At 39.4% G+C, this 144,179-nt stretch overlaps 1 protein-coding gene and 1 long non-coding RNA gene across 4 annotated transcripts; one reads left to right on the forward strand and one right to left on the reverse strand.

The window, feature by feature from the left end:
* The first annotated feature begins 3,157 nt into the window (after positions 1-3,157).
* Positions 3,158-4,931, forward strand: LOC131257458 (uncharacterized). Its single transcript, XR_009177419.1, has 2 exons — positions 3,158-3,473; positions 4,666-4,931. It is a non-coding gene; the product is annotated as an uncharacterized LOC131257458 (long non-coding RNA).
* A 16,535-nt stretch (positions 4,932-21,466) lies between these two features.
* LOC131258366 (uncharacterized) lies at positions 21,467-117,580 on the reverse strand. Of its 3 annotated transcripts, none has more exons than XM_058259638.1 (16): positions 117,236-117,576; positions 111,450-111,517; positions 106,552-106,710; positions 106,305-106,472; positions 99,012-99,162; positions 81,890-81,969; positions 70,489-70,761; positions 70,264-70,407; positions 52,344-52,478; positions 52,111-52,209; positions 51,717-51,773; positions 51,296-51,500; positions 22,794-22,912; positions 22,321-22,389; positions 22,116-22,214; positions 21,467-22,030 (listed from the first exon to the last, which is right to left on the reverse strand). In XM_058259638.1, exons 1-16 carry the CDS (start codon positions 117,348-117,350, stop codon positions 21,791-21,793), a joined length of 2,181 nt encoding a protein of 726 aa, XP_058115621.1. In that variant the 5' UTR covers positions 117,351-117,576; the 3' UTR covers positions 21,467-21,790. The 3 variants fall into 3 exon arrangements, with proteins under 3 accessions (XP_058115621.1, XP_058115624.1, XP_058115623.1); XM_058259641.1 differs by lacking the exon at positions 117,236-117,576 and adding an exon at positions 116,640-116,792; XM_058259640.1 differs by lacking the exon at positions 22,321-22,389 and having other exon boundaries at positions 117,236-117,580.
* Between the last annotated feature and the right edge of the window lie 26,599 nt (positions 117,581-144,179).

Below are 144,179 nucleotides of genomic sequence, written 5' to 3' on the forward strand. Positions count from 1 at the left end.
AATCCCCACGTCTGGAGACCCGCTACACTCGACCCAACTTCATGCTGACTCGACTCGGTACCTGTGACCGAGTCGGACTTAGTCTGGATAAGTCCAGGCTAAACCCGGACTCAAATCTGGTCAGGTATGCTGGACTTGGTACTGAGTTGGGTCGAGTTTGGGTTAGGTCTATGTCAAAACCGAGTCGAGTCGGGTTTGCCCTGCAGCCCTAACTTGGTCCGATTCAACTCGTTGCCCTGTTCTTCATGGTCTATGTATCAGGGAAAGTTTTTGTTTTTAATCCTCACATTTGGATATTTTTGAAATTTCATCCTTCAATTTCAGTGTTCTCTATTAAGCCTATGCCTGTTCATTCCTTCAAGCCTGATCCTGCCCCTATAAGCGTATGCTCGTGACGCTTAACGACTGAGTTCGATTTCCTCCCCGTGGATTTTCCGACGCACGTGGTTGGCGGGCGATTGCTTGCATCTATAGGGAATGGTCTCACCTTAAAGGGGTAGGGACACCATGTCTTTCAAAATAATAATAATAATAATAAAAAATTCCCAAAATCCGTCATGAGTTTGGGTGAATGGCTTTGGTCTTGGGTTTGCTCCCCACAGACACGAGTTCGTTTCCCCTTTCCATGGGTTACCGGTCACGAGTTCGAGAGAACGACTTTGGTCGTGCGTTTGCTCCCCACAGACACGAGTTCGGGAGAATGGCTTTGGTCGTGGGTTTGCTCGCCACAGACACGAGTTCGATTCCCTTTCCCGTGGATTACCCATCATGAGTTTGGGCGAATGACTTTGGTCGTGGGTTTGCTCCCCACGGACAGGAGTTTGATTCCCCTCCCTGTGGATTACTCGATGCACGTGGTGTAATAGGGGAAGTTTTTTATTTTTTATTTTATTTATTTATTTTAAAATTTTAATCCTCACATCTGGAGACTCTTGAAACCCTCAATTTTGCGTTCACTATTTAGCCTATGCCCATCCATTCCTTTCAAGCTTCATCCCAACCTTATAGGGGTAAGCTAGTGATGCGTAACGACTGAATGAGAGTTTCATTTGTTGATGAATAACGGATTGACTCCATTGTGGGCATTGCTTTGTTTGTCTCTCCTTTCCTTTTAGTGAGTTCCGTTACATGCTTGCAGTAATAGGGGGACATCATATCTGCTGAAAAACGGAGCCCCAATCTAGTAAGGCGCACTATAGCGCACTCCGGGCGGCCCTGGCTTTTAGCTCTCTTGATTAGGTCGTTGTATTTTGCAGTGGCGACTCCCGAAGCATGGGAGCTACTTCTAGACCAACATAATTACATAAACGGCATGGCGTTTCCAGTCAAAGCCTTCGGCCCGAACTTCAATATATAGATCTATTTTTTCTTCAAAGTGGATCTATTAGGGGCCAGGCTAGCCCAAACCCCCGAAGGGGCTTATCATTGGGTGTTGGTTGACCGACTCTGATTGCCTATAAGTTGTTTGTTCGACCAAAAAGTCCATCTGCATCCCCTATTCGAAGTAGAAATCCTGCCTTGCTGCCTCTTATCACTTTACTCCTTCCCCGTGATCATTTTCAGGTAAGGTCCCATGAATGTGCACATGACTTACTTTTTATTGGACTAACTTCAATAGGCAAAATCTCACACCACTTTACACAAGGGTTCATTAGTCGTGGAATCAAAGTAATAACCGTCGATCTTTAATTAGGATCAAGACAAATAAGAACAGTCAGACTCTTACCCGAAGATGAAGTTAGGCTTGGATTAGGAAGTCACTCATAACAAAATCTTTTTTTAGCTGAAAATACTGGGGCATCATTTAAAATAGACAAATTTTATGCATTATCTTCAAAAGGATTCTGCGCCAGAATCAAACACTAGGAAAATTTTAATGATTAAGAAATAAATTGATAAGAAGAATACCAAAAGGACGATCTATGCTAAAATAAAATCAATACATCAAAGCCTTTGATCCTTATATTCCAATCTATACTTTCTATTGTCAAAGTGGCTAGGGGGGAAAATTTAGAAGTCGAGTAAGAGGATTGTGGTATCTATCAATAGTGGATTAAATGTTAAACTCTAGAATTCTATGAGTAAATTTAGATCAAATTAGTTAAAACCTTGCTAGTATCAAAGTCCTCATATGGGTAGACGATATTACCTTGTATAAAAATTGCTTACTCCAAGTTTGGTTCCCCTCCTTGTGGATTACCCGTCATGAGTTTGGGAGTACGGCTTTGGTTGTGGGTTTCCTTCCCTAAAACACGAGTTCGGTGATTATGTGCTTTCGCAGGGAATAGTCTCGCCTTAAAGGAGCGGGGACACCATGTCGTTATAAAACAAAAGAAAATTTCAAATTTACAAGTGTGGTGTTTATCATTGTTGCTATAACAAATTTAGAACGGGAAGAAAGAGTACAAAAAAAGAGGAAAAGAAAAGACTTAAAAGAGCTTAGAAAATGAAGAGAGCGAGAAGTTTTTAGATGTTGAAACTTTACATAGAGCTTAACTTTGAAGGGAGCTTAGAAAAATATTACTTTTGAAACTAAGGAATCCAATGGTTTGTTGGTTATTTCACATCATAATGATGTCTTCTTTTTTTTTTTTTGTTTTTTGCCAATTAACTTGAAGGATGTCTAGTTCTAATAGTAAGGGTGCAATGCAGAGTTTTTCTTGAAAGAATGTTGATATTTATGGCATGTTAGATCTCTTTTAGTGGGTGATCTACTTTCAGTTTTTACAGTATTAATTGGCTTAAATGTAATTGTAGGGGGATTAGAAGGATTGATGTGCCATATCAAGAATCTGCTTTTTTAATATGTTCCTTTTCCAGTGAGTTTGATTCTTGGTGCAGTACTAAGAGATAGTCCAATGCAGAATTTTTCTTGAAAGAATGTTGATATTTATGGCATGTTAGATCTCTTTTAGTGGGTGATCTACTTTCAGTTTTTACAGTATTAATTGGCTTAAATGTAATTGTAGGGGGATTAGAAGGATTGATGTGCCATATCAAGAATCTATTTACTATTTTTAGGAAGAATGATAGGACACTGCTCATTAGTGAACATACATTGTGGAGGGGCAGGATTCCCTACATGTGGGGCCATGGTTTGTTAATCCAATCTGTTTATCTGATAAGCCCCATAGCTGATGGGGGTGTGCTATCCTAACCTTTGATCAATGGACCACAAAGAGTTATCCATCATTTATTTGGCATGGATGATTGAGTGCAAATTTGTTCTTAGTTTTAAAGCCTTTCTTTCTCATCTTGAATTTAAAGTTTTTATATACCTCATTGTCCTCGTATGGATGTACTCTTCATAATTGTTTCTCTCTTTATTTGTTCATATATCAAATATATTCTTCCCTGCAGTCCCGATTTCTGCCATATACCCCGTAGTGGTTAACATGGAGAAAGCACATTTACTACGTGCTCAACAAGAAATTCCAATATCGGAATATGGGGCAAGTGTTATAATTTCACTGGTTGGTTTTCTGAACTGCTGGTTCCAATATCGGAATATCAGTTTAATTCACAATATTGTTTCAGGCATCAGAAAAATCAGCACAAGCCTATAAATGGGCTGAACCCCAATTGGAAACAGTTAACAGATTTGCTATTTCTTTCTTTTATTAAATATGCTCGTATTATGGTTGTAGTATAGATGTTTTTTACTTTATGAAGAAATTCAGTGCTGTAGGATTAGTTTGAAAAGCTTTCAGCAGGGTCCTAGAATTTGTTGTTGTGATTCTCAACTACCAATATTTTAACAATCTCAACAGATGAGTTAACTGCTACAGATTTGCTATTTCTTTCTTTTATTAAATATGCTCGTATTATGGTTGTAGTATAGATGTTTTTTACTTTATGAAGAAATTCAGTGCTGTAGGATTAGTTTGAAAAGCTTTCAGCAGGGTCCTAGAATTTGTTGTTGTGATTCTCAACTACCAATATTTTAACAATCTCAACAGATGCTGTACCCGTGAAGTTTATATGCTCTGTCGAAAATTGGTTCAATAGTTGATTCAAACTAGTTTTAATTGTCGTAGTGCCTTCAGCATGAAAGTTGAGACTGCCACCGAAACAGAATTACAATTACGAATATTTGATATGGTTGGGCCATTCCAAGCAATTCAAATCGTTCATTTATGGTTGGGCATTTGATTGGGCCAATTGTAAGTGATCGGAACCCTTTATATCATTGTGGCATTGTTTGTGATCTAAACCCTTCATCTGATTGAGGCCATTTTAATGATCTGAACCAATATATGTTGAGGCTTGTGTTCACCAATCAATTCCGTTGATTATTACTAGCCCTCATTGGATGTGGTAAGGACAAAAATTGTTAGTGAAGCAATCATGACATATAATATTTCGATCTTTTATAGTTAAGTGTGGAGCGTGGTTACTTTTCTTGACTAATTGTTCATTTGGCTAGCCTATATTCAATGATCCAAATTGTTAATAAACCCTACCCGGTTGATCCAAACCCTTCATATGATTTGCTGGTTTCCGGTGATGCAGACCTTTGACATGCTTGGGCCATTTCAATTGATTTGAACTGTTAATATGATTGGGCTTATATGATTGGGGTTGCTTTTGGTGACCCAACTCTTTGTATGATTGGGGTTGCTTTTGGTGACCCAACTCTTCATTCATTCCATGTTTGCTTGAAAGATGTGGGACTACTTTCTCAATGCTCTCCATACAAGATTAGGCAAAGCTGAATTCTGTTGTGGACCTTCTGTGGTCATGGCATTCAGAACGGGTGGGAAAAGTGGGGAAAGCTTTGTGGAGATTGCTTTCATATAGGAGATGTTTTCAGAATAGGATGTGGTCATTAGGGAAATTAAATGTATTTTTTTGAGTTGGGCTTCTTATGTAAAGCCAGTTAATCCCGCTAATCTCTCATATGTTTTTCAATTGTATAGGTGGGTTGTTTTCTTTTGTTTATTTTGTGGGCTTTTAATGAAGCTCTCTCAAAAAGAGAGAAAATAAAAAAAGGCAATTTGAAATGAGCCATAACTAAATTCTATTGTTGGTTTTAAGCTTTAATTAGACAAAAAATACAAAATGAAAAACAAGTTGGAAGGACATAAAAAAGAAAAAAATGTAAAAAAGTAAAAAAGTATGAAGAATCTAAACTAAAGATGCAAGGGCATATTTGTAATATTTGTTCCAATCCATGCCCTAATCTCCCTCGTATCTCTGCTCCAACATGATCCCCCCCCCACTATATTAAAATAGCAGAAGGAATCTCAGATTAATATAAAAACTGATTTTTCTCTTGAATAGATTTTCAGAAACCTGTGATTTCTTTTTAGAGCTGCTACACATCTTCGATCGGTATAGGAATCGATTTGGGAAATGTTAGAGTCGACATCTCTCTAGTTTGAAGGAGGAGGAGAAAATTGTGCGATATTCAACATCTCATAATCTTATATGGGTATAAGCTTTTTAGAAACAATTGCATGTGATTTTGCATCCTATTGCTTGTGATTGCTACCATTGCCTCAAATGGGACATGTTATGGAACATTTGACTTGTTGTGCATGTTGAATAAAGAAATCCAAATTTTTATGATAATTGAATTAACTAAGCACCAAAAGCTGGAAAATAGTATCATTCTCAGTGCTCTTTTTGTATCATGTTCAGACCTAGACACCAAGTGGATGGATGGGTTTCGCTCAAATTGTGGAGCCAATAATGATTCAAAGTTCTTCTAAATGAGGCCATTTTATTTATTCGTTCCCATTTTTCTCACTCTGTTTTTTCCCTTCCCCTCACCTTGCTTAGTACAACCTTATTGTTTTGGACTGTGAATGGGATTGGCTTGGGCCTAGCAAATGCAAAAAAAAATTCTATTAGACCTGGTTCAAACCCATCCTGAGGCCTGGCACGTTGACACCTTCCTCATCCTGAGAAAAGAGAGAGAGAATTCATTAACTTCCCATATTAGAACTTGATGGATGAGAGAGAGGGATGGTAGAGATTGTGTATGAGAGTCGGATTTAAAGCATGCAAAATTGTCATTTGCACTTTCCTCCAAAGGGCAAAGTTATTTTTTTCTTCTATGTTTTATATTTTGTGTGTTGATGGAACTTTTCACCAACTTCATACAACAGTTTTCTCCTGAGTTGGAGCAGGTGGAAGATGGTGGATATTGGCAACAGGAAAGCCCTCCTAATAACTAATATAAGGATGAGTTGGTATGTTTCTTTCATGATAAGTGTCATCTTTGACAATTTGATTATGCTATTGATTTGATGATGTCTTTACCTAGTGTAGGAAAATATCTAGATTCACGGGTTTTCAGTATGTTTACTATGATTTCTTGAACTCGTAGCATTAAGTGGTGCTTGTATCATTACTAGTGTAAAGATGTGTGGCTTATTCACTGTTTTGGTCTTGATAGCGTATCTTATATTTTTGTTCTCGGAATGTGTTACAGATGAATGAGGATGTTTGTTTATCTCCCTCTGGCACATATCTTTGATCGGGTGATTGAGGAGCTGTTTATTTGTCATGGTGCCTTGATAGGATTTTGGCGTGGGGTGAATTATTTTGTCAATTGGATATCCTTTTACCAAATAAGAGTCTAATTGAATTTATATTTTCCTTTAAGCATGTGTCAAGAGAAGTGAATTCCTTGGCCATCTTAGCGAAGCATTCATCAGGTTTGCTTTTTATTGGGATCCATATCCATTGCCTAAATGGATATTTTTTATACATATCGTTTTTCAATAAATTGATTGGTTGTAACCGAAAAATAAATAAAACTATATTTTTCATGTTCAGGAAGTAAAATTATTGACTAAGTACATTGGAGAGCTAAAACCAACTATTGTTTGATGAGCCTAATGCCAACCTTTGTTACAATGAGTTTGGACCTGCTTTATAGTTTCCTTCTATAATTGTTTATGTTGTTTGTTATTTTTGTTGGGTTGCAAGGTTATTTCAGAAAATTATTACAAATCCACACTGTATTTTGATGATAGCTTTGTTGTGTATGCAGACTAAAGAAGAAAAAACATCACAACAAAAGCGTAATTTTGAGAAGCAACTCTTGGGGGTTGAACATTTATGGTCACAGGTACAAATGATTCATTGTGTGCACTGACTGTATCTACCCTCATGTAATGAAGGCAGATGCTATTTGGAGACTCCCATCTATGAGATTCCTTTCTTGCAATCTTCCTACTCATCCTTAGGACTATCAACATGCTGGGCTTGGGGTTGGCTACAACTTGAATTTTGAACTGTTTGGTCCAAGCCTGACGGGCTGGACCTATTCAAAATTTTGATATCGCGTGGCCCAAGCCCAGTCTATTGACAACACTACTCTTCCTAGTGAGATCTTGATCACTCCCGACTTTCTTTTGTTGAGATCTTGCACATGATTTTGGCACTCTCTAATCACTTGATTGCTTGTAAGATTAGGGCATGGAAAAGAGGTAAATGATCAATTGACTTCTTATTTTTGTATGAAAAATTGAGGAATTATAGAATCATCGGGCGATGATATATGTACCATATGCTTTGAGCCTTGAGTTTATAAAAATGTAGTGCATGGATCGGTTATCGAGATGGTTCATCTAATGGGTCCCACCATGGATGAGGAATCCCCTCAAAACACCCTCTGATGAGAATATTCTTCACCCTTGATTAGTGTCTAGAAAATACATTGTTTGTGGTGATCTGCATTCAACAAAAAATGCCAAAGATTGGATGAGTACAATCTCCCAATCAAGTTGATGCTTTGGGAATCTCATATACACATTGGGCCCCTTTTGATGAATGTTTTGGGTTAGTGATCAGTGGGCTCCCCTTGCACAAACTATAAGCTAAGGATATGGTGTAAGTCCTAAAGATGCTGCATTGATTATGCATGATTCTCTTTATCCTAAAACACATTTCTCACCTAAAACACGTCACGCAAGATACAGTTTTTTTTTTTTTTTTTTAAAATGTATCAAGATTCCTTGTGTGAGGCCATGATTTGGGGCACCCCGAAAGCCTCCCATATTGGAATATTTGTAACTGTTCAATTGTTGGTCCATTTTTCATTGAATGTGGACCTTTCTTGTAGCTTTTCATTATACAATTTCTAGGCCATTGATTGTCTTCCAAATGGAGAGATCCTGGTTCTTTGGATCGTGGGTCACTAAAAATAGCAATGTGAATTGCAATGACCCATAATCCAGTTTGCTCACTCTATCTGGAATTCATGGTGGGGTTCATCAGATTGATGGTCTAGATCATCAAAACATGGGCTCCATGTGTACGCATGAGAAAATTGCACTTGTTGAGAGCTGGAGCCCTATAATTGCCCAAGAAGTTTCATGCAAAGTTACCAAATTATATTCTTGGTTTTGCGTGCTTAACTCTCTCTCGTTCTTTCTTTTTTTCTTTTCCAGCTACTCTACCAAAGTACATGAAGACAACGGGATATGAAATAATTAACGAAGGTGAGGAAAACATTTTACTTTTGAACTTTGCCTGCTATTTGTTCTGCTTACAAGAATTGTACCTTGCATTAGGCAATGAATAGGCCAAATTAGCTTGTGGGCTTTGGCTCCTGACCTGAATGGGTTTGGCTTGTGTCTAATATAGACCCATTGACAAGCCTAGCTCTGATTTGAAATGGGTTGGCCTTAGACCTAGGTCAGGCTGGCTTCCAGGTTAACTGACCCAACCTACTTTTGAGGTAGGTTCAGGCCAAACTAATTGGGTAGTGGTTCGTGTTCAAGCTGGGCTTGGGTTGAACCCTTCCTACCCATAGGTTTTTAATGGGTTGAGCCAAATGACCCGACTTGACTCTACCCAAAACCCAAAATAAAATAACCAAGAAAAGTATGGACTCTACTTGATTTCTTGGGTCCAATTTATTGAACTTGAGCTCCTTGAAATTGTGTTGGGTTCATCAGGTACCCATTGACATCCCCGACCTTAATGCAGCCCGTGTGATAAATGGGTCAGATTTAGATGGAGGGCCAATGTTGACCCATTAAATTAGTGAGTTGGTTGCTTTTTATTTTGACCTGACCTAAATTGGCCCTGAATTTTAATGGGTCAAGTTTAGGTCCAAAACTCCAAGTGGATTATTTAATTTCGACCTGACCTAAATTGGCCCTGAATTTTAATGGGTCAGGTCTAAATTCAAAACTCTGTGGATTCTTACATGAGTCGGGTCTAGATACAAGGTGCCCCTAGACCTGACCCGATCGATCCCATTTGCAATCTTACCCATCGGGCTTTTGGGTCTAGCTGCTATGGGTCGAGGGTAGGCTTAAAATTCAAGCCTCATTTTCAAATAGGAGCTGGTTTGGACCATTTACAATGGATTATAAGCCCAGCCCAGTCGATTAGAGTTTGGAAGGGCTAGCGGTGGGCCCCCACCATGTGGCGTTAAAAAATCCACTCTGACCACTAGGTCAATGACGGAAATTTAGCATAGGGCTCGTTAGTCAGGCAGATTCTTGATTCAAGTGTGCTATACAAAAGGAAACAGTGGGAGGGGGATGACCACCATTGAAATTATATAGGGTCCACCATGATGTTTATGTGAAATCCACTCCAACCAGTATCTACATTGTGAAAATTCATATATGGGAACCAAAGTTTATTTATGCCCATAACTTATTCTTGTGGGCCACATAGAGTGAAACAGTTTGGATGGTGGGTCCCTCACTGTTTCTGCTAATGTGTGTCCCAATCATGCACGATATGGCTGAAGCAGATTTCACGTACATATTACGGTGGGGCCCACCGCCAGCCCTTCTTGGTTCTCCCGGCCCATCTGTTGCTGACCAGCAGAGCATGCTGATTGGTGCTGGAAGTGCAATGTGGGCCCCACCATGATGCATGTGTTTTATCAATGACGTCCATCCATTTTTTCATATAATTTTAGTGCATAAGCCTTAACATGAGAAAGATCCAATCCTCAGGTGGACCACACCACCGGAAACAGTGTTGATTGAACTACCACCATTTAAATTTTCATGGAAGCCATAAAAAGTTTTCTATCAAGCTGATAATTTGTATTTCCCTTTTAATCCAGGTTTTGTATGACATCATATGGCCAATAAACATTACAGTAGACCCTAGGAAGTGTTTAACGGCAGGCATTCAATCACCAACTGTTTTCCTGTGGTGTGGTCCACCTGAGATTTGGATCTTCCCCTCTTTTTTTGGGCTAATGGCGTAAATGAGATGGAAAAATGGATGGACAGCATGAATGAAACAGATACATCATTGTGGGGCCACGAGCACCAACTAGCAAGGTCCCTGCTTGCGGGTTGGCCCACGTTGATGAAATATATGAAATCCACTCCGAACATAAGGTGAGTGATGTGGTGTCTGATGGTTGGAGTGGATTTCATATAATCATGGCGGTGGGCCCTCTGAAAATCAAGGATGGATTTGTCTCCCAACTGCTCCTTTGGTGTGGCCCACTTAAATCACACGCAGCATGATTTTTATATTTTTTTTGCCCATAGCCTAATGTGGGATTACACTCTCCCAACTATTTCTTTGGTGTGGCCCACTCAAATCATAGGCAGCATGATTTCTTTTTTTTTTTTTTGGCCTGAGGCCTAATGTTGGATTACACATCTAATCCCCATAAAAATTCAAGGGTGATGTGTACCACTCCGAACATTAGATGTGTAATCGCACATTAGGACCAGGGCCAAACAATTAGGCTAACCTCTAATTCAAGTGGGCCACACTAAAGAAAATGATCAGTTTGGTCCTACCATGTAAATGCCCAAACCAAAAGATCAGCAGTTTGGTCCACCAGGTAGGCCCAAGCATTTGAATTGATGAGTAGACCAACCTTAGTTTTTGGAATGGGTACGAGGGACCACCTGATCGATGGCTTTAAAATCTTGTACCCCTTTTACATGTTGGAACATGACCTTATTATTTTTTGGAATGGGTATTATGAGGGACCACCTGATCAATGGCTGAAATCTTGCACACATTTTCCAGGTTGGAACATGTGGTGGTGTGTCGATGGATGGATAATTGTCTAATAAAAATTATCCATAAAGTCTTAACCAATTAAAATCTTGGAGGGAACTATTACATTATTTCAAAAAATTCAAAAACCATATGCAGTGGGTTGACATGGCTATGTGAGCCACATCAATCTCTCTCAAGAGATGTCTAACAAGACCTGCTTATCTTTGGTAATTTGATTTAAACTTGTAGATTTTTTATTCATGTTATTGGATTGAATACTCCTGTGTCTTCCATACTAACTTTTATGATTTCTAAATAAGATGGGCCAAAACAAATAAAACTGGGTCCAGCGCCTAAGAATGATAGAGAGCCCAACACTCTGCTCACATCTGGAGTGTTCATTAGGCGTTCGATGGCCGTTAGAAAAGGATGGTCGTGTAGAAATTTTGGGGGCAAACTTTGAATTTGAATGTGGACCACTGGCTATTGTTGACTGGCTGTGTTTTTTTTATCCGCACCGTTCATCCAGTTTTACAGATCATTTTAGTTAACAAGCTTAAAAAGAAGGCAAATTGAAGGTTCAAGTGGACCACACCACAGGAAGCAATGGTGACAATGTGGTGCGACTGCCGATTGTTATGTTTATTTTCCATCCAACCTGTTCATAAAGTCACATAGAGATGGATGAAGGGAAAACATAAATATGCCTCCTTTTGGGTTCATTCCCTAAAATGATCTGTAAAAATGAATGAACATTGTAGATAAAAACACGTACATTATGGTAGCCCCCACACAACCCCTACCAAGACTGGCCCGTCTCTAGTTAGTCCTAGAGGTAGTACCCAATCCACATTCATCATCCATGTAAGCATAATATGAGTGAAATGCCCCAGCAGACCAATCATTGTGGTGATCTGAGCCCCATCAAAGATTGGCATGCCCCAAAAACATTTTTTTTTTTAGGTAACACTACCAGTAATTAAACCTGAATTACCAACACAATACAGTCTCTTCAATGGTGGAGCAGAAGACACCATGGCTCCCAGATGTAGTGACCTGGTGTGCAATGACAAACTTCCAATGGGCTTTTAGAGCAAGTGGTTTGATATAGCATCAGAGTGGAATGTCAAAAAAATTGGGTAAACATTCGACAACCCAAGTTCATCCAAATTCCAATCTGAAGTCAACCCAAATTCAAACCACACTAAAAGCTAAACTGAACCCAATACAACCTAATAAAACTCAGGTTGGGTCAAATCGAGTTTAGGTTGAAAACCGTCTCAGTTCTAAATTATCGACGGTTTTGAACCGTCGCATGATCCGTCGTATTTTCTTACATTATGGAAGATTGTTTGAAACTGTAGTTAAAAAACGACTGTTATGGACCGTCTTGATTTTAGACGGTGACTATTGAAAAAAACTGATGATCTCAAAACTCAGTTGCTCTCGGGAACATCTTGAAACTCCATTTCGGACCTGGACCGCGCGTCGAAAGTCCGATTACCGCGAAACTATATGGTTACTTCCGCCGAAAACTCGATAAATGTAATAAGCTCCCATTGAGAGGGCGTTTAATTATTTCCTGAATTCTTTTACTCTGATGAAATAATCAATATAGTCAATTTTATTCTTGTGAATGTTACCTTTATGAATGTATCTGGATGTGATCTAAATAAAAAATAATAATAATAAGGTGTGATTTTTAAAGCATCTGATTTATACATTATTAACACCTAGTTTTTTCAGGCATGAGTATAAACTCTAGCTGTGAAAATTTGAGATGTTACACTAGCTGTCCTTGGAAAGGGGCTCGAGGCAACCATACACCATGTGTCCTGTAGGGGGAGTGCTAGCGTGTGACGCTACGACTTCGCATGCTCGGGCACTAATGGGGCACCATCTGTAGACCAGTAACCTCGCGAGACCTTCCATACACTTCTACTTAAAACAACAGCATGTTCCCTGCGGACCAGATCGACGAGTTTTGATCGTTACCTTACTTTTGTAGCGCAATACCCTACCCTAGCGACCGCGCAAGCGTTACAATTCCAACGCTGCGCGTCACGCCCCATTTTGACCCTTAGATTAGAAGTTACAATTTTAACACAATTTGAGGTGGGCAGCGTAATGCACGCGGGCCCCACTTGCACAAATCTCCATGTTATCAAATCAATCAATCCATTAATCAAGCCATCCATCACTTATGTCACTCTCTCCCCATTAGTCAAACAAGCTCATGCCTTTCTTGTGCAACTCATACCCTTACCTATGCTAGTCATCATTCTTTTCTTCTTTTTCTTTCTATTTTACCCCTCCACCTTCCCTTTATTCCCTCCCTATCATAAAATCTCTACCACAAAAACTCCCTAACTCCCTCTCATTTTTACCATTTCCTAGCAAGAATAAAGAGGGATTAAGAGAGAGAAAAATATTAGAGAGATTAGAGAGAGATTAAGAGAGAAAGATAGAAAAGAAAGAAAGAGTAGAGAAATATTAAGAGAAAAGATAGTGTTTAGGAGAGATTAAAAAGAGAGCTTGAGAGACGGTTATGAGGGATCAAGAGAGTAAGTGAAAGACAAAAGTGGGATTAAAGAAGATTATGGGTGAAGAGGATCTTAGTGGGCCATCCGATCACTGATCCGAGATAATTTAACCGTTCATCCTTCTAAGTGAGTACATGGGAGGGTCAAAACCCTCCCCTTCTTTGTGATTTCTCTATTTTGGTGGGCCCATAAAGGTGGGACCCACCTTGATCACGTATTGAGTATGTAGTGGACCCCATAGTGGCGGGGGGCCACCCCGATGGCCGGATCTATTTTCCTTCCTTTCCATTTCTTTTCTCATTCTCATGGTGTTGTGGGACCCACAAGTGGGCCATGCTATTGGAGAGCATGTCCCCCACGCTGTCATAGCATGGACCACCTTGTGTGGCCCTTGTTGAGTCATTTCATCAAACACTTGGTGAGCAACATTAATATCAAAATAACCGAGTCATCGAACTATTTCGATTCGAGTGCGATTCGAGTTGAGGTTCGATTTGAGTCGATTCGATCTCGGCCAAGCTCGAACTCGGGTCGAAATTTTTTAAAGCTACAAAAATTAGCTCGACTTGGCTCGAACTCAGTTTCGAACCGAGTCGAATCGAGCTTTTTCAAGTCAAGTCGAGTGAGTTAACCGAGCTAACTCGATTTGTGTACAGCTATACCTTTACCTCACCCATGGAATATCGAGCACGTAAAGATCTACTACCCCTAAGGACTCAAGAAGTCTGACCAGCAATAGATCGACCAACCGATTAACTCGACTACGGGCGACCTCCCTTCTCAAAGGGAAAAATGGGGCTTCGATAATTGCTTTTGTTTATCTACTTTGTGGATTCTACAATAAAAGGAACTTCCCCAAGTTATGGGAAGAGAATTTCTTTTAAATATTTCTACTTAAACTACTCGAGCGACTATGAGAACTTCCTTTAATACAAGGGAAGAAAGTCCTTTTACCAATTGCTCGATCCACTACTAAGTGGTCGACTTATTGAATCTACCCTATGTATTCTATAAGAAAAGAACTTCCCCGGGTTAGGGGAAGAGAATTTCTTTTAAATTTTTTACTGTCCAAGACAAATAATCGACCACAATGACTTCCCTTAATTCGAAGGAAGAAAGTCTTTAACGCTTGACTTACTACTACGTCTGTCGTTTGATAGTCGACCTATTAATACTACCATGCACAATTTACCACTACACGGTTATTTACATTGCTCGCTTTACTTATTCTACTTCGTCTGATCTATTATAACTAGGGAATATTACAACACAACAATCATGGCCAAAAAAGTTTTCATTAATGGAGAAATTTGTTACAAGAGCAAAAATTTAAAATATCTACAAGTATTGGGGGGTGGCGAGGCTTAATTCGCCTGAGGGGGAGGTTGCTTGGCTTTGACAGCAACAGGGGCCGAATCTTCAGAGGCTTCCTCACCAAACCATCAAGGTCAAGCTCAGGGTACCTTCCTCTGACATCCTCGAGGCAATGTTCATAGCCGAGGTTACAATATACCTCCCCCTCCTCGGCCCGCTCCTTCGAAGCCTTATACTCCTCCACCGTTGCCACTCAAACTGATGAGAGAGAGGCCTCAACATTAGCTAGCTTGGCCTCAACCTCCACCAATTTGATCGCCATCTCGGCCAGCTTGGCCTCCAACCTTCTGGACTTGGTTTCCACCTCGGTCCACTCCCATTCAAATTGAGAGAGGCACGAACTTAGCCCCTCCGTCGTAGCCCACAAAGAAGCTTACTTTCGTTAAGCTTCTTCCAACTGGATCTTTAGAGCAGCCTGCTCCACCTAGATGTTTGTAAAGCCCATTGAAGGGTCTCGACCTCAGTAACCCTGGCCTGGAGCTCCGCCTCCGCCTTCTCACGCGCCTCTCCCACTCATCGGAATGTCGATGGGTGGCCAAAAGGGCAGGGACGGCCTGAAAGAAACCGAGAACAAAGGTTCAAAGAACCAAAAGAAAGAAAATAATGCATTGAAAAGAGAAGGCGTACCTTGTAGAAGGTGGCCGCTAGGTCACCCAACAATGTCATCGGACAGACATCTATTAGGGCAACTATGTCCTCCTCTAGAATATGTCGAGCCATCCACAGGGCAAGAAGATCCATATGGTAGCTCAAGGGTAGGGGCCAACCTACCGGCCTCGGAAGCGTGATGCCCCGAAGCATCGTCGCCCTCAACCCGAACTTGGGCAGCAGGGGGCTCCTCAACAGGAGGAACCTCCTCCTGAGTTGGAGAAGGCTCCAGATCGACGACCTCTAAAGTCGTCGGTTGAGGACGTATCTTAGAAGGAGGGGCTTCCCTAGCCCCCTCACTTGTAGTAGCGGAGGGTGGCAGCTCAGCCATAAGCCCTTCAGCAACGAGCTCCTACTCATCCTCCACGGCAACAGAGGTTCCTGCGCAGGAGGGATGAAGGCCCTCCTCTTGACCATCTTCGTCTTCTGGGCTATCTCGGCCTCAGTAGGAAGGCAGACACTCTTTGCAGGACGGGGAAGATCAACCATTTTTGTGCAACAAAGTACTCCTGTCAGACGTTAAAAAAAAAAAAATGGAATCTGAGCACAGGAACGAGAAAGAAATTCTACTACCAACTACTTGCCTCTCATCTCGACCAGGGATATGCCGAACTGAAATAGGGATTGGGGAGTGATCAGCCTCTTCCAATTCCTCTCGACGACGCCTCGCAGCTTTGCGCGATTAACCTGTCAAAGCTGAAGATCAGAGAGGAGAGGCTGTGATCGAGGAAGAGCTGTAAAGAACATGATTGGTCAGTAAACAAAATTACAAGACAACTAAAGGAAAAAATGACAAGTATGTAGCTCGACTATTTCCGACCTGGAAGGGCAAATTTGGTGGGGGCCCGAGTACACAGCCTAGGTACATCATCCGTTAGGGCTTCCCACTCTCCGAACACCCAAAACCACTTATCCTTCTAGTTCTTATTGGAGGATGAGTTGTTAGTAATGAGGGCCTGGCCCTTGTTCACCCATGCACAAAAGTAATACCAACCCTAGTGGTTAGGGCTGGACTTCGCTCTGTACAGATATAAGAACTCATCGGAGGACAACTCGGTATGTCCAAGCTGGTGCCATAGAATATACGTCCCGAACAGGGCCCTCTAGGCATTCGGGATGATTTGGCATGGGGCCAACCTCAGGCAGTAGGTAACCTCCTGTGCAATGGAATGCACAAAAAGTCGGAGGCCGCACTGGAGAGCGACTAGATATACAGCCCCCTCACCAGTTCAGGGATGGCCGTGAAATTCACCAATCTCAGGAGCTTGGAGTACCACTGATTCTGGGATATGGTACTCTGCCCTAATCCAAGTTAGGTTAGCGCTCCAAAACCGTGACCTGAAAGGGTCGACATCCAAGGGCCGTTCCGCAGCAGGCTGAGCTGCCACCCTTTCAACTAGGGCAAACTCCGCAACGTCCTCCCGACCTAATGGCACTGGAAATAGTGGCTCAGAAGGGGCACCCAACCAGGACTCCTCACTCTTCGGCTTAGAAAGCCTATCAGAAATGTCCAACATTTTGGTAGAAGAGGAGAAAGAATACAAAAAAGGGAAGAGTTACCAGAGTAAGGCAAGAAAGAGAAAAAGAAGAGCATCAAAGGAAAGATTTTCGACTTACCAAAAATCGCCTAGTCCAACAGTCTGGAAGAGTAGCAGGAGCAGATGAAGCAAACCAAAGCAGTTTTTGGGCTACCTTGCCCCTTTTATAAGCTCCTCAATTGTAGGCATTTAATGCCGTAGCCTGAAAAGACGTTTCAGCACACGCTCCTGTCCACGTGGCCACCACGGGTTCGCTAGCCTACCTGGTTGCTGAGGAAGAACCGCATGTCTTCACCCTATACACCGAAAGCTAAACAACGTCGTATCGAGCACGCCCCCTCATACCACATGTTGCGATCATTGAAGGATCCGGTTCAATTCTCATACTCGCCTCCTCGAATTCCATGCTTGTTGCCTTTCCCCCTTTTTGCTATAATAACAAGAGTTCTCAATCTGCCGACCACATGCGCATGAGGTCCTACACGTCAGTCCATATCAACTTACTTCCCGAGCTCCCAAAGAGCCCTCAGAAGTATGGGGGCTACTGTTAAAGGGGAAAATAGACTAACCAAGTGGACTGAAATGAGAGAGAACACAAGGAATAAGTAAAGGAGGTCAGATAAGAGCTCGGCCCGACAACTAAGCATGACCTCCACGATTAGCTCGAGCATAAACCACAAGGGTTGGGTTTGACTCTGGTCAACATCTTGCTATTACGACCAACGAACGATTGTAAGTATCGACCCGACTTGCCTCGGCAGTTCGGCTCAGTCTATAGGACCTCAGCCAATCCGATCTGGAGGTTAGCCTCGGCCATCTACTGCGATATCCTTGGAAGTTGACCATTGGGAGATCTCCTTTTAATATAGGGAGGATCAATCTTCAAGATCTTTGCCGAGAATCGAGTTGAGGACAACGCCTTGGGTTCCGGGGACGATCTATGATACGCGATTGAATGGCGGATTCATTGTCATGTACGTAATTAGCACTAAATGACTATAAATAAGAGTCTGATCTACGGTGAAAGGTACATGCACAAAAACCCTAAACCTACTAGACCCAGAGTGCCTAATCTAACTTTGGCATTGGAGGATCCCCTATGGGTCCCCTTGTCATTCGGTTCTACAGGTACACAATGGTCTAGAAGGGACGACCAAAAAATAGCATCAACAAAGATATACCCACATAGATTATGACATTAATACCACATCTGGGGGTGTACATCGAGTCGAACCGAGTCTAGCTGGCCTCAACTCAACTCAGCTTGAACAGTGGCTGACCTCAGCTCGAACTCGGCTCGGCTCGATCCTCGAGCCTGACTAGCCAACTTGGCTCAGTTCAGTCAGTAGCTCGGGCCAGCTCGGGCCAAGTTCGAGCTAAGATTGAGCCAAGTTCACCATTGAGGCATTTCCACAAACACCTGAACTGCAACTTCAAAATCCCACTGTTTTACAAACAGGGGCAATGATTCTATAGGTATTTTCTCAAACACCTTCTAAGTAACATAAAAACCAAAACAAAAAACAAAAAGGAAAAAGGTATTTGTTTCATGTACATACCTTCCTTGCCACCAGCCAAACCTTCCTTGCCACCTTACCACCAACCAAACCTTCCTTGCCACCAGCCAAACCTTCCTTGCCACCGGCCACATTTCGTTGAGGCATTTTATCAAGCAGTTGGTGAGCAACATCAATGGCAAAGTAACCGAATCACCAAACTAGTTTGATTCGAGCTGGGTTCGATCCGAGTCGAGTCGAGCTGGGGCCTACTCGAACTCGGCTCGAACTCATTTTTGAGCTCAAAAAATCAGCTCGACTCGACTCAAACTCAGCTTTGAAATGAGTCAAATCGAGCTTTTTCAAGTCGAGTCGAGCGAGCTAACCGAGCTAGCTCGGTTCGTGTACACCCCTAACCACATCCACATAAGTGCCATGGTGATCATCATGATCTACAGACAAGATAATCAATTGAGGGATTATTATCACTTTAGCTTTTCAAGGCACACAACATTAGCAGTAGGCACCAACTTATTGTTGAACCTAATGGCAAAGACTTTCCATCCCAACTTATCATTGGTTTCCTTACACAGGATGGCCGGTTAACATTTCACAGATCTCCCAATCTTACTACTATGGTTATGGAATTTAGGATACTAAGATCCATAAAGCACAACTCTCTTTATAAATAGCCATTGGGTCTAAACTCATATTCCTCTTGTACAACAGGAGGAAAGCCTCCCTTTAACCAAAAAATCTTAAACTGTTTGAGTTTCCCACTTATTTAATTAAATCATCCAATGCAGTCATCTATGTATGCGACCATGATCATCAATCATTACTGGCTTTTTAGGCACACTATTAACATTAGGCTGAGGTTAGGTCTTGAGTTGGGTTGACCCAACTAGATATCGGGTTTGGCTTGAGTTGACCAACAACCTGACCTGCCCAAGTAGGAACCCCACTGAGAATCACTTCTTAAGGTCCCACAAGCATATCTCTATTGATGGAGAGCCTCAAATCATCAGGCCCAAGGGGGCCAATTGGACACTTTATTTCGTCAGGAAAGGTCCATTCAAAAAGTTTAATTTGATAGGGAGGTAGCATAGTGGGATTCAGGTCCACCATCATACAGATGGTAACACATGCTATCAATCCAGGCCGTCCACATTCTTAATCCTATCTTCAAATATTGCACTAGGAAAACAATGGTCTACAAATTATCAAACATTGTGTTAGAAATCAAGCCCGTTCCATCATTTCACTCTCTTGAGAACCATATAACACCCGAGCATGATCTTCAAACATTATGTTAGAAATCAAGAGGAAAAAAAATAGGACATAGCTGAAGGTTTTCTTCTTTGTACTTTTTTTTTTTTTTTTTTTAATGCAAGTAGCTGACAATGACAATACCCTCGGCTATCCGGATGCAGATTGTGCATAGAGATATTCGTGTGCCCCCGGTTGTCCCAAGCTGTGTGGCCCACAGAGATGCCCGTGACAAATCCAGTCCATCAGTTTTTCAAAAACACAGTAGGACAGAATCGAAAAATCAGGCAGATCCAAAACTCAAACGGGCCATACCAAACGAAACAGCGGATATTGAACCCCAATGGAAATTGTGGGGGACACGGGACACGAGTTACGTATCAGGATGATATTTGTGCCTACAGTTTATCTGAGTGGTAATAACCCTATGAACGATGTGGATGGCATATAAACATCATGGTCAGACCTATCCGTTCGTCAGTCTCATTTACACACCTCAGTTTCAGATCTGCCTATTTTTAGATTCCTATCCTATTGTGTTCTCGCAAAACTAATGAACGGAGCAGATTTGTCACGGCATCTCAGTGGGCCCCACACGGCTTCCGACAACAGGGGGCATAGGCAATCCGCATCATGTTTATCCAAGCTGAACAGCAACAAGAACGAATTACAATCTACAAATGGATGAATGAAAAAATAGACAGATAAAGGAAAAATCTGGGCAGTCCAAATTCATCAGAAAAGATTATACACTATTAATTCAAGGGTGCGTTTGGTTCTATCCAATGGCAGCAGCAGGATGGTTTTTCTGCCCACATCATTTGTGAAACAGATGTAGTTGAGAAATTCTGGCCAAGCTAAAAGTGGGTAAAAGGTTGACACTTGCATACGGTGGTCGGCAGGAAGTATGAGGATCTGCACCACGGCGACATCTGACCAAATGTCGATTTATCAGACATCCCAATACCGTCATATATCATGCAATCTATTGAATTTTCAAGTAAAACCACCCACCCAATTGGGACTGAAATATCAAATACAAATCGAGACCAAAAAACTGTACGGCAGAGATTAACCCAACCCTAGTATCTATCTTGATACTAGCCAAACATGCCTTAATTTCCCATTACCAGTGGTGCATATGAATGTGAGTATAACAAATAAAGCCAGTCCGGATTGGGGGCTGATCCGGATCAGAGACTAGTTGAAAAAGTAATTACAAAACATTAAAAAAAAAAAAAAAAAAAAAACAGGATGAGTGCTTCCACGCACCATTACAATTTACAGCCCTAACAACCTGTGCTCCTCTCCCCTCCGGTTGCTCCACTCCCTTGCACACGTTGCTAAATCGGGGTGCCCCCGACATTGACAATTTGGTAAGGAAAAAAGAAAATTGAAAGAAAGAGAAATAAAGGGGGGAGAGTTACCTACAATGCCATTTACCTACCATACAATCGGGCATATGATGCATCCCTCCAATGACATGCAAGGATCCTCTTATTATGTAACAGATAAGAACTCCATCAATCCCAGAAAATCAAATGCCAAAAGTCCTCGGTAGTTTTAACCGTAAGTATTAATGATTATCCAAAATTCGAGCTCTGAACTCAAACAGAAGAACCCTAAATGATCCAAGAAATCCATATAAAAAACAATTCAGAACATTTTAATCTAATCCAAAATACATACACCATCCGTAACTATTTTGCAAAGATGAAACATCTTGCAGCAAAGAAATCAACAATACCGTACTATAACATTAAGCCAGGGCAGCCATTTGCCAGATGCCATGACAACGATGCTGTTTCGTCCATCTAAGCTCAACTAACTTTCATTACAAAAATGGAACATATATAAATATTAAAAAAAAAAAAAAAAAAGAAGGATTAAGAACATGCAGCTGGCGTAGCTCAATGCCTCAGAGGCCCGTTTATGAAGGATTCAAAATTGGTAGGCCAAGGGAAAAAAATCATGTTCTTTTAACAACGGCGACGGCAAAGCATGGGTGGTGACTGAACTCAAACGATACCTTAAGGGATGGGTCGTGGGCCCCAGCTTGGTGAATGACATTTAGGGCTATCCGATTGTGCTCGGCAACCTGCTCTATCTGTCGAAGCTCTGCCAACCTCTCTGGGTCGCTGGAAAAACTACTCCTTAGGTCCTTTGAAATTCTTTGGGCATCTCCAAAATAATTGTACTTAATTACAGTCTGGAAGAAGAAGACGTGAGCTGTCAGATTTCCCAGTCTACTGACAAGTATGAATTATAATGGCATCAAAGGTTACAATACTCACGGTGATATTGGCGCGGAATGTCGATTCTTTAAACAATACGTATGAAATGTGGTCCGGAATGTGAGCTTTTTGTAAAAGCTCAAAATGCTGGATGAACCTCTGGAAAGACAATATGATATTGAATGTGAGAGAACTTGGAATACAACGTAGGCCTAGAGCAAAACCTTCAAAAGATGCATAATATAACAGAACAACGGTGGCACACCTCCTGCTCGGTATTGAAAATGCTTGGCCTTTGAAAGATCTTATGTTCATTGTTAAGAGCTGCAAGCATCTACAATAAGAGTTGTGTTAAACAGGTTAGCTACGTCCACAAGCATGTAGATTCCAGCCCCTCTGTGCAGCACTGCACACGAACACTGAAGAAGTATTCGAGATCCAAGCCATTCATCAGGTAGGTCCCCTGGGGTATGTGCCCTTGCCCATAATTCAGGTTGGTCATGAGGTTGACAGTGTATGAAACAAATGGACAGCCATTTGTTTCATTCGCAGGCTCACCTATTGGCAAGTGCAGATGTGCACTCGCAAGACAGCAATGCACATGTGGAGGCATGTGGAGAGGTTAGATCAGTACCGGCATGTAAGAGGTTGGATCTACACATGAAATTATAAAATCTCTATGGAAAGTAGTAAATAGGGCTACTAATAAATATTAAGATGGGAAACAGGTGAATGTACCATTGCAAGCCCTTCAGAGAGGAAAACGTAGCACCGAAGTAACAAGATTGAAGGTGAGATGTGCACTTCCCTTGTTGCATCCTTCGGAAGCTCCTTCTTCTTCCTCCCTTTTCTTTTGGCTGACCAATTAAAGATATTAATTTCTTCATTTGTGAAAGACCATAAAGCAAAAATTCATTGATCCTACCAAGTGAACTAGCATTTCTGATCATATGTGTGATTGTCTTCCTTTGACACTTATTCAGCTCTTTATGCAGAATGTCCTGATCTACCCACTCCAGGGAAGTGTGACCCATTGATAGGTGATCCTGACTGTTCATCTGATTAGCCTCACTGTGGATGGGAGATCCCAGAAAATATTCCAGGTTGGATGTTGCTACCTATATAATCTTTGGCCCTTTTCTTTTTCAGAAATGCTTGCTACATTTTTTTTTCTCTTAACTGTCTATTTAGAGCAACTAATCAAGGGATTAGGAAGTTACAATCTAGATTACTTTTGGGGCATCTCACATCTGTGGTTGATCCCAGAAGATCAACGATCTAGATCACCAAGCCATGGGCCCTACTTCTACAGAATGTGGGTGCATATGGATGCTGTTCATGCCTTGATGCGTCAGGACCCCATAATTACTCATTAAAGTATCACCAGTATTTGGAATCAAGCTTGCATAGACTTTGCTCAAGTTATTGAGTATGCTTTTTTCTCGAGAGGGGCTCACGGTTTGCTCATTCAATTTATGAATACCACCAACTCTTCAGAGGAAGGCCAGTCCCAAATTGCTTAGAGAAGGGCTAAGATGACAAGGACGAGGAAATCATCAGTCTGCTATACACGCCCATTAGCTAAAATGGAAATTTCTAATCAGCCTTACACATTTTTTGTAGCACTTCTACAAAACCAATAAAATTTCCTGAAAATGCCACCAGATAATGGTAATGTCACAGTTGTTCTTTATCCCCCGAGGGTTCTAAATATTGACATCTGTGCTTGCCCAAAAACCTGTTACAAATTAATGTGTATTCACACTACTGGTAAAAATTGAGTAAAAAAATCTGTAAAAATATCAGATAAATTAGAAAATAGAAAATGTCTATTTCAATATCTCTCTATGTTTGCCCTGTTCCACATTATGGTACGGTTGTCGTCTCCACATCCATGTTCCACTTTAGTTTTAGAGCTTCAAGGAACTTAGTAGATTGTCAATCAGTTAAAAACATGAATTATCTATAATAGTTTGTGCAAATAAATTATATTGTGAAACCAACAACACAAGCATGACCTTTCATGTGGGTGGGTACTTCTAATAAGTAGTTTTCCTTGAAACTGCCCCTCCCCAAAAGTAGACAGGGGTCGGTACTAGTTGGGACTATAGCATATGAATGATGTCAATGTGAGGTTTCGCCGTGGTCAGTTCCAATAGGCCGGGTAAACAAGGAAGATTGGTCGTCAAACTCAATTTTTTGGGAGGAAGACTACATTAGGCCCAAGGCCCAAAACTCAGGCTTGTCCGTGATTCAGGTGGGCCTTACCAAGGAAAACAGTTGGGAGAGTAGCACCCACCCTTGATTTTTACAGGGCCGACTGTGATGTGTATGTGAAATCCACTCCGACCATCAGATGTGTCAGCCCATGTTAGGACCTGGAACCAAAAATCAGGCTGCTTCATGATTCAGGTGGGCCACACAAAGGGAAACAGTTGGGAGAGGGACACACACCCTTCACTTTTTACAGGGCCCATCCTGATGTGTATGTGAAATCACCTCCAGCCATCAAGTGCATTGTCACACAATGCTGTGGGCCCGAAAATCAGGTTGGTCTGTAATTCAGGTGGGCCGCACCAAGGGAAACAGTTTGGAGGGTTGGCATTCCCCTGTACGCTGTATCAACTCATGTGGCCCACCTGAATCATGGACCAGTCTGATTTTTTGGCCTAGTAACTAACATGAACTGATGCATCTGTTGGTCGGAGTGGATTTTACATAAACATCACGGTGGGGCCCAACCGAGCGCACACCAACTTTGCTCACACGAAACTGCTGTCTCTGTTTGTCCGTTTCTCCTAAAAATTCAATCTTTCACTGTTGATTCTCAAGGCATTTATACTACTCTTGATAATCAGGAAATAATCTTCAAATTTACTGAGAGACCAAAATTTGGAAAAAAATAAAAAATAAAATCGATGAATTAAACAATCAGAATTCTCATAATGAAAGTTATATAAAAGATTTAAAAGAAGAAATCAACCTGTTTAAGAATAACAACTCATATTTCTCAAGAAGGGTTCAAAAGAAGTCCGGAAGATGAACATTGTGGACTTGAAAGCTCTTTGAATCTGGGGAGAATCATTTTACAGTTGTGACATGAGGCGACAATTCTCAATTATCATACTTCTTTTTTGCAGATGATGGAGAATCTCCTACCTTTAACTGTAGCTGGAGCACATGCATCCTGGATGATGGTGGATTCGATCAAGGCTTCAACTAAGGTGGCACTTTCATGTCACAACTGTAAAAAATATCTCAACAGATTCAAGGAGCTTTCAAGTCCACAAAGCTTATCTTTCAAACTCAAAACTTCTTTCAAGCTTAAAACTTCTTTCAAGCCCGATTTCTTCCATATATAAATAATGCTACCTCCCCACTGTAGGAGCAGGCTTGAAGCAATAGTTCTGGTCTTAGTATTTTGTTCTCCCTGGTTGTACTGGTTGTGCATCCTCAATTTGCCATTGACAAGATAAATTCCCTTCATCCCATGTTATTGGTTTTGGAATTATAACATTATTTTTGAAATTTGTAGAAAGTAATGTTGTTACTCCTTTCTCCTGCTTGTTAGATGAGCTGGTAGAGACTGTAGTGTACATGAGTGATCCAGGGTTCAATCTTTGGTAGTGTTACCTTTCAACAACAACAACCAAAAATAATAATAATAATAATATTAATATTAATATTAATAAAATTGCTGTTACTCCTCTTATTTCTTTTGAGTAAGCGATGTCAAGGACAATCAAGTTCATAACTTTATAGTACAGGTGATATGCTACAGCAATATTTTCAGTTTTAGCCTTTAGGTTTCATCTTAAAACCTTTTTATCTCTTAACTCATCAGGAAACTTTTCAGCAAACTGAATAACTCTATTTATGAGGTAATGGTTTTGTTTTAATTTTAAATCAAAGAAATTGAATTTCTGTTGGAAATAATTTTAACTTTCTTTGAGAAAGTACTACATTTTTTATGACAATTATCTTGAATATATTTATGTGTTTACAACATTCATCTATATTTTTTGCAAACATTAAAATCTCATCTATATAAACAATAGAGAAGGTCTTATATGGAGTGCAAACGTCATTCGTTTTGAAATTCAAAGGGAGCATTTTTTTAAACCAAAAGGCATTGCATTCCATTCATAATGTCCAAAAGGAAATGTGAAAGCTCTCTTGTATCGACCCCTTTTAGAGTTTTGGATTTGCCAAAATCCAGATTTTAGATCAAACTTAGCTCCAATTCTCTTATAGCACCATAAGTTATGGTGTCTCTATGATGGGGACATCACATCACGCACACCTTTACGCACATATAAGAGGAGGCAGGTCCTAGTCTCTCTATGGCTAGGTGAGTACCCATGTTGAAGACCCCACATAGCATGTATGAGCATCTGGAAGACCCCACCCCACACCGGGGAGATGCACGTGGGTTGCTAGAGGGAGATAATTAGACCGTTAGATTGGATGGACGCGACGATTGGACCATCGGATCACGTGGTGCACATGATCAGACCATTGATCGTGAGCCATCTTCATCAAAGGACATTATTTTATTTTATGTTATTTAGTGGTTTAGATGTTTAGTTTCCGATTCCAAAGTGGGAACAAAATAGAATTGGGAGGGCGTTTTTGTAATTTGTAGCCCAAATAAGCTATAAAGCTTGGACGGCCCACCCTTATTCGGTATGATTTGAGGAAAAAATAAATTGAGTTTTCTCTCCTCTTTGCTTGTGTGCTTAGAGATCTTCAAGCAATGAAGCATTCTCTTGGTGTGATTCCAAGGGTTTAGTATTTGGTATGAATCCAAGCTCTCTCTCTCTCTCTCTCTCTCTCTCTCTCTCTCTACAAGGTATCTCTCTCTAACCCTACTCTTTACATCTTCTTCTTAATGCAGGACCAATGCATGAACCAAATATCATGTGAGATCAAGTAGCAAAATTAAGGTAATTAACAAAAAACATAAACCTTGCCATTATCATCACAAATACCATGAAAACCAAAAGAATATCATGCAAAATCCTAGCCTAGGTTACCAAACATCGCCATACAAGATCATTAAATAAAGGAAACTAGGATCTAATGGACGTATGGACATCCAATTAGCATAGAGAAAGCCTATCTCAAAGTAGAAAACCTAATACATCCCAGGGTGAAATTAGGGTTTTAGGAAATTGGGGAAATCTAGGAATTGGGTTTTATGGGATCAAATTGGGTGAATGGATTAAAGGGTTTATAGGTTAGGATGTGGGAATTAGGGTTTTGGGTAAAAGGGGTTTAAAGATTTTGAGTGAATTGAAGAATGTGAAAAGTTAGGGTTTGATAATTTGGGAAAGTAAGAAAGTTAGGGATTTCTAGGTTTAGGGTTTAAATTGTTGATGGATAGGGAAAGTTAGGTTTAGGAGAAGATGAAGATTTGGGAGGGGAGAATCGAAGAACTTTGAAGAAAATACCTTGATGGAGACTAAAGGGATGAAGAAGTGGGGATAGATGGAGACCTCGCACATCCGCTGATGAAGATTAGCCTCACACCAATATTCCTTTCAAATCACATGGAAGTATCTTCAAATCTCATGAAGATGGAAGAAGAAGAAAATGAGCAAAAGCTCCTTTGTTTTTTTTTTTTTTTTTTTTTCCACAAATCCAATGAGGGAGAGAGTCACACACCCATTCTCTTTTTATAGCTCCAAGAAGTTTACCTAATTACAATAATCACCATCTTGTGAATTTTAACGAAAATAGTCATAGTGTAAATAAAATCAACTAAAAACACTCACAATGACATCCAAACATAATATAAGCAAAACTAAATCTTATAAGATGATAAAGTCTAAGAAAAACTAGTGTGGACGATCCACGATCAATGGCTCCATTGTCACGTCCCTCCAATCCAACGGTCTGGATCCCTTCATAAAGCAGCCCATGCGCATCTTCCCAGTGTGGGGTCTTTCAGATGCTCGCACATGCACATGTGGTCTTCAATATGATCATGGGTACTCGCCTAACCAGAGGGAAATTAGTGTGGCCCGCCTCTTCTGATACGTACGCAAATGTGTACATGCAGTGTCCTCATCATCTCCTCCTCGGCTGAGAAGAAGAGTTCGCCTCTGGCGGACTAAAACTCATGTAGTGCTCCAAAATGTTTGGATCTAAATGATGTAACTCGTCCTATGTAATCCATATATTGTCTGAAATCAGCCTATTCTTCCACTTGACAAAGAATTTCTAAAATTCCCCATGTTGAGTGGAAACTGCTTGTGCATTCAATATGTCTTCAATTTGTTCGCTTCGAGCAGGTAAGGAGGATAAAGGTGGTAAAGGCTAGGATGATTGGTCAGGTAGGGGCCATGGATTTGGGACTAGGTCATGGTCTATGGAAGGGTCTGTGAATAGATCAAAAGGCGAAGTAGCAGAACCCTTATCTTGTACTAGATCTTCTACATCAAAAGTAGAGCTAATTCCCATGGTAGGTGGAATGTCTAATACATACGCGTTAGGACCCAGTTTCTGTAGTATTTTGTATGGTCCTGCGCTACGTGCTTGTAACTTTTTAACGGCCCCGTGTGGGAACCGTTTAGGCCTCATACGAACGATGACACAATCTCCTACTTGGAATTTATGAAACCTGCGGTGAGAATCAGCAAACACTTTATATTTTTCATTACTTATGTTAATTCGCTTCCTGATCTCACTATGCAATTCATGCATGTGACGTGCAAACTCATGTGCTGACTCAGATGGCCTATCGGACACAGACATAGGTATGAGATCTACAGGTTTCCTAGGTTTATAGCCATGCACAAGTTCGAATGGACTCATGCCTATGGACCCATTGATGGAACTATTATATGCTTAACTCAGCTATCGGCAAAACGGTATCCCAAGTTCGGACGTGATCACCCACAAGGCATCTAAGCATATTTCCAGGACTCCTATTGACAACCTCAGTCTGACCATTTGTTTGAGGGTGATAGGTAGATGAAAATTAAAGCCTTGTCCCCATCATGTGCCATAATGTCTTCCAAAAATAGCTCATAAAGCGTACATCGCGATTAGACACTATGGTCTTAAGTAGAACATGTAAACGCACTACCTCCCTAAAGAAAAGCTTGGCCACATTGGAGGCATCTGACCTTTTTTAGCACGTAATGAAATGGTCCATTTTGGAAAAACGGTCCACAACCACAAAATACGGAATCATGTTTCTTGATAGTTTTCGGTAAACCCAACACGAAATCCATACTTATGCCCTGCCATAGTGCATGGGGTACTGGCAAAGGCGTGTATTTTACTTCCTCTGCTTCGCCAGTTGACAACTCCTACACTGCCCAACAATCTTAGCTACATCTCGCTTAAGACTTGGCCAATAAAATCTATCCTTCACAAGGGCAATGGTCTTGTCCCTCCCCAAATGACCGGCTACCCCTCCTGCATGAAGTTCCCAAATTAAAAAATCATGGAGGGAGATACGGGGAACGCAGAATATGTTACATTTAAATAGGAACTCATCGAAGATGACAAACCCGTGATTGTTGGTTGACTGACCGTCTTGTAGTGACGCATACAACTCGCCAAAAGTCTGGGCATGTAGGATACTCTTCTCTCAGTCAATCAAACCCGGTCATTTCCTTTCTCATACTTTGGACTAGCGCCACACGACGACTAAGGGCATCAACAAGTTTGTTCTCAACCCCAACTTTATGTTTCAGGACGAAAGAATATTCTTGAAGAAATTGGACCCATTTGGGCCTTGTGGTCAGAGAATAAGACAAATTCTTACGATAACAAGTAATGTCGCCAATGGTGCAAGGATTGGATAACCGCATAAAACTCTTTGTCATAGGAGGAATACCGTTGCTTTGCCTCATTCAACTTCTCACTAAAGTAAGCAATGGGGTGCCCTTCCTGACTAAGCACTCCACCTGTACCTAGTGTTTTAAATATCGACGATATTGGCTGATATATCTCACGATATATCTTGTATCCCACTTGTGCGATACGAAATGCACAGGTAGTGCCGATACATCCCATCTATTCAACCTAGTGAGCATTTCGAATTTCGATCCATTTTTTATGTTGGAAATCATGTTAAATCAATGTCAGACAGTTACAAATCTATGATTCTTCATGTTTTTCCATAAAAAATCATAGATTTGGAGCTTCGATTTCAAGATTTGGCAGAGATAGGGCAAGTTGCCAAAAATTGAGAAAAATTAAAATTTCTCAATTTCTTGCAAATCAGTTGCAATCTTTGTATCCAAACACAAAATCAAACATGTATATAACCTAATTTAGTGATTCTTCTTTTGCTTTTGAATGTATTGCTTGTGTTTCCATACATGTCTTCTTATTTTTATAAATGCATGTATTAGGACCCATACAAAGGAAACCCCCATCATGTGCACATTTTTTTTTATAATGTTTTGATTTCTAAGTGTGTATTGATGTCTTTTTCAACAATCCTTTTAAGTTTCCATGAAAAATTCGGCTAATTTCCCAATGTTCCCTTGTTTCCCAACAACGACGATACATTACGCGATACAACCGATATATCCCATGCGATAATGGATATGTATCCATATCCCAAGGGTGCGATACATTACGCGATAACGATATTTAAAACATTGCCTATACCTACCCCAGATGCATCACACGCAACCTCAAAGACTTTAGAAAAGTCTAGAAGGCGCATGATGGGGGCTTCGCTCATCTTGCCCTTAATCTCTTTAAATGCTTTAGAGGCAACTTTAGTCTATACAAACTCCCCTTTCTTGATGCAATCCATGATGGGAGCCATGATGGAGCTAAATCCTTTGACAAACCGCCTATAAAAAGTTGTTAAGCCATGAAAGCTTTGCACCTCGAGAATATTGCGTGGTTCAAGCCATTCAACTATGGCCCATACTTTCTCGAGATCCACTCTCATGCCCTCGGATGATACGATGAACCCTAAGAAGATAACGCTTTTTGGCATAAATGTGCATTTCTTAGGGCTTGCGTACAGCTTTTCAGTTCTGAGGACCATGCAAACTTGCCTCAGATGGTGGAGATGTTGTTCCTTTGATGTGCTATAGACAAGAATGTCATCAAAATACACCACAAGGAACTTACCCATAAAGGGTCTCAACACGTAGGTCATCACTCTCATAAATGTGCTCAGGGTGTTATTCAAGCCAAAAGGCATGACTAACCACTCGTATAGCCCATCCTTCGTCTTGAAGGTTGTCTTCCACTCATCTCTTGGGCGTATAGGTATTTGGTGATACCTGCTCTTGAGGTCAATCTTCAAAAAGACTATGGCACCCGCCATCATGTCTAACATATCATCAGGACGTGGTATGGGAAACCGGTACTTGACCGTGATTTTGTTGATGGCTCGACTGTCCACACACATACACCACGTGCCATCTTTCTTGGGCGTGAGAAGCACCGGCACGGCACACAGGCTCAAACTCTCTTGCGGAAACCCTTTCTGAGGAGCTCATCTACTCACCTCTTCAACTCTCCATGCTCCATAGGGTTCATTCGATAATGAAGACTGTTTGGTAAAGTCGACCTAGGGACAAGATCAATGGCATGTTGGATGTCCCTCATGGGTGGAAGCTCATCTGGTAAGTCCTTTGGAAATACATCGTGAAACTAATCCATAATCGACTTCGCCTCAGGGGGTCCCTCTACACTAACCTCGGGTGTAACTTCTCTCACTGCTAAGGCGCACACCATCGAATCCACCGTAGTCTCTCTCAAACTCCTTGCCATTGATAACATGGAGAGACTTAGGTTGGGATTTCCTCGTATCCCTTGAGTTACCCGACTTCCCCTCAGTTTTCTTCTCCACATTGCTTTTTGGTGGGAGAGGAACTAGATATATCTTTTTGCCTTGATGCATGAATGAACATACATTTGAGCGGCCATATATAGTCAAATCGTGGTCAAATAGCCAAGGCCATCCCAAAATGATGTGTCCAACATCCATAAGTAAGATGTCACGCCACAACGATTCTGAATAGGATCCAAAATTAACGGGCACGAGACACCGCTAGGTAACAAGCATAGACGACACATCCACCCATGACACTCTATAGAGCTGAGGGTGCGGTTTAGGCTTCAAACCTAAACAGGACAAAGTGCTAGTACCACATTGGTACAACTACCACTATCGACGATCACCTTGCAATTCTTCTATCCACATTTTGCATAGGTGTAAAATATCGTAGTCCGACGCCAATCATCATTCTCCTTAGCATTGGTCAAAGTGCACCTGACTACTACAAGTGGTGTGGTCTCTTCTTCTTCTACTTCCTCATCACTAGTATCATTGATGTTGGGCGAATAAACTTCTTCTTCAAAATCGCCATGTTCATCTCCTTCTTCCTCACTGTCGTCAACCACCAGGGCTTTGTTCCTATCTTTCGAGGGACATTGATGTACAAAGTGACCAACTCCATAGCAATTGAAGCATCGCGTTTGCTCACCTCCACTAGAGCTAGCACTTGTTATCATTTTTCCTTTGACATCTCTAGAGTTGGACTGGGACCCAATTTGGGGTCTAAACAGACTCCCCATGTTAGGCTTAGCCCCTTGAGAGTAAGTCTTGACACTTGGATCCCAAGAGTCGTAACTCTTACCAACCGGTGCCTTGAGGTAGTATTCAATATCTTGCACCACTTGGTACATGTGCTCTAGTGTGTCAACATCACGAGAATAAAATTCTCGTTGGATCTCAAATCGGAGGCCCATCCTGAATCTGGACAATGTAATCATCGGGTCATCAATGTCACATCGCATCATGTACTCCTCGAACTTAGCGATGTAATCTAGCACAACCATGGATCCTTGGCGCAAAGCTTGCCACTGGTCTAGGAGCCTCTGGTGATGATAAAGAGGGAGATACTTTTCTTTAAGGACCTCTTTCATCTCGGCTCAATGCGCAACTGGGGGTTCTCCTTTCCTTTTAATTTTACACTCCATGTTGATCCAAAAAAGTTTGGCCTGGCCCACCAACTTCATCTTTGCAAATCTCACTCGACGGGCACCAGACATATCATACCACTCAAAATAGTGATCCATGTCTGCCAACCAATCAAGGAATGCTTTGGGGTCCAAGTGACCATCAAAACTAGGGGCCTCAATTTTCACACTTTTCATAACTTGTGCATCTAGATCATGATGGTCATAACGTTCCTCACGTAGTGGTGGCACATGTGCTCAACCACGACCAACACCTTGGCCACAACCACACTCTCGCCAATCAACTTGATCTCCAGCCTGAGATTGAACGTATTCCCTAGTGCCGGGGTTTGCCTGTAAAGAGGCCTCAAGTTGATTGATGCGCACAATGGTCGCGGTTAGTTGAGTGGCGGTGGTTCTATTGTGCACTTCGATGGTCGTCAGGCGGTTAATGATAACATTAAGGGTCTCGCCAATCTGCTCTAGATTCATTATGGGTTGTAGGCCTAAACCACATCCCGAACAAGTAGACACACAAGGAAACTCTAAAAGGAAACCCTCAGTCCTAAGAGAATGTTATGACAATGATAAAACTAACCTAGAGATCAAGCTGGACACACTAACTAGAAAATTCAGCAAGCCGCTATTCTCAAATATTATGTTGAAAATTCAGTAAGGTGGTAATCCAAGGGTGTAAAAGATACGAGCATGCAATGCACATGAGACAACAAAAAGAAATAGGAAGTGATGGGAAGATAATACCTGAAGAAGGCGAATTAAAGCTTTTCCAAAGTTCTTAACATGTAAATGGGTTAGCATGAGGACTAAACAAACTGAAATCAAACTATCATAATCCTAAATTCTATGAAAGCAATAAACCTAACTACACCTCCATCAGACTAGGTGGTCAATCCTGGTGCACAGGTTCAGTCAGAGGCATGGACATGTCTTCTGAATCAAACTTCTCAACAAATGGCTTGAGACGATGTCCATTCACTTTGAAAACATTGCCATTTGTCAGATTCTTTATCTCGATGGCCCCATGAGGATAGGCATTAGTAACAATGAAAGGGTCGGTCCAACGAGATTGAAGTTTTCCTCGAAAAAGATGTAACCAAGAATTGTATAGGAATTTTTGACCGTTTATGAATGATTTCCAAAGGATGTTCCTATTATGGAACACCTTCATCCTGTCCTTGTAAATTCTCGAGTTCTCATAAGCGTCGTTCCGGATTTCCTCAAGTTCATTTAGTTGGAGCTTGCGCAGCGAGCCAACATTGTCCAAGTTAAAGTTTAGATTTTTGATAGCCTAGTAGGCTCTATGCTCTAGCTCCACAGGCAAGTGGCAAGCTTTCCCATAAACGAGTCTAAAGGGAGACATTCTAATGGGGGTCTTAAAAATTGTACGGTAAGCCCATAAGGCATTAGTAAAGTGAATTGACCAATCCTTTCAGTCAGGGTTAACCATTTTTTCCAGAATTTGTTTAATTTCCCTGTTGGAAATCTCGGCTTGCCCGCTTGTCTGCAGGTGGTATGGAGTAGGGCTGAAAGTTGGGCGGGTTCAACCCGGCCGACCAGTGACCGACCTGACATTGGATTGGGCTCGGGCAGGATGTATCGAGTCCGATCTTAGGCTTGGGCTATACAAACACCAACCCGATAAAACTTGGGTCGGGCTCGGATTAAGGTCTTGGGTTGCCCAACCCAACCCGAACTCGATCAATATATAAGTTACTAATAAATTATAATTGAGTATGGATTGTTTGTGTTGAAGAAGGCATAGGAAATTCCAGTGTTGTTGGGTCTCATTGGTCCACATCATTTCCGATGACTTAAGCTAATAACATATGCTGGATTTTTCTTTCCCAAATAGATTACATGCCACACGGCATGACTTTTAAAGAAATAGTTGTCTTATATTTTAGATTGTTTATTTAGAAAAAAAATATGAAGTCATGTACTATAAATAACTACATATATAAGTAATAAAACTATAGATACAAAAAATAAGACGTGTATTGAAATATAATAGACTAATGTAATAATGAAAATATTATCATGTATCCACCCGACTAACCTGACCAAGCCCGCTTGGGTTGGGCTTGGGTTGAGAATTCCCAGCCCGAGGTTGGGTTGGGTTGGGTTAGGGTTGAGGTACAAGAACCTTGGGTTGGGCTAGGGTTGAGCACCAACCCGCCCGACTTTCAACCCCAGTATGGAGTGCTCACTTTATAAGAGATGCCATATTTCTTCATTAAGTTCTCAAATGGCCTATTACAAAAGTTTGATCCTCCATCACTAATGATGGCCTGAGGCGTTCTAAACCAGAAAAGGATATTTTCTTTTAAGAATCGAATGACCGTTTTATGATAATTGTTCCGACACGAGATCGCTTCAACCCATTTAGTGACAGTCTACTACTAACAAAATGTAAATATTCCCAAAGGATTGGGGAAATGGTCCCATGAAATCGATGCTCCAACAATCAAATGCTTCAATGATAAAAATGGGGTTCAGATGCATCATATTTCGACGGGACAACCCTCCCAATTTCTGACAACGCTCACAAGCTTTGCAAAACTCATGAGTATCTCTAAACATAGTAGGCCAATAAAAGCCACACTGCAGAATTTTGGCCGATGCTTGAACCAAATATCATGTGAAATCAAGTAGCGAAATTAAGGTAATTAACAAAAAACATAAACCTTGCCATTATTATCACAAATACCACGAAAACCAAAAGAATATCATGCATAATCCTAGCCTAGGTAACCAAACATCGCCACACAAGATCATTAAATAAAGGAAACTAGGATCTAATGGATGTATAGACATCCAATTATCATAGGGAAACCTGTCTCAAAGTAGAAAACCTAATACATCCAAGGGTAAAATTAGGGTTTTAGGAAATTGGGGAAATCTAGGAATTAGGGTTTATGGGATCAAATTTGGGTGAAGGGATTAAAGGGTTTATAGGTTAGGATGTGGGAATTAGGGTTTTGGGTAGAAGGGGTTTAAGGATTTTTGGTGAATTGAAGAATGTTAAAAGTTAGGGTTTGGTAATTTGGGAAAGTAGGAAAGTTAGGGATTTCTAGGTTTAGGGTTTAGATTGATGATGGATAGGGAAAGTTAGGTTTAGGAGAAGATGAAGATTTGGGATGGGAGAATCGAAGAACTTCAAAGAAAATACCTTGATGGAGAGTAAAGGGATGAAGATGTGGGGATAGATGGAGACCTCATACCTCCGTTGATGAAGATTAGCCTCACACTAATCTCCCTTCCAAATCACATGGAAGTATCTTCAAATCTCATGAAGATAGAAGAAGAAAATGAGCAAAAGCTTGTTTGTTTTTTTTCATAAATCCAATGAGGGAGAGAATCACACGCCCACACTCTTTTAATAGTTCCAAAAAGTTTCACTAATTACAAAAATCACCGTCTTGTGAATTTTAACGAAAATAGTCCTAGTCTAAATAAAAGCAAATAGAAACACTCACAATGACGTCCAAACATAAGATAAATAAAACTAAATCATATAAGCTGATAAAGTCTAAGAAAAACTAGTGTGGACGATCCACGATCAATGGTCCGATCATGTGAGGCAACAACCCGATCGTCACGTCCCTCCAATCCAACGGTCTGGATCCCTCCATAAAGTAGCCCATGTGCATCTTCCCAGTGTAGGGTCTTCCAGATGCTCAAACATGCACATGGGGTCTTCAGTATGATCACGGGTACTCGTCTAACATAAGGAAATCAGTGCGGCCCGCCTCCTCTGATATGTACACAAAGGTGTACGTGCAGTGATATCCCCATCATCTCTCCACGGCTGAGAAGAGTTCGCCTCTGACGGACTAAAACTCCTGTAGTGCTAAAAATGTCTAGATCTAAATGCGATAGCTCGTCCTCTGTAATCCATATACTGTCTGAAATCGGCCTGCGCTTCCACTTGACAAGGAATTTCTGAAATCCCCCATGTCGAAGGGGTGTGTACAAAGCCATTCGAGGCAACCTTTGAAGTCTATATTAGGGACTTCTCTGGTTCTGAATTTTAATTAATTTCAATCTTTCGACTCTCTCTCTCACTTCAAATTTTTGCAACAATTTCATTTGGTTCAGTCTTCGAGTTAGACATACAATGACGGTTCGAGTCTTTGTACATCGAGTGCGCCAGTGTGACGAGACAACATTCGAGGGTATCCTGAAGATTGATTGTCCAGTATTCCTGTAGCACTACGAACATTGTCCAGAGGACAAATCAATTTCAAGCCGTGTGACTTTTGTCACGCCTCGAATCAAATATTTTTTTTCTAAATTCCTCCTTATTCAAATTTCTAACTTTCTTTTAATTTCTTTTTGTAATTAATTTTAATTCCAAATTTCCATAATTACAGATTTACAGATGCAAAACAAATTCCTACAATCTTGAAATTGATTTACTGATCTGTACATCTATAACAATGGAAAACATAACAATAAACCCGACCACCTAATTATCTAAAATCGAACCATTTTCTGAGAACCATTTTAAAAGGTGAAAACAAAAACTCACCTTTGCTTTAGATACATTAAAAGTATCGTATGTGCTATCTGATACTTTCCAATATGAAGCCGATAAAGAAACTACTGTAAGGGACGACTACAATTGCAAAAATTATATTCTGAATTCCCTTTCTAATGAATTGTATGAAGTATACGCTACATATGAAAGAGCCAAGAAAATCTGCTTGGCGTTGGTTAAGAAATATGTATTAGAAGAACTGGTGCCAAAAAGCATGTTGTTTCCTCATTTTTAAACTTTTCTATATTAGATAATAAACCCGTATCTAATCAGATACTTCACTATCAAAGTTTAGTGCACAGGCTTATATCTGAAGGGTTAAAAATTGATGATGTTTTCCTTGGAGATGCTTTAATTGAAAAACTCCATCCATCCTGGAAAGAATACAAAAATAAGATGAAACACAAGCAAAATGGAATGTCCATGGGAAACATCATCGTACATATCCGAATAGAGGAAACCAATCGTATAAGAGATTAAAAGGAAAATGCTAATAACCCTACTTCAAATGCTAACCTGATTTAAACAAATCGGGAGAATAAAAGGATCGAAGGATCCTATTCTCACTGTGGAAAGGCAAGTCACCTTATTGATCAATGTCGATACTCAAAAAGAACATGTTTCCACTGTGGAAATCCATGCCATCATGTTGAACAATGTAGGCTCAATAATAAGAAAGGGAAATCGATAAAAAAGAAAGGAAAATGTTTTCATTGTGGCAAACCCAGGCAGCATATTGGAGAGTGCAGGCACAAAAAAAAAAAAAAGGCTTCTCAAGCTCAGGCCAATCTAACTGAACAAGATGGACAAGATGAAATGTTGCAATGGTGTCTGAAGTAAACCTTGTCAACACAATGCATCGTGTACTAGGCATTGGGGCTACGCGTCACATCTGTAAGGATCGAAGCATGTTTGCCTCCTACCAAGTTGTAGGGGATGAATAAGCACTCATGGGAAATGCTCGAACCTCCTCAGTAGTCGGAAAAGGAAAAGCGATCTTAAGGCTCACATCTGGAAAGACCCTTGCACTACATAATGTTCCACATGTGCCTAACATTAGAAAAAATTTAGTTTCTAGCTCCCTCCTTAATAAAGTTGGTGTCAAATTGGTTTTTGATTCAGAGAAGGTTGTACTGTTGTGAATGGGACATTTGTTGGGAATGGTTACTGTTGTGATGGACTATTAGTACTAAATGTATCCTCTATTGATATTAATAACATGAATTTCAGTTCTATTTACTTGGTTGAGTCACTTGATTTATGGCACAATAAATTAGGACATGTAAATATAGATGTTTTGAAAAGAATGAAGGAACTAGGTCTTATACCTGATTTTTCAAATCAAGAACCAAATAAATGTGAAGTGTGTGTAGAATCTAAGTTCCATAAGAAACCATTCAAATCACTTTTTAGAGAATTTGAGATTCTAAAACTGATTCATTGTGACTTGGGTGATTTTAAGAATCACATATCTAGAAATGAAAAGGGAAACTACATAACCTTCATAGATGATTTCTCGAGGTACACTAGGGTATACTTACTAAGAAGTAAACATGAAGCCTTGGAGTTCTTAATCAAGTGTAAGACAGAAGTTGAAAGCCAGTTAAATAAGAAAATCAAGATAATTAGAACAGATAGACGAGGTGAATATGAATCATTACATTTTAAGGAATTCTGTGAAGAGAATGACATTATACATGAAACCACTACCCCTTATACACTTGAACAAAATGGTATAGCAAAACGGAAAAATAGAACTTTGAAAGAAATGATGAATGCAATATTGAACAGTTCTAGTTCACCCTCAAACATGTGGGGAGAAGCCATTCTTTCTATTTGTCATATCCTAAATAGAATACCTTATAAAGTTACAAGTAAGACACCCTCCGAACTATGGAAGAAACATCCTCATGCGGGACAGATCCATGAACTAAGTAACATGTGAGATCAAATAGCCGAATTAAATATTTAACAAAAAAACACAAACATCGCTATAATCATCACAAATATCATGAAAATCAAAAGAAAACCATGCATAATCCTAGCCTAAGCTACCGACATCATAACTCAAGATCATTAAATAAAAAGAAACTAGGATCTAATGGACGTAGGGACATCCAATTAGCATAGGATATAGTCTATTTCAAAATAGGAAACTTAATACAACCTAGGGTGAAAATTAGGGTTCGGGTAATTTGGGAAGTAGGAAAATTGGGAATTTTAGGTTTAGGGTTAGGGTTTCGATTGTGGATGGGTATGGGAAAATTGGGATTGGGAGAAGACGAAGATTAGGGATCAGAGAACTAAGAATCTGAAGAAAATACCTGGATGGGGAAGAAAAGAGAAGACGTTGTGGGGATAGATGGAGACCTCGCACCTCTGTTGATGAAAATTAGCCTCGCATCGATCTTCCTTCCAAATCACATGGAAGTATTTTCAAATCGCATGAAGATGGGAGAAGAAAGCAAGAGCTTTTCTCTTTTTTTAATCACCAAATTCAATGAGGGAGAGGTCACACGCCGTCCTGTTTTTATAGATTCAAGAAGTTTCAAAAATTACAAAAATTCCCGTCTTGTGAACTTTAACGAAAATAGCCCTGGTCTAAATAAAATCAACTAAAACACTCATAATGTGTCCAAATATAAAATAATCAAAAACTAAATTCTAAAATATGATGAAGTCTAAAACTGATGTGGACGATCAACGATCAATGGCCCGATCATGTGATCCATGCGATCCAATAGCCCGATCATCGCGTCCCTCCGATCAGACGGTTTGGACCACTCCATAAAGCATCCCACGTGCAACTTCCCAGTGTGGGGTCTTCCAGATGCTCGCACATGCACATGGGGTCTTCAGCACGATCACGGGTACTCGCCTAGGCACAGGGAAATCGACGCGGCCAACTTCCTCCTCTGATACGTACGTAAGGGTGTACGTGACGTGATGTCCTCATCATATCCTACTAGCTATAAATATCTTAAAGTGTGGGGGTGCTTAGCAAAAGTAGGGTTACCGGAAATTAGGCCCGAAAACAACAGACTGTTTTTATAGGATACGCAGAAAATAGCGCAGCCTACAGATTTTTAGTTTTGAAATCTAAGGATAACATCCTAAACCCTAACACTATCATTGAGCTAAGAGATGCAGAATTCTTTGAAATTTTTTTCCAATGAAAGCTGCATCTAAAGAAATTGAAAATAATGATGCTTCAAGTATTGCCTCAAGTAGTAAGGATGTAGAAAGAGAAAACGTAAAAGAAATAGAACAAAGGAGGAGCGTAAGGGTTAGGAAAGAAACTAACCTAGGAGATTGATTTTATACTTTTCTTCTTGAGGATGATCCTTTAACCTATATAGAAGCTATATTTTTTTCCAATGAAAGCTGCATCAAAAGAAATTGACATTCGCCTGATGCATCCTTCTAGAAAGAAGCTACAAATGATGAATTAAAATCTACTCTGTTTAATAAAACCTGAGAATTAGTAGTCTTGCCACCTGGAATAAGACAAATAGGATGTAAATGGATTTTTGGGAAAAAGTTAAAACTTGATGGTATCATTGACAAGTTTAAAGCTAGATTAGTGGCCAAGGGCTTCGGACAAATGGAATGAATAGACTACTTTAATACATATTCTCTTATAGCTAGGATCTCTTCTATTAGGGTCCTTGAGCCTCAGTATCTATAAACAAACTTCTTGTACATCAAATGGATGTCAAGACAGCTTTTTCGAACGGGAATTTAGAAGGAGAAATATACATGGATCAACCTGAGGGTTATAAAATTGAAGGTCAAGAAAACAAAGTGTGTAAATTAATCAAATCCTTATATGAAAGATCTAGGCAAGGTTAATGTAATTGTTGGAATAAAAATAATCAGAAAATATGATAGTTTTATTCTCTCTCGGTCTCATTACATTGAGAAAGTGTTAAAAGGTTTTAATCACTTTGATAGCATACCTGTTAGCACTCCTTATGATTATTCCATACATCTAAAGAAAAACACAAGTGAAAGTGTATCACAACTTGAATATTCCAGAATCATTGGTAGCCTAATGTACCTAATGAATTGCACAACGCCTGATATAGCTTATGCAGTAAATAGATTGAGCAGATACACTCATAATCCTAATCATGATCATTGGAATGCTTTATCTAGAATACTAAGGTATCTAAAAGGTACAATTACATATAGTATACATTACATTGGCTTTCCCTCTATATTGGAAGGATATAGCAATGCTAACTGGATTACAGATTCAGATGAATCAAAATCCACAAGTGAATATGTTTTCGTTTTGGGTGGAGGAGTTGTCTCTTGGAAATCCACAAAACAGATTGTATTACTCAATCTACTATGGAATTCAAATTCATTGCTTTGGAAAAGGCTGGAACATAAGCAAAATGGATTAGAAATCTATTGGCCGATATAGCTTTGTAGTCAAAACCTATTTCGGCTATATCTCTACATTATGATAGTCAAGCTATTATAACAAGTGCAAATAATAAGATCTATAATGGCAAAAGTAGGCCTATTCGACTCCGGCATAATATAGTAAGACATTAACTACATGGAGTAATAGCCAATGATTTTGTGAGATCAAAGAAGAACTTGGCATATCTAAAGGACTTAGTAAATAACTAGTCCTAGATACATCAAAGGGAATGCGGCTGAGTCCAATATCATGAGCTACCGATGTTGGTAACCCAACCTATACAAATGAAGATCCCATGAGATAGATTTCAAATGGGTAAACAACAAAACATTAGGAAACGTATAGCACTGCGATAAGAAAGCTCCTTCTATGGTGTAGATAGTGCAAGCAACAATTAGTAAGGTTGAGTCTCGAACTCTTAATGAATCCATATGTCATATACTTATTGGTGGTGTATTCAGTTGTTGCATACACTTGATGGAATTCACCTATACTAGTGTGGAGGTGAGGCCGCTTCCTAAAAGAATTTGGACGAATTTTCTAAAATACTAGTGAAATCTAGTTAAAGATAATGGCCAAAAAGGACCGATACGGGCGTAACGGGCCGTTACGGGCCCGTAATGGGCCCGAAACGGTAACTTTTTTTTTTTAGCTCTGTTTTTGCTGTTTTTTTGAAACCTCTTGCTTCCAAACTGTTTCGAACTCCTTCTACTACTAATTTCGACCAATCTTAGCTAAATATTTGATAGAAAAACACATTATATTATAGATTTTTTTGAATCAAAGCTCGGTGGGCCATTTTTCAAAAATTCGTCAAAAATAGGTATTTATACTTTTTTTAATATATTTTGTTGTTTTAATCATGTCATATGATGTGTTAATCATAGTAGAACATGTTAATGTGCATTTTACAGATTTGGGGTGCCATTTAATAATTTTTTAATATTTTTTTCTATTTACGCATGAATTTTGGCCCCTTTTTTTAAAATTCGAAAAATCAGTTTTTAATGGTTGTTTTGCTGTTTTAATCATGCCATTTGATGTATTAATCATAGTAGAACATGTTAATGTGCATTTTACAGATTTGGGGTGCCATTTTATATTTTTTTAATATTTTTTTCTATTTACGCATTCATTTTGGCCCTTTTTTTGAAAATTCGAAAAACCATTTTTAAATTATTCTTTTGCTGTTTTAATGATGTCATATGATGTGTTAATCATAGTAGAACATGTTAATGTGCATTTTACAGATTTGGGGTTCCATTTTATATATTTTTTATATTTTTTTCTATTTACGCATTTATTTTGGCCCTTTTTTGAAAATTTCGAAAAATCATTTTTAATGTTTCTTTTGCTGTTTTAATGATGTCATATGATGTGTTAATCATAGTAGAACATGTTAATGTGCATTTTACATATTTGGGGTGCCATTTTATATTTTTTTTATATTTTTTCTATTTACGCATTTATTTCGGCCCTTTTTTTGAAAATTCGAAACATCATTTTTTTAATGATTCTTTTGCTGTTTTAATGATGCCATATGATGTGTTAATCATAGTAGAACATGTTAATGTGCATTTTACATATTTGGGGTGCCATTTTATATTTTTTTTATATTTTTTTCTATTTACGCATTTATTTCGGCCCTTTTTTTGAAAATTCGAAAAATCATTTTTTAATGATTCTTTTGCTGTTTTAATGATGCAATATGATGTGTTAATCATAGTAGAACATGTTAATGTGCATTTTACATATTTGGGGTGCCATTTTATATTTTTTTCTATTTACGCATGAATTTTGGCCCTCAAAAATAATTGCAAACACCTAAATGTAAGATATTTTCATATTACATTCATTCTAATATATCTATCATTGATAGTAGATAGTTAGAAAATTAAATATATGAATTTTGTAGTCAAATTCAGGTTGTCTGGTTCATAAATTCATCAGACAGTCCGATACAACTTCTTACCGAAGTGTGGACCGTTACACCACCATAAATATGTTCTAATTTATAAATGAATGCATATTTGGAATGCTTAGAGTATTCGGGATTTAATCCATATCTTTTCATATTTTTTGCCAAAAAAATTGTTGGAATAAAAATAATCAGAAAATATGATAGTTTTATTCTCTCTCGGTCTCATTACATTGAGAAAGTGTTAAAAGGTTTTAATCACTTTGATAGCATACCTGTTAGCACTCCTTATGATTATTCCATACATCTAAAGAAAAACACAAGTGAAAGTGTATCACAACTTGAATATTCCAGAATCATTGGTAGCCTAATGTACCTAATGAATTGCACAACGCCTGATATAGCTTATGCAGTAAATAGATTGAGCAGATACACTCATAATCCTAATCATGATCATTGGAATGCTTTATCTAGAATACTAAGGTATCTAAAAGGTACAATTACATATAGTATACATTACATTGGCTTTCCCTCTATATTGGAAGGATATAGCAATGCTAACTGGATTACAGATTCAGATGAATCAAAATCCACAAGTGAATATGTTTTCGTTTTGGGTGGAGGAGTTGTCTCTTGGAAATCCACAAAACAGATTGTATTACTCAATCTACTATGGAATTCAAATTCATTGCTTTGGAAAAGGCTGGAACATAAGCAAAATGGATTAGAAATCTATTGGCCGATATAGCTTTGTAGTCAAAACCTATTTCGGCTATATCTCTACATTATGATAGTCAAGCTATTATAACAAGTGCAAATAATAAGATCTATAATGGCAAAAGTAGGCCTATTCGACTCCGGCATAATATAGTAAGACATTAACTACATGGAGTAATAGCCAATGATTTTGTGAGATCAAAGAAGAACTTGGCATATCTAAAGGACTTAGTAAATAACTAGTCCTAGATACATCAAAGGGAATGCGGCTGAGTCCAATATCATGAGCTACCGATGTTGGTAACCCAACCTATACAAATGAAGATCCCATGAGATAGATTTCAAATGGGTAAACAACAAAACATTAGGAAACGTATAGCACTGCGATAAGAAAGCTCCTTCTATGGTGTAGATAGTGCAAGCAACAATTAGTAAGGTTGAGTCTCGAACTCTTAATGAATCCATATGTCATATACTTATTGGTGGTGTATTCAGTTGTTGCATACACTTGATGGAATTCACCTATACTAGTGTGGAGGTGAGGCCGCTTCCTAAAAGAATTTGGACGAATTTTCTAAAATACTAGTGAAATCTAGTTAAAGATAATGGCCAAAAATCATCAAACCACAGAATCATCTGTATCGGAACAATTGTGTGAGTGACATGTGTAACCATTTTACATTAATAGGAATTTGGTTCGAGACTATTTGTCACCTGACTCCTATGAACCTACTTTGTATGTTCTAAGTATCGATTCAAGTCTACTAGACATCGATATAATGCACAGTTATTTCTATCTAACCCAAAAGTCGTTATTTTGAAATATGTGAGGGATTGTTGTATTTTTTGTTGTTTCAAAATAAATAAACAAATAATTTAAAACGATTTGAAAAATTGACTCCAAATTTTCAAAAAGCAACAAAGGAATTTTGTCTTGTAGTGGTGTGGGTTTAGTCCTACATCGAATAGGCAAGAAGAAAATTTTGGGTTTATAAGAAGAATTTGCATAGGGATTAAGCCCTTTCAGGAGGCATGTGAATTTGGTTGTTTGGGGAGCTATGCCATCAGCCCCAATATATGCCATGGACCACATACGCGCCTGCGTGCCGGGCCGAGCTATGGCCGTGGACGTGGCGTGGCACGGTGAGGTGTGGTGCACGCACGTTGCTGAATAGACTTGCAAGCCTAAAAGTTTTTTGTTGCCTTTTGAAATTTCATCTTGCAATGGTTGAACAGAATGGTTATTTGTTTTGTATTACCGAACAGAGCCGGAAAACGAAAAGTTTTCTTCTTCAAAAAACCCAACGACCATGACTGTTGGCATGGGTGCGTACACACCCATTCGAGGCAACCTTCGAAGTCTATATAAGGGACTTCACTTCTCTGGTTCCGAATTTTAATTAATTTCAATCTTTCAACTCCCTCTCTCACTTCAAATCTCTGCAACAAATTCATTTGGTTTAGTCTTCGGGTTAGACAAACAGTGACGGTTCGAGTCTTCATACATCGATTGCGCCGGTGTGACGAGACAACATTCGAGGGTATCCTGGAGATTGATTGTCCAGTATTCCTATAGCACTACGGACATCGTCCAAAGGAGGACAAATCAATTTCAAGCCGAGTGACTTTCGTCGCGCCTCGAATCAAATAAGTTTTCTAAATTCCTCCATATTCAAATTTCTAACTTTGTTTTAATTTCTTTTTACAATTAATTTTAATTCCGAATTTCCATAATTACAGATTTACAGATCTAAAAAAAAATTCCTACACCTAACCCTAATTTTCAGGTTTTCCCCTTTTCTCTCAAAAGCCCAACCCTAAATCATCTTAAACCCTAATTTTTGTTAATCCCTTTTAGATTCAAATTATTCCTTTTTATTGTTAGACTAACCCTATATTAATTGTGGAATTCCTTAATTCCATTGGGACCTATGGTGATAGTATTTTAATAGTTCCTATTTCAAACATATGGTAGCCTAGGGCTTTACATATAGTTATTTGATTATTGCTTGAATTGATATGAGGTTGCTGAATTTTACGTTTATTGCTCACAAAATCAGAAATTTGAATTTGTTATCATTTTAAGTTAGAAAACCTCATCCTACATCACTCTAGTTGCATTAGGGCACTTAGACAATCCAATTGATTGATCCAGACCATCCATTAAGTCTAACAAAGATTTAATGTGCTTCCATGCACACATTACACCAATATGAAATTTCTGCCCCTATTATCATCAGCCTTTAATATGGACAATCAAGATCATTTACACAAAAATAGGTCGAACCTATGATTTGGTCAATATATTTGGTTGAGCCCACCATAGATCCCTCCCCCCTCCAGCTCTAATCAAGGAAGAATTCCCTCCCTCCAACCAGTAAAGGAAAAATCAAGTATAAGTATAGATTGGATCATCCGATGAGTGTGCTTTTTACGTAGTAGCCCACAGAATGTCCAATAAGGAAAAATCAGGGATGGATTGGATCATCCAATCAGTGCATTTTTTGCATAGTAGCCTGTAGAATGTGTTCTGTACTTAATATTGTCTCTCCTTCTCTCCCTCCCTCCCATGCATGCACGCCTCAAGCACACACACAAGCACATGCGCACACGTGTAATTTGGCAAATCACGATAAGCCAGAGAATTCGGGGAGTATTAGTGTTCGAAGTATCGGTATTGCTACAAGTTTTGTTGGCTGGGGATATGGAAACAATATCGATATCGCTGAAAATCGAAAATGAGGGAAAACGGTAGAATTTTCAGTGAAACTTCAGGAGATGCTAAAATACACATATTTCCATATTTAGGAATAAAATACACAATGTTCTCATAAAAAAATTGAAATAATTTAAAAAAAAAAAAAAAAAAAAAAAAAAAAAAAAAAAAACAAACAAACTTTTTGTGATATCTCTATGTTGACGATATTAATGAAACATCGTTGATACACTTGTGATACAAGCATCACGGCGTCACCTAGAATTTACATAGTCGAAAATATTAGCAATACATTGGTGATATTGATACGTTGGCAATACAAATAATGCCTGGAATTTACACAATTGAAAATATTGGCAATATCGATACGTTGGTGATACTTAGTACATTGCTTATGACTGGAATTTCTAATACTATCGGTGTTATCAGTATCACCAAGCTAGAGATAACGATAATATTGGAGATAATTTAAACAATGGTGAGTATAATATCAAATAGCGATCAATGCTTCTTCTCTTTTTGAGGTATTGGACTATTGGGTTCTAAAAATGAAAGACAACAATACTATTTGATCCAGAGTTCCAAGGTGAGTTCAGTGTTGTTAACACTGTAGACAAGTGTCCATGATCTGGTGATCCACAGAGTTGATCTGATTAGTGCCACCCAGTGTTCGAAATATCGATATCACGCAATGTATCGCACCCTTGCGATACAGATACATATCGGTCATCGCACGGGATATATCGTTTGTATCGCGTAATTTATCGCACTTTTTGGGAAACATTGGGAAATTTGTTGAATTTTTCAATAAAACTTCAGGGATTATTTAAAAAGACCCTAATACACACTTTTAAATCATAAAACCTCAAAAAAGAAGTGGACATAATAGGTTTCCTTTGTATGAGGTCCTAAGCTATGTGTTGTTCGATTGAACTAAGATAACTATATTCATTATCCACCCCGTCCATCCGTTTTTTCATATCATTTTAGGACATCATCCAAAAAATGAACCAAATCCAATAATCAGGTGGACCATACCACAGGAAACAATGGTGATTGACCATTAGTGGGCCACAAAAGTTTGGATCAAGCTAATAACGGTTTTTTCACTTCATCAAAACTTATGCGAAGTTATCAACGGATTAGGAGCCTAATAAAATATAGGGAAAATCAAGGTGCACCCTAAGAAGTTTTTAATGGTATCGTGTTCAACCACCATTATTTCCCTGAGTATAGTCCACAGTTGAAACCATCCTAGGGCCTATAGTGAAGGAAAAGAACAAATATCATCCAACCTATTCATAAGATCACAAAGACATGGATGAAGGAAAAGAACAAATATTAGCTTGATCCAAAACTTCTTTGGCCCTCAAGGATTTTTCAACGATAGACGTTTAATTCACACTGTTTTATGTGGTGTGGTCCACTTGAGCTTTGGATATGCTTCATTTTTTGGTCTAAAACCATAAAATTATCTAGTAAAATAGATGGACAGAGTGGATACAATACATGAATTATAGTGGGCCCCACAGAGTTTACTCAGTACACGATACCATGCAATCCGCTTCCCACCACATTGGCAACAACAGCGAAGTTGTACGGATGGCTCAAAGTTATATGGGCCCAGCAATAATGTATTTATTATATCCACACCGTTCAACCATTTGGAGAGATCATTTTAGATCAGGAGATAAAAAAATGAGTCATATCCACATATCAAGTGGACCACACCACAAATAGCAATGTGACTGTGATTCCCATTGTTAAAACATTCGTAGGGCCCACCATAAATTTTATTTTCCATCCAATCTGTTCATGAGGTCACATAGACCTGGATGAAGAGGAAAAACAAATATCATATTGATCCAAAACTTCTGTGACCTCAAAAGGGTTTCAATGGTAGATGTTTAATCTCCCAATGTTGTTTGCAGTGTGGTCCACTTGATCTTTGGATCTGTCTTATTTTTCGGCTCAAGCCTTATGACGAGCTCTCCAAATGGACGAATGGTTTGGATATAACGCATGCCTCATGATGGGACCCACAAAAATTGGTGACGTCAACACACCTGTCAGCTCGGTGGTGTGTCCTACACCGGCCAACTATAAAAAGGGCTCGGACGCCCTTTTTTTCAACGCAAATAGGGTTCCAGCCTTTCGGAACCTAAAAATCTCTCCCAAATCCCTTTTTTCGACATAGAGAGGGTTTCGGCCTTTCCGGAACCCAAAAATCTCTCCCAAATCCAGGATCTTGGCGATGATTTCTCCGGATTTCACCCAAATATTCGGATTTCTCCGGATTTTGACAGATTTCTCTTATATGACCCGGAAATGTTAACCATGGCCCACCAAATCCATTCAAAAGCTTCTCTTAGGCAGATTGAACAGGAAGAGATTTTTTCTATATATGTAATTTTTTTTAATATATTTTTGGAATTTCTGGATGGGATGCAAATAAGATGTCCCCGAATGTAGCACGACTACAGTCCTACGCAAAAATCTGCGATATCAGGCATTATCGCACGATATATCGGCGATATCTCACGATTTTGTGATATATAGCACGATAAATGGAAGTTTGGCAATTTTTCAGTATTTATCTGTTTTTTTAAAAAAAAAAAAAATAAGACACGAGACAGGGTGTCCCCACCTCTTTTTTGAAGTGAGACTAATTCCTGCGGATACACACAATCACCCACAACCACGTGTATCGGGTAAAGCCAAGGAGGGGAATCGAACCCTTATAGGGAGCACAGTATTTTTCTGCATTTTCGGGGGTTCCGTATCGCTAACTACCGATATCGATATATCGGCCGATATTATCAATATTACGAACACTGGTGCCACCATGTATGTAGTGTTCGAAATATCGGTATCGCGTTAAGTATCGCATTCATGGGATACGGATATGTATCGGTTATCGCATAGGATATATCGGTTGTACTGTGTAATTTATCGTTGTTGTTGGAAACATGGGGAAACATTGGGAAATTGCTTGAATTTTTCAATCGAACTTCGATAACTGTTAAAAAAGACATCAATACACACTTATAAATCAAAACATAACAAAAAAACAAGTATGCACAATAGGTTTTCTTTGTATGGGGTCCTAATCTATGCGTTGTCTAACTGAATTGATGAAAGATATTCAATGTCTATTCATATAATTTATAAATGTAAGAAGATGTGTGGAAACACAAGCAATACATTCAAAAGCAAAAGAAGAATCACTAGATTAGGTTACATACATGTTTAATTTGATGTTTGGACACAAAGATTACAAACGATTTGCGAGAAATTGAGAATTTTTGATTTATTTTTTTTTTTAATTTTCCGCAACTCGGCCCATCTCCTCCAAATCTCGAAATTGAAGCTCCCAATCCATGAGTTTTTATGATTTGTAACAATTTGACACTAATTTAACATGATTTACAAAAAATAAAAGAATCAAAATTCGAAAATGCTCATCAGATTGAACATGTGGGATATATCGTAGTACTTGTGTGTTTTGTATCGCACTGGTGGGATACAAGATATATCGTGGGATATATCGGCCAATATCGTCGATATTTAAAACACTGCACATATGGGGCATGTCCGAAAAATCTCCTCAGAAGTTCCGTCAATCAGTGGCTTAGATAATTAAAAAGTCACACATCAATGGTCCACATTCAATGCAGAAAAAGCCAGAGACCTGATGCTTTAGTATGCAAAAGCCAGGAATCTATTTATATCACCAAAGTCGATTGCCAGACCTTCTGGTTCCAGTTGGGCTAGCAACTCTGATGCAGTTTTAAAACATTGTTTTTATGAGTTTGGCTAAAATGTGCCGAGCAACATATTCTCAACGGACTGAAGCAAGAATACCAAAAGTCTATCCAGATCAATCGTTTGCCATCAAATACAAAGAAATAACATGTAACAGCAAGTAGATGTGGATACTCACAACTATCAATGCTCCCAGCTATTTTGACTTGTGACTTCTCTAAGAGCTTGATCAAGACAACGTACATATACCAATAAACCATGCAGTATTCACTAGGAGAATAGAGTTCCAGTTCGAAGCCCAACGTGAGGAAACGAGAAGCAATCCAGTATGTCTGTTCCTCAGCCCAAATAAGGAGAAGTTTCAACAATTTCATGCATACATTCTGCACAAACAATTAATTGCAGTGAATCGATCCCTAGCGGGGGTGGCTAACATGAGTGTGTGTACTGACATGGGTGTGTACTAACAAGCTAACCCAAAAAAAAAAAAAAAAAAAAATTAATTGCAGTGAAAAATGTCTAACTACTAGAAATGAGACCAACTCTATATGGTAACCATGGAAAAGAAATGAATTTCAACTGATATAAGAGCAAGGCACCTCATCGATAGAAATATTTGACCTCTCTCCAAACTCCCTCTTTAAGGCTAGCTCCAGCTGCAAAACACCAGAAGTTATAACAGAAACGAGTCAGTTATTGGCCATATCTTCCTTTTAATTTTATATATATATATATATATATATATATATATATATATTGTATATATATATATATATATATATATATATATATATATATATATATATTGTAGATGAACCTTTAAGAAAAAGGAGGTAGTAAGAAAAAGATTATATAGAAGCATGTGTAGGTAGACTGCAGGAGATCAAAAAATCAAAACAATTTCGCAATTAGGTTTCGAAATGGAATGAAAAACAAAATAGTGAGATCATCCCATATTGGAGTTCAGAACAACATTCAGCATACAGCACAAACCTGGATGGAGGTAACACTCCAATCTTGTAAAATTTTCCCAAGCTTACGCCGTTGCCATGCAGCATTTGTACAAAGAATTTTAAGCAAGTTGACCACCAGCTACACATCCATAAATGTGTTGCAAAAATTAGATGAAATGACCTATCGAAGCACAGGGTTTCGTATCAACATGAAGGTGCAAGACATGGAGCACAATTAAAATAATAGACCATAATAAAAGTTAATGATCTGACCTGCCCCAGTCGTACAATGAATTCATTTTTCTGAAGTTCATGGTTCCTTGTAAGTTCAGGTAATGCTAAGGCTCGAGAGATCACATCATAAAAAGGATCCCGTCCATAAAGCTTCCCATCTTGAACCAATAGAAGCTGTTTATCAGTCACCATAATGGCAATGCAAATATATGAGAATGTTACAATTGAGAAATTATAAGATAAAGATTTATAAGAAAACAACTCCGGAGAATAAACCACAGAAAATCTTTAACAAACTTGCTGAGAAGAGAATAGAACATCGTTTTACTCTAAAATTTTCTGGTGCAGACATGTCTCTGTGTTTGCATCTTTGTTTACCAAAGTTTAGTGAAGAACAGATGCGTGATATGTAAGAAGAGGACCAATAAATCCAATCCAAGCATGAATGCTCTGAAATAACATCGCATGAGTATTGGCATCCAAGCATGCACATTGTTCGAAGTGTCCCTGATATTATCTGTATCTCGAGCTAGGCGATACTGATAACATTGGTAGCGATACCAATAACGCTAGTATAAAAAAATTCCAAGTATCGGCGATGTATCACTAAGTATTGCCAATATTTTCGACTATGTAAATTCTAAGTGTCGCTTGTATCGCCATTGTAACGGTGATAGTTCGATAATATCTCCAATGTATCGATATCGCCAAAAATCTGTTTATTTAAATTTAAAAAAAAATCATTTTAATTTTTTATGGGCACATATTTGTATGTAATGTTCAATTTGTCAACGATAATATCGCGATATTATCGTTATCGTAACTTGCTGATATCGAGACCACAATCTTTCATTCCCTGTCCAATAGTCAATGATTTCTCAGTGAAATATCATGTTGTCGATATTCTGAAATATCAATGGATGTTTGGATGGATGGTTGAATGTATAGATGGAATGGATGGGATGGTTGGATTGATTCCTTACGACCAGTGTTTTAAATATCGGCGATATCGGCTGATATATCCCACGATATATCTTGTATCCCACCTATGCGATACGAAACGCACAAGTGGTGGGATATATCCTACATGTTTAATCCGGTGAACATTTTCAATTTTTGATCCCTTCTTTTTATTGTAAATCATGTTAAATCAATATCAAATTGTTACAAATCCATGATTTTCATGTTTTGCATGAAAAATCTTGGATTGGGAGCTTCGATTTCAAGATTTGGAATAAATGGGCCGAGTTGCGGAAAATTAAAAAAGAAAAAAAATCAAAATTTCCCAATTTCTCGCAAATCAGTTGCAATCTGTGTCCAAACATAAAATCAAACATGTATGTGACCCAGGGTGTCCCGTATCGGTTACGATACGGGTGTATCAGCCGTTACGTATCGGTAACGGCCGTGTCCGTTACACGATACGGGGCCGTAACGAGCACCCCACCGATTTTGTAGCCGTAACGACCGTTTCGGGGCATAACGGCCGTTACTGCCCAATAATGATCAAGGCGTAATGGTCAGAAAATGGTCACTTTTTTTTTGGCTTTTTGAGGTCCGTTTTTTCACTTTTTTTGAAACTTCTTTCTTCCAAACTCTTCTAAATCATTCTATTGCTATTTTCGACCAATCTTAGCTTGATATTTCAGATAAAAACAACTTATATTAAGGATTTTCTTGATTCGAAGCTCCGTGGGCCATTTTTCAGAAATTCCTCAAAAATAGGTATTTATACTTTTTATCAAATGTTTTACTGTTTTAATGGTAGAATATGATGTGTTAATCATAATAGAAGATATTAATGTCCATTTTACAGATTGTTGATGTCATTTTATATATATTTTTTAATTTTTTTCTATTTACGCAATATTTTTGGGCCTTTTTTAAAAAATTCGAAAAATCAATTTTTATTGAATGTTTTGCTATTTTAATGGTAGAATACGATGTGTCAATCATGGTAGAACATGTTAATGTGCATTTTACGGATTGTTGATATCATTTGTTGATATCATTTTAAATTTTTTTTATAATTTTTTTCTATTTATGCACTATTTTCGGCCCCTTTTTTAAAAAATTAAAAAATCAATTTTATAGAATGTTTTGTTGTTTTAATGATAGAATATGATGTGTTAATCATAATAGAACATGTTAATGTGCATTTTACAAATTGTTAATGTCATGTTATATTTTTTTATAATTTTCTATTTACGCACTATTTTCGGCCCTTTTTTAAAAAATTCGAAAAATCAATTTTTATTGAATGTTTTTTCGTTTTATTGGTAGAATATGATGTGTTAATCATAGTAGAACATGTTAATGTGCATTTTACAGATTGTTGTTTTCATTTTATATTTTTTTATAATTTTTTTCTATTTATGCACTATTTTCGGCCCTTTTTTTTTAATTCAAAAAATCTTTTTTTTATTGAATGTTTTGCTGTTTTAATGGTAGAATATGATGTTTTAATCATATTAGAATGATAGGTCATAGACAGGAATCACAGTCACAGCCACAGGTATGTTCCAGAAATTCCTCAAAAATAATTGCAAACACCTACACATGTAAGATATTTCCATATTACATTCATTCAAATATATCTATCATTGATAGTAGATAGAAAATTAAATATATGAATTTTGTAGTCAAATTCAAGTTATCTGGTTCATAAATTCATCAGACAGTTCGATACAACTTCTCACCAAAGAGTGGACCGTTACACCACCATAAACATATTCCAATTTATAAATGAATGCATATTTAGAATGCTTAGAATATTCCAGATTTAATCCATATTTTTTTGGCAAAAAAAAAAAAAAAATTGCACCGTTACAGGCCGTTACACCCCCGTATCCGTATCGGTATCGGAGGGCACCGTTACACCAACCAATACCGATACGGGATACCTTGATGTGACTTGATCTAGTGATTCTTCTTTTGCTTTTGAATGTATTGCTTGTGGAAATACAAGCAATACATTCAAAAGCAAATGAAGAATCACTGAAGTTTCATTGAAAAATTCGACCAATTTCTCAATGTTTCCCCATGTTTCCAACAACAGCGATACATTACGCGACACAACCGATATATCCCATGTGATAACCGACACGTATCGATATCCCAAGGGCGCGATGCGTAACGTGATATAGATTTTTCGAACATTGCTTATGACAACACATTGTTTTAAGCCCCCATTAAATGAAAACTTATTATGTATGCATTCTTTTTGCATTTTTTTTTTAAATTCCTAATTATGCAAATATGTGCATTTTAGCATCTCTAATTTTCATTGAAAAATTCCACCATTTTCACCATGTTTCCCCACATTTCCGGTTATCGGCGATATCAATATTGTTTCCGTAACCCGAACCAATGAAACTTGTAGCGATACCAATACTTCAAAATTTGCATGTACCAAACATAGAATGACTCTTTACATGTTTCAGAATGCATATAATGAGAAAATATTATGTGCTTGAGATGCAATTAGGACTTTCAACACCGTTCATGATCCAAAATTTTCATGCAAAAACATGAAAAGGTCTTCTTGTAAGTGTTTGCAAATATGTTCAGCGTGATTTTTTCACAGGTAACCTTCTGGAAAAAGCACCCCCAGTTTGGTGATTCAGCATCCTAAATAAATTGAACTATCGAGATGATAGAAGTTTTGGAAGCGAATAGGGGGCATGAAGGTGGCTTCAGAATTGATCTCGGTCCAATCTGTAAGGGAATTACTACACACCCCTCTGATAGGCAGCGTAACTGACAGAACCTAGACACAGGCAGCGTATACACAATAAGTTTCCATTTAATGGTGGCTTAAAAGCATGTGTCGTTGTAAGAAACGGTCTTAACCATCCCATCCATCCCATTTAACCATCCAATCATCCATCCAACCTTCCATTCAAACATCCATCGATATTGCAGAATATTGACAACTCGTGATATTTTGCAAAGAAATCATCAACAACAAGAAAGGAAACAAAAGATTGTGGTCTTGATATCGCGCATGTTGCAATAATGATAATCTTGAGATATTATCAATATTAGCAATGACAAATTGAAAACTGCATACAACAATGTGCTCGTAAAAAATTTGAATTTATTTTTTTTTAATAAACAAACTTTTTGTGATATCTCTATGTTGGCGATATTATTGAAATATCATTGATAGATACACTTGTGATTCAAGCGTAACCTACAATTTACACTGTCGAAAATATTGGCGATATCAATACATTAGCAATACAAGCGACGCCTGAAATTTACACAGTTGAAAATATTGGCGATATCAATTCGTTGGTAGTACTTAGCAATACATTGTTGATGCTTGGAGTTTCTAATACTACCGGTGTTATTGGCATCACTACCGATGTTATCGGTATCGCCAAGCTGGAGATAACAATAATATCGTAGATAATTCAAACAATGTGTATTACTAGGTGATAGTATTAGTATCAACTAAATATCGCTAGATCCCCTTTATAAGCTTTCCCATCTATCACCTGTATCGACAATATTATTGCTAATACATGCTGAGACAAGGTGCAGTATGCATAAAAGCCAAAAAATCAAGAGGATTAAAAATAAAAAATAAAAAAAAGAAAAAAAAAATTACATTTGGATTTTGACCTTTCTTTTGGCATGAGTTTTACTATCCTCTCCAATTTTTGTGAATCAAATCCCTCATTTAAGGGAGAAATCGACACTTGAAAGTGGTGGTGACCTAAAAAAACAGAAAAGGTAAAAAAAATTTGCTAAAAAAAGTTTCTTTTTCCCCTTTCTTTTGGCATGAATTCTACTATAAATCCATGTCTATGCATGAGAATCATGCACTGATATGGATTTGAGTTGAAAATCAAAAGATTTGAGAGTCAAAATAGGGGGAAATGGGGAGAATCCGATTTTTCCCTATTTTCTCGCCTAAATTAACTAATTAAGGGCTCAATTTTTAACATGTTGACGAGAGTTGGTCAATCTATCGATTCATGTGGATTTTTCGATTTTTCAGAAAAAAATGGATTACTAATTAAGGGCTCAATTTTTTTCTTATTTGTGGTTGTACGTGGATGATCAAATGGGTCCATTTCTTGTTAAACATCTTACTTTTTCAAAGATAAATAAAAATTAAAAAAATAATTTCCATTTCAAAAATTAATTTTTCCATAGATGTATGGTTGCATCACATAATGCAAGTACATAGGGGTGTACACGAACCGAGCTAGCTCGGTTTGCTTGCTCGACTCGACTCGAAAAAGCTCGATTCAACTCGGTTCAAAGCTGAGTTTGAGCCGAGTTGAGCTGATTTTTTGAGCTTGAAAATGAGTTCGAGCCAAGTTCAAGCTGGCCCCAGCTCAACTCGACTCGGATCGAATCCAACTCAAATCGAACTCGGATCGAACCAGTTTAGTGACTCGGTTACTTTGCTATTGATGTTGCTCACCAAGTGTTTGACGAAATGACTCAACGAAGTGTGGCTGGTGGCAAGGAAGGTATGTACATGAAACAAATACCCTTTTTTTCTTGGTTTTTATGTTGCTTAGAAGGTGTTTGATAAAATACCTGTAAAACCATTGCTTTTGTTTTACATACAGTGAGATTTTGAAGTTGCAGTTCAGGTGTTTGTAAAAATGCCTCAATGGTGAACTCGGCTCGATCTTGGCTCGAACTCGGCCCGAACTACTGACCAAACCAAGCCAAGCTGGCCAGTCAGGCTCAAGGATCGAACCGAGCTGAGTTCAAGCTGAGGTCAGCTAGTGGCCGAGCCAAGTCAAGCTGAGGCCAGCTCGACTTAGTTTGACTCGATGTACACCCCTACAAGTACGTATATGTGCATATATATGGATGGATGAGTCATGTATGTGTGTGTACTTATGCATAGATGGATGAATGGGTCGTGTGTGTGTGTGTGTGTATGCATGCATGCATGCATGCATAGATGGTTGGTTGATCCTTTATGTGTGTACGTATGGATGTATGCATGGATGGATGGATGCATGTTTGTATGCATATATGCATGGATAGATGGATGTATTAATGTATGTATGGATATATGGATGGATGGATGAAATGTATGTATGCATGCATGCATGGATGTATGGATCATGTATGCAGTGTTTTGAATAACGTTCGTAGTGTAGCGTGGCCGTAACGCTACGTATCATAGCTAAATAGCAAAAATCCACTATAGCATACGCTTCAAGGGTCGTAGGGTACACTAAAGCTACGTAGCATGTAGTGTACGCTACAATGTATTTTTTATTTTTATTTTTTTATTTTTTAAAAGTGTGTAAAATTCACATCATAAAAAAACCTTAAAATGTAAAGTTAAAACCAAAGCTTTTTATGTTTACTTTCACTTAAAATGGTGGTGATGCTTTGTTAAAGTTGGTGTGAAACTCACACACTAATAAATCTTTAAAACTAAAAAGAAAAAGGGTTTCGAAAGAGGGTTTTCGAAAACCCCTCTTCGTATTGATGACATCTGTATTGTACTTGACACTCTTAACCTATGAGATTTTTATTTCTTTTCATACTTGTGAGTTGTGACTTGTGGTTTCAATTAGACATTATTAATTAAAGTGGTTTGCTTAGAAAGTTGTTGATGCAATAATTATTTGATTTGTTTTATAACTTTATATATGTAGATTAGCTTTTGATAAATGATAATTAATAACTTGTTTGAACATGCATATACTTGAAAAAATGAAAAAATGAATCATCTGTTAGGCATTTTTTTATATTTTTTATTTTTTTACTATTTACCATATTTTTTCTATTTTTAAATTAAAGCGTAGACATATCGTGTAGCTTAAGCTACACGCTATAAAGGGCTGAACACTACGCATCACGCTCCGTTATTTAAAACATTGCATGTATGCGTATGCATACATGAATGGGTGGTTGGTTGGATGGATGGATGCATCATGTATATGTATGTATGTATGCATGAATGGATGGATGCATGTTTGTATGCATGCATGGATGGATGTATCGATGTATGGATAGATAGACATGTATGAATGTATATATGTGTGTAGGTAGGTAGGTATGTATGCATGCAATGCATAGATGATGGATGGATCATGTGTGTATGCATGGTTGGGTGGTTGGATGGATGGATTGCGTATGTGTGTATGTGTGTATGCATACATGGATGGATGCATATTTGTATGCATGGATGGATGGACATATTAGTGTATGTATGCATGGATGGATGGGTGTTTTAATATATGCATATATGGATGTACGTATGGATGGATAGACATGTATGGATGGATGTATGAATGCATGCATGCATGCGTGGATGTATGACTTTCCTTTAATTTAGAAAGACGTTTAAGTAATTATTTTGTTCCTAAAGATAATATTGGTTGTATTTATATTTAGGTAGCAGAAATTTAAATGTTGGGAAAATGAGCAAGGGGCATCGTGGAGACATGGACGACAAATGGAGGAGAATAGATTCGGAACAGACACTATTGTGGGCATACATAGGCTTTCTAGGCTGACAAAGCACTTGGCAGGGGAGCAAAGAATGTGAACAACTACCTAAGTTTTCCAAAGGAGATGATGGCGGAGATTGGGAAGACACAAGAAGCAACAACATGTACAAGAGAGGGATTTTAAGGAGTTTACGAGTTCCTGGACGACCCTCAGGGACTGTTGAGGAGCAAGATGATGATGATAATGATGATGAAATGGGTCTGGTGTATCCCAAGGACTGTGTTATTGAGCGAGATAGGAGGATGTACAGACAGGCGATGTGTTAGTCCTTGGCATCGTGGTAGGATAGGGAGTAGAGACGATGGCTGGAGGAGACCGGGCTATCGTTTGGGGCCTCTAGACGTGAGGCTAGAGAGAGAGAGAGAGAGAGAGAGAGAGAGAGAGAGAGTGCGTGTGTGTGTGTGTGTGGGGTGGGGGGTGATCTGGGTCAGGCAGGACTACCCTACAACACGCCTAGAGCACTTGTGTTCCAAATGCACCCATTGCGGGTATGAAGCAGAGGAAATTGAAAGATTTTTTTTTAGCAAAGGGAAATTCAAAGAGATCATGAGGAGCGTTATAACTATGTGGTTCATTTCGAGACATACCAACACATACGATGTGCAACCCCTACTTCTGCAACATGATCAACATCGTCTAGTGCGTTGACAAGGCGTGATGTCTCACAAAGATCGAAGATTTTGGGGGTCTACATCGACTGTGAATATGAGAAGATGCAGACTTGGGAAGACAACCTCAAGTTGAACTGGGAGACAAACGGGGTGAAGGTGATGTGCGATGGGTGGATAGGCCCGCGGAGTTGTTGAACATTAACTCCATGGTGTATTCGAAAGGGCAATCAATTTTTCCTCAGAAATATAATGCATCCACCCACATAAAGGACCACTTCTATATATGTATATATACCATTTTGAAGAGAGTAATTAGAGAGGTGGTTTTAAAGAATATGGTGCAAGCTGCTATGTATAACGGTAGTGTCACGGTAGGGAAATAGCTAATGAAGGAGTATAAGAATCACGTGCGCGGCTCATTGCATTGACCTGGTGCTTGAGTTGATACGCCAAAGAGAGTAGATCAAGACCACCAATGAGGCGGTAAGAAGGGTAACAAACTTCATGCAGTCACTCATGGTTGTTGGCCACAATGCGCAATGAGTATTAGGCAAGGTGTTTTAAAATGGTAACCACCGTTACCATTATGATACGGGTCGTAACGTCCATTATGACTCTTTTTTGTTTTTTGAAAAAAAATGTTACGAGACCGTTACAAGGCCGTTACAGGACCGTTACTGGGCCTTTACGGCTTGTTTTTTCTGTAACGACCGTTTCAACTCCATAAAGTGTAACAGTTATGACCGTTACCGTTACGTAACGGCTGTTACATAACCGATTTTGAATACCTTGCTATCAAGGAGATATTATCAACTGAGTGTGACACGGTTCGTCACGAAATTTATGGCACTCGACGACTTGTACTGGCACAGGGCGGGGCTAGGGAGTTTATTTAGATTTAAAAGAGACACTAAGTGGAACCAAAGACAAACCCAAAGTGCATAGAGGGTTGCGGGGACTGCTTAGCGATGGATTTTAGGACAACGTTAGTGATGTCGTTGGCATCTTGCAACTGATTTACAGGCAGCTTAAGATTGTAGATAATGAGATGTGGCCTTCAATGGGGTCCATGTACGAGCTTATGTGATCAATAAGAGGGGATACGGGCTGCATTTCCCAATTTGCATAGATGAGTGTTGAATATCATTAATGATAGATGGAACATGATCCTTGAGCATCCACTCCACTAGGCTGATAAGTTCCTAACATTTAATGTCATTTATTTATCGCTTAATCATTACTTCTATTTATATGTTAATGTTGCTAATTGGGTTCCAACATGTTACCTAAACTCCAAGTTCCACTATAAATGTCAATTGTGGGAGGTAGTGAACTAAAGATGGCCACCCGCCTGAGAAGATATTCTCTAAGTCAACATGAAAAGCAAATATTGAGAATGAGTTAATGATAAATTGAGCCTTTTACTTTCTTAGTCTCCACATATATGAGTAATAATGGTGAATTATGAATGTGTGATTGACAGCTATTGTGCTTTAGAGATGCCATGGGTGTGGTTCTCAGTCGCACCTGCAAAAGCATCAAGGGAATGATGACGCCAAACAAGTATATTTATTACTTCAAGTAATTAAATAATATGGTTTATGATGGAGCCACTGCATTTATCATTTGAATTAAGACATGCTTTTGATGGATTGCCAATCGTATGGTGAGCGATGTATAAGATGACTTACCCACATTGCAGTTATTGGTCATCCATGTTCTCGCCCATATTATCTCCTCTTCGCCATACATGGGGAGTTGGAGTACATAGTCGCCTATACACACAAAGATGATAAATAGACTAGGGTATGAGAAGCTATAGAAGCTTGTATATTGCCACTACAATACGAAGCTAAAAGAGAGGTAGCTACGGCAGAGCATGACATGGAGGCACATCATAACCCACTAGACCTGCTATCAATAGGCGCACAAGTGCTTCTTGCTGATGATTCTGAGTACCCACTTTATGAGTTGATCAAGTCAGTTGATTTAGATGACAGCGAGAGAGGCGTTGCTCTAGTGAAAGCCGAGGAAGCAACGCCTTTTAGTATTAACAGATCGGTTCATGCATGAGCAGAAGACTTAGGTGGACTCCTTCAACATGTTGATGAGTCTGGTACGTCCTGATGGCATCCTCGCCGCCTACTCCCAAACGTCGGGTCATCTCAAGTAATGATGATGAGACTTTATCCCCATTCGGCAATGGCAACGATGGTGATGACAACAATGATGACAATGGTGATGGTAGAGATGGAGGCCAGTCTGGCATGGATTGCAATGAAGGTGGGTAGCAACGGGAGTGGAGGTGGCAGTGGTGCAGGTTGCACAATGGATCAGAATTAGCAATCTGTTAACTAGTTCACTGAGGTGACCCACTTTAACCATGCCACTTAGGATGAAGACCATGGATCTCATCAATCATCTTTGGGAAGAGCAACAGAGCTCAGTCAGCATTTATAGTGTTGGAAGGGTGAGAAGAAAAATGTCACATGCATCGAGGAGTCTCTTGCACGCAGCTTGTCGTCAATGGATATCAATTCAAATAGGAGAGCTCCACTTCCATCCCACCTTATGGGTATGGCGTCTACGACACTCAGTCATAGTCGTCTAGCTATGGATATGCACAACTGTAGGCGAGCACTTATGCTTATGGATTCAGATGGGGATATTCAGAGTACCCGTCATACGATTGGCTCAGTTCTATCTAGAAGTCGGGGTTGGAGTTAATCCGTTTCCTCAGGACCCTACTCAGCCACGGTCAGTTACCTTCAAATGATACCCACATCTAGGCATACTTATACAATTCAGGGAGGATGAGTACCAGAGATACCTAAGAGAGTACCTCCACTGATATGAATAGATGATGACCAAATAACAATATTGTCTACATGTGGAGCAGTAGTACTATGGGCAAATGAGTGGGAACTAAGATGACGACTTCAAGCCACTTCATAACTCCATGTTGGTTACTATTGCAGTGATTTTCTACGACAACAAGTGCTTTAGGCCCCTATTGTATGGAAACTTATTATGTACGGTTCTTTTTTTGCAATTTTTTAATTCCTAAATATGTTAATGTGTATTATAGCATCTCCTAAAGTTTCATTGAAAAAATCCACCATTTTCCCCATGTTTCCCTCAGTCAGTAATATATTTAATAAACAAAATACAGCCGATATCGATTCATCTTTCCATATCCTCAGTCAGTGATACATGTAACAATACTGATACTACGAAAACTGCTTGATCAGAGCTTATTTTGATGAAGCTCCTAGTGGATATTTGATGACTTTTAACTCCCTTAGATTGCTATATGAGAGGAAATTTTCTCAATTAACATTTGGCCCAGAGCTTTCTAGAATTCATTACTACGTCAAAATCGGTGGGTTTTCATTAATGAAAAGGCAGATCCACCTAGTAAAATTGTCAAGATCCCACATTATATATTTGCATGAAGCCAAGAGAGGAAGCAACGGACATAGGTGCAAGAGAAAGGAAACATAATATCGCAAGGACGATCAGTTCCTCTTGTTATACACATTAGCTTTCAAGAATGTAGAAATAGGGAAAAGGAGAGTATCTATTTTCTCCTTCTCTAGAATCCTTTATTATATCTCCTAATTACAAAGACAATCTTCTATTTACAAAGAGATAATTACCAAAACAAATCAAACAACCAAAAGATATCCAAAAGATAACAAAAGGACAATAACTAAGAGTTATACATCATGTGATGTTCATCAGGAACACAGAAAGCTGTGCATGCCATCAGTATGGTGTTCTGCACATACACAGAGCTGTGTACTCGAACACTACCCCTCAAGCTGAAGCATGTCAGACATGCCAAGCATGCCAATGATTCTGGAGACCATGGGACAGGTTTATTGCACTTCCAATGACTCTGGCAGCTGGGCTTTGAATCGAAAACACTTCCAGTAGCCTGAGGACATTCTGCAGCAATTTCAGTGGCTACAAAACATTCTGACAGCACAACCAGTGGCTGGATGATGATCCAGCAGCACTACTGGTGGCTGGAAGACGTTCTGGCAGCAGGATGATGGTCCAGGCTTCCAGCAGTACTTCTAGTAGCAGTTGACACACATCGGGGTACGTTTTATTTCCGAGCAGTTCTACAAAGGCCATTAGATCTTTTGCTGAGGGAAAGCCTCTTATTGCTTTGTGACAAGGTTGTAAGCAATGTTTGTATTGTCGACAACAATATCGATACTATCACTATATTGTCATTGTCGATGCACTTGCGATACCAAAACCCTGGTATTTTGAATCATTTCATGGTGTCGGCGAAATCTTGGCGAAATTTTCGTGATTTGTCGATAACGATCAGCCACATACTAAACATAACACTATTCCCCCATACAATCTGCGATTTCTCGATAAAACAGGGAGAAGTCACTGAAATATTGCACGCAGCTGTGCAGAGAGAGATACCAGGTGCGTAAATGAGTGAAAAATTAAAAAAAAAAAAAAAAAAAAAAAAATCTCAAATAGTTAGAAAAGGGAAGCAGAATCCAGATTTTTTGTATATCTGTGAAGGGGAGTGGATTTTGGCACCAACTAACCTGGTTTTAAGGATCAAAACAAATATTTGATGGAGAAATCACCGCTCAAAGCACTAGTGGGCAGGAATCTCAAGGAAACGAAAAATCCCCAAAACAGACATTTTCTCCTGAATTTAAGCATGGATTTCATTTGAAATCCATGTTTATACATGAGATTCATGCATAAACATGGATTGAGTACAAAATCAAGAGATTTAAGGATCTATTTGGGCCAATTTGGGGAAATTGGGGAAAATCTGATTTTGCCCAATTTCTTCCCAAAAACATCAAATTGAGGCCCCATTTTTTTATATGATCATAGCGATGGGCCGATCTATCGAGTGCCCAAAATCTCTTGATTTTTCAAATTTATTTATTTACTATTGTTATTGAAAATAAAAAATAAATCTGTTAAATATTAAGATGGGGCCAATTGGGGCCTCATTTTTTAAATGATGATGGCTGTTGAAGATGGGCTGACCTAAATGGGGCCCATTTAAAGAAAAAGAAAAGAGATTAAACAATGTTTTTTTAATTTTCAGAATTTTTAAAATAATTTTGAAAACTTATAAAAATATTTAAAATGTATAATGTATCATGTATCATGTATGTATGGTTGGAAGGATGGATGGTTGTTTGGATGGATGAATGGGTGAATGGTTGGATGGATGGATGGCTGGGATGGGATGGGATGGGATGAGATGGACGAATGGATGGATGGGGTGGAAGGTTGGATGGGTTGGTTGGATGGTTGGATTGATGGATGGATGGGTTGGAAGGTTGGATGGGTTGGTTGGATGGTTGGATTGATGGATGGATGTGATGGTTGGTTGGATGGATGGATGTGATGGTTGGTTGGATGGATGGATGTGATGGTTGGATGGATGGTTGGTTGGATGGATGGATGGATGGATTGGATGGTTAATGGATGGATGGATGATTAGGTGGACGGTGGGATGGAGGGATGTGATGGTTGGATGGATGGATGGATTGGATGGATGGTTATATGGTTGGATGGATGAGATTGATGGACGGTTGGATGGATGGATGGATGGTTGGGTGGGTAGATGGATTGATGGATTTTATGGTCGAGCAGATCAATGGATGGGATGGATGGATTGGATAGTTGGAAGGATGGATGGATGGATGGATAGATGAGATGGATGGTGGGATGGTTGGATGTATTGGACGGTCGATGGATGGATGGGATCAGATGGATGGATGTGATGGTTGGATGGATGGATGGATTTAATGGGGGGAGGAGAGATTGGATGGTTCATTTATTTTTGTGTCCTACTTATTGTATAGTAACTGTATTTGTGTTGTATAAAATCATTTTGGTTAATATTGGACTAATTTCTTACGATAGCATATGTTTTTAAGCCCCCATTAAATGGAAACTTATTATTTATGATTCTCTTTGCAATTTTTTTATTCCTAAATATGCAAATATGTGTATTTAGGAATCTCCTGAAGTTTCACTAAAAAATTCCACCATTTTCCCCTTTTTCACATGTTTCTACGCATTTCCGGTTATTAGCAATAACGATATTATATTTTTATCTCCAACCAACGAAACTTGTAGCGATACCGACAACTCGAACACTGGTTGTAAGAAAGGAGGGACGAAATTGGAAGAAGGAATGGGAAAAGCAATTGAGGCATCATGGATCTGATACTTAAAACTCCTAGATGGTGGAAGACGTGCAACGAAGAAAGACGAGAAAAGATAAGAATATTTTCTTCATCTCTCTCTTCCTCCACTACTGCTTTTACTTGTACACTTTGTCACAACTGATATGCCTAATCAAAGATAATTCCAAAAATTTTAAAGGATACTACCAAATCGATACACACCAATCTATGGTGCATAACAAAGCATGAAGACGTTGTGCACTCACACACCTACTCACAAGTCTATGTACTATTGTTGTGGGCAAAACCAAATTGGTCCACCATATGGAAAGAATGACCGACCACAAGGAGAGTGCCTCAAAGCCGAAGCGACTAAAGCACCAGGGCAGATTTCTGTCTCGAGCATTCGAAGCATAATGCCCAGAGACAAGATAAGCAACTCTCCCGACAAAGAGATGAGCTCACGAGTTGTCTGAGGACATAGCTCGGTAGGGGAAGAGTCATCTCACTAGGAACGTCTACATCACAAGCAAAGGATCGTCAATGCAAGAAGCTCGGGATCCAAGCTTCCCCCGGGCTCCGAGCTAATCTAACCGACCACTACCGAGGCGGTACGAGTAGTCCGGAGGGGATTATGCCCCACTTGGAAAAGGAGGGTCCGACCTAATCTTGGCCGAAGATCACGCCAGCCAAGGCGGGCTCGACGACAATTTCAGGAGCAGTTTCTCATCCAAATAAGGACCCTCCAGCGTAACCTATTAAAATACGAAGGTTTCAAAACTGCCCATGAACCCTATAAATATAGTCACCTTAAATGAGAGGAGATAAGAAAACAAACCCAAGATCAAGTCTTTGATTCAGATCTACCCGTCTAACTTAGGCATCGGAGGGTCCATGACCGCCATCGACTCCCCTCGTTGTCCACATTTTCTAGTTTCCTTGCAGGTCCATTGGTGGGTGCTCCTCAACAATCAATCATATCTGTTCACCAAATTCTGGCGACAACAACTATGATATTTTTTTTAAGGAAAAAAAGAGATAATAGGAGATTACACCTACTCACAAATCTATGTACTATGATTTTTTTTTTTAGGAAAAAAGAGATAAGAGGAGATTATCTTTTCCTCCTACACTAGAATCCTTTCCTTATGATCTCCATATTAGTTATTACGAAGATAATCTTCTATTTACAAAGAAATAATTACTAAAATAAATCAAATAACAAAAAGCTATCCAAAAGATAACAAAAGGATTATAACTAAGAGATATCATCTGCATGTGTTGTGTAATCTAGCAAAGAATCGTTTATTTACTAACTCTATTTTGTGGTTTTTGACACACGACACAGCTCCATAGGGCATGCAAAACTAGCAAAAACTTTTTTCTCCCTTTTTGGAGGAAAAAAAAAAAAAAAGAATGAAAAGAGTTACAACATAAAAGGTCTTAGAAAGTATATGGCCAAAAGAAGTTTTCAACGACGAAGACAATCCAAATAAATCAATTCCCCAACCCAATCTTGGAATTAGTCGCTGGAGAAAACGAAAGAAAATGTTGTAACATCTATTCCCTACTTTACTTTATGCATTTGGGCATTTGCCACAACAAATGTTGTAAACTAGATGTCTCCCTTTCCACAATTATTTGTCTCCTACTTTCCATCTAGTTCTGCACTTGGCTATCAGTTTCAACACAACGTGAGCTCTCCACTCTTGACTTACAAATCAGCACCTTCCATGAGTCCAAATAAATTCCAATTCACATGCACCTACATCAGAGACTTAGGGTGTCCCTATAAGAAAATTGACCATATAATGTGTCAATGCTTCAAAGTAGGGCATCATTAATTTCAAAATTATCTTATGAGTTGACCTGTCAATGTCGTGCCTAAAGATCGCATTCACATACATGCAAGGATTTGAGGCCTTGTTGCTTTGCTTCATTTGTTCATACATTTTGGGAACAACTCAACCTACACAGACTAGGGAAATATATCATCTGCAATATTATTACACACATGCCTTGCGGAATCTAATTCAATGTCAAAGTATATAATATCATCATCATCTAAGTCTTATACCAATTAATTGGGGTCAGCTGCATGAATCTTGTTCTGTCATTCCACTCTATCACGGGCCATAACTTCAGTTAGAACCGGTGTTTTGAATAGCACCCGTAGCATAGCGGTAGCGCTTGTAGCGTTAGCAAATAGCGTCGTAGCATGCATAGCGTATGTATCGTGTGCGTAGCGTATGTAGCGTACGCTACACCTTTTTTTATTATAAATGGTAATTGTATTTTGTATTTTTTGAAAGGTAATTATATTTGTATTTTGTACTTGATACTCTCAACCTGTGGGATTTTAATTTCTTTTTGTAATTGTGACTTGTGGTTTCAATTAGACATTATTAATTATAGTTTGCTTAAAAAGTTGTTGATGTGATAATAATTTGATTTGGTTTATGTATGCGAATTGGCTTTTGATAAATGATTATTAATAACTTGTTTGAACATGCTTATACTTGAAAAAAAAAAAAAAAAATGAATCATCTTTTAGGCTTTTTTCCTTACTATTTAACATATTTTTTCTATTTTTAAATTAAAAAATAGAAGTATCGTGTAGCTTACGCTACACCTACAGAGGGCCGAATGCTATGCAACATGTTACCGCTATTTAAAACACTAGTTAGACCATAAGTCATTAAGTCTTCTCTTACTACCTCCACTCACGTCCTTCGGTGCCTTCCCCTTGCCCTTTTAGAGCCTTAACTTGTACCAACTCACTCCTAACCGGCGCAGTTCTTGGTCTCCATTGCCATCTAAGTCTACTTACGCTCATCTTATTACCTATTAGTGCTGGTCCTAAGTTCCCCCAAACGCATTCATTTCTAATTCTATCCTTCCTCATCGTGGGAGTCATCCATCTCGACATCCTCATTTCAACAACCCTTGTCCTATGAATGTCAAAGTATAAAATATCACATGCGATATTCAAGATTCATATAAATATCATATAAACCCCTCAATACATGCATGCACCAATGCATAGATTCGATCTCTGTGGACGCTAACCCTAAACTCCCTCAAATGCATTCATTTCTAATTCTGTCATTCTCATCTTGCCACTCATCCATCTCAACATCCTCATTTCAGATACACATATTAGAATGCTCTTGTCCAACTGGCTGCACGCTAAGATGCCGTCCAACTGGCTGCACGCTAAGATGCCGTCCAACCAGCTGACAATCCAATATATAATGTGAGTTTCACATCCAACATGTCCAATATGTTCACCCGTCCATGAGGATCAACTAGTGCAAAAATCAGCATGATCCACTCATCAAGTGGCCCACAACATAGAAAATAATGGATAGCCACTCATATAATAAAAATATCCAGGTTTGCCCACCAAATGGGGCAAGAATGTCATTGTGGTGGGGCAACCTTTCAGACTGGTTGGATATCACCACACATGACAAGATGGAAATTATCTGCGGGTCGGAGAATCAAGCTAACTTATGCACAAGATTATCATGATAGTGGGGACAACCTTGTGAACCAGTTGAACCTCACAAGCAGACATAAATTTTCGTTAAACAGTAAAAATATCAACAAAGTACAGAAGAACAATTCAATCGAGGTAATTACGCTGACCTGAAGATGAGCTCTTGCAACCAAGTCAGGTTGTGTTTTCTGAAACTGAACCACAAAGCGGAGAACACCCTCTAATGATGAATCCATAGAGAAGGAACAAATAATGTCGAAATCATGAAGAAGCTTCTCAAAATACTCGATAGCCTGCCAGTACAGGAACAAGCTATCCTTCACAATTAATGAAAGAGAACTGAGATTAATTAGCTACACTTTCCAAATGCTAACCTCTTTCCAGCTGAGTAGTTTGATTGCACGTGGTGGAGTTGGGGCTGACAATCTGCTATTCAAACTAGAATCAAAACCAATAGGTTTACAACCAGAAGCTGTAGTTCTATCTTCATTGTCATCTTGACAAAATCCAGATGCATTAGATCTAAGGAATTCCAATGATCTGTGAATGCAATCTAGCTCCGATAGGCACAATGCTATATGTTTCTTTGCCAATTCCAAACCTCTTCCTTGAGGTTTCCTCATACACAAGACAACATGGTAGAAGTGCTGAAATACAGAGGATATGAATGTCAAATCCTATAGTAATAAATATTGCTTCAGAGCAGTTGTTATACAGTATTACGGAATGGCATAGTGCATAAGAAAATGAAAACAAGCTGACCACCCATATCAAGCTGAAAACCCAACGGAACTTCAAGAAAACAGTTGCATATTATAGCCTGCAATGATTGTTCAAATATTTCGCAACAGATGATATTTGATTAGAAAACACATTTACAGGGTGTTCTAATAACCAGTAAGATAAAATAAAATGAAATAACCGGTTAACATTTTTTTTACCATGTTTGATTAGGCAATGAGGCAGCAATGGGACAGGTTTGGGCTGGACCTGGACCCATTCTGGCTTGATGCACAAGTCCTATGCCCAAGCCCAGCATGGGACCAGCACAGCAAACCCAGGCCTGAGCCCCAAAAATTTAGTTGGACCCAAGCACAATAAAGCTCAGACTGAAAATGGATAAAATCCTTATTTCCTACTTGAATGTTCCTTTCTATCTGCTGATCAAGCGGTCCACACATACACAAAAAACACTCAAAATGCACAAAATCAATGGTCTACATTCAACGTGCATGGGTTGCCTAATTGAGGATTAGACTGACATTTATACGATATAAGACATACATATGAAGTTGGATCAGCCTAGGCTGGGAAAGGTGAAGTCAAGCCAAAATGACTTTAGAGCCCAAGCTCGGTCAAAAATTGATCGGGGCCATGCATGTCATGACCAAGCTAATAGGTCCAAGCCTAGTCAAGAGTCAGGCCCATCGAGCCACCTAGCCCACTGCCACTCTTACACACAACCACAGACGAGAAATATGTCGGCTCACTACCACTCTTACCCACAACCACACATGATAAATATGTAACTCAAACAGTCAAAATGGTAGGCCCAACTTTTGATGGATCATCATAAACCAAACACATGAGAAATATGTGACTCAAATTAAACTGTCCGAATAGTGGGCCCCACTTTAGATGGATCATAAACCAGCATAAAATAGAGAAATGATATTTTAGTTGTGAGATTAGTGGATGCGTGATGGAACGTACCTTGTAATTTAATTTCAATTTCAAAATAGCATATTATTTTTTAGACAAAATTCACAAATTTTCCTTATTAATATGTGTTTACCAAACTAGGTTAAAATTGTCTAAAACTAAACTATTATTTTTAGTTCCGGGAGGGAGGGAGGGAAAAAAGCTATTTCTTCATAGAGTCCAGTGCTCTCAAAGAACTGTTAGAGCTTTTCATTGCATTAGGACACTTTGCTAGTCCAATCCATTGATCTAGATTGTTCATTAGGATCAACACACATTTCATGGACTACCATGCAAATGTCACATCAATCTGCCAAACATTAACCATTTGATCAGTGTCCTCTAATATGGACAGTCAAGATTGTTGACACAAAAATAGATCCAATTAACAATTTGATCCATCTGTTTGTTGAGGACCATCATGGATTGCTTATGATTCTAAAGAATCTCTTTCATTAGGCAATCACAATCACCCCATCCATGGCTTGGGAAAAGGATGGCTATAGAAAATAATGACAAATCAAAGATTGATTGGACACCAAACTCTCTGTGGACAAACTCGAAACTGCTTGCCAAAAGAGCGACACGAAGAATGACATAATGACAAATACCTAAGTAACAAAGCCAGGCAACTGAATCTTGGCAGCAGTCACTAAAAGAATCAAATAAGGTAAGTGGATCATGATAGCTTCAATGATCCTTCTATTTCTCTGACTAATATTGAGGTTGAGTCATCAACAAGAGTAGGACTTGGTCCCAGGTGTATATACGTAACTGTACCTACGACATACAGTCAAAACCAGGCTGAGAAGAGCTCATGGAAAACTCTGGAGTTATGGCACAGAACAATTAGGTCAAAGCAAATGAGAAACAAGGGGAAAGGGACCCCAAATTTTATTGTGTTGTCAAAAATAAATAAAGATCTAAGATAGAAGGCTCCAAGTATTTCGATAGATATTGGATGCTTTGCTAGAGAGTTGATCCACTCATTGTGTCTAAACATTGTTTACAGTGTCCCCATAAAGGGATAAGATCTAGACAATACATTCAGTAGGTCTAGTACTAAATACGCCATATCCACAAAATCACACTGATTCATGATTTTAAAATCTAGTCAGTGGTGCACAAATGGATACTAAAAGATTATACTAATACAACTCATATTCAAGGAGAGAAGGTTCATTGAAAGAAGGTTAGGATTGATCTACAAGGTAAGATTTGGTTAGCATCCAAGTAATGGTGGAGCCAAAAGGATGAGCGGTTCGAATCACTTTCATGGATGCCACTTGCATGATCAACGATGCGAAGGCACAGTAACTAATGCGCCTCTGGACGAGCTTGATCAGCCCCCACTCTCCCAAGTTATTTGTCCATAACCAGAGAAAAACAATCTACAGTGAGTTCAAGCATGGTAAATCAAAAGAGAGAGACAATGGTCTCAAGAAGATGTACACATGACAACAATATGAATCAATCAATGTTTTTAATATTGATGATATTGGTTGATATTTCCCACAATATATCTTGTATGCCACATGTGTGATACAAAAAGCACGGGCACTGTTCGAAATATCGGTATCACGTTATGTATCGCACCCTTGGGATACAGATACACATCGGTTATCGCATGGGATATATAGGTTGTATCGCGTAATGTATTGTTGTTGTTGGAAACATTGGGAAACATTGGGAAATTGGTCGAATTTTTCAATGAAACTTTAGTGATCGTTAAAATAAAAAAATAAAATAAAATAAAAGATATCAATACACGCTTATAAATCAAAACATTAGAAAAAAACAAGTGCAGATAATATGTTTTCTTTGTATGGGGTCCTAATCTATGCCTTGTCTAAGTGAAATGATGCAAGTATATTCAAAGTCTATTCATATAATTTAAAATTGTAAGAAAATGTGTGGAAACACAAGCAATACATTCAAAAGCATAAGAAGAATCACTAGATCAGGTTACATACACGTTTGATTTTTATGTTGGGACACGATTGCAACCAATTTGAGAGAAATTGGGAAATTTTGATTTTTCTTTTCAATATTTCCGCAACCCAGCCCATCTCCTCCAAATCTCGAAATCGAAGCTCCCAATCCATGACTTTTCACGCAAAACATGAAAAATCATAGATTTGTAACAATTTGACACTGATTTAATATGATTTATATTTTTTTTTAAAAAAAGGATAGAAAATCGAAAATGCTCATTGGATCGAACATGTGGGGTATATCCCACTACTTGTGCGTTTCGTATCGCACAGGTGGGATACAAGATATATCGTGGGATATATCAACCGATATCGTCGATACTTAAAAACACTGCGTACAGGTAGTGCCGATATATTCCACCTGTACAATCTGATGAAAATTTTCAATTTTTTATCTCTTTTTTTTTTTTTGTAAATCATGTTAAATCAGTGTCAAATGGTTACAAATCCATGATTCTTCATGTTTTGCACAAAAAATTATGGATTTGGAATTTCAATTTTGAGATTTGGGGGGAAATGGGCCAAGTTGCGGAAAATTCAAAATTTTATAATTTCTCACAGATCGATTGCAATCTGCATCCAAACACAAAATCAAACATGTATGTAACCTAGTGTTCGAAATATTGGTATCGCATCTTTGGAATACAGATATGTATTGATTATCGCACGGGATATATCGTTTGTATCAGGTAATTTATCGCATTTTTTTGGAAACATGGGGAAACATCGGGAAAATGGTTGAATTTTTCAATGAAACTTAAGGGATTGTTACAAAAAAGACCTCAATACACTCTTTTAAATCATAACATCTCAAAAAAGAAGTGCACAAAATAGGTTTCCTTTGTGTAGGGTCCTAAGTTATGCATTGTCTGATTGAACTAATGCAGCTATATTGAAATTGAATGCACAACATTTAAAGTGTATGTGATGATCATTTCATCAAACACTTGTAAATATTTTGAAATTAGTCTCAATTGACAGTTGTTTGAAGAGAAATTTTGAAAAAAAAAAATTAACATTTTATTAATTTTTAATTAAAAAATGATTTTATTTTTTGAAAATTGACAAGGACTTAACAAATCAGTAGATCAGCCCTCACACGTGCTTGATTTCATCTCTAGAGTGCAACATTGCAAGCAATTTGAGATAAATTAGGGAAATTTTGAATTTTCTGTAATTTTCAACAAATCGAACCACCTATACTCAAATTTCGAAATTAGTGTGTTTGTGATTATCATTTCATCAAATACTCCTAAATACTTCAAAATTAGTTTCGATTGACAACTGGTTTAAGGAAATTTTTGAAAAAAAAAATATGGAGAACATGAAGCACCACTGGATATGGAAATTAAAGCTCCAACTACATGATTTTTCATGCAAAACATGAAAAACCAATGGATTTGTAACCATTTGACACTGATCTAACATAATTTCAACCAAAAAAGGGATTGAAAATTGAAAATGTTCACCGGATCAAACATGTAGGATATATCGGCACTACCTGTGTGTTTCGTATCACACAAGTGGTATACAAGATATATGGTGGGATCTATCAGCCGATATCGTCGATATTTAAAACATTGATGTAACTGAATCTAATAGTTCTTAGTAATTAGTAGATTTTTAGGAAAAAAGATTTTTAATTAAAATTAATTTAAAATGTTAAAAAAAAAAAAAATCAAATTTCTACTTCGATCAGCAGTTAATTGACCCCATTCAGAGAATTCAAGAATGTTTGATGAAATCATCATCACATCCACTTTAATTTTGGGATTTGGGGGAAGATGGGCCGATTTGTGGAAAATTCAAAATTTCCCCAAATTTTCTCAAATTCAAGAGGATGAGTACCAACGGTGTCCTGGTCAATTATGGTGAATGGCTGCCCCAAAGGTTATTTTAAGGCTTCTAGAGGGTTGCAGCAGGGCAGCCCTTCATCCCCCTTTTTATTTGTTGTGGTAGCAAAGGCATTGAGCAAGATGCTCTCAAAAGGTCAAGAAATGGGTCTAATCTAAGGCTTCAAGGTGGTGCATGTAGGACCGTCAATAACTCACTTGCAATTCGGGAACGATACTATATTATTTCGTGAGCGAACGAAACCATGATTGAAAATTTGCACAAAATTATAGCGCGTTTCGAAGTACTTTCAGGACTGAAGGTTAATCCCTCTAAATGTGAAATGCTTGGAATCCATGTGTTGAAGGATGAGATTCGAAGACTCGTGGAAAGGTTTGGGTGTGGAGTAGGCTCCTTTCCATCCACCTATCTTGGTCTACCGCTTTGTAGAGGAAAGCCACCAAAACATCTATGGGATTCAGTAATTAAAAGGATTGAACAAAAGCTTTCCTCTTGGAAGAGTAGCCACCTATCTTTTTGGAGGTCATTTAACCCTGATAAAAACAGCTTTTTCAAATATGCCATTATACTTCATGTTGCTTTTCCAATGTCCAAAAGCTATTCTTGCGAAGCTACAAAAATTAAGAAGGGTATTCTTATGAAGTGGTAAAGTGGTGAAGCAAAAGTTTCATCTTTTGAAATGGGAGGATGTCTACAAGCCTCAAGCAAAAGGAGGGGCTAGTTTACAGGTCCTCAAACATATGAATCAAGCCTTATTGGGGAAATGGCTTTGGAGATTCACCACGAAAGGCAATAGTTTATGGAGGGAGGTAATGGCTACTAAATATGATATTGGCCAAGGGGGATGGTGGACCAAAAATTCCTTGAGCTATAAGATGTATGATCTTTGGAGGACCATCCTCTCAGTGGATGCCAAGTTTAAAGAATAAATTTCTTTCGTAGTTGGAGACGGATCCCACATTCTCTTCTAGGAGGACCTATGGATAGGAGACTACCTGCTAAAAGATGCATTCCCTGCTTTGGCCTCTATTTCTCCAGACAGGAACATCTCTATGGCGAGGTGCTTCTCTTTGGAAGGTGGTCGGATGGTGTGGATGCCCAAAGTCGAAGAGGTCTGTCAGATGCGGAAGTTGATGCTCTTTTAAACCTTCTGGACAAATTGAATAACGCCATGATAGACACCTCGGTGGAAGACTCCATGGTATGGAAAGGCCATACTTCGGGCAAATTTTGGGTTGGCTCCTTCTACAGGCTCATTAAACACCCCCAATTCCCATCTTCCCATAACTTCCGCTTCTAGAAGTACGGAGCTCTCCCAAAGGTTGTTGCAGCTTTTGTTTGGTTGCTTGGAAGGAATAGGGTCCTCACAGTGGACAATCTCTATAACAAAAAAAAAAAAAAAAAAAAGGAATGATTCTTCCAAATATATGTATAATGTGCATGTGGGATGCAAAGTCAATGGACCATCTATTCATTCATTGCCCTTTTCCTAGAAGGGTTTGGGAGTTTTTTCTAACGACTCTCAATGTTTCTTGGGTTATGCCTTCGCCCATGCCTTCCTTCTTAGCATCATGGCATGAAGGAGGTGTTGGGAAAGAAGGAAAGGTGGTTTGGCAGTTAGGGGCAATGGCGTGCCTCTGGGCCATCTGGGGCGAAAGGAAAATCAACTTTTGGGTTTTTTTATTGTACAGCCCGCATCAAGGAGTTGGACGTTCATATGCTTTTCGCCCTTTTGGGGTTGTAATTAGCGTTTGAGCCTATTGCTTCTTTTTGTTTCTTTTTGTATTCTTTTCCGCTCCTAGTGGTTTTTCAATAAAGTTGTTGCCTTTATAATAAATATATATATATTAAAAAAAAAAAAAAAGAGTACCAACATTATGTTAGAAAGTATCTTCACTGGTATTATTCTACTATGACCTGAGCATAGTATTGTCGGTTTGTGGAGCAAAACAGTACTATGCCCAACCCTGCCGAGATGGAAATGATGATTTTGAGCCACTGTGCAACTTTGTGGGTTTGAGATATAGCCATACACATTATTCATAGGTATATTTCTACTTCTCTTTTACTTTTGAATGTATTGCTTGTGTTTCCATACATGCCTTCTTACATTTATAAATTATACTAATAGACTTTGAATATACTTGCATCATTTAAATCAGACAACGCATATACAGTGTTCGAGTTGTCGGTATCGCTACAAGTTTCGCTGACTGGAGATAAAGATATATTATCGTTATCGATGATAATATCGCCGATAACCGGAAATGCGGGAAAAAAATATGGCGAATAATGGGGAAAATGATGGAATTTTTCAGTAAAACTTCAGGGCATGCCTAAATACACATATTTGCATATTTATGAATAAAAAAAATTACAAAAAAAAATGCATTAAATTATAAGTTTTCATTTAATGGGACCCAAAAAGCATACGCTGCCAAAAGAAATCGCTCCAATTGTAATCAAAATGAGTTCATATAATATAAATGCAGCTAACATATAATAATTAGGACATGTAAAAGTTAATGAACTAAAATAGTACACCTTTGTTGGGACATGGAATCTATATATTGGTATACTTGGTGTTGATGGCTTGGATATGGCACTTGTTTGACATATTGATGCATCCATTCAATTTTCCAGATCATTTTATGGTATAAGCCCAAAAATAGATAGATCCAAATCTCAAGTGAACCACATCACAGGACAGTGTTGATTGAATGCACACCATTAAAAACTTCTCAAGGGCCACAAATTTTGTATCAAACTAGTTTGTATAACCTAATCAACGGGTTGGATGTCAAATAAACATTACATTGAACCCTGGGAGGTTTTTAATGGTGGACATTCAATTGCTACTATTTCTTGTGGTGTGGTCCACCTGAGAATTATATATGCCTGATGTTTTGGATCAAGATCTAAAATGATCTGAAAAAATAGATGGACAGCGTGGATCAAATAAATACATCATGATTAGGCCCACATAGCACCAACCGCTAGCCGTCTTGATAGTGGCAACGTCACTAGCCAAATCAAGTCCTCTAGGTGGTGTAAGGACTTTGTGGTACCCACCGTATGGCATGTGTTTTATCATGCTGTGAATAACGAGGTGGCTACCAGAGAGTGTTCCGTGGGCCCACCATGATATATGCAAGAAATCAACTCCATTAATCCATTTCAGCATATCATTTTAGTACATGGTCCAAAAAATGTAGTTCCAAATCTCAAGTGGACCACATCAAAGGAAACAACAGCGATTAAAACCCACCATTAAATTGGAAGCGGATTCCATTCCCTTAAAACTGGAAGCGGATTGGCTGGTGTACCACACACCAGCCATATAGCTGCTGCAGGTACGTGTCATGCGAAGACGTGCACTGACGCTGCTTGAGCTCTGAGTTGTACGAACGGTTTAAAGGAGATCAAAGTTACATGGACCCCACAGTGATGTATTTATTATATCTACATCGTTCCTCTATTTTTAGAGATCATTTTAGAGCATTATCCAAAAAATGAATCATGTCTAAAGATCATCTGGACCACACCACAAATAGCAACGAAGATAATGATTTTCACCGTTAAAAAATTTGTAGGGCCCACCATAACGTTTATTTTCCATCCAATCTGTTCATAAGGTCACAAAGACCTGAATGAAGAGGAAAAACAAATTTCATATTGATCCAAAACTTCTGTGACCCCAAAAAGGGTTTCAATGGTAGACGTTCAATCTCCCACTGCTTTTTGCAGTGTGGTCCACTTGATAGTTAGATCTGTCTTATTTTTAGTCTCAAGCCTTAAGAGAGCTCCCTAAATTGATGGACGGTTTTGATATAACAAATACCTTGTGATCAGACCCACAGAACTTGCATACGTATACAGCAGTTATACAGCTGGTGTGAGAGGACGCAGATTAGATAGATACTAACAAGTTGAGTAGCGAGTCAGCTATTGAAGTGACGTCACCAAGTTCTGTGGCCCCACTATGATGTATATGTTATATCCACACCGTCCATCCATTTTTAGATATCATTTTAGGGTATGAACCAAAGAATGAATCAAATAAAAATCTGTTGTGGACCCCACCAAAGAAAACAGCGGGGAGAGTGATTCCCACCGTTGAAACTATCCTAAGGCCCATCATAATGTTTATTTGAAATCCAACATGTTCAAAAGTTAAAAAAGACATTAAGGGAAAACACAAATATCAGCTTGATCTAAAACTTTTGTGGCCTTTAGAAGTTTTTAACGGTGGGTGTCACTGTCCCACTGTTTTCTGTGCTGGGTCCACTTGGAGCTTTGGATTTAAGTCGTTCATTGGATATTGCCCTAAAATGATCTCTCCAAATGGATGGAAGGTGTGGATGCAAAACATACATCATGGTGGGGCCCACGGAACTTACCAACGTCACTTCAGTAGCTCGTCTCGCTACTCAACCTGTGAGTATACTCAACCCGTTAGTAGTTAATCCCCTCCCGGACACGAGAGAGATTTTGTTTTTACGAAATTCTCTCCTCTTCTCCAGAAAATCGCAATCAATCTCATCTTCCGTAAAAAATCTTTCCAGAAATTTATCTTTTTCTTTTTCAAATCCGAATCGAAATCTCCGTAAATCCCGGTGAAATCAAGTTCTCTTTCAAATATCTTTCTTTGAAGAAAAGAAAAGGGTTTTTTAAAAGGGTTTTCTTATATCGGAAAATTCAGAGCTATCAACAATGATTGGCCCACTAAATCTAGCCGAAATCCACTTCCGCAGGTAGATTGGGAGAAAAAGAAGGTAAGAGATCTTTTTTGTATATATTTTTTATATTTATTTCAATTTTTTTTCAATAATAAGGAGAACGATAGCTATTTTTTTGCTAAATCCGAAAATATCACCGATATTTCATCGACATTTGGAAGAGAAACGAAAACTTGGGCTTTCGGTATCGCCGGTTCAGCGACACCAATAATATCGCCGATATTATCGATTTCTCGTCGACAATTCGAACACTGATGCCGCATAGATTAGGACCCCATTAAAATGAAATCTATTGTGTGCACTTGTTTTTTGTGATGTTTTGATTTCTAAGTGTACATTGATGTCTTTTTTCACAATCCCTGAAATTTCATTGAAAAATTCGATCAATTTCTTAATGTTTCCCCATGTTTCCCAACATTAATATACATTATGTGATACAATCGATATATCCCACGCAATAACCGATATGTATCCGTATCCTAAGGGTGCGATACATTACACGATAACTATATGGAAAACATTGGAATCAATTAATCAAGAAGGATACCCAAATTGACATGGCGCCAGTGTTCGAAATATCAGTATCGCGTTATGTATCGCATTCTTGGGATACGGATATGTATCGGTTATCGCATGGGATATATCGGTTGTATCGTGTAATGTATCGTTGTTGTTGGAAACATGGGGAAACATTGGGAAATTGGTTGAATTTTTCAATGAAACTTCGGTGATTATTAAAAAAGACATCAATACACACTTATAAATCAAAACATTACAAAAAACAAGTACACATAATAGGTTTTCTTTGTATGGGATCCTAATTTATGCGTTGTCTAACTGAATTGATGCAAGTATATTCAATGTCTATTCATATAATTTATAAATGTAAGAAGACGAGTGGAAACACAAACAATACATTCAAAAGCAAAAGAAGAATCACTGGATAAGGTTATAGACATGTTTGATGTGATGTTTGAACACAAAAATTGCAAACGATTTGCAAGAAATTGGGAAATTTTGATTTTTTTTTTCTTTCATTTTTTTCTCAACTCAGCCCATCTCCTCCAAATCTCGAAATCGAAGCTCCCAATCCATGATTTTTCATGCAAAACCTGAACAATCATGAATTTGTAACAATCTACCACTAATTTAACATGATTTACAAGAAATAAGAGCATCGAAATTCGAAAATGCTCACTAGATCGAACATGTGGGATATATCGCACTACTTGTGCGTTTCTTATCGCACTGGTGGGATACAAGATATATCGTGGGATATATCAGCCGATATTGTCGATATTTAAAATAGTGCATGGCGCAATAAATTTTGATGGAAAAATTGCACATTATCACTAAAAGAGAACAACATAACATTTACTGCATGCATATACACATAAATAATCATTCGTAAGGAAGAAGAGTGAATACTCTAAAATCTAATTAGTTGATTCTAACAAAAAATAAATAAGGCAAACACTGGGTAAGACCTTACGAAAACGTAAACGACAGAGTAAAGCTTTGCAATATCCCTCTTCTAGATCAATATTAGATTGTAATGGTTCGATATCTGCATTATCAAAAAGGTAGCCTCACCATCAAAAGGCATGTATTCAAGATGCTTAGCCAGAAAAAATTCCACCACAAATGAATGTGAGAAAGACATGTATTAGAAAAGCTTAGTCAGAAAATATTCCTAACAATGAATGAAGTTCTAGGAAGAAGCACAAAAGAGGTCAAAGGCTCAACTCAGAGCTCAAAAAAAAAGAAGCATCCATGCTGGTCATCATAATCCACTGATAATATACGATATTGTGGTTATCATTTACTTACGGAGATCATTGCCAAGGAAGAACTCGTAAACTAAGAAAATACACCTGCATGAGAAACTGCTGGAAAACTAGTGTCTGATTTAAAATTTCAAACTATGAACTAGCCAACTCCAAATAAATAAAGAAACATATCCGTGTGTGTAGGAGTATAACATAATGAAGCTTATGAAGTCCAAACTGTCAATGAATCTGTATTTTTTTTTCTTATGAAAATGACAACGACAATGACAATGAATTAATAGCCTAGCGACAATGGCAATCAAATTATCGGCTGCATCACTAAAATTATATCAATAGAATAATCCGAACAGTCCAAACATTGGCCATGTAAATCAACGGTTAAAAAACGTTGTCTAGTAGCTCATTTGTGATCTTATTCTTATGGCCCACCCAAGGCTCGGAATTTCATCATTTTGGCAAAAGTATATATTTAAATGGGCTTATTGCAATCATTATGTTAAATATCACATATGTACACTAATTTGGGTATTAAAGTTGATTTAGTAACCAAATTCAAATTCCTATAAATATACTACAAAATTTCAATACATTCCTATTTTTGGATTCCAGTGCATTCCGAATACAAGCTGCCAAACACGACTGAGGATTCAGAATCACCTTGATTTGTGATTTGGAATCCAATGCATTCCAAATACTAGTTCCCAAACAATCCCTAACTAAAGAATAGATTATGTATTGGCATCACTGCCTAGGACACATACTTGTTGAAAGTTTGAGATTGTCACTTCCTTTATCATTCAAGTCAAATAATGATTGTGGTCTATTGTTTGAAACGTGTCGACTTGCCAAACATTGTCAAACATTGTATCCTAGTAGTGCAAATCAATATGGTTCCGTTTGTCACTCACTCACTTTGATGTTTGGGTTCCCTCTTCCATCAAATCGGCATTTGGCTACACATACTATTTGACCTGTATAAGTATTGATGATTGCATCGGAGCCACTTGGGTGTACAAGTATCTTATGAAGTTTAAAGAGGAAGTCTTCTTTATCTTTAAGATTTTTCATAAGATGATCACAAATCAGTTTGATGCAAGAATATAACCTTACATTCTAATAATGGATGAGAGTGCCTTTCATCTATCTTCCAATCCTACTTGGCAGAAAATGAAATCGGATATCAGAATTCATGCCCTTGTACTCAAGAAAATGGAATAATTGAGAGAAAAAAAAAAAAAAAAGGCATCTCCTAGAAGTAGCTCGGGCACTCCTTTTAGAGATGAATGTTCCAAAGTGTTTTTAGGCTAAATGCAATCCGTAGTGTTGCATACTTAATTAATAGAATGCCATATAGGATCTTGGATCACTACTGTCACTGTTTATGTTGATGATATTATTGTTACAGGTAACGATATAGAGGGCATTCAGTTACTAAAGGCATTACTAAGTAAAGAATCTGATAATAAAGACCATAGATCTCTTAAATACTTTTTGGGCATTGAGGTAGCTCGATCACACCGAGGCATAGTTATTTCTCAACGAAAGTATACTCTTGATCTTCTGAACGATTGTGGTCATTCGCGAGGTCGATCACTATGAGTAGATACTTTGATTGAATAGAACCACCGTCTCCAGCTTAATAGTGGTGACTTACTGCAAGATGCTGGATTGTATCAGAGGCTAGTTCGAAAACTCATATACTTGACAATCACTCGTCCTGATTATTAAGTATGATGTCAATGTGGTGAGTCAGTTTAGGCATGCGCCTCGCACATGTCACTTGGATTCTGTCTATTGCATTTTAAAGTTTCTCAAGGGAATTCTTGGAAGATGAATTCTCCACTCTAAGCATGGTCATACTCGTGTTGAGACATACAGATGCAAATTGGGTTGGATCTCTCACTGATAGATGATTCACTGCAGGTTATTGTACTTTAGTGGAGTGGAAATCTGGTTATATGGAAAAGTAAATAAGCAACCCATTGTGGCCCATTCTAGTGCCGGAGCTGAATATCCAGACATTGCTCATGGGATCCATGAACTCCTTTTTTTATGACATTATTAACCGAGGTGAGCATTTTCATGTCTCATCCTATGACACTTCATTGTGATCATTTGGCTGCTATACACATCTCTTCCAAGTGTGTTGTCATGTGAGGTCGCATATGCGAATATGCGACCGCATATGCGCATATTTATGAATTAATCGCATATGCGATCAATGCATATATGCAATCGCATATATTGCATATGCGAGAATATGCGATCACATATTCGCCTAACGGTAAAAAAATTGACCATTGGGATTTATTTATTTTTTATTTGCAAAATCTGGACTTTTTTACTACAAAAAGGCCTTCAAGTCCCCTCTATATGCAAGTTTCATTTACTCAAACTCTCACCAACTCTCATACTTTCAAATCTCTCATTCTCTCTTACATTCTCCATATTCCAACTCTCAATTTCCAAGTCTCCAAGGCCCAAGCTCCAACTTCTTTCAAGTTTCAATCAAGAATCAAGATTCGAGATAGAAGAAGCAAGAAGACATCAAATTCCAAGTCTCACATTGCATAATTCTACATTCTCTCATTTCATTTTCTTAGTTCTCTCATTTCATTCATTTCATTTTCTACATTCTCTTACTAATTAGTAATTACTATTAGTTATTAGTACAATTTAGTAATTTACATTCTCTCACTTCATTTCTTACTAATTACTATTAGTTATTAGTACAATTTAGTAATTTTTATTCTCTCATTTCATTTTCTAGTTCTTCATCTATTCATTCATTCTCATTTCTTCAATTTACAATTCTACATTCATTCATTCTCATTCTCTACAATCTATACATTCATTTGATCATTTCTATTGAAATTTGAATCTATATCTCTTTCCATCTCTCTTTCTCTACATTTAAATCATGAGACGAGTCGAGCAAGACATTTTTTTATTTTTACATTTTACAAGTTACAACTTGCAAGTCCATGTTCAAATTTCAAGAATCAAGCAAGAGTTCAAAGAAGGCAAGCATCTACATTCTACTAAAAGTCTACAAGTCTACAACATTCAAGAGTCGAGACAAGAATATATTTCCAAATTTGCGTAATTTGTGTTTGTGTAATTGTGTAACTCTCTCTCTCCCCTTCTACTACAAGTGTAACTCTAACTTCTTTTATTTCTTTTTTTCTTCTCTCCCTTTCTACTGCTACTAGTGTAAGTGTAACTCTCTCTCTCTCTCTCTCTCTCTCTCTCTCTCTCTCTCTCTCTCTCTCTCTCTCTCTCTGATCTCTTTAGTCTTGACTATTTACTTTAGTTTAGGTTTTAGTTTTTATTTTTACAAGTTTACAACTTACAAGTTATAACAAGAAGAATCAATACACACCCAACACACCGTGTCTTCTTCACAATCTTCCTCTTTGAAACCCAAGTCGAATAACCCGGGTTGAAAGTATGGGCACTATCGTAGAGTTATGGAAAAGACTCACATAATATGTGAGTTATGTGGTTCCGGTGGCATTGCGTGGCACAAGCAATACTTTACACATTTACCGAGGTCAAATGCAAAAGCATGCAACAAAATTACTCTAAAAATCCCAAGAGCCGGTCTAGACCACCAACGGCCTCGAAAAGAGCCCGAGGGCATGGGCCCATGGATAGATAGTGTAAACCACATCCTAAGAATGTGGTCGGCCAAAAAGGTCGGGGCAAAGAGCTAGCTTAAACAACTTCAGAAAACCGGTATAAACAAAAAGATAAAAAAACCACTATTCAATATATTGCTAAGTGGTTTTACCAAACCGGTATTGCTTTCAACGCGGTTAAATCAAGAAGCTTCAAATTTATGATTAAGGCTATAGGTCAATTTGGACCTGGGCTTAAACCTCCTTCATATCATGAAGTGAGGGAGACATGCCTCAAACCCAAAGTTGATTATACATGATCCTTTATAGCCGAATATAAGGAATCGTGAAAAATGTATGAGTGTTTACTCACGGCCGATATACAAACCGATAGATCTGGTCGGTCTCTCATTAACTTTCTAGGGAATTGTCCGGCTGGGACAATGTTGTTAAAGTCCGTGGATGCATCGGGTCATTTGCATACTTGAAATTGCTTGTTTAAATTACTAGATGGTGTAGTTGAGGAAATAAGTGAGGAATATATTGTTCAGGTAATTACAAACAACGCAACCTCATATATAGCCGACGGTCATCTTCTTATGATGAAGAAGCGTCGTTTATTTGGGACCCCTTGTACGGCCCATTGTATTGATCTGATGTTAGAAGATATAAGTAGGTTATTTTTAAAAGTGATTGTAAGGGCTAGAAGAATCATGATCTATATGTACAAACACGCCCTTCTTCTTAGTCGAATGAGAAAACACATTGGGGGGTAACTTGTTATGTCTATTAATCACCCGTTTCACTACAGCTTCTTAACACTATAAAGATTACATGCAAAAAAAAATTGGAACTTAGAAGTTTGTAGTGTCGGCCGATTTTAGAAGTGTGCTTTGGTCAAAGAAGGCAAAAGGGAAAAATGTTCAACAAACAATCCTTTCACAAAGTTTTTGGACTCAAGTGGTAAAGGCGCTAAAAGCATTCGAGCCCTTAGTCATTGTGTTCCGATTGGTGGACGGAGATGAGAAGCCTTCAATGGGTTACATATATGATGAGATGGAGAGGGCGAGAAATAAGATTGTGGACCATTTTAATTATAGAGAGCGTGATTACAAGCCTATTATAGATATTATAGATAGAAGATGGGGCAGACAAATGTCATATCTATTGTATTCGGTTGCCTACATCTACAACCAAGCCTGTTTATTCGCTTCTCCCAATCCGGTTAAAGCAGTTACTATACATATGGTTCGATTTATTGATGTGTTGGAAAGAATGATTCCAGATAGAGAAAAACAAGAAAAGATCTCAGCTTTAATGGACTTCTATACAAAGAGTGAGGGCATATTCTCAAAGGATATCATCATTAGGCATTAGACAATGAAATTGCCCAGTAAGTAGTATGAATATCTCAGCTCTCTTACAAATATTTTTTTACAATCTAATCTACAAAGTCTAACATACTTAAAACTGTTTTTCTCAGCTGACTGGTGGGCTACTTATGGAGTGGACCCGAACAAGAGAGATCCAACTCTAAAGAAGCCAGCCATGAGGATTCTTTTACTCACGTGTTCTACCAAAGGTTGCAAGCACAACTGGAGCACGTTCGAGGCAGTAAGTTAATTAGCTAAATAACTAATGCCAAATGCACTTTCTTTCATGCAGATTCATACCAAGAAATGGAATCACCTTGAGCAAAAGAAGCTCAATGACTTAGTCTTCCTCCAATACAATCAGAAATTGCAAAAATGATTCCAGACTAAGAAAGAAAAGCTTGGTTTCTTTTACCCTATTTACTTAGGTGAGCTAGATCCAGATAACGAGTGGCTCGTAGATACGGAGGACCCAGTATTTGCTAGCGAGGACCTGACATGGGCGTAAATTGAAGATGCCGCATATGGATCGACATCTGGAGAAAGTACTTCTACTTCCACTCGAAGGCGAAAGAGAGGAGGGGCAAGTAGTAGCAATCAACCCGTGGAAGAGAATGAAGAGATAGAGGAGATGATGATCAGGTTGAAGATCCACTGTTAGATATTGATGAAGTATTAGTACATACAGATAACGAAGAAACAGAAGAAGAAGTATATGTGGAAGAAGGAAATGACTCGAATGATGACGACAATGATGACAATGGTGGTGGTGATCAAATGCCACATTGGCAAATAGATTAATGTATATAGTAGCAATGTAGCATTTACCATTTTGTAATATTTTGTTAGTGACTTGTAAGTTATATTTCCATTTTCTACAATCAATAACAAATAAATAGCTTCTTCATTTTGTTAACTTACCAAGTGTTAATTGATATTTGTTAATTATATTGTTGAATGTTGATGACTTGATGTTTAATTCATTTTTAATTGGTTTTATTTCACTTAAATGTATTTTAAACGTATAAAATTAGTGATCTATTAACTTAGGAAAGTTCCCCCTACTTTCTTATATTTTTTCCATTTTTTTATTTTTCCCCTATTTTTCTGATTTTTTTTAATTTTTCAAAAAAAAATAATTAATTAAATTTATATGCGACCGCATATGCGATTGTGCGATCGCATATGCACACATGCATATGCGATATGACAACATTGCTTCCAACCCTGTTTACCATGAGCACATCAAGCTTATCGAAGTCGATAGCCATTTCCTTCGTGAAAAGGTATCTTCTCAAGTGGTTCATATGTCCTATCAGTCAGAAGATCAGCTTGCTGACTTCTTAACCAAAGGCATCAGTCATCATCAACTATTCAACACATGTCACAAGCTGGATATAATTGATGTCCAAGCTCCTGCTTGAGGGGGAGTGTAGAGGAATCTATGTTTTCTTTTTCTTATGCATATTTGCACCTTTTTTTAGTATACAACGTACAATATATTAAGTGAGTTTTAAAGAGAGAGATCATATATTGTGTGATCCGATATTGTTGAATGGGGACATATGGACTTGGGATATAGTGACGGATATGAGAGGGATACAAGGGGGATATCGGCTTGGAAAGAAAACTAGTCATGGGAGGTGATAGCATATGACTTAGCAATAAGGGATACAATTGCCCATATCTCTCTATTATTTAAAAGGAGAAAGAAATTAACTTCTAAAAAAGTGGACCTACATACCACAACAAGACTTCTTCCTCCGTAAAGGACAAAGATGTCAATGTGCAAGGACTATAAAGTTATACGAGGTTGGCCTCTAACTACGCCACTTAAGTAGTAGCCTAATATGTGGGCAACCGGGCATTAAAAGCTGGAAAAGAGGCAGTAAGAGTAAAAGTTGCCAGAGAATCAAATGCTAGAACTTAAAAGGGGAAATGTCTGTATCATTTACAGGGAAAGTAATAAGAGGCAATTGGACTCTTTGAAGAAAAGATCTTGGAGGAGTGGACAGGATGTCTGACTGTGTAAAAAGGGTGGTCAATGAAATACTTGGAGGATCTAAAGGCATGAAAAGCATATAATATAGGACAATTTTAAGAAAAGGTCCAATTATAAAGAGTGGCAAAAGTAGAATTGTGGATAACCTTGAACGATACAAAATACTAAGAGGCAAAAAAGAAAAGAAAAGATCAGGCCAGCCAAGTACAAACCAACTGATTACTTGTAAAATATTTAAGCCCTAGAGAGTAAGAGAAAGAAACCTATAAACTAGAAACAAGGGCCACGGAAAGTAGAGCATAAACCATATTGAAATAGTTAAAGATGGTGAGATTAGGGAAAGATGGGAAGACTAGGTTGTGGAATGATGAACCAAGCACGGGGGCAGAACAAGGAGGGGCCTCCAACCCTAACCTACAGGGTTGAGAAGGCATGTGGATTATGATACAATTCAGATAAAGGAAGTATAAGTAGCCTTAGCAAGTATGAAGAAAGGAAAGGTTATGGGGACGTATGATATACTTAGAGAAGTGTGGAAGATATTGTGAGGAATCAGATTAGTTTGGTTAACTAGTTTTTGCAACAAAAATTTTCAAACAAATATAATGCCAGATGAGTAGAGGAGAACCATCGTGATACCTATATTTACAAGAAGAAAGGAAATGAATAAAGTTGCACTAATTATGGTGTGATCAATTTTATGAGTCACGCTATAACGCTTTGCCAGAGGATGGTGAAGAAAAGACCAAAATCTTAGAGAAGTGTGAAGATGTTGTGAGGAATCAGATTAGTTTGGTTAACTAGTTTTTGCAACAAAAATTTTCAAACAAATATAATGCCAGATGAGTAGAGGAGAACCATCGTGATACCTATATTTACAAGAAGAAAGGAAATGAATAAAGTTGCACTAATTATGGTGTGATCAATTTTATGAGTCACGCTATAACGCTTTGCCAGAGGATGGTGAAGAAAAGACCAAAAAAATAAAAGACATGAAACATGGGTTTCGGAGGATCAATTTGGCTTCATGTCGAGGAGAAGATATAGTTGCACGAAGAGGGAAATAAAGCAGCAACAAATCCGGGTGTGGGAATGGGAAGCATTTGTTTCAAAATGTTGGCAAGTATAAACCACAAGAAAGTGGGAGTAGGAACGTGAATTCTGGAATTCTGAAGAGCGATTCAAACTAGGAGTGGCACTTGATTAGAAGGACCTGCAACCAGTGTTCCAAATATTGGTGATATTATCGATAATACTGCCGATATTATCAGTATCGTCAAGTCAATGATATTAAAACTGCTGGAAGAGTAAAAAATTCCAAATATCGATACTTGGGGATATTATCAATACTGATGTTACTTTGAGAAGAATCCCTCATATAAATTCCCTAGTATCAACAATACTATTGATAATATCCACGATACCAACAAAAATATCCTTGATACCAAAGAAACATCCATAAACAGACAGCCTGGAAAGGAGGGAGGTCCAACGAATCCCCACTAACATGGGGAAAGCCTAACTGACACTCGAGAGGGATATCCCTAACCTCTTGGACCCCAGCCCAAGAATGGTAAGCAAGCGAAGAAGGAGATAAGGGATATCATCCTTCGGGATACCCATAACAACCCTGGAAGGAAACTCAAAAGGGTAAGGAATAGTAATAGAAGACGGGATATGGAATGAATCGGAAAGAAAAGGGGACACTAGGTTATAATCACATGTGTGGGAATTCGAACATGCCACTTCATAGAAGGGTGCCACACGCAATGGGGATTCGCATGTGGGATAAGGAACAATCTCACTAGCTTCTCTACTAAAAAGACTCACACGAGCAAGAGACCCCGCACGATCGAAGCAAGGGGTAGAAATATCAGGCTCCACATCTCGAGACCCCGAGGACGATGCCGAACAAGCGAAGGATGAGAAACACGTGTCACTAAAACTATCCAAGGGATCAACATCGCTAAGCTAAGAGGACTCCATGTTGCCCCTTTGCAATAAAGAAGCGGAACTTCTCACTATGGACCGCCAATTCCGTCCAGCTTAAGAAAGACACACATCAAGACAACATTGGAAGGAGAGGAGGTGGGTTGGCTCTCGTCCTCAGAGTAATAAATGCTTAGAGACGCCAACGTCATATCCCCATCATCACAGCACCCACGCATCAAAACCCCCTATGTCTCGAGCCCAACACCCGCCACATCACCCTCTCGAAGAGACGTAGCGTTTGCTCTGATCGAGGGGCTACTAGAAATTAATGCATGAGGACCCGATTTCGAAATTACATACTACTCTCTTGGCCTCCCAAGGCGAGAACAACACGGATTGAGATGCGTGTTTGAGTCTCGGAACCTGAGGTTAGTGGAGAAGCAGAGGAATGGGCCTCATCCAACCAATGTGTCAAAGAACAAGGCCTCTAATCAAAGGGAGGCGCAAGAGGAGAAACCGTGGCCCACACATATCTAGCCCCTTTGCTGCTAGGAACCGACTCATGGCAGAAGAGAGGATGAGGAAGCCAACCGTCTAGAGGGGCTACGAGCGCCACACATTTGACCAAGGGGGACATTGGGGCGAAGGTGGAGCACGCGTACCTATCTCTTGCCTCACTGGGACATACGAGGCAAGACCTCAAATCCTGCTTCACATGATCACCTAAGCAGATCTGGTAGCCCGTGGGACCAACTCACCACAGGAGCACCAAAAGTCCCCTAATGCCCCGTCGAAGAAGGAACGCCATTGGGCCTTCCATCATAAATTCTGACAGACCCAACACTCGAAAAAAATAATAATAATAATAAATAAACGCCCTGTCCCTCGCATAAGAACCACCCTGACCACAATCTTCACCTCCCCAACCAAGACTAAGGTAGAAGGGATCGTAATCGAATTCTTGATATGAGCGCAAATCCAAACCTATCTAAGTTCCTCCCATTTCAAGGTGGCTTCATCGATGGCCAACAACTGCCCCAAATAGGAGCCAATAGCCGTCATAACTTCCTTAAGAACCACCCTGACCACAATCTTCACCTCCCCAACCAAGACTAAGGTAGAAGGGATCGTAATCGAATTCTTGATATGAGCGCAAATCCAAACCTATCTAAGTTCCTCCCATTTCAAGGTGGCTTCATCGATGGCCAACAACTGCCCCAAATAGGAGCCAATAGCCGTCATAACTTCCTCTAACCACATATCCAAAGGGACGTCAAGGATGTGGAACCAAACATCTGACGAACAGAAGGGGGACCAATCAACCCATTCACGGAGAGAGAGAGAGAGAGAGAGAGAGAGAGAGAGAGAGAGAGAGAGAGAGAGTAGGACCTCCGATATGAAGCTAACCCACAACACAATCAATACTCTCTGAAGGTCAAAAAAAAACCCATAAAACATATTCAGATAGCTACCAGAGGAGAAAATCCCCTACCTCCAAGCTGTAATACTAGGAAAGCCAAAATGACAACTCTGAGCTAGACACGCCCTCCCTAAGCGTGGCAGCCAGACTACATTGTAGATTATACCAAGCATTCTCAACAACAGAGGGAAGGACTCTAATCTCATACCTAACCACCGAAAAGGACTGGGGGTTAGGACCTAGGATAGGGACTAGAGAAGACTTTAACCCAGGCAAGGAAGAGTGAGGATCTACCCAAACCATAGGATTAATGGAAGGATTGCACCCATTAGCTGGAATGACAACCAAAGACACTTTGAAGGACACCAGACCCTTACTTGGTTTCGAACCACCACTGCCCAATCTAACTAGGATGGTTGCGGACCTAGGATTCCCCCTTTGCTTTGGTTGTCGACTACCCTGAGACCTACCCTTGACCCCTTTCCCTTCCCTATTTGCTTCCGCCAGCCCAAAATGAGCCCGTGGGACATGTATTTCGGTCCCATTGAAAGTTGAAACTTCTACCCCTCATCCCATCTAAGGACCTATGCAGATCCTTTTCATTATCCATCCGAATGAAAAGCAAAACATCGAATAGACAGAGACCCTTTAACCAAGGGAATAATCACTTCCCTAACTTCCCTGAAATGCCCAAATACCCTAGAGAAATTAATCACCATCCACTCTTCCGAGAACGATTTCATGAAAATAGTCCGAAGCTCCTTCAAGGATTCCCCCCCTAACCTACTCGCTTTCCCCAAATCCTTTTTCCTATCCTTTAACACTACAATCCACTCACCTTCTTCCTTCTCAAACCTTGGATCGTCATCGTACTTGAATCTTCAATGACGTTCCCTTTCCCTTTAGGTTGAGACCTTACTCTTCTCCCTTCTCTATTTCTTGAGGATTTCCAACCCTTGGAGTCAGAGGCACCTGACCTCCTCCCCGCTCTACTATCCAGAGATCGGTTTCTTTGAGAGGAAGATCTTTCCCAAGAGGTATTCCTGGCATCATTGACCCGATCCCCTCTAGCGCTTTCCCAACGAAATCCCCCAGAATCGTCCTCCTCTCCATCCTCTGCTTGTCAAGCCGATCTCCTTGAAGTTTATGGATTTGTGGTATTAAAAAAAAAAATGTGCCATTGATATCTCATGAATACATCTCATGTATTGACAAGGATTTGTGGCAAAAAAAAAAAAAAAAAATCATTCAAGTGAAAAATGGAAATTTTGGGGAAATCTAATTTTTCAACTTTTATATTGGAAAATGTGTTCTTTATTGTTAATTAATATGGAAATTTTATATACTAATGAGTGTTGACCAATCTATTGATTGTGTATAAATTTTTAAATTTATTTATACTAATTTTTTCAATACCACATTGGCATACCCCAATAAAATGAAAGCTTAATACGTATAGTTGTATTTGGCAATATTTTGATTCCACATGAGTACGTCTTTTAATATCCTTAAGTTTCACCGAAAAAATTCACCTTTTCCCTAATATTTCCCTTAAACGGCGATATTTTTCCAAGTATCGGCAATATGGATGCATATTTCCGTATCCCTGGTCATCAATATATATAACGATACCAGTACTCTGAACATTACTTGCAACTAACAATCAACAATTGAAGTTATTTTATCCTTAGGCAGTTGATGGATACATATAAAGAGGATGAGGAATTCACATATGATTTTTGTTAAACTGGACAAAAAATATGGTAGAGCGCCTAGGATGTTTTGCAATGGGTCAAGACAAAAAAAAAAAAAAAAAAGGCTAGAAACGTGGGTATCAAAGAATCGATTTGGCTTCCTGCCAAGGAGAGTAGGATCTAGTTACATGAAGAGTGAAACAAAGCAGCAACAAATAAACCACTAGAAAGTTGGAGCAAGAACGTGAATTTTGAAGTGCAATTCAAAGTGGGAGTGGCAACTAATTAGAAGGACCCACAACACTAATGATCAACAATAGAAGCTATTTTTTTACGTGCGCAATTGATGGATAAGTATAGAGAGAAGATGAGGAATTCACACATGATTTTATTGAATAGGACAAAAAGTACGATAGAGAACATAGGATGTTATGTGGTGGGTGATGAGTAGAAAAGGCATCCGAGAAAGACTCTCTCTCTCTCTCTCTCTCTCTCTCTCTCTCTCTCTCTCACATATATGGTGAAGCCTAGTTTCACTAGGTTTTGGACTTTGCTCTCTTGTGGTGTGGTCTATAGAAGGGGGATCACAGATGGAAAGAGTGTATCCATTTGAGGGATTTCTGAGTGAGAGATTTCTTGTGTAGTTTAGCAGTGCTTCTCTATGTGGCAATTCGATTGTGTGCAGGGTGTCCCGTATCCATTACGATACGGCCATATCGGCCAATACGTAATAGTAATGGCCTATTTTCTTTAGGCCCGTAACGGCTGTTACGGGCTAAAGAAATAGGAAAAAAAAAAACCTTTTTCTTTCTTTCTTTTCTTCTTCTTCTTCCTCTCTCTCTCTCTCTCTCTCTCTCTCTCTCTCTCTCTCTCTCTCTCTCCCTTCTTTTTCATTTCGTATCGGAAAAAGAAAATCGGAAGTGGATTGGCTGGTGTACCACACACCAGCTATATAGCTGTTGTAGGTACGTGTCATGCTAAGACGAGTGCTGACACTCCTCGAGCTCCAAGTTGTACGAACGATTCAAAGGAGATCAAAGTTACATGGGCTCCACAGTGATGTATTTATTATATCTACATCGTTCATCTATTTTTAGAGATCATTTTAGAGCATTACCCAATAATGAAACATATCTAAAGATCGTCTGGACCACACCAAAAATAGCAGCGGAGATAATGATTTTCACCGTTAAAATATTTATAGGGCCCACCATAACATTTATTTTCCATCCAATCTGTTCGTAAGGTCAAAAAGACCTGAATGAAGAGGAAAAACAAATTTCATATTGATCCAAAACTTTTGTGATCCCAAAAAGGGTTTCAATGGTAGACGTTCAATCCCCCACTGTTTTTTGCAGTGTGGTCCACTTGATAATTAGATCTGTGTTATTTTTCGTGTCAAGCCTTAAGACGAGCTCGTCAAATGAATGGACGGTTTAGATATAACACATACCTCATGATCAGACCCACGGGACTTACTAACGTCAATACAGGTATGTCAGTGAGTACACCACTCAATCCACTTCCAAAGAAATCTGTGTAGGACGCTTTTATACACGTGCCACGAGGCCCCACCATGATGTATGTATTTTATCCCTGTCGTCCATCCACTTTGCCACATCATTTTAGGTCATGATCCAAAAAATTAGTAAGATCCAAATCTCAGGTGGACCACAGCATAGGAAACAGTGGTTATAGAATGCTCACCATTAAAATTTCTTAGGGTCCACTGTAATGTTTACTTTCCATCTAACCTATTAATAGGGTCACACTGACGTGGATGAAGGGAAAACACACATGTCAGCTTGATCTAAAACTTTTGTAGCCCCCAATAAATTTTTAATGGTGGACGTTTAATTATTGTTGTTTCTTATGGTGCGGTCCACCTGAGCTTTGGATCTGCCTCATTTTTAGGCTCAAGCCCTAAAATTATTTGGCAAAATGGATGGACGGTGTGGATATAACACATTCATCACAGGTGGGGCCCAAAAAACTTTGACACTCGTGTGCTCACAATCCGAGTCCCACCTAATTCGAGCCCTTCAAAAATTGTACACGAGACATGTATTAACTTAAAATTTACCAATTAAATTATGAACTGTAATTGCTAACTCACAATGCCAAAATCAAATTGCTTGAATAGTTTTAATTGTTAATTTTTAGACGCTTATTTTTTAAAATAGGGCCTTTTGATTTTTTTCATGATTCACTATCCAATAAATGTCCACCAATTCATAAGTGGGATAATGCCAATAAATTGCATGAATTTGAAGCTGATTTGGGGCATGGATTGGTCCTCCAAGTCAGCCCCAAATTGGCAACGCCGTCTACCTGAATTTAATTTCATTTTTTTAAAGAACTATTGGGAGAAATGATATCAAATTGTTAAGTATATAAATTAGATATTTAGAAAATTAAATATATGAATTTTGTAGTCAAATTCAGGTTATCTGATTCATAAATTCATTAGACAGTCCGATACAACTTCTCACCAAAGAGTGGACCATTACACCACCATAAATATGTTCCAATTTATAAATGAATGCATATTTGGAATGCTTAAAATATTCCGGATTTAATCCATATTTTTTTGGCAAAAAAAAAAAAATTTGCATCGTTACGGGCCGTTACGCCCCCGTATCGCCGTTACGCCCCCGTATCCGTATCGGTATCGGAGGGCACCGTTAAGCCGACCGATACCGATACGGGATACCTTGATTGTGTGGAGCCCTACATTTCGAAGGAATACGAGGGAGGACGAGATTGTTGAGTTAGTTGGCCTCTCATATCTTCTCAAGAACTTAGCCCACTCAATTCAAGAACAAGACTCCATGATTTGGTTAGGTAACCGCTCTAGTAGATTCTCCATGCGTTCTTTTACTCCATCCTATCTACAGGTCCTCAAAGTCCTTCGCCTCCTTATTTGTTTCACCATTTGGTTTTACAGTGCTCCTCTGCAAGTGGCGATGTTTGTGCGGTTGGTGGCCAAAAAGAGTGTTGAGAATTGATAACTTACAGCGTCGGTCTCTCATACTTCTGAACGCCTGCCTTATGTGTATGGAGAGCGCAAAATCGATCGATCACTTATTTAGTCATTGCACCTTTGCTCGTGAGGTGTGGGGTTATTTCCTTGAGGCGACTAATATGCCTTGGGTGATGCAGGAGTCTGTTGACACTCTCTTGTAGGCTTGGCACAATAAGGATGGGGGGAAGGAGGCTTCTCATTATGGCTATCTTCTAGGCTATTTGGAAAGAACGAAATGGACAGTGTTTCAGGAATGAGAAAGTTTCGATTGAGGGGGTGGCGGGAATCATTAAGGGTCTCACTTTGGCATGGACTCCCTTGATAAAAGCAGCTAAGGCAGCTATTCCCTTATTTGCTTCTATGTTTTAGTGTAGAGATGTATTTTTTTCTTGCTTGTGGCGAGCTCCTTAATAAATTTTTTTGTCATCTCTAACGACTAAAAGATTTCTTTTGCAGTGAAGGAGTGGGAGTGAGAGGTAAGCCTTGTACTTCCAATTTTTCTTATTTCAGTATAAAAGAAAGCTTCGCACTATCCGTGCTCGTTACATGAGCTAGTCGAGACAGTGTAGTGCGTCAGTGATCCAGGATTCAATCCCTAGTATTGTTATCTTCCAAAAAATAATAACAACGATAAATAAATAAATAAAAATGAAGAAAGCTTCGTGACATTGCCCCGTGGAGTAGGCATATTGCCAAACCACGTAAATCTATGTGCCTCTTCTTTTGCTTTTGGTTTGGCCATTTAGGTTTTTTATTTTGGATATTTTTGTTTGTGGTTTTGTGTTATCGGCATCAAACGTGTGCAGGTGTAGCTGCGCAACTAGTGTCAAATCTTTGGTTCGGTTTGTGTTTTTTAATTTAAATACTTTTGATTAGCGATTCGTTGGTTATTAAAGGTGTGCAATGTCGACAAAGACGTCGAATGCAGAGTTTGAGGTGGAGAAACTGAAACCGAAACTGATTGTGGTTCTCCCTCTCCCTCATCGACTCTGGCTCTAGATTAGCCCGTTAGCCTTCCACACAAGCTGGCTCTGCACTAATGTAGATAGTCTTCCCCACCTCGACCCCTCTAGCATGGCTTCTAGATAACCCACAAGATCTTCCTGTCAATCGAGCTCTCTCCATTGTTCTGGTCCCTGTCTGTCAGTGCTTGCTCCTCTCGATCTTCTTCACTGCAAGTAGATCCTCAACACCTCCCTCATCGAAAATCTCATCCACGCGAGAGAGACTAGCCGTTTTCCTCACAAGCAACTTAACGGGGTCTTCTCCTCTCACGAACACATCTCCAAAATGCAGGTTGTTTTTTATTATTTTGAATGAAGAATGCTATATTGAAACACTTCTAAACATAATATTGCAGTACTCAATCTAGACGGTTGCTCAGCATTTTTCAAATATGCATTTTAAGTGCAATCAAACAATCATATGATGAGTGCAATCTTTAGTTATATGCCAACTCTAATGAGGCCTAGCAAATCATGATGATGCATGTCGAACATGTAGGCCAAACAAAGAGCGTGGATGAGTACCCCCCTTTATTTCAAGAATAGGAATATAAGCAATTCTAGGAAAAAGTGATCAAGATAATGTGTTGTTCAAGCCTAATTTGTCCAGTCAAAAAAAAAAAAAAAAAGAAGAAGAAGAAGAAGAAGAAAGTAGAAGAAGAAGAGGCAATTATCATTTCATTGGAGAGCTAAGCACATTAGGTGTTCAACCAAAAAACAATGGTCGCAAACTTGACGTGTCGAACTACCTTCTAACACTTTCTTTTTAGAAGTTGGGGCTTTGCAAGCACGCAATTGACGAGAAAGTGTTTCTTCCACAGCATTTAGAATTGATAGGCATTTCTCATCACCCTCTCCTTTCAAAGGCAAACCATAAGCCATCGTAAAAAGATCCTCTTCCTGCCAAAAGTAATAACAAGTTGAATATGTTAATTCAAACTCCCAGTAGCAAACATTTGATTAGCACATAAGAAGAGGGAAAGGTAACCAAGAGATCTGCTAACAAGATTAACATTTAGTCATAGAGGCCACGTTTTGGCATAATCATATGATTTTCCAATCAAAAATAGCATAGCATTCCTTTCTTCCCTCTTTCTGCGACTCTAGAAAAACACTCATAAAACTATATCAGATGGCAATAACTTATGGTAAGTTTCTTAGATAGGTTATTACCATTTGATACAGTTTTATGAGTGTTTGTTAGTAAGTTTCTTTGATGAACTGTAGTTATGGCCCTTGATTGAGTGGAATAGCATAAAATAATTCAAGTAGATGACCCCAATTAGTTGGTATAAGGCTTAGATGATGATGATGAAGATGATGAAGTTTCTTAGATCAACTCGCCTACCTCTTTTGCACATTGCCAAAATTAAGATTATTAACCTTTCTAGATATTTCAAGTGATTTTCATTTCTTTGTTCATTTTCCTCTCGATACCTCCCTCCCTCCTATTGTAAGTTTCGTAGATCAATTCACCTACCCATTCTTCTTCTTCTTCTTCTTCTTCTTCTCTCTCTCTCTCTCTCTCTCTCTCTCTCTCTCTCTCCCCCTATAGTAAGTTTCTTAGATCAATTCACCTCCCTCTTTAGCACATTGCCAAAATTAAATGGTATATTAACCTTTCTGGAGATTTCAAATGATTCTTATTTTTTTAGGACGAATATGAGCTACTCCCTCCCTCCCTTGCTCACTGACAGATTATAATTAATAAATAAATAAATAACCTAGAAAATGCAAATTCTCATTCAATCAAGGAAGAAGCCTATGAGCAATTACATCAAACAAAAATGACGACTATGTTCCAATAAACAGCATAAAATGCATAACTTTGCAACTTTATCTACTAAATACTTCCCTCTACACAAATATTCCAAATATCACTAAAACCATGTTGTGAGGGTTAATAAAAAATATTTTTAATTAATTAATTAATTTTTATTTTAAAAAAAAAAAAAAAAAAAAAACTAGAAAATGCAAGCTCATCCAATCAAGGACAAAGCCTATGAACAACTACTGAGAAAAACGGCAAGGTCCCCAATAAACTGCATAAAATGTCATACTTTTGAAATTTTATCTACTAAGTAGTTTTCCATTTGGCAAACTTGTCAAATACCACTGAAACCATGTTATGAAGGTACCAAAGTAACCCTAGGTAGCTTAAAGCATAACCTTTAATTGCTTATGCGAGAAGCTGGCAACAGAAATAGTAAAACACTATGATTTGGAAATAAGTCTCAAGTAAAATATGAAACAAAGTAATAGAGTTAGTCACACATTCGTAATGTTTAACGTTAAACGTTTAGTTTGTGGCCAATGGCCATACAGATATGCATACATACATATATACAGATAGATAGATAAAGAATGAGAGAGTGATACAGGACCGATGCCTGAACCAAATAACATGTGACATCAAGTAGCCAAATTAAGATATTTAACAAAAAAACACAAACATCGCTATAATCATGACAAATATCATGAAAATCAAAAGAACATCATGCATAATCCTAGACTAAGCTACCAACATCATAACACAAGAACATTAAATAAACAGAAACTACGATCTAATGGATGTAAGGACATCCGATTAGCATAGGGTACAGTCCATTTCAAAATAGGAAACCTAATACAACCTAGGGTGAAAATTAGGCTTTTTGATGTAGGATACATGTATGGATGTCATGTTTCATAGGAGATTATTCAAAGGACAATTCAAAGCATACAAATCCTAGAACCTATGGGTTATGGGCCAAGCCTACTAAACAATAATTTCAGTAGAACAGTTCACCAAACTGTAATTTCGGCAAGAAAAATTCATGTCATTTCATTAGAAATCATTCTCACATGCACACAATCATATGAAGATTAAATCGCAGGATGTCAAGGTTGTTAGAACAACCCCTTAGCACAGAATATCAACAAAATACTCATGGGCAGATTTATACACAGAGAATTTACCATACTCATTCACCACAAACTATGTTTAGAGGAGATGAAGATCACGTGGGATATGGGGAGGGATAAATCTGTAACTTGGGAATAGAAGGTTGTGGGAGGAAATTGGGAGAGGGTCTAGGGTAGGTTTTATGTGGGAGGCAGGGACATAGGGTGTCGAGGTTTTGGGCGCAATGGATTGAAGGATTTAAGCTAGATAGGATCAAAGAGGTTTTTTTAAAGGAGTAGAAGGAGAAGGAAAGACCATACCTTGCAGAAGATAAACACGTGAGCGAGTCGCACGCCCACAAAAAGATGGAATCTCACCACCTTACTCCAAGTCTCATGGAGGGCTCTTCCAAGTCGCATGGAAGAAAGAAAGGTTTCTCTTTAGAAAACAAACATGTACTCTTTTTCTTTTTTTTTCCCCTAGGGTTCGACGTTTCCCACCCTTAAATAGAGTTTTTACATTTAAAAGTAAAATGACCAACATGCCCCTTTTAAAACTAGCAAAGTAGGGGCCCAATAAGAAATCCAAACCAACTAAAATGTGCAGAAAAATAACAAAACATAAATGGACACTAAAAACTGAAAAAGGACTTGCCCACCATGTGATCGGACGTGATCCAACGGTCGGATCTCAACCAAAACTGTCAAAAACTATCCTAGCACTCCAAATAATGCAGCCCATGTGCATCCTCTCAATCCGAGGCCTTAATGATGCACATCCTATGCACATGGGGTCTTCAAAGTGGCCCACAGGCCAGGCCCCAGGCCCTGGCTTAACCCAGCCCACACTTTATTTGGGTGATCACTACATGGGCCTAGCCCGTGGGCCACTTTGAAGAGCCCATGTGCATAGGATGTGCATCATGAAGGCCCCAGACTGGGAGGATCCACATGGGCAGCATTATTTGGAGTGTCAGGATAGTTTTTGAGAGTTTTAGTTGAGATCCGACCATTGGATCGCGTCCGATCACATGGTGGCCCACTATATGATCAAGTCCTTTTTCAGTTTCTAGTGTCCAATTATGTTTTGTTATTTTTCTGCACATTTTGGTTGGTTTGGATTTCTTAGTGGGCCCCTACTTTGCTAGTTTTAAAAGGGGCATGTTGGTCATTTTACTTTTAAATGTAAAAACTCTATTTAAGGGTGGGAAACATCCAACCCTAGGGGAAAAAAAAAAAAAAAAAGAGTACATGTTTGTTTTCTAAAGAAAAGCCTTTCTTTCTTCCATGCGACTTGGAAGAGCCCTCCATGAGACTTGGAGTAAGGTGGTGAGATTCCATCTTTTTGTGGGCGTGCGACTCGCTCACGTGTTTATCTTCTGCAAGGTATGGTCTTTCCTTCTCCTTCTACTCCTTTAAAAAAACCTCTTTGATCCTATCTAGCTTAAATCCTTCAATCCATTGCGCCCAAAACCTCGACACCCTATGTCCCTGCCTCCCACATAAAACCTACGCTAGACCCTCTCCCAATTTCCTCCCACAACCTTCTATTCCCAAATTACAGATTTATCCCTCCCCATATCCCACGTGATCTTCATCTCCTCTAAACATAGTTTATGTGGTGAATGAGTATGGTAAATTCTCTGTGTATAAATCTGCCCATGAGTATTTTGTTGATATTCTGTGCTAAGGGGTTGTTCTAACAACCTTGACATCCTGTGATTAATCTTTATATGATTGTGTGCATTTGGGAATGATTTCTAATGAAATGACATGAATTTTTCTTGTTGAAATTACTGTTTGGTGAACTGTTCTGCTGAAATTACTGTTTAGTGGGCTTGGCCTATAACCCACAGGTCCTAGCATCTATATGCTTTGAATTGTCCTTTGAATACATGTATGACATCCATACATGTATCCTACATTAGTTTTGGTAATTTGGGAAAGTAAGAAAATTAGGAATTTTAGGTTTAGAGTTAGGATTTCAGGGATGGAAGAAAGGGGTTTTGACATAAAACCTACCCTAAACCTCTTTGGCCAAGTACTTTTTTCAGCTAACCATTTGGCTCATACATTATGCCCTCTCGATGCACGGACCAGCTTGACTCTTGGGCCAGGGCATGTATATAGTGGATCCCAATTCATGGACAGCTTGGATATCAAATGCCATCCAATTTCGATGGATTTGGCAGAGGGTAGTGGGACTGGGGGAGATCCTATATGTATTGTTATTTACATATGCAGGACTAGGAAATCACAGGTTTGGCGCCAGCTTACAAACCAAGCTTAGTACAGTACATGCACTAATATAGAAAAAGTAACGTTGCCGAAATTAGAAGATTCAGAGGAAATGAGAAAACATTCTGTGGATGCACCTCTCCATTTAAGGGCATTTGCACAATATTGTATTATATGTGGAAGAAAATGTGAATCATTACAAAATAAACCACCAAAATGAAAAAAAAAAAAAAAAAAACCATCCAAAAACAGCCATAGAATCAATAAGATTTCAAACCATTTGATCTACAACGGGGAGAAGAGTCTTTTTTTGGGTTATGGGGTACATAAGTTCCCATTTAGTGTCATTTTTCTATTACCTAAGGTGAATCTAGACCTATATAGGCATTAATTATCACTTGGTTTTAGACAAACCTCCATCAAGTAGTGTTGCCTGCAACTGAAGAGTCTGATCCTACTCTTGGTGCCTCATGCTTGGCCACCAATATCAGTATCCCAGCAATTCCAACATTAAAAAATAATAATAACAAATCAAAGTGCCATCTCCTTAGAGAATACTATCCTGAAACACACCTAACATTCACTTTCCTGTTATTGCCATTTAGGTTTATCCCCCAAAGAGCCCAATCTATCCAACATCTCTAAGCCTAAACGCTTATTATAGTTCTAGCAAAACCTGATCAGGCTTGTCAATGGATGAATTCAAGTCACCCCTCGGAAACAAGGATGGAATGTAGCTCTTCCAAAAGTTAATGACTATTCTTTAATTATAGAGATGATTCATAACCTCCAAGAATTCAAAAAAGACAACTCTAGTATTCATTCCCCTCCATATGCCAATAACGACAACACAATATCTTATTGCTGATCTTTCAGCACATACTCCAAAAACCAAACAGTGAACCTCATGGATGCTGGGAAACCTTGTCAGTCCTGCTAAACTCAGTTGTACACATACCTTAAATCTGTGTATACAGTCAAACAAATGTGTGTTTCCTTCTTGAACAACACTAGGGGTGACAATGAGCTGAGTTTGGGCTCAGATCAGGCCAGGACTAGAATGGACCAAACATGAAGGACCAGGCACGCAGGACCATAACAGGCTTACAGTGGCAAACCCAAGCCCGACTCAGTACTGCCAGATTAACCCATCGGTCCAGAGAGAGGGAGGGAGGGAGGAAGGGATTACAGGATACATGATCGAAGGTCTTACAGAGCATACACAAGTTTTCACTGCTGAAAAATACAGCTCATGCTTCATTAATCCAAATCATCAGTTGCGGTTGACTTGATGGCCATGCCTGAAACCCTATCAAGGATATTTGTAACCTTTTGATTTGTTGCCTACAAAGGGATGGTCAATCAGAGAAATATGACAAGTCCACTTAACTGAAGAAGTCCAAAGAGAGGCAGCTAGGATCTTCCAATCTTGGAAACTTTTTGGGCATGTTCCATCCATGGTGGGACACCATAATGATGGTCGCAGTCCTGGGAAATGAATTAGGCGGACCATCTTGACAACCTGGGGGCAGTCACAGCTTATTTCTCCTTACAGTCTGGCTCTCCTTTATGTGGTTTTCTTTTTTCCTGCTCTTTCTCATGTGTAGCCAATGATCATATAGTCGATGTCTAGGGGTTTTCTTGTGGGGGTTTCTCTTAGTCCAATTCTTCTTTCAGAGTTTTTTTTTTTTTTTTGCCATATGTGCTGTATTTAGGGGTGTACATAGGGCCGAACCGAGCCAGCCCGGCCCGGTCAGCAATCGGGCGAGTCCGGGCCGAGTTCGGGCCAGTTTCGGACCCAGGATTTGGACGGCCTTGATTTTTTTACTTTGCTCCATCTACTCCATGGGAAGAGCTTTGGCAGGGGTAACTTGAACGGCCTTGATTTTTGGGAAGGGCTTTTGTCATAGATTTTTGGAACTTTGCTCCATCTACAAAGGGACCCACGATTTGGACGGCCTGGATTGTTGTAAATGGTTAGAGTAACTGGGTAAGAATTTAGGAATATATATATATAGGCCGAGTCAGGTCGGGTCGGGCCAAGTCGGGCCAGGTTGAGTCGGGTTTCGGGCCGAACTGGAACCTATCCGACTTTCGGGCCGAAGAAAATGGCCCATCCCGACCCGAACTCAGTTCCAGGTCGGGCCGAGTCGAGCGAGTTAATCGGGCTAGCCCGGTTCGTGTACAGCCCTAGCTGTATTTCCTTTCTTTTCTTAGTAAAATTGCAGATTGCTCATCACCAAAGAAAAAATTTCTGGGTCAAATACCTATCTATCAATAAGAACGATTCATTCAATGGTGTTGGAGGGGGCTTCACTTACTCCTCCACACCTACCTTGAAGGGAACGATTATTCATGAGGGTAGTTCTTCTGGGGATCATTTTATTATTGGGAGAAATTCAGGTCCTTTTAATTTTGCTCTTTGAATATAAGTGAGATGAGTTCTCATCGTCGCCCTGCTGTTACTTCTCATAGTTTTGGCTCTTTTTGGCAATAAAATTTTCAGTTACCATTGAAAAAAAAAATTGCTCATTTTCTATTCATGTTTTGTTTTCTTTCCATTTATCTTTCTACTTAATGAAGCTAAATTAAGTTAATAAGTTTCTTGACCATGTTCACCATATTAGGTTGTATTTTGTTGATCTTGTTTTTAGTTTTTAGTTCCAATGATAATGCAATTAGATTAAAAATTGAAACAAAATGAACCACACCATTATTTACTAAAGATGACAAGCACATGAACCAATCATAACAATGGGAAGCTTCTATTGAACATTTGTTCAAAAGAGCCCACTGCATACACAAGTTAGTTTTTTGGCTCAATCATAAATTAATATTGCAACAAAATAAATAAAAAACCAGGAATAGGCTACCAAACTCAAATTCACTATGAGGCAGGCAAAACAACAGGAAAGCATTACCTCATGGGTACGTGCATCTGAGACAACTGAAATGACAGTGTTGCAGGTCGAGCGAATGATTCTACAATAAGAATGCAACAAGGCATGTGAGGATGTTCTTTCGATCCTCAAAAGATAGATGCACGAAAACACAGTCTGTGCAAGTGAATGACCCTTGTGCCATGTTGCCTGCCAAGTAGAAGGTGTTTAAGACGGTGAACTAGCAAAAAAGGTAAAGTGACTCATTATATCATATCAATGGCAATACCTCACATGCTAAAAGGTGGTCCATGACATCTATAGTGCATTGAATATCAGCAGTTCTATCAGAACTTAGAGGAATGGGAGCGGCACCATTCTCAATCGCTTCTTCAACAGAATGATATCCACAATTTTCCATACCAGAATCCATCTTTGGATCCATTATCTGATATAAAAAAAAAAATGCAACAGGTAAGAATAGCTTTAAAAGAACAGTATGAAGAAAATTATGTAGCAAAAATGAGAGCAAATAAGTGCTACTACTTTATTTTGGAGGATAAGAATGAAAATATCCAAAATATTAGAATAGAAACTGTAAGATGGAGCTAAAATTCTCAAACAAAATCCCAGAGAATTGCAAAGAAATCACTGAAACATCATCATGTTCCTACTCACTGAAACATCATCATGTTCCTATTCATCATGCTCCTAATTCTACCACGAGTGAAGCATGCAGTCGAACTCGCTGGATCTTATTCCTCTCGCACAAGCAAGCAACATTGTCACATGCGAGACCACTTCGAAGACCTTTCTTTTAAACCCCGCTATTGCAGACGTCTCATGGAGCCTCTCTCTCCTCAGATCAACGCAGGTAGCCAGATCGAGTGAAGCAATGGCGCGGGAGCACTGTAACATTCCTTTCGAATCCGTCAAAGTGCAGGGAAGTAAGGATGGCCTCTCGTTTCCCTCAGATGTTGATCGTCAGGTGATCTCTAATAGCGTGATAGGTGGGAAGAATATCACAGAGGGCGAAGACCTCTTACAAGATGGGAGTTTGGTTGTGGCAGGAGAAGCGGTAGAGGCTGAGATGTTCGAGGAAGCTTTGGATGTTACCCCTCTTTGCGTTGAGAAAATGGTCCTCGATTCTTTGTCGACTCAGGTGGTACAAGAATCGCAAGAGAGGTTTGCGAATATTTTCGCAGAACACCAGAGGTGGGATAAAGATGTTTTGGAAAGGGTAGGGGGGCTCGTGGGGATGTCCTACGGTGCAACAGATGAAGACATGAAGGCTTTTTTCGAGTTTGCTCAAGCTAGGGCGGGCCTCTCAGTATTTACAGGAAATCTCCCAGGGGGTGGAGGGAACCGCTAAGCCTCGAGTGTTTCATTAACTACGATTCTGCAGCTAAAGCAGTGGGAGGGAAGATGGCGAGGTCGGGTAAGTTAGGTGACCAATGATCATTTTATCTAGGAATGCTCGTGGTCTGGGGGGCAAGACCAAAAGGGCTCAAATCAAGAAAGTTGGCAGAAAGTCGAAAGCTGATATCATTACATTTCAGGAAACAAAGTTGCAGACCTTTGACGGGGGTACGCTTGACTCTCACTGGGGTTTGAAATCAAAAGACTAGGTGGTGTTGAATGCTACTAGGGCTGCAGGAGGTATTTGTGTAGCCTGGAATTCTGATAGGCTGAGATGTATTGATTCGTTGGTAGGATCTTTCTCTGTCTCTGTTTTGCTGTGTGAGGTGGCCTCGAGATTTAAATGGGTCTTCTCTGTTGTTTATGGTCCATCCGTTTACAATCTCACAGAGAAATTTTGGGAGTTGGATAGGATCAGGCGTCTTTGGTCAGCACCTTGGTGCATCGGAGGAGATTTTAATGTAGTTCATTTTTCATATGAAAAATCTAGGGGAGGCAAGATTACGAAAAAGCATGACTGGGTTCTCCGATTTGGTTGGTCGCCATGAGATGGTGGATCTTCCGTTGGGTGCAGCCAGGTTCACATGGTCTAATGGTCAAGAGAATCCGGTAATGTCGCAACTAGACAGATTCCTTGTCTCAGCAGATGGGATCAATAAGTACCCTTTGGTGACTCAGCGGGGACTTCCGCGAATTATTTCTGATCATAGACCTATCGTGCTTCCAGTAGACGAAGAAGATTAGGGTCCCAAACCTGTTAGATTTGAAATGGCATGGATGGAAGTTGAAGGCTTTGACCAGCTAATTTCAGAGTGGTGGTCATCCTTCTCAGTTGATGGTTTTGCAGGTTTCAGATTATTTAGAAAGCTGAAGATGTTGAAAGAAAAATTGAGAGTATGGAAGAAAGAGGCTCTCGCCAAGAGGGAAGAGGAGTTCGACAAGTTAGCTGAGGAAATACATGAGTTGGATCGTAAAGAAGAGGCCTTAGGTCTGTCGGAAGATGAAAGAAGGGAGAGGGATGCTCTATCGTCTAGATTTGCAGGCAGGGCAAGGGTAGAAGAGATTAGGTGGCGCCAGAGATCGCGTGCAATTTGGCTGAAGGAGACAAAAATACCCAGTTCTTCCACAACATTGCTAGCGCCAGCGCCCGTGTTAACAGAATTTCCAGTTTGGTGGTAGAATCGATAAATTGTGAAGAGATTTTTTAAGAGATTTTTTATGGAAAGGAGCTGAGGAAAGAGGAAAGTTTAATCTCCTAAACTGAGAGGAAGTTTGTAAACCGTTTAAGGACAGCGGCGCTGGCTTGAAAAATCTGAATCTAATGAACACTGCTTTTCTTGGAAATTGGCTTTGGCGATTCAGAGTGGAAGAAGGGGAGTTACGGTGGGATATTATTGCTTCCAAGAACAGCACTCAAACTGGAAATTGGATTACAAAGTCTTCTTCCTTCTACTGCACCTCTAGCGTGTGGAAGGCAACTATGAATTATTTACATCTGTTCCAGGAGGGTATTTCTTTCTCTCTTGGGAAGGGAAACCGCATTCACTTCTGGATTGATGAGTGGTGTGCAGATCGTCCTTCGATAGAGCTTTTTCCGAGAATAGCCAATCTTGCCTCAGATAGGTTTATCTCTATCGATCGATGTTATTCTATATGTGCCGGGACTGCTATTTGGTCTCCCTTGTGCCGAAGAAGTCTTAATGATGTTGAATCTGAGAAATTCATCAGCTTGTTGAATCACCTTGCTCTCCATGTTCCTTCGCCTCAAGATCAAGATACGATGATTTAGAAAGGTAATAGCTCGGGAGTCTTTTCAGTTAGTTCATTCTGCGGGTTAATCTCCAAGCCAACCAGCTCTTCTCCTTTCCTTTCCATCATTGGAGCTTCAGTGCGCCCCCAAGAGTCGCGACGTTTGTTTGGTTGGGTGGTAGGAAGAGGGTCCTAACCATTGATAATCTTCGAAGGAGATCGCTTATTATCCCCAACATTTGTCTGATGTGCATGGTGAACGCAGAATCTATTGACCACCTCTTCATCCACTGCCCGTTTGTCCATAAAGTTTAGGATCATTTCCTTCTCCGCTTCCATAGTTTTTGGGCAATGCCAAATACGGTGGACTGTCTCTTATGGGCTTTGCTTGGAGGAGGTAGCGGGAAGTCTTGGAAAGCGGTGTGGCATCTTGTTATCATGGGTATTTTTTTGGTTCACTTGGAAGGCCTGCAACAGTCTTGTGTTTCGATAGCAAGTGTACTTCTGTGGACAGGGTTATTCTCTCTATCACTTGTGTTGTGTCGGAGTGGGCCCCTAATGTTAAAGAAGCCAAGTTTGTTGACCTTTCTTTTTTGCTTTAGCCGTTCAGTTTTCTTTTCTTCTTCCGCTTTTTGCGGCTTTTAATAAACTTGCAGTTACTTCTCACAAAAAACAAACTATCGGCGATAACGAAATTCTTTCTTTATCCCCGGCCAGCAAAACTTGTAGCGATACCGAGTACCGACAACTTGAACATTGCTTACTACTTATCCATCTCGACATCCTCATTTTAGATACTCATCCTATGAACATATTATTCCTTAACTGCCCAAAATTCTACCCCATGGAACATGGCTAGTCTAATAGCCATCCTATAAATTTTCCTTTTCAATTTGAGTGGTACACAATGATCACATAAACCTCCGGAGGCACACCTCCATTTCTTCCACCCCACTTGAATTCTATGGGCAACATCCATCTCAATCTCTCCACTCCCATGAATTATCGACCCAAGATATCAGGAGTGGATATTTTGGCAACCTTCTGGATCAGCAATCTTAAATAATTCCTCGCTCCCACTCCTATTGTTATGTTCAAGAGGTATCGTCCAAACACGAGATGTCAACACCCATGGACGCCCCTGCCCACAAATCCAAACATAACATCTCAACAAATATTGAAGCCCATGTCAAGTGATCCTAATTCATGGACATGGACACCCCTATACATGTACAATTAGATTCATACAAGCATCATTTTTAGGTAAGATATCATCACCATCATCATTATCATCATCTAAGCCGTATCCTAATTAATTAGGATCGGCTACAAGAATCATGATCCATCATTCCTATCTATCAGGGGCCATGCATTCAATCAGACCATAGGTCATCGGGTTTTTTCTCACTGCCTCCATCTATGTCTTTTTGGGCATTCCCCTTGCCGTTTTAGAGCCTTCAACTTCTTCTTTTTTAAAGATAGAGCCTTCAACATTTTAGAGCCTTCAACTTATACCAGCTCACTCATTCTAACCAGCACAGTTCTTGGTCTCCATTGCACATGACCAAACCATCTAAGTCTAGTTTCTCTCATATTATTACCTATTGGTGCTACTCCTAAGTCTCCTCGAATACATTCATGTCAAATTCTATCCTTTCTCGTCTTGCCACTCATCCATCTCAACATCCTCATTTGAGCCACACTCATCCTCTGAACATGTTGTATAAGCAAGTATGGTATAAACCGTTTAAAAGTTAAGACCTTTATCTCTGGTTCATTAGTTGAGCTGGTAGAGACAGTGTAGTGTGTGTGAGTGATCCAAGGTTCAATCCCTCGCTGTCTTACCTTGTAAACGTACTAGTTCTAGGAAAAAAATAATAACAATTAAAACCTTCTAGACCAGAAACAATCTTTTGACTCATGTATTTGATTTATAAACCAAACTATAGTATGGTGGTACAACTATAGCAAATTGCATTGAATATGCTAAAACGAAACAGTACTCAAGATTACCCATACCTCCAAGGCAGACATAGCAGCAAAGAGACTAAAATTCTCTCCATGAATAAGCTCACCATCTTGAAGATCTGAGAAGAAAAAAGATCAAAGAGCGCAAATTCAATTAATGAACAATTGATATTCATATCTTAAAGCAGATACCACGCAAGAAACACAGCAGCCGATAGTTTCAACAGATAATGTTTATCACATAATTTGTAATGATTGGAAAGTGTATTTTTTGAAGCAGTAAGCTTCTGTGGTACATAACTTCATGCCTGAATATGGATTTCAGGCGGATTTTATAGCTCATTTCGAAGATCATTACAACATCTACAAGCACTACTTATATGGATATTATAAGATTTCATCATTTTGGACCATGAATTCTAGTCCTGAACTATATTTAAAAAAATTAACGATTTTTCTATGTTGCTGAGAATCAGGGTCATTTTCATATTTTGGCTTTGTAGAGCATTCTGGGTGTCTAGTCATTAAATGCATGGCCACGATTTGATGAAGTCAACAATCCGCATGTAAGATTGATTAGGGTTCCAGTTGCTTAGGCTCCATGTTTTAGTTTTGTTTCATACTTACTACAAACTACGTTTAGTAGAATTCTAATTATTTAATTTCATTTTAGTTTTGTTTTGTACTTATTACAAATAACGTTTAGTAGAATTCTAATTATTTAATTTCATTTTAGTTTTGTTTGCTTGTGCACTCATTGGAACCTTTCTTCATGTCTTCCAGTTGTGTTGAAATCGATGTTTTAAATATCAACAATATCGGCCAATATATCCCACGATATATCTTGTATCCCACCTGTGCAATACAAAACGCACAAGTAGTGTCGATATATCCCACATGTTCAATCTGGTGAGCATTTTCAATTTTCGATCCCTTTTTTTGTTGAAATTATATTAAATCAATGTCAAATGGTTACAAATCCATTGGTTCTTCATGTTTTGCATGAAAAATTATGGAGTTGAAGCTTTGATTTTGATATCCATAGGTTCTTCATGTTCTCCATGTTTTTTTTTTTGAAATTTTCCTTCAACAACAAGCTGTCAATTGAGACCAATTTTGAAGTATTTAGGAGTATTTGATGAAATGATTATCACATACACTTTAATTTCAAAATTTTAGTGTAGGTAGTCCGATTTGGAGAATTTTTAAAAAAAAAAAATTCAAAATTTTCCCAATTTCTCCTAAATTGCTTGCAATGTTGCACTCCAAACATGAAATCAAGCATGCATGAGGGCTGATCTACTTATTTGTTAAGTCCTTGTCAATTTTCGAAAAGTAAAAATCATTTTTAATTAAAAATTAATTTTTAAAAAAATTATTTTTGAAATTTCCCTTTAACCAATTGTCAGTTAAGATTAATTTTGAAGTATTTAGGAGTGTTTGATGAAATGGTCATCACATACACTCTAAATTTTGTGCATTCAATTTGAATGTAGTTGCATTAGTTCAGTCAGACAATGCATAGCTTAGGACCCTATACAAAGGAAACCTATTATGCACACTTCTTTTTTGAGATGTTATAATTTAAAAGTGTGTTAAGGTCTTTTTTAACAATCCCTAAAGTTCCATTGAAAAATTCAACCATTTTACCAATGTTTCCCAAAAAGTGCGATAAATTACCCGATACAAACGATATAACTAGTGCGATAATCGATACATATTTGTATCACAAGGATGCGATACATAACGCGATACTGATATTTCAAACACTGGTTGAAATGGAGTCAAAGTAGTTGTTGTTATACACCCGCACGGTAGAAATGATTCACACTATTTACTAGCATTGAATGTAATCACATGCCCACTGTTTTGGACGTCAATATCTTATTGTATTTGTATAAGCTTTATATGATATGCAATTGGGGCCAAAACGGCCCACCTTAAAAACATGGGCCGCATTGACCCGTATCAAGCTGTATTGGCCTATATGCCCATAAATGCCCAATTTTGACTTTTTTTCACTCATTTTTCCTCTTCTATTTTCATTTAAACCATGGAGGATTATAAAGTCATTTTCGACTAGATCTACACCTATTTTGGGGTCAAAACAAAATATCTAAATGGGATTTGACAAATCGAAGTGTCTAGGCTAGAGTATAAGACATGGGAGTGCAAGCATCATAAAGTGTCATTTCTTCCTCATGTAGAAAAAAGTAGTGATAAACATTTCTATTTGCTACATTAAGATGTTTGGGTCAAGTTCGTATTACTAGTCTATCTAATTTCAAATACTTTCTTATCTTTGTTGGTGATTGCTTTAGAATGACGTGGTTATACTTTATGAAAGATTGCTCTGAAGTATTCTCTTATTTTAAGGAGTTCCATATGCGAGTACAAACTCAATTCAATGTTAAAATGTGTATTCTACGTTCAAACAATGGTAGGAAATATGAACAGGTCATTCGCCCACACAATCTTGTACGACTTTGGATACGTTTGAGCCTTTAGCTTCAACTTGTCCACCATGCTTTACAAGGCCACATTCATATTGTTGCCTCCATCAATAATGACAACCTTTCCACCACACGACGCTCATGTATGAAATATGTTGGTTCTCAACCAATCTTCTTGGGCCTCCTCGTTTGATGCTGTCAAAATCCTCCTGACCTCCAATGATAACATATTTTCCTTAAGGCCATATTTACCTCCCTCAAATTACTACCCATCACCTTCTGGGTCACTTTCATATTCACCTTCCCCTCGGCCTTTAAAAAGTTCTCTTTATACCATTCACCGTCTTGTCCCTTGCAGAACTAGAAATTGCAAGAAGGACATTATTGCATAATGTCTGCAACCAACACACTTGAAACAAGTGTTGGTCGACCTCTCCTAAATTGGAGTGACAACTTTCCCTTTATGTCAATGTTTTGGGAAAGAGGATTCACCTGTTGATTGTGACCACGAGTGTTAGAGGCAAAGTTTTGGCAAATTTTGTAAACCCAAGAAAAATTACTGCAATGCACAATTGGTTGCATACAGGGTATGGAGCCGTTGGCAATAGGCAGGTGGGTGTATGGCCCCTGACTTGACGAGTACTACATCATGCCACCAACTTCTGCTTCTACACTCTTCAGGCCATTTGGTACGCTTCATCCAACTGTTTAGCTGAACAATCACCGTTCTCTTTGAATGTTGAACCATAATCCGTTGCAATAACGTGCCACTCGTTGCTTTCACGTCTCCGTCGAGTGGCAACAAATCGCCAATTCATAATAATGTTGTATGTATTACTCCACGGTCATGATGTGTCATCATAATGTAAGGAGCTCCTAGAAGAAAGTCATCTCATAATCCCATGGCAAAAACTTTTGCTTCAATCTCGCATTCATTTCCTCCCAATTGCCTATGAGAGGAATGCCACAGCATTGCAATTCTTCAACAACAGACCACCAATCTTGGGTTGTGCCATTAAGTTTCAAGGCAATAAAATGTAGCTTGATGGCTTCTTCCATTTCATACCAAAAATATTGCTCCATTAACTTTAGTCAATCATCAAAAACCTTTGGATCTTGATTACCATTGTAATCCAAAATCTCAATCTTGACATGCTTGGCGAGATCCGAAGTGCGAACATATTGCCCTCCTTCAAGATAATTTGGATAATCCTAATAAGGATTGTTTGTTCCTCTTATTCTTGGTTGCGCATAGCAATGTTGTTGGATCCTATAGCCCGACTCATACTCATGGAAATCACCATTTCGGCCAGGTTGCCTTAAGTCAACATTCCCAAATCCCAGGTCTCCCTTAAGGCCATCCATAGATGTTTGACAGCCTGGATTGATTCATGTTCTTGCTTCTTCAAAAACAGCAACTCATCCTTTAATAATATCTACTCTAGGTTTATGACAAATTATGGGTTGTTTATTGGCTTAATAACCACCATGTTTTGATATTATTTGGGATAGAAATAGGATAATGGTATAGGTGGATGGAGCATATGGTCTCCAATGAAGGGTTTGAAATAACAGGCTGGTTTAGGGAACTATTTTGAGGAAAGATTTGGGTAGAATATTAGGGCTTTTTTTAGGGGTAATGAAAAATTTATTAAAAATCCCACTAACAAAGCAAAAGGGAAAAAAGAATACAAGAGGAAGAACTGCATATTACAGCCCAAAAAAAATAGGGCAGAGCACAATCAGCTACATCTTTTAAGAGGAAGAACCTCTATCACTAATAGCTTGACCTTGCTCCCCACCAACTCCAAACTGGAACTGTTCTAAAAGCGCCAACTATTTCTCTCCCCCCAAATAACCCAACACGAAGTCAGGAGGATAAGATGCTAAATAATCATGCCTTTCTTTCCTACTCTACCATGCCAAGCCCAAAGAAGTTCCCTCACGTTGTGTAGAATAACCCAAGGGGAATTGAACTCCGCCACTTGCATGCACAAGGAGCAAATATTAGGAATGATCATATACCTCTTTTGGAAACTATCAATTGTCAAAACCTTTCCTTCCCACTAACCAGGTGAAGGCAGCAGCCTTGGGAGAGGCACCGACACCGTAGAACCAAAAGTGGAAGGCATGATCCCGATCAATTGTCGTTCCACACATCCAAAGCATCCTATTGAAGGACCTAACTAAGAACCGGCCTGAACTGTGAGCACTCCAAACCATTGAGTCATTCCCTCTGAATGGAGGCTGTGAAGAAGATGGGGAAGAGAATATAAAAGTTTTAAAAATATATAAAAATAAATAAATAAATAAGAATCTCCCAAGAGTAGAACTTGTTTTGATACCAATATAATGTAAAGTTTCAAATCATACAAGAGAAAAGAGGCAACTACTGTGAGCAAGCTCAACGGTCCTCTAGTCTTATGCTAGAGATCAACACTCCCCCAACACACTAACATGGAGAAAAAAGAGAGTTTGCTCAAAATAGAAAATCTCTAGCATAACATAGGGAATCTAAAAATAGAATTCATTTCTAGCCAAGATCTCTAAAACAAGAAAACCATAAATATGAAAATCTAATAATACTTATTTTCCTAACACAGAGATATTTTTCGTAAAATAGAAATATGAAAGAAACAAATTTAGAAAAAAAAAAAAAAACTATAAAAAAAAAAGGGAAATTGGGCCTTTTCTTGTGCACACATGTGGAGCGTGCATGTGTGAGATGGGGCCTGATTGCATCAGAAAGCATATATGAGCACTATGTATATTTCAAGCAAGGATTGACCTTTTTGCACTTGAATAAGTGCAAGTCATGGCGAGGTGATCCAGACCGTTCATTTGATAGCACCTGCCATTGATGAGACATTCCCCAAAGTACCCATATCGAAAGATCATATAAATCTGATTTTCTTCGCATATTCCATTCAATGTAGACCATTACAACCATCTAGTTGCAAGAAACCTCACATGTATCAAAGATACAAGTAACTTCAAGAATGACTCAAGTGCCTGTATCATTTTCGCCACTTTCTCCTGTAAGAAAGTCACAGGTTGAGAGAAAGTTACCTGTGATTTTCCTCCCCCAAACACCAACTGCAACAATCTCACCTGTAACTTTCTTACATTTTAGAAATGCTATAGGCATCCAAACGGCCCCTTAGTAATACCCGGCCTTTTCATGGGACTTGTCAGACGAACGTCCTTGATCCCCCAACCATTGTCCCCACATGTACGAACACAGTTATAATTCCTCATTTCAGCAAACGATTCCATGCAGCAGAAGAAACAAAAGGAGAAAATTCAAAATGACCCCTATTGATTCGATCAATCGTACCCTAAAAAATCGAAAAAAAAAAAAAAACGAAAAACGAAAGGTCTGACCGGTGCATGCGGCGTCTAAAAGAAGGGAAACATCAGCCCAGACGGTCTGTTCGCCAGGAGAAGACAAAGGAGGGAAGCGACCGTCTTCCCCTCCTCTCTCTGATGATACTGACATTTTTTGCGCCTGCAAGATCTTCTGCCGCTGCTGCTGCTGCTGAGGAGGGAGAGGGATTAGATCTTCTGCTATGAAGAGAGCTTCCGCTGCTGGACTTGTCTTGGGTGGAGGGAATCAGCTGCCCTTTGCTTGTGTAGCCTTCTCTTTTTACAAAACAGGGAACATCAACATTCAACTCATACGATCATGCTTTGCTAGTTTCAGTCTGTTGGGCCGCTCGTTGTTGATCAATGGCCCGGCTCCTGCATGGCTCGATCAACTCAGCCTTGGGCTCAACTCATTTGGTGAAAAATCCACTCCGTCAATCCGTTTTTCCATGTTATGTTAGGAGTTGGGACATGAGCTCAAAAATGAGAAAAATCAGAAACTTGAGTAAGCTGCACTACAGGAACAGTGAGGATTCAATATGACGGATCCAGGCCATTCAACAAGTTTGTCATATGATGAATGGACAGGCCTAAATTTTGGACCATGGCATTTTCATCTGTGGAAGTGTAGGACCGAACGAAGCCATACATTGAGTGGGTCAATGATGCACGACCGGCCTATATTTTAGGCCACCACATTTCACTAATTAATGTTTGGAATGGGTCCGCGTCATTCATCAAGTGACCCATGTGATGTATGGACTGATCCAAATTTCGGCCATGAAACTCCACCTGCGAACACGTGACTGATCCAAGCCGTACATCCATTGCCAACACGACGCATGGTCCAGCTTAAATCTTAGTCCATAACATTTTTTGACACGTGGACATATGTGATAGATCAAAGCTAGGCCACATGAGGCATGGACCAACCTAAATAGAAGTGGTTGAATTTCTTAAATTTTAACCATCTTTGGACCTTTTCAGTTGCGTGTGAACATTCATGTATTTTTATTCTCAACCATTTGGAGTTGCGTGTGAACATTCATGTATTTTTATTCTCAACCATTTATGGATCGTATATGTACGGTGGTGCCCACTGGGGATCCAACGCTCTGGATCAAGTGTAACACGAACCCCAGTTGTAAAGACTTAAAAGAACTAGTTATGTTGTGTTTAGCTTTCCATGTAGGCAGTAGGATGCCTGCTCCTCTTGTTGCCTTTTATTCACTTGAAGCCCAAATAGACTTTGCTTTTAGCCTGTCTACACTACAGTGATTTCTATTGTTACTGCCTCATTGGTATCATTTTTTCGTCATTCTACTACAATGAATACTGAGAGAGGAGGGGAGAGAGAGGGGGGGAGAGTTTTTAGAGAGGGGAGAGGGGACATGAAAAGTAAAAAGGAAAAAGGAAAAAGGGAAAAGTGAAAGGAAGGATGCAACTACACGCCCAGAGAGAGAGGGAGGGGGGGGGGGGGGGGGTGGGGTTCACCAATGGTGGACTATATATACATGCATACTTCTTCCTATTTTGTGGTTCAATTAAATTTTAAATCTACCTCTTATATAGGTTAACATCATAACATGGGGCGGCATAAATATTGTACGGATGGATGTTACACGGTCACTATGGTAGGCCCACTTAGCATTTCTTAAATGTGTTCATGTGCGGACTACACGTGAACGCAAATAGAGGTGAAAGTGGGCTATTTAAAAAAAGAAGCAGGGAGAAGTGGGTGAACCGGGCCCTCTGTTGATGGTAGATAAGATCAAGTTATTTGTTTTTTACAAAATAGATTTAAAAAATAGCCACTACTCAATATTAAAAATCTCATTTAATGCCACGTGAAATCTCAAAGGCCACAACATTCAAAACTAATTGCTTGAGCAAAAATGTCCATGTCTCTTCCATGCATGTGTCTATGGGTACACATATATGGAAATGGTACTACAAGGTCACTTCAAGAGAACTTTCCATGATGTTGAGTTGTGTGGGCCCTACCGTAATGTGTATTGAACATCTACCCCATTAGTTAGATGCACACTTCCATGGTGGGACACGAGCTTAAAAATCAAGTCAATCCATGACTTTGTGGGCCACACCACATACAACAATGGAAAGGGGTTACCCTCCCATTAAAACATTCATAATCATTTATTGGGCCCACCGAGATGTGGTTCATAAATCCAGATCATCCATTATGTGTGTCCCACTTGGATGAGGGGTCAAACCAAGTTTCAACTACATCCAAAACTTAAGTGGGCTTCACCAAGTTCTTTTATGTGTTTTGGTTATGTCTTCACATGGTTTTAAATGGTATGACCTACCTGAGTTCCATATACGGCTGATATTTGGGATATCTCTTTGTGGGCTACATATCTCACATGCATTATCTGAATTTATTTGAAATTTCATCAATTTAATTTTTAAGTCTTAGCCTTAGGCATCATGCATGCCTAACCGTACCCCTAACATGAGACGGCTCGTATTTGCCTTGTTTTTATGATAGATTAAGGAGAGACTTTTTAATTTTGAAGAGACACATCATTATTCTATTTTCATTCATCCCACAACACACATGAAGGTATAATTGATTTATAATTTTGCACTGTAGAAACATGATAATGCTGTACATGGGGATCTAAATTAGAGCCTAATTAAATTAAGGATTTTTTCAAGTATACTTTTTCATCGCATTTCAAAAATTCCTAATGTTCCTTTTCATTTAGGGGGCCAAAGAAAATCAAGATGCTTTCATGTACTTTCACACCTTGGGTTGGTCTAATCGAATAAAATAGGATGAAGGGCCATAAATAGCCTTTTAATTGTCAATTTAATTTGCATGTTGTGGCCCATTTAAAGAGAAAAAATGTGTAAATTTTTAGGCAAAAAGATCCATCTGTCTTTTCTAAACTTATGGACTGACCACATCTCACATGTACATTTCATATTTGCACCTGTGCAGGTATGTGAACGTACACAGTTCTACTGCGTATCGTATCCACAGAGGGATTAGGCAAAGGGCGTGATAGGATTAGATAAAAGGGGTTAATAGATAAGGAGCATTTTCAGAAACTTCAAAATACAATATGCATGGTTGCAATCGTTTAAAAAACAAAAAAAAACAAAAAGCAAAAAAAACAAAAAACAAATCTAATGGCAAAAGAGGTGGAAGCTTACTTATGGCTTATTTGATGGTCAATCACTTTACATGAGCTACTGAAAAAGTCTCCACGACGCATTGTTAAAACAGCCAGTCAAATAATGCTGTGACAACGGGCCCGCCTTGATATGTGTGTTATATATCTACTCCGTCCATCCATTTTTATCACTCATTCTAAAGCACCATCCAAAAAATAACCAAATCCAAATCTTAGTTGGACCACACCACAGGAAACACTGGTGACCGAACCCCTACCATTAAAACTTCGCAGGGCTCATTGTAATGTTTATTTGCCATCCAACTTATTAATAAGGTCATATAGATGGGATGAAAGGAAAACACAATTATCCCTTTGATCCAAAACTTGTGTGGCCTCCAGAATGTTTTTATTAGTGAGTGCTCAATCACCATGTTTTACTATGGTGCGGTCAACTTGAGATTTGGGCCTGTTTCATTTTTGGGTTCATGCCGTAAAATAAGCTAGCAAAATGGATGGACGGCATGGATATACAGCACTTGCATCAAGGTACTTGGACCTAACTAAATCTACTCTCTCTGGATTGCTAGGTGAACTCAACGCCACATACCTAGGGCCCACTGCGATATTTCCTAGAAATCAACCCCATCCACCTATTTTAATAGATCATGTCAGGAGGTGATCTAAAGATTGAGCCACCCAAGTGAGCCACATGGTATGAAATATTAGGGAGGGCAATCTAGACCCAATCATGTAGGTAGAGCTCACCATGATGCATGTTGAAAAATCCACTCCCTCCATTCATTTTTCCTGCTCATGTTAGTGGGTGGACCAAAAAGCAAGGCAGAGCCAAAGCTTAAGTGGGCATATTAAAGGAAACAATGGAGTTTGAAAGACTACCATTGGGGCCCACATCGGTGCTTATATGCCATCTAAACCGGTCATAAGTTCGTTCCCACCCCATAAGATCATATGATGAAGAAACCCAGGGACAAGGTGGATGTTACAAAATATCAATGTAAGCCCAGTGACAATTTCAACTTTGGTGGTTCAATAGCACTGTTTCTAGTAATGTGGCCAACTCGAATGTTGGATCTACATCACCTTGTTAGAAGAGCGGATTTGTTAAAAATATCATGGGGTGAGACTTCAATAGCATTATTTAAGGCTATGTGGCCTACTTGAGTTTTGGATATTTATCATAGAGAAATTTGCGACTGTACGACCCATTTATGGCCCATTTATATTTGTAGGCCCACTTCTTTTCAACCAGCAAGAATAAGCCCCATACGTACGGACGGCTTCCCAAAGGTAGAAAATACCCCTGCTTTTCCTTCCGCAAGAGGATCGGCCGCTGACGCTCCTTGAACTCCGAGTTGTTCGAACGGTTCAAAAGGTATCAAAGTTACATGGGCCCACAGTTATGTATTTATTATATCCACGACGTTCATCCATACTTCCAGATCACTCTGGAGCATTATCAAAAAAAAAAAAATTTATACCCAAAGATCAACTGGACCACACCACAAAGAGCAGTGGGAAAATTGATTTTCACCGTTAAAAATTTTGTAGGGCCCACCATAACATTTATTTTCCATCGAATCTATTCATAAGGTCACAAAGACCTGAATGAAGGGGAAAAACAAATTTCATAATGATCCAAAACTTTTGCGACCCCTGAAAGGGTTTCAATGGTAGACGTTCAATCCTCCACTACCTTTTAAAGTGTGGTCCACTTGATAGCTAAATATGTCTTATTCTTCGTCTCGAGACTTAATACGAGTTCGCCAAATAGATGGACGGTTTGGATATATAACACAGACCTCATAAAAGGACCCACAAAAAGTGGTGGTGATTACAAAAGAAAAAAAAAGCCAGGAATCTATCGCTACGGATTATAACAGTAGCCATAACATAGCCCATGCTTTTTCGAAATATGTCCTTTGCTATGTATTAAAGGTCTTTCGATATATACTTCGATGTGTATCGAAGGTCTTTCGATATGATCGAAAAAGGCCCAAAAAAGTCCAACGAGTTTGCGTAAAAAATCCTAAAATTTTCGATACATATCAAAGTGTATTTGATATGTATCGAAGCTATGGCTACGGATGATAGCCGTAGCCATAACTGTAGTCCGTAAAAGTCTATGCAAATTTTTTATTTATTTATTTTTACATGGAGAACTTTATTCTAGCTACAATTTTCTCTAATTCATATTTATATAAATATGTATGTATAAGCATATAAAAAAATTTTCATTTCTTTCTTTATTCATTTAATAAGAATATCTTCTAAACCAAAATTAGTAACTTGACATACCATATATGATTTTGGGGTATGAGAAGCTACCTTAGCCAACTAACCTTGTTATTTTACAAGATTCCATCAGGTCGATGGTCGAAAATCCATTTCATTCACTTCGCAAACAATTTCAATCAGCTTGTGGTCAATTTCATTTACTTCGTGATCAATTTCATGCATTTCACGGTCAATTCCATTCATTTCACGGTCATTTCTGGTAATTCCGTTTAGATTCATGATCATTTCCATAAACTTCACGGTCATTTTCATGCATTTCACGATCAATTCGCTTCACTTCAGGGTCATTTCCATTCATTTCATGGTCCTTTCTGGCGATTCCGTTTAGATTCATGGTCATTTCCATGCACTTCACAGTCAATTCCCTTCACATCACAGTCATTTCCATGCATTTCACGGTCATTTTTGGCGATTCCGTTTAGATTCATGGACATTTTCATGCACTTCACGGTCAATTCCCTTCACTTTACAGTCATTTTCACGCATTTCATGGTCAATTCGCTTCACTTCAGGGTCATTTTCATTTATTTCATGGTCATTTCCGGCGATTCCGTTCAGATTCACGGTTATTTCCATGCACTTCACGGTTAATTCCCTTCACTTCACGGTCATTACCATGCACTTCACAGTCAATTCGCTTCACTTCACGGTCATTTCCATGCATTTCATGGTCATTTCTGACGATTCCGTTTATATTCACGATCATTTCCATGCACTTCACAATCAATTCCCTTCACTTCACGGTCATTTCTGCGCATTTCACGGTTAATTCGCTTCACTTTATGGTCGATTCTATGCATTTCACGGTCATTTCCGGCAATTCTGTTTAGATTCATGGTCATTTCCATGCACTTCACGGTCAATTCCCTTCACTTCACGGTCATTTCCATGCATTTCACGGTCAATTCACTTCTCTTCAGGGTCATTTTCATACATTTCACGGTCATTTCCGGCGATTCCGTTTAGATTCACGGTCATTTCCATGCACTTCACGGTCAATTACCTTCACTTCATGGTCATTTCCACGCATTTCACGATCAATTCGCTTCACTTCACGGTCATTTCCATTCATTTCGCGGTCATTTTCGGCGAGTCCGTTTAGATTCACGACCATTTCCATGCACTTCACAGTCAATTCCCTTCACTTCACGGTCATTTCCATGCATTTCACGATCAATTCACTTCACTTCATGGTCATTTCCATGCATTTTACGGTCATTTTCGGCGATTTCGTTTAAAATCATGGTCATTTCCTTGCACTTCACGGTTAATTCCTTGCACTTCATGGTCAATTCGCTTCACTTCACGGTCATTTCCATGCATTTCACGGTCATTTTCGCCGATTTCATTTATATTCATGGTCATTTCCTTGCACTTTACGGTCAATTCCCTTCACTTCACGGTCATTTCCATGCATTTCACGGTCAATTCGCTTCACTTTACGTCATTTTCATTCATTTCACGGTCATTTCTGGCAATTCCATTTAGATTCATGATCATTTCCATGCACTTCACGGTCAATTCCCTTCACTTCACGGTCATTTCCATGCATTTCACGGTCAATTCGCTTCACTTCAGGGTCATTTCCATTCCTTTCATGGTTATTCCCAGCAATTCCGTTTAGATTCACGGTCATTTCCATGCACTTCACGGTCATTTCCATGCATTTCATGGTCATTTCCGACGATTCTGTTTAGATTCACGTTCATTTCCATGCACTTCACGGTCATTTCCACGAATTTCACGATCAATTCGCTTCACTTCAGGGTTATTTCCATTCATTTAACGGTCATTTCCGGCGATTTTGTTTAGATTCACGGTCATTTCCATGCACTTCGGGGTCAATTCCCTCCACTTCACGGTCATTTCCATGCATTTCATGGTCAATTCACTTCACTTCGGGGTCATTTCCATGCATTTCATGATCATTTCTGGCGATTCCATTTAGATTCACGGTCATTTCCATGCACTTCATGGTCAATTCCATTTACTTCACGGTCATTTCCAAGCATTTCATGGTCCATTCGCTTCACTACACTGTCATTTCCATGCGTTTCACGATCGTCGGAATTTAAACGGAATCGCCTGAAATGACCGTGAAATGCATGGAAATGACCGTGAAGTGAAGTGAAATGACCGTGAAATGCATGAAAATGACCATGAAGTGATGGGAATTGGCTGTGAAGTGCATGAGGAATGACGGTGAAGTGAAGGGAAATGACCGTGAAGTGCATGGAAATGACCGTGAAGTGCTTGGAAATGACCGTGAATATAAACGAAATCGCCGGATATGACCATGAAATGCATGGAAATGATCGTGAAGTGAAGCGAAATGACCGTGAAATGCGTGGAAATGACCGTGAAGTGAAGGGAATTGACCGCGAAGTGCTTGAAAATGACCATAAATCTAAACGGAATCACCGGAAATGAGCGTGAAATGCAAGGAAATGACCATGAATCTAAACGAAATCACCAAAAATTACCGTGAAATGCATGGAAATGACCGTGAAGTGAAGCGAATTAACCGTGAGCGAATTAACCGTGAAATGCACAGAAATGACTGTGAAGTGAAGGGAATTGACCGTGAAGTGTATGGAATTGAACGTGAATCTAAATGGAATCGCCGAAAATGACCGTTAAGTGAAGCAAATTGACCGTGAAATGCATGGAAATGACCATGAAGTGAAGGGAATTTACCGTGAAGTGCATGGAAATGACTGTGAATCTAAACAGAATTGCCAGAAATGACCGTGAAATGACTGGAAATGACCATGAAGTGAAGCGAATTGACCGTGAAATGCGTGGAAATGACTGTGAAGTGAAGGGAATTGACTGTGAAGTGCATGGAAATGACCGTGAATCTAAATGGAATCGTCGAAAATGACCGTGAAATGAATGGAAATTACCATGAAGTGAAGCGAATTGACCGTGAAATGCGTGGAAATGACCGTGAAGTGAAGGGAATTGACCATGAAGTGCAAGGAAATGACCATGAATCTAAATGAAATCGCCGAAAATGACAGTGAAATGCATGGAAATGACTGTGAAGTGAAGGGAATTGACCGTGAAGTGCATGGAAATGACCGTGAATCTAAAAAAAATCTCCTGAAATGACCGTGAAGTGAATGGAATTGACCGTGAAGTGAAGCGAATTGACCATGAAATGCGTGGAAATGACCGTGAAGTGAAGGGAATTGGATGTGAAGTGCATGGAAATGACCGTGTATCTAAACGGAATCGCTGGAAATGACCGTGAAATGGTTGAAAATGACCCTGAAGTGAAGCGAATTGACCATGAAATGCCTAAAAATGACTGTGAAGTGAAGGGAATTGACCATGAAGTGCATGGAAATGACCGTGAATCTAAACGGAATCGCCGAAAATGATCGCGAAATGCATGGGAATGACCGTGAAGTGAAGTGAATTGACCGTGAAATGCGTGGAAATGACAGTGAAGTGAAGGGAATTGACTGTGAAGTGCATGGAAATGACCGTGAATCTAAACAAAATCGCCGAAAATTACCGTGAAATGCATGAAAAAGACCGTGAAGTGAAGCGAATTAACCGTGAAATGCATGGAAATGACCGTGAAGTGAAGGAAATTGACCCTGAAGTGCATGGAAATGACCGTTAATCTAAACGGAATCGCCGGAAATAACCGTGAAATGAATGAAAATGACCGTGAAGTGAAGCGAATTCACCGTGAAATGCGTGGAAATGACTGTGAAGTGAAGGGAAATGACCGTGAAGTGCATGGAAATGACCGTGAATCTAAACAGAATTGCCGAAAATGACCATGAAATGCATGGAAATGACCTTGAAGTGAAGCGAATTGACTATGAAATGCATGAAAATGACCATGAAGTGAAGGGAATTTACAGTGAAGTGCGTGGAAATGACCGTGAATCTAAATGGAATCTCCTGAAATGACCGTGAAATGAATAGAAATGACCGTGAAGTGAAGCGAGTTGACCTTGAAATGCGTGGAATGACCGTGAAGTGCATGGAAATAACCGTGAATCTAAATAGCATCGCGTAAAATGACCGTGAAATGCATGAAAATGATTGTGAAGTGAAGCGAATTAACCGTGAAATGCATGGAAATGATCGTGAAGTGAAGGGAATTGACCCTGAAGTGCATGGAAATGACCGTGGATCTAAACGAAATCACCGGAAATGACCGTGAAATGAATGAAAATGACCGTGAAGTGAAGCGAATTAACCGTGAAGCGCGTGGAAATGACCGTGAAGTGCATGTAGATGACAGTGAATCTAAACGAAATTGTTGGAAATAACCATGAAATGCATGGAAATGACCTTGAAGTGAAGCGAATTGACCATGAAATGCATAGAAATGACCATGAAGTGAAGGGAATTAACCATGAAGTGCATGGAATGACCGTGAATCTAAATGGAATCTCCTAAAATGACCGTGAAATGAATGGAAATGACCGTGAAGTGAAGCGAGTTGACCTTGAAATGCGTGGAAATGACCGTGAAGTGCATGGAAATGACCGTGAATCTAAACAAAATCAGCAGAAACGACTGTGAAATGCATGGAAATGGCCGTGAAGTGAAGCGAAATGACTGTGAAATGCATGGAAATGACCTGAAGTGAAGGGAATTGACCGTGAAGTGCATGGAAATGACCATGAATCTAAACAGAATCGCAGGAAATGACCGTGAAATGCATGGAAATAACCGTGAAGTGAAGCGAATTAACCGTGAAATGCTTAGAAATGACCGTGACGTGAAGGGAAATGACCGTGAAGTGCATGGAAATGACCGTGAATCTAAACGGAATCGCCGGAAATGACTGTGAAATGCATGAAAATGACCATAAAGTGAAGCGAATTGACCGTGAAATGCATGGAAATGATGATGAAGTGAAGGGAATTGACCCTGAAGTGCATGGAAATGACCGTGAATCTAAACGGAATCGCCGAAAATGACTGTGAAATGAATGGAAATGACCCTGAAGTGAAGCGAATTGACCGTGAAATGCATGGAAATGACCGTGAAATGAAGTGAATTGATTGTGAAGTGCATGGAAATGACCATGAATCTAAACGGAATCACCAAAAATGACCGTGAAATGCATGGAAATGACTGTGAAGTGAAGCAAATTGATTATGAAATGCGTGGAAATGACCGTGAAGTGAAGGGAATTGACTGTGAAGTGCATGGAAATGACCGTGAATCTAAACGGAATCGCTGAAAATGACCATGAAATGCATGGAATTGACCTTGAAGTGAAGCTAATTAACCGTGAAATTTATGGAAATGATCGTGAAGTGAAGGGAATTGACCCTGAAGTGCATGGAAATGACCGTGAATCTAAACAGAATCGCCGAAAATGACCGTGAAACGAATGTAAATGACCTTGAAATGAAGCGAATTGACCGTGAAATGCGTGGAAATGACCGTTAAGTGGAGGGAATTGACCGTGAAGTGCATGAAAATGACCGCGAATCTAAACGGAATTGTCGGAAATGACCTGGAAGTGAAGTGAATTGACCATGAAATGCATGGAAATGACCATGAAGTGAAGGGAATTAACTGTGAAGTGCATGGAAATGACCGTGAATCTAAACGGAATATCCCGAAATGACCGTGAAATGAATGAAAATGACCGTGAAGTGAAGCGAATTGACCGTGAAATGCATGGAAATGACCGTGAAGTGCTTGGAAATGACCATGAATCTAAACGGAATCGCTGGAAATGACTGTGAAATGCATGGAAATGACCGTGAAGTGAAGCGAATTGACCGTGAAATGCATGGAAATGACCGTGAAGTGAAGGGAATTGATCGTGAAGTGCATGGAAATGACCGTTAATCTAAACGGAATCGTCGGAAATGATCGTGAAATGCATGGGAATGACCGTGTAGTGAAGCGAATTGACCGTGAAATGCGTGGAAATGACCGTGAAGTGAACGTAGTTGTCTATGAAGTGCATGGAAACGACCGTGAATCTAAACGGAATCGCCGAAAATGACCGTGAAATACATGGAAATGACCGTGAAGTGAAGCAAATTAACCGTGAAATGTATAGAAATGACTGTGAAGTGAAGGGAATTGACCCTGAAGTGCATGGAAATGACCGTGAATCTAAACGGAATCACCGGAAATGACCGTGAAATGCATGGAATTGACCCTGAAGTGAAGCAAATTGACCGTGAAATGCATGGAAAAGACGGTGAAGTGAAGGGAATTGACCGTGAAGTGCATGGAAATGACCGTGAATCTAAACGAAATCGCATGAAATGATCGTGAAATGCATGGGAATGACCGTGTAGTGAAGCGAATTGACCGTGAAATGCATGGAAATGACCATGAAGTGAACGTAGTTGTCTATGAAGTGCATGGAAACGACCGTGAATCTAAACGGAATCGCCGAAAATGACCGTGAAATACATGGAAATGATCGTGAAGTGAAGCGAATTGACCGTGATATGCATGGAAATGACCATGAAATGAAGGGAATTGACCCTGAAGTGCATGGAAATTACCGTGAATCTAAACGGAATCGCCGGAAATGACCGTGAAATGAATGGAAATGACACTGAAGTGAAGTGGATTGATCGTGAAATGCATGGAAATGACCGTGAAGTGAAGTGAATTAACTGTGAAGTGCATGGAAATAACCGTGAATCTAAACGAAATCGCCAGAAATGATTGTGAAATGCATGAAAATGACTGTGAAGTGAAGCGAATTGATTATGAAATAAATGGAAATGACCGTGAAGTGAAGGGAATTGACCGTGAAGTACATGAAAATGACCGAGAATCTAAACAGAATCGCTGGAAATGACCGTCAAATGCATGGAAATGACTGTGAAGTGAAGCGAATTAACTGTGAAATGTATGGAAATGACCGTGAAGTGAAGGGAATTGACCCTGAAGTGCATGGAAATGACCGTGAATCTAAACGGAATTGCCGGAAATGACCGTGAAATGAATGGAAATGACCCTGAAATGAAGCGAATTGACCGTGAAATGCGTGGAAATGACCGTGAAGTGAAGGGAATTGACCATGAAGTGCATGGAAATGACCATGAATCTAAACGGAATTGCCGAAAAAGACCATGAAATGCACGGAAATGATGTTGAAGTGAAGCGAATTGACCATGAAATGCGTGGAAATGACCATGAATGAAGGGAATTGACCGTGAAGTGCATGGAAATGATCGTGAATCTAAATGAAATCTCCCAAAATGACCGTGAAATGAATGGAAATGACCGTGAAGTGAAGCGAATTGACCGTGAAATGCGTGGAAATGACCGTGAAGTGCATGGAAATGGCCGTGAATCTAAACGGAATTGCCGGAAATGACTGTGAAATGCATGGAAATGACTGTGAAGTGAAGCGAATTGACCGTGAAATGCATAGAAATGACCGTGAAGTGAAGGGAATTGATCGTGAAGTGCATGGAAATGACCGTAAATTTAAACGGAATTGCCGGAAATGACCGTGAAATGCATAGAAATGATCGTGAAGTGAAGCGAATTGATCATGAAATGCGTGGAAATGACCGAGAAGTGAAGGGAATTAACTATGAAGTGCATGGAAATGACCGTGAATCTAAATGGAATCATCGAAAATGACCATGAAATGCATGGAAATGACCGTGAAGTGAAGCGAATTGACCGTGAAATGCATGAAAATGACCATGAAGTGAAGGGAATTGACCCTGAAGTGCATGGAAATGATCGTGAATCTAAACAGAATCGCCGGAAATGACCTTGAAATGAATGGAAATGACCCTGAAGTGAAGCGAATTGGTCGTGAAATGCGTGGAAATGCCTGTGAAGTGAAGTGCATGGAAATGACCGTGAATCTAAATTGAATCGCCAGAAATGACCGTGAAATGCATTGAAATGACCCTGAAGTGAAGCGAATTGACCGTGAAATGCATAGAAATGACTGTGAAGTGAAGGGAATTGACCGTGAAGTGCATGGAAATGACCGTGAATCTAAACGGAATCGTCGGAAATGACTGTGAAATGAATGGAAATGACCCTGAAGTGAAGCGAATTGAGCGTGAAATGCATGAAAATGACTGTGAAGTGAAGGTAATTGACTATGAAGTGCATGGAAATGACCGTGAATCTAAACGAAATCGCCGGAAATGACCATGAAATGCATGGAAATGACCTTGAAGTGAAGCGAATTGACCGTGAAATGCAGGGAAATGACCGTGAAGTGAAGGGAATTGACCGTGAAGTGCATGGAAATGACCGCGAATCTAAATGGAATCGCTGGAAATGACCGTAAAATGCATGGAAATGGCCGTGAAGTGAAGCGAATTGACCCTGAAATGCGCGGAAATGACCATGAAGTGAAGGGAATTGACCGTGAAGTGCATGGAAATGACCGTGAATCTAAACGAATCGCCGAAAATGATCGCGAAATGCATGGAAATGACCGTGAAGTGAAGCGAATTGTTCATGAAATGGATGGAAATGACCTTGAAGTAAAGGAAATTGACCGTGAAGTGCATGGAAATGATCGTGAATCTAAACGGAATCGCGTGGAAATGACCGTGAAGTGAAGGGAATTGACCGTGAAGTGCATGGAAATGACCGTGAAATAAATGGAAATGACCCTGAAGTGAAGCGAATTGACCGTGCAATGCATGGAAATGACCGTGAAGTGAAGGGAATTGACCGTGAGTGCATGGAAAAGACCGCAAATCTAAACAAAATCGCCGAAAATGACCGTGAAATGCATGGAATTGACTATGAAATGCATGGATTTGATCACGAAGTAATTGAAATTGACCGCAAACTGATTAAAATTGCCTGCGAAGTGAATGGAACGGATTTTTGACCATCGACCTGATGGAATCTTGGAAAATAACAAGGTTAGTTGGCTAAAGTAGCTTCTCCTACCCCAAAATCATTTATGGTACGTCAAGTATCTAATTTTGGTTTAGAAGATTTTCTTGTTAAATGAATAAAGAAAGAAATGAAAAAAAGAGAGAATTTTTTTTATATGCTTATATATACATATTTATATAGATATGTATTAGAGAAAATTGTAGGTAGAATAAAGTTCTCCATGTAAAAATTAAAAATTTCAAAAAAAAATTACATAGAATTTTTCGGACTACAGTTATGGCTACGGCTATAATCCGTAGCCATAGCTTCGATACATATCAGATACATTTCGATATGTATCGAAATTTGCATGATTTTTTAGGCAAACTCGCTGGACTGTTCTGGACCTTTTTCGATCATATCAAAAGACCTTCGATACATATCAAAGTATGTATCGAAAGAACTTCGATACATAGCAAAGGACATATTGAAAAAGCATGTGTGGCACTATGACTACGGTTATAATCCGTAGCCATAGGTTCCTGGCTTCTTCTTTTTTTCTTTTATAATCCCCACCGCTATTTGTGGGTCCTTTTATGAGGTCTGTGTTATATCCAAACCGTCCATCTATTTGGCGAACTCGTATTAAGTCTTGAGACGAAAAATAAGACAGATTTAGCTATCAAGTGGACCACACTTTAAAAGGCAGTGGAGAATTGAACGTCTACCATTGAAACCCTTTTAGGGGTCGCAAAAGTTTTGGATCATTATAAAATTTGTTTTACCTCTTCATCAAGGTCTTTGTGACCTTATGAATAGATTGGATGGAAAATAAATGCTATGGTGGGCCCTACAAAATTTTTAACGGTGAAAATCAATTTTCCCGCTGCTCTTTGTGGTGTGGTCCAGTTAATCTCTGGGTATGATTTTTTTTTGATAATGCTCCAAAATGATCTCGAAGTATGGATGAACGTTGTGGATATAATAAATACATAACTGTGCGGCCCATGTAACTTTGATATCTTTTGAACCGTTAGTACAATGCGGAGTTCGAGGAGCGTCAGCGGCCGATCCTCTTGCGGAAGGAAAAGCAGGGGCATTTTTGACTTTTGGGAAGCCGTCCGTACGTATGGGACTTATTCTTGCAAGGTAAAAGGAAGTGGGCTTACAAATGTAAATGGGTCATAAATGGGTTGTACAATCACAAATTTCTCTGTATTATATTTAGGCCCACTAATTAAAATGAGCTGAAAGAACCGGGCAGAGAGGGTGAATTTTTAGAAACATCATGGTCGGAATGGTTTGAACCCTGACCATTCGATACTATCATTGCATATCATTTGGTCCACTAGAGTGTTACGTCTACCTTGCATTTGGGCCCACCGTCTACAGTGAATGACTGGGTGGATTTCCCAAAAACATCACAATGTGTGATGATTAGCCTAATAGTCTTATTTTAGCGATTGGTCTGTTTTTTGAGCCGTACTCAATTACGCACCCGCCCTACATTGGAACGTCAATGGTCTTGACAACTTTAGATCTGTGATGTGACGAATTGCCAATATGGCACAAATAGAGATCCCATTCATTCATTGCGTGGAGAGTGCTGTGAGCAGTTTATGATAGTAGTTTAACTTACTTCTTGAGAGTTGAAAAGTTAAAAAAAATAAAGGAATAAAAGAAAAAGAAAAAAATAAAAAATTGAAGGAAATAAGCTACCTAGCTTAATAGCTACTTATTTAAAATTCACAATCAAAACAAATGAAGAAAAGTAGCTTACTCATTTACATATCCTTAAGAAAAGCGCAGTGTTGTATAGGAATATGCAAAAAAATAAAAATAAAAATAAAATAAAATAAAAAGAAGTTGTAAAGGAAGATGATGGATTGTGTTGTTTAATAAGCCATGAGTTCTTAAAGCCGCGTAGTATGGTACAATAGATGAATGGAATTCACTGACAGCGTACTCACGTGAGATGGGTATCCACCGTCGCAATTGGATTGCGTGTGCGTTAATGTCACCATATTCCGTGGGTCTCACCATGAAGTATGTCTCATATCTGCACTGTCCATCCATTTTACGATATCATTACAGGGCACCATCCCAAAAAATAGGCAGATGAAGAGCTCAAGTGGACCACACCACATATTTACTGTCCAAACTTCTTGGAGCCACGGAATTTTTGGATCACATCAGGTCTGTTGTGACCTCATGAACATGTTGGATGACAAATAAACATCATGGTGGCCCCTAGTAAGATTCAGGAATCATTGTTCCCATTGCTTTCAGTGGTGTGGTCCACTTGAGCTTTGGATCCTCCTCATTTTTGGGCCCATGACCTAAAATGATCTCGCCAAATGGATGGACGGCATGGATATAATATATAAGTCATTTAGGGGCCCACAGAACTTGGTGGCATCAACACACCTAGAGTTGGGCATCGAGTCGAGTTGGATCGAGTTAGGGCTGCCTCGACTCAATCCAGTTTTGAAATAGGCTTGACCCGAACTCGATCAGACTCGATACCGAGTCCAGCATGCCTGACTCGATCCGAGTTCAATTTGGCCTGGACTGATCCGGACCAAGTCTGATCTAGTCGGCGGTACCGAGTCTGGTCGAGTTGGCACCGAGTCGGATTGAGAGATGAGGGAGGGAGGGAGTGGAGAGGAGAGAGAGGAGGAGGAGGGTAATGGTGGTGGGTGGTTATCGGGCTTGGAAGAGGAGGAGGATGAGGGAGGGAGGGAGTGGAGAAGAGAGAGAGGAGGAGAAGGAGGAGGAGGGTGGTGGTGGTGAGTGGTTGCTGGGCTTGGAAGAGGAGGATGAGGGAGGGAGAGAGGGAGAGAGTTTGGGATCAGGTCGGGGTACGGTGCGGCGGGTAGGGTTAGAGAGTCGGGTCGAGTCGGGTTTCGAATCGAGTCGAGTCTAACCCGATCGAGTTTTGGGTCGAGTCGGGTTGAGTTACTGGGCAACTTGAACTTGACTCTGTTTGAGTTCAGATTGGGCGAAGCCTACTCGGTTCAGATCGACTCACCCATTCGGTTCGGGTCGAGTTGGATCTGAACAAGTTGGACGAGTCGAGTTAACCAGATCGAGTCGTCCAGTGCCCACCTCTAAACACACCATCAAAGTTAGTGATGTGTGTCACACCACGCAATCTACTACCCCCACTATGAGTTGAGTGTAGGCATGAGTGCGTTCCACATTATGCTGTCAACGAGTCAAGTTTTAGCCAAGAAAAATTCGGGCTCAAGTCACCCACAAAATGGCCTAGATTTTAAAAATGAACTTCCACAGTATGTGATCTTAAGAATTCCACAAGCATTCCTCTCTCTCTCTCTCTCTCTCTCTCTCTCTCTCTCTCTCTCTCTCTCTCTCTCTCTCTCTCTCTCTCTCAAGCTTGTTGGAAAACAAAATTTTCAAAATATTTTGATTTTTAAAACCAAAATTTCAACAATGCTTGTGTGGCCAACGTAGAGCGATCTTGATTATAGGTCACCATTGATTGCACTGTGTGGGCCACTTGCTGATTGACTAGGTCTTCTGATGAGTACCTGGTACTTCACCAAATCAACCCGCCTTTAATGGGCCCTGTTAGATTTCTCATCCCACTCATCTCTTTATTGAGTTGGCCTTGCCACTCTCCTCTTTCTTAGTTGGCCATTGCCAATTTTTGTTGAGTTGACCATTGTCACTTTTCTCTTTATTTTATTAGCCATGTGCTATCTACTTTTATGGCTTTGGGCATGTAACGCCCCGATTTTTAGAACCCGAGTACAAAACTCATTTCTCAAAAACCCGAGTATTAATTAATCAGGGTAATTGACAGTATATCAAAATTAGAGTGCGATAGATAAACAAATGTAAATAACGTCATATAATCAAAAATTTAAGATCCTGGTCCACTCAGATGGGGACCTTAAGTACAAAATTTATAAGTTTTAAATATACCAGGATCAACAAGAAAAGAAATACTACAACTACTGGTTGAGCCCATAATATTCCGCTGCATCCTGTTGTGGCTCTTCCTCGTAGTATCCTTCCTCCAATCTAGCTGCCATGTCACCGGGACCTGCTTTGTAATCGTCTCCGTCTATACCTGCATTCTCTGTACGGTTGAATATTCGATGAATGTGTAAGACCCGTGTCCTAGTCCGTACTGTTCCGTTGGCTTCCGCGGTCCTTCCGGTCAAATTCCGGCAACCTTCGCACTGTATCCGGAGTTTGCGCACGATCCTAAGCCAGGTCCCGCGCACCGACGTCGGCTTGATTCTAAAGTTGTATCATAGCGACCGCGTCGTCGCCGCGGTTCCAACGCCGTGACTTGCGCACCGAACCGATACCCAGGCAAGAAGATGCCGATCTGCGTTTATTCCAAAGAAACACCGCGCGTTGCGGATTTCGAAAGAATCTCTATAATTAGTCCCATCAATTAACCATAAATGCAACCATACCTCAAGTACTTCAACCCATTCCCTCCTTTTTCAACAATCTACTCTCTTTCCACCTCACCATTCTTCTTTTTCTCATTTTCAACCACAACCATTTCTCTTCTCCACCAATTTCAAACTAAGTCATACCTCTCTCATCACTCCCTTTCTTACAATCACCACTCCACCCATCCCTTCATCCATTATTTCTATCTCTCCCTCTCATTCCCTAGCAATTTTCCAAATCTCATGAGAGCTCCAATATCCAAGCTCTCTCCCAAATAATAAGTGTGGCCCACCCTCTCATCTTTCATCCACACCATCAATCTTCTATCAACCTCCATAAAAAAGCAAGGCAAAGAGCATTTGAGGCCAAGGGAGCAAGGAGGAGGCTTAAAGGTGAGTGATTTGTCATTATTTTAAATTTTAGGGCCCACTTGTTGGTGGGACCCATTTGGATGTATGTGATTTAATCAAGAGGGCCCATAGTGGCGGGGTTCCTCTATCTCACCGTATATCTCTCTCTCTATCTCTCTCTCTCTCTTCCTTTGTAATGGTGTGGATCCCATGAATATGTGTTATATCTACCCGTCCATCTACATCAGACGGTGTAGCCCATCCTATTGTAGGTGATGATCCACACCATCCACTGTTTAGATGGGCCCAATGCATCTTTATATATATATATATATATATATATATATATATATATATATATATATATATATATATATATATATATATATGTATGTATATATATATATATATATATATATATATGTATGTATGTATGTATGTATATGTAATATTTTATATAATATATATATATATATATAATATATAATGTGATATGTATTTTTATATATGTATAATATAAGATATATATTATATGTATATGTATATATATTGGTGGGCCACGTCCATGTGGGACCCACCACAATGATGTGATTATGCAAGTCGTCCAGTGTCCCTGGACGCTGGACGTTGGTAACGTAAATTGTTAACTGGCATGGCTGTGTGCTTTAAAAAAAGAGAGAGAGAGAGAGAGAGAGAAAGAAGTGGTGGACCTCTCATGCAGGCCCCACTTTGTTGTACATGCATAATCCAAGCTGTCTATTTCGTTCCCCTGGTCATTTTAGGCGTTGAGCCGAAAAATGAAACCGATCCCTTTTCTTGGTGGGCCATACCATAGGAAACGGTAGTGTTTACCGTTGAAAACCACCTGGATCTTTTTACTCGTAAAAAACAGGCCGCATATTGGACTCACTTGGTTGGTCTTGGATGCAATGGACGAGACAGATTTCCTCGATGTGGACCCCACCGTGGAAAACCACGAAAAACCCGATTTATAATAAAAAAGAAGAGCGAGAGCCGGCCGCATCGTCAAGACGCAGGCAGCCGCCTGCGCCAGCCGACCGACGGACGGTGGGCGGGTCACGGCCACCGTGGCCCCACTTTGATGCATTTCACCATCAACACCGCGCATTTCGGTCCCCACGCACGCCGCCCACTCCAAAATCAATCAGAACGGAACTCAGGTGGGCCACACCATCTAAAATCATGTAAAGACATGTCTAAACATATAAAAACACTTGGTGGGGCCTACCTGAAATTTGGATGCGGTTGAAACTTGGTCTGTACCCTCAGCCAAGTGGGGCACACACAATGAGCGGGCTGGATTTGTGAACCACATCACGGTGGGCCCCCTGTCCATGTGATATATAAATATATATATAAATAAAATAAAATAAAATAAAATCATCACGGTGGGCTCCTGACCGTCCTGCAGATCGGATGTAAATAAATGGTGGGCCCAACCCACGGTACTTTGGGTGGAAAATAAACATTCCAGTGGGCCCCAGTCCAGTGGGCCCTACCCTGGTCCACTTGACCTTATGAGTAGTCGGATGAAAATAAACATTTGGTGGGCCTAAGTTGGGTGGAAAATAAACATTATGTTGGGCCCTAAGTTGGGTGGAAAATAAACATTATGTTGGGCCCTAAGTTGGGTGGAAAATAAACATTATATTGGGCCCTAGGCTGGGTGGAGAATAAGCATTATGGTGAGCCCTACTTAGAACTCACCTATGTATGTATTGTAAACCACGCCCTCTATTAGTGTGGGCTCCATCATAATGTATGTGTTTCATCCAACTGTCCAACTGTTTTGGAGATAATTTAAGGCCCATTGTGGAGGCCCATCTTCATGTATTGGTGGTCTTTGTTGAGGCCCACCTTGATTTATATTAGGCTCATATTATGAGGCCTATTTGATGTACTGGAGGCCCACGGGTCAAGGCCCAATAGGACATACATAAGGCCCAATGTAGTGTAATTCCACCATGGTATATGTATTGATTTCGTAACGGGCCACGCCTTGAGAGCAATGCTGGTTTGACGTCCACATTGAATGGATAATGTTGGTTAAATGTCCGCATTATAACTCTCCTTAAGGCCCATTAATAGGCCCATACCTGTAATGTGTAGGCCGTCTAGGCCCATCTTCGTTTTGATCTGAGCTCATCTCTTTATACATGTTTAGTATAGTACAGGTCCATGATTCATGATCATTTGCATCATACGCATGCCTGATGTGAGGAGTGACCGATCATAGCATATGCCTTCGGGCGGACTGTTTATGGGCTCCCTGATAGGCGGAGTTGCCTCATATAAGTGCATGGTACACGCAGGACTGCTTGCATGATTGATAGTGTGATTCATGCACTTGCATTTGTGTGATTGTAGTTACTGTATGCCCTAGCCACATCAGGGTCATAGCTTCCATAGACACATCGTGGATGGCGAGATTGGATACCGGAAATATTTAGTTCTAGCATACGGGCACCATAGATGTCCCTGGGTGAAAATCCCTAAACCCGATGGTACCAGAGGATGACTCCAACATCGAGACCGAGTGGATATATGAGCGCATGAGGGCCGAATACCAGGAGGCCGCGTCTCCCACTGTGTCGTGGTCGGTTGGAAAGGAGTGTAGCCTTACTCACCCGAGGGTAGGGGGCAATACTAGGCTGAGTTTGACCAGCTCGCAAATGGGTTCGCTATCGACGTGCCGGATAGGTATTGGTAGACTATTGGCCAGGCAGATAGTGAGGTTTCTTACGCTCACTTAGACTGTGTGGCTAGGAGAGCGACAGTGCCATTTGGAGTGTATTGAACCCCGGTGATTATCCAGAATGAGAACTATACTGATACATATTGAGGATTTGCATGCTTGAGTTGCATTTCGCATCGCATGGCCGTGTTATGGCCGATAGCATTCATATCTTGCACCGCATAGCCTTGGTACGGCTGATTGCATTCATGTATTCATCACCATGATTCCGCATTACTCTAACCTTGCATTTTGAACACGCTTATATTACGCACATACTTACACCACCCTCTAAGCTTTCTATAAGCTTATGCACGATTGATGCGTGCAGGTGACGTCAGGACGCAGTCGCAGCCATAGTCTCGCTGTAGTTGGAGCGTGCAGCCGAGCTTCTGGAGTTTTGTTTCTTTTGTTACATTGTATTTTCCCTTTCTGTCGCATTGTAGTAAAAAGTTTTTGATCATAGTGGATTTTGTGGTGTTCTTGTGGTTATTGTTTGTGGGTTATGCTTTTGTTATGCTCATTATGAATCAGACTGATGATTTGAAACCCTCCTTGTAGTATCCCAGGATCGGAACCTGGTGAATGGGTGCCGGGATCCGAGGATGGGGTTCTACGGAGGCTGTCGGCACCGGATTCGGCGATCAGGAATTTTGTGAGCCCGGTTTCCAAGTTCGGGGCGTGACAGAATGAGTGGCCAACTCAGTGTGAATTCTCCTCAAGATTACACACCGCCGCCTTATCTAAGCATAGTTTAAAAAAATAACAAGGCATTCAAAATAATACAAGATGCAGTCTTATTTAAATGTATAGATGCGCGAATGCACATCGACTCGGAGATGCTCATCCAGTTAGACTTGGACTCGTCACCCATGCATAAGACCGGTCATTAATGTAGCACATCACGTGCGTACATCACGTACAACATAATGACTAAGCTATCGTATATCACGTATGTGGGTCGATAGTCGATGGTCTGAGAACTAGCGAAACAATACCCCACTAAGCCTAAGGGCACATGCTACAACATCCAGAATTAGCCACTCGTCATCGCCAGTATGCTATGAATGCATGTTTAGTCAAACCTTTATTATTCCAATTGCAACTAGCCAATTTAAATGAACTCAAAGGTCACTACCAGGGGCTCGTCACCGAGCGTAAGCTGAAAGCTCGGGCATAGTGTCCCATTCACACCAACCCTGTCTCATGAGATTTTTCCATCTTAGGATGTTTAATAGATGCTCGTCGACTAGTGACCAATCAAATTCAATAAGTAGGGATTACCATCGCATGGGTATAGGTCATCAAAGCCACGCAGGGCAAACATCAAAATATGGGACATATATTAAATCACAGCGGTAAAAAGGTACTCGGAACGTTAAATCGAGACGACAAATGGTTCAGGTAAGGTTAAATCAGAGCGGTTAAAGAGCCCATTTCTAAGCCACTCAAGCCGTATGGCCTATGGATGGTAAATCCCACATTAATGTCCCATGTCCCATATATTCTCCAAATCTAGGGTCCATTCCTTACCACACTCCATCTTGTTACACCCTAAGTATGGGTTCACATGCACAAGAGGGAGTTCCCACTAGAAAGTGCAGTGAATAGAGATCCTAAGCGACTTACAACAATTTATACGAAAGCATATAATTATGACAGGACAGACATATGTTAAGCATTTGATTTACAATAGTTGCAATAGGTCATGGTACAAACTATCAGTTCAGTGTTAAATGAGAGCTATCATGTAAGTAACTATCGCGTGCAATCATGGTTCACAATTATCAACTATAAATCAGACGTAAGTCATGTCTTATGAATTTATAACTAATGTATGAAATCGCATACTATGATATTGCATTTGTAGTTCCAATAAAAACTATTACTTGTACTAATTTGGTAATGGAAAGCTTAAGGGGAAAAGTCATTACCTAGCTCCGAAGCCCGGTCATCACTTAGTGGCAGGTTACCTCATTTAGGCTACTCCTTGTCCTAATTAACAAAATTCCCCAACTTAGGCATCTTAAGGCTATCATCTGCCTTGGGAAGGAGTTTCATAAGCTAGTTCATTTACATACCTATAAAACTATATATATATTTTTGAAGCTTCGGCCCAATCACAACATCCTGTAGTGCCGAATTTGGTGGAGAGTTGGGATGGAAACCCCGTAGCTATACTGGGGTTAGCAATTATACATATCAAGAATGTTTCATTCTTTAAATTGGTTAGGTTTTACATGCGTGCAAGCCTACTACGGTTTTAATTGATAATTCCAAGTCATACTTCAGTTAACCCTTGTTCTGCAATGAGGGATTTTCTAGTTAGTTCAAGCTTGAGTCGATTCAGCTGGGGTGACCTGATTGAAGCCATTTTCATGGCGAAATGGATGCCTTTTTGTGGGAAGGTCTGGGCCCTCAAATTTCCACCCATACAAGGGCTGATTCGGACTAAACCAAGTTAGTTGGGGCGGAAAACCCCATTGCTAATCATCATCAATCCGTTAGTAGTTATCGTTCCAATGGGCCCAGCAACCCATTTGTCGAGTTCGGTCCTAACTCGGCTCGGCACTTGCGGCCCACTGAGTTCAACTCAGACTTGGCCCAGCTGTAAGTCCCGTATCCTAGACCGTACCTTTCCATAGGCTTCCGCGGTCTTCCCGGTCGAATTCCGGCAACCTTCGACCCTTAACCGGTATTTGCGCGCGACCTGGATTCTCGTGCCGTCAACCCGAGTCGACTCAACCCAGGACTTATACCTTAGCAACCGCATCGTCGCCGCGGTTCCGATGCCGCGACTCGCGCGCTGATGCGATGCTCTGGTCGGGAGTTGTGGGCCAGCGTTCGGTGCGAGGAAACGCTGCGCGTGCGAATCCCGAGAGAATCTCTACAAGGTGTCACATCAATCAATTAATCCCATCAATCCCATCATGTCAAGTACACATCAACTTTCACCCTTTCCCAAGCAACCCCCAAAGTCAAAAAGCTCTTACACAACCCATGCTTTTCTTACACCTTTAGCCAAAAAAGTCCAAAAGTTCTTACACACCCATCCCTCTCTCTCCCATCCATCACTCCATCACCCATCACTCCCTCTCTCTCTCTCCCTTACAAGTCTCTCTCTCATTTCATACTTTTCCAAGCAACAAAAAAATCCATACGTATGAGACCCTCTCCCATTTCTCCCAAGCTACATGTGTGGCCCACCTTTCCATCCTTAGATCTCTCATCTCAACCATCCATTTTTCATCTTCCTCCATCAAAGAGGAGCACAAGGAGCTAAGGAAGCCAAGGGAGTAAGAAGATCAAGTGGTGGGTGCCTTGATAGGGTAGATTTTTATATTTTTAAGATGGGCCAAGTGAGGCCAACCGATCAATGGTTTGGATCTCACTTTGGACCTTAAGATGTGGCCGATGGCCCACTTGGATCACCATGATCATTCCATGATGGGGCCATTCTCCATGGACCCCATCATGATGTTTGTTTTCTTGCATATCTAGGGTCATCTAGACCGTTTAATTTAGTGGAGATGGGATCTCCACCGTTGGATTTAATTTTAATGGGCCACATGAAATGGGACCCACTTGATGTATGATTTAGTGCAAGGGAGGGCCCATAGTGCCGGGGTCTCTCCATTACGCGGGTCTCACTCTCTATCTCTCTCCCTTTTTATTTTATTTTATTTTATTTTATTTTGTTGTTTGATGATGAGGTTGTGTGGCCCACTTGAATGGACCCCACCATAGGGTATGTATTCCATCCAAATCACCTACAAGTGGGGCCCACTTTGTGTGTAGTATCCACACCATTCTCCATGAGGTGGCCCACCTAAGCAGGGCCCACCCCTAATATATTCACAAGGGTCCAGCGTCCAGGGACGCTGGACGTTTTTGGGAAAAAAATGTAAATATTAGCTTGCCAATGGGGGTTGTCCACTTGTGTAGGCCCCACCTTGATGTATGTATTAAATCCATTCCGTCCATTCCTTTCCTAAGCTTGTTTTAGGCGTTGAGCCAAAAGATGGGAGTAATCAGACCTTCGGGCGGGCCATACCATACCAAATGATGGTTTTCACCATTGAAACCTTCCCTGAAACTATTACACCCCAAAATATGTCCAATATTGGACTTGTTTTGCTCGTGGTGAGCCATGGAGGAACATTGGACGGAGAGGATTGTCCAAAAATGGACCCCACCTGCAAAATCCTTGGAAAGATCAGAAATCAAAAAAAAAAATAAATCAAGGCCGTGTCAGGATACGCAAGCGCCAGCGTCCGGGCGGACGGACGTGCGTCCAGCCACCCACGGCCGTGGCTGTAGGCCCCACCTTGATGTTTATATACCATCTAAGCCGTTCACAGGGTGGGCCACCCCCTGACATGGGCCCACCCCAAAAATCAGCCTGATCCAAGACTCAGGTGGCCCACACCGTGTGAAATAGGGGGATTGAACATTTACCTTTGAAACCCTTTTTGGGTCCACAGAAGTTTTGGATCAGGGTGAAAAATTTTGTCGCCCTTCATCTAGGTCTGCTTGACCTTATCAATGGTTTGGATGGAATATAAACATTATGGTGGGCCCCACATGGAGTCCACAATGATGTATGTGTTTCACCGTCCGCTGGACAGTGGACGTGGAGCCCACTGTGATATGTGGAGCCCACTGTGTGGGAGTGCATGCATGTGTGGGTAGGTGCATGCGTGTGTGTGTGCGTGCGTGTGTGGTGTGTGCGTGTGTGTATATATATATATATAATATTATATTATATATAATACATATATATAATATAATATTATATATATATATATATTATATTATATCATATTTAACATAATATTGGTGGGAGGCCCACCTCAATTACTTGTGGCCCGTGATTGAGGCCCACCTTGATATAGGTAAGGCCCACCTCAGTTGCCTGTGGCCCATGATTGAGGCCCACTTTGATGAATATGTAGGTCCATGGGTCGAGGCCCATTTAATGTATTAGGAGCCCATGGGTCGAGGCCCATTAAGTTGTATTGGGGCTAATGGGTTGAGGCCCATTTGATGCACGTATGGGGCCCAACTAGCGAGGCCCATTTGATACATATAAGGCCCACAAGATTAGGCCCATTTGATGCACTCTAAGGCCCACGGGT

Source organism: Magnolia sinica, chromosome 10 (genome assembly GCF_029962835.1).
Source record: "Magnolia sinica isolate HGM2019 chromosome 10, MsV1, whole genome shotgun sequence".
In the NCBI taxonomy this organism is placed as follows: domain Eukaryota; kingdom Viridiplantae; phylum Streptophyta; class Magnoliopsida; order Magnoliales; family Magnoliaceae; genus Magnolia; species Magnolia sinica.

Bases quoted from the DNA above. Each gene is read 5' to 3' on its own strand.
- LOC131258366 (XM_058259638.1), bottom strand. From the start codon at position 117,350: ATGTCAGTATCATCAGAGAGAGGAGGGGAAGACGGTCGCTTCCCTCCT. The intron at 22,913-51,295 runs GTGAGTATCCAC...TTAATTGGTCAG, and splicing joins AGCTGGGAGCATTGATAGTT to CCAAAAGAAAAGGGAGGAAG. The intron at 22,031-22,115 runs GTGAGTATTGTA...TTCTTCTTCCAG, and splicing joins CATTCCGCGCCAATATCACC to ACTGTAATTAAGTACAATTA.